This window comes from Paroedura picta, chromosome 1 (genome assembly GCF_049243985.1).
Source record: "Paroedura picta isolate Pp20150507F chromosome 1, Ppicta_v3.0, whole genome shotgun sequence".
Lineage (NCBI taxonomy): Eukaryota > Metazoa > Chordata > Lepidosauria > Squamata > Gekkonidae > Paroedura > Paroedura picta.
Genome location: NC_135369.1, coordinates 116,543,764 through 116,687,942, shown reverse-complemented (window position 1 = coordinate 116,687,942; position 144,179 = coordinate 116,543,764). Strand labels below are relative to the sequence as shown.

The 144,179-nt window shown below is 40.7% G+C and overlaps 1 protein-coding gene across 6 annotated transcripts; it reads right to left on the bottom strand.

The window, feature by feature from the left end:
* Positions 1-33,616: 33,616 nt before the first annotated feature.
* On the bottom strand, positions 33,617-128,459 carry TBC1D32 (TBC1 domain family member 32). 6 transcript variants are annotated; one of them, XM_077300722.1, is made up of 34 exons: positions 128,211-128,452; positions 121,564-121,718; positions 120,682-120,843; positions 116,963-117,140; positions 113,103-113,174; positions 111,186-111,311; positions 109,913-109,991; positions 109,701-109,807; positions 109,545-109,606; positions 107,227-107,371; positions 105,357-105,416; positions 102,219-102,318; positions 101,784-101,921; positions 101,047-101,127; positions 100,702-100,844; positions 99,745-99,875; positions 95,741-95,942; positions 92,289-92,371; positions 90,713-90,851; positions 90,313-90,400; positions 89,846-89,964; positions 87,313-87,429; positions 80,422-80,510; positions 70,859-70,981; positions 70,074-70,182; positions 68,702-68,795; positions 61,505-61,630; positions 58,070-58,153; positions 50,929-50,995; positions 46,974-47,089; positions 45,351-45,505; positions 41,657-41,797; positions 37,438-37,626; positions 33,617-33,940 (listed from the first exon to the last, which is right to left on the bottom strand). In XM_077300722.1, exons 2-34 carry the CDS (start codon positions 121,716-121,718, stop codon positions 33,821-33,823), a joined length of 3,900 nt encoding a protein of 1,299 aa, XP_077156837.1. In that variant the 5' UTR covers positions 128,211-128,452; the 3' UTR covers positions 33,617-33,820. The 6 variants fall into 6 exon arrangements, 5 of the variants coding, with proteins under 5 accessions (XP_077156837.1, XP_077156848.1, XP_077156864.1 ...); XM_077300733.1 differs by having other exon boundaries at positions 109,704-109,807; positions 128,211-128,451; XM_077300749.1 differs by lacking the exon at positions 41,657-41,797 and having other exon boundaries at positions 128,211-128,454.
* Between the last annotated feature and the right edge of the window lie 15,720 nt (positions 128,460-144,179).

Below are 144,179 nucleotides of genomic sequence, written 5' to 3'. Positions count from 1 at the left end.
ATCCATAAAGACCAACAGTAAAAATGTCTTTGATATATTAAAAGCAGAAAAACAACCAGGGAGGAAGTGAAGTCCTTGGATGACCAAGGAGTTAAAGGATTACTAAAGCAGTGGTCCCCAACCTCCAGTTTGGGAACCAGTACTGGTCCGTGGATCAGTCAGTACTGGGCCGCGACTCTTCCTTGTCCTCCTCCCTTGCTGCTGCCTCGGGGGCTGCCCTGCCACTCTGCTGCTGGCTCACCTTTGGTGCTCTCCAGTGGCCGCCATGGCTGGGGCTCCCCCTCGGCATGGCACTGCGCAGCTGCTGCTGGCAGTGCCCCCCAGTGGGTGGTGGGAAGTCAGGGGGCCAGCGGGAAAGCAAGTGGAGCAGGGGCTCAGGCAGCAGCAGCGGCGTCCCTTGGCAAAAGACAACCCCCACCCCAGGCCTCAGTAAAATTGTCAAGCGTTGACCGGTCCCCGGTGATAAAAAGTTAGGGGACCACTGTACTAAAGGCGGATAAATGACAGAGAAGCTGAATTCACTTTTTGTCTCTGTCTTCACTGTTGAAGATGAGTGGTGCTTGCCCCATCCAAAACCATCAATTTCAGGAGGGGTGTCAAAAAGAGAGGAGGTCCGAAGAAGAAGAAGAGTTGGTTCTTGTACGCTACTTTTCTCTACTGAAGGAGTCTCAAAGACTCATTATGCATGGGCTGCTGCCAGGCATTGCGTCAGGGCAGCATGCTGTGGTGCTTCCCAAGTATGCATGGGGGAGGGAATCCCCCGGCATATGCAGACTGCCCGCATAGCATGCATGCATGCAGATTACTATGGCTGGAAAGCCTGGTACGCTGCCTGGAGGCAGCAGCATCGGGGGTGCAGGAGGCATGGGGCCCCCACTGAAGGATGGTAGGGAGAGGCATGCCACTCTCCCATGAAGGTGGGAGTGGGAAGCCCCAGCCAGCACCACAGCTCTACAGAGTTGATAAGGGCATGTGGTGTCGCTGCAGGGACACCATAGGTTGGGGGAGGATTATGCTGATTATGTATGGTGCCAGCCCAACCTTGTCCCCAGGCGTGCCCGTGGCATCCCAGGGAATGTGGAAGATTCCATGTTCCCTTACCACAGGCCTTCCAGAGCACTGTAACAAGCCAGGGCTGAGATGACGGCAGCGTTATGAGCAATCAGCGTTATGAGCCCTGCTGCCGCCACCCCAGATTACCTGTCCCATACATAATCGGTCAAATCCAATGGGCATTCTTGTCATTCACCTTCCCTTTCCTCTCCCCACAACAAACACCCTGTGAGGTTGAGAGAGCCCAGATATTACTGCTCGGTCAGAACAGCTTCATCAGTGCTGTGGCGGCCCCAAAGTCACCCAGCTGGCTGCATGTGGGGGAGCAAAGAATCAAACCTGGCTTGCCAGATAAGTCTGCTCTCCTAACCACTACACCAAGCTGCCGAAGGGGCAACCAAAAAGGTTAAGGGAATGGACAAATTAAAAATTGACAGATCACCAGGCCAAGATGGCATACATCCAAGAGTTCTGAAAGGACTCTAATGTAAACTTATGGATCTCCTAATTAAAAAATGCACTTTATCACTAAAATCTACCTCCATTCCTGAGGACTGGAAGGTAGCTAATGTAACCCTCATCTTTAAAAAAGAGTTCTGAGGAAATTCAGGCCAATCAGTCTAAAGTTGATAGAATTTATTATCAAAGCTGGAATTATATCACAGCTTTGCATGTATGAGTGGTTTTATGCCATGTTGGATTTTTGTTTCTGCATTGCAAATACTGGCCAGCGTGCCCACACTATCACCGAGGCCTCTGAAACTTGGTAAACACTGATTTTTCAGTTGTCACAGTGCTGTCAGGTGTTACAGTCCTTTTGTAATGCAGAGATGTCAGCATGTTTTTGGTCTCCTTCCCTTTTCTGCTCACAGTCCTTCATCTACCCTTGGAAGCTCTGCCTTTGTCAGCAATCACATGAACATGCCATTTGCCCTGCTGGCAACCGAGCCGTATATAAGTTAGTAGAAATTACCCTGTGGTATTTATGGCAGTGGAATGCTCCTGAATACAAAGCTATACCTCTGATCAGTGACCATGGGTGGTGGTGGGGGGGGGGACAAGCCCCAAAAATGCAAATTCAAAGGTGGAGGCAAGCTAGGATTAAGAGAAGGCATAGAGTTCAACCACAATGTTAAAAGGTGCCCACAAATTTCCTGAGACCTCCTGCCTGCTGTGGGGAAGTGGGGGGGAGGAAGTGCGAAAAAATATTGCCTCCTTTGTTGCGATTTCAGTGAGACCAAAAACCTGTACATTACAAGAACAGCGCTAGTGGGAGAGCCTTTTTTTGATAGAAACATCTGTGTGCGTTACCAAGACCTGCCGCTATTGATTGCAGCACTTTTCAATAGCGCACAGATTTAGCAACATTGCTGGTTGTGTGGAATGGCCCTCTGAGTTCCTTTAACTCCCTTTCGGTTCTCCAAAAAGGCAAAAACAAAAACAAAACTCCACAGCAACAGCTGACTGGTGGAGAAGCATTCCCACCATTCAGCTGTTTATGGTTGTCTGATGCAGTCCCTTTAAACTTTAAAAGGACTGCAGAAGACAGCCTGAAAACTATATTTACCAGGGGTTTGAATGAAGGTGTTCTCCCTACCCTCTTAGTTTCAAGGAGGCTGTCTCCCTTTTTAGTTTTAGAGCCCTGTTTATACATTTATAGAGTTAATAATTATTTTAAATTATGCATTTTTAATGTTCATTTCCCAAGGAGATTTGGATGGGGATGCAACCAGCACAAGCCAATAAGCCCAACTGTCTTCTGCTGCCCAGTTACTCAATTGGTTTTCTTTTAACCTTGTTCCTGAAGTTAGTCCTGAGTACATTTTCAGAGCTGCCCTAGTAAGTACCCTGCGACAATATCCCTGTAAAAATATTAAATCTGATACCTGTGTTGAAAGCAGCAGTGTGTAGATTGATACATAATGCTGCATGGCCCTTTCACAGTGATTGTAAAGAGTTTCTATCACTAAATATATATGAGGATGACAAAAGGAATGGCAGCCAGGCGTGGATGTGTTTTTTGTGCTTAAGGACATGCCACATTTTATTTTGTGGTCTTTCAGACTTAACAGAGACTTTTTAGCATCCTTATATGTGCAGTCAGTCTGTGTCAGTTCACACACTTGAGATAATGGGCACTGGCAGTTTCCAGATTAAGTGACAGATGAAAAGACTTTGCCTCCTTCATCATTTAATTTAGCTTCAGGTTGATGAGTTTCAGCAGGTTTTGCATTTCATCCTGCCATGGAAATCTTTACGATAGTAGGTGCTCTCTGGGGAGCCTCCTATGTGGCTAAAAGAAGCAAATGAGCTGTGAGGCCTGAAACCCAGCAGGACAGAATCACTTAACAGAGTGGTAAAAAAAAGAGAGACATTTCTGCACTCTACACTTACATGTAAAATTATCTTCTCATTGAATGTCCTGGGTGTAGTAGTAATAGTAGCAGCAAGTTTATTCGGTCAATTGACCCATATAAATGATACAACTGCAGAAATATATAACAATTAATAATATAAGTTAATAAATATTGTGTCATGAAAAAATACAAGAATATTGCTACATAAATTATTAAGATAGTAATACAATGTTAAAACAATTAATTGTCGGGAACAAATGTCCTGGGTGTGTGTGTAGGGGGGTACTATTTCTGAGGGGGTAAATCAGGTACGGAATAAACTGTATGCATGCAGTGTGAGCTGACTGGCCCTCATTGACATACTGCAATTCAAACTGATTGGCCCTCTTTAGCAGAGTGCAATTTGAACCAGTTGGCTTGCTCTGGTAGTTTAGCCCCAATCAATGGGGAGCCCTTGGTCAGGAAGGGCTAATTAGGAACCAGCTCTCTACTCCAACTTCCTGCCAGTTTCAAAAGTTAGCTCGGTAGACAAGGAGACAGCCTCAGAGCATGCTCTGCTGCCAGTAATTTGCCCTGGCCTCTTTCAACTCAGAGTACGGGGGGGGGGGGGAGCAAACTGCTTCCTGGGGCACCTTCTGTGTGCCTTCTGGTGGGTGGGCAGCAGGAGACTCAGAAATAGCCCCTGTTAGCCCACTGGGACTCAGGGCAGCCTGGAAAAGCCTGTACCCTGGGAATGTTTACTCATAAGTAAGACATGATCCTGCTCTGGGAATGTTTATTCATGAGTAAGTCAGGGCCCTCAGCCAGGAATGTCACGTCCTGGTAGTTTAGCCCCAATCAGGTGGTAGCCCTCAGCCAGGAAGGGCTAATAAAGGGGTCAGCTCTCCACCTCCAATTTCCTGGCAGCTTCAGAAGTCTGCTGGGTTTAAGAGGAGCCAACCTCAGAACATGCCGTACTGCTAGTAAGTTGCTCTGGCCTCTTTCATGAGGGGGGAGCAAGCTACCTCCTGGCAAAGCCCCTGGAGTCCCTTGTTGAGGAGGGGCTGTGGAGGCCCAGAAAGAGCCCCCCAGGGCAGCCAGGTATATACTCTGCCTTGGGAATATATACTCATGGGTAAGTCATGAGGTTTGCAATTTACGATCTGAGAAGGGAGGAATATTTTGGGAGTAGCCATCACAGGCAATTGGTGTAGTGGTGTAGAGAGCCAGTTTCCTGTAGTGTTTAGGAGTGCGGACTTCTAATCTGGCATGCTGGGTTCGATTCTGCACTCCCCCACATGCAGCCAGCTGGGTGACCTTGGGCTCACCACGCACTGATAAAACTGTTCTGACCGAGTAGTAATATCAGGACTCTCTCAGCCTCGTCTACCTCACAGGGTGTCTGTTGTGGGAGAGGAAAGGGAAGGTGACTGTAAGCCGCTTTGAGCCTCCTTTGGGTAGAGTAAAGCGGCATATAAGAACTAACTCTTCTTCTTCAATTGCAGTAGGGAAAACAATACTGATGTGGGTGGGACTTGGAAATTGTAGATATTCCTTTTCTGTATGCATGCCACCTTGGTCTTTCTGCAATCTTTCTAAGACCATTGCATCAAATTTGAGACCAATGACATGGAAGATGGGAAAACTGTAGATTAGGCAGAAAAGCACCATGAGCACATGTGGAGGGGGAGAAACTGTTTCCCTGTAGCACCTTCCTAGTAGAAGAAGAGTTGGTTTTTATGCCCTGCTTTGTATTGCCTTCCCTTCCTCTCCCCACAACAGATACCCTGTGAGGTAGGTGAGGCTGAAGGAGCTCTGAGAAAAACTGCTCTGTGAGAACAGTTTCTAATAGGACTGTAACTAGCCCAAGGTCACCCCATGTGTGTGGAAGAGCAGGGAATCAAATCTTCCTTGCCACAATAGAAGCCCCTTCTCTTAATAACTATGCCAAGCTGTATCAATTGCCATTGCCTTAAAGAGATGTAGCGAGAGCACAGGCAGACGCAGCTGTTGTAGGAGAATGGTATAAATCTTTTTTTTTACTTGCCCATTTACTGTTAATGGGATTTTTTAAATTTGGAGCTTCTGGCTAATGGCTTCTCAGAGCAAACCAAGGAAGGTGTCTTTCAGATCTTTCCTATTGAAGAGGTGCTGTTCCCACAGGGGCCTCCTTGGCACAGTCAATGTCCATTGAGTAGCCTCAAACAAAGATGGATGGGCTTGACCGTGTTGCTGCCAAACAGATGTCTTTTAGAGACACGCCAGCCATAAAATCAGAAGATCCTTGCACCTTTGTGGAGTGCTCTGAAACTTTGAATGGGCATTGTAAACCAGATAATGGGTATGCATGTCTAATAGTTGTTATGACCCAGTGTGAAATAGTCTGGGTTGAAGCACACTTCCCTTTTCTGTGACTTCTGAAACAAATAAAAAGGTTCTCTTCTAATCTAAAGTCATGTACTCTGTGTAAATAAAAAAATAATGCTGTTAGAACTTCTAGACAGCATCAGAACTGTTAGAACTTCTGACAGCATTCTATCAGCATCTGAGGTGGGATTGGGGGGGAAAGGATGACAGCGTGATCCCTTGATTAAGGTGAAATTTGGACTCTAACTTTGGCAGGAAAGCTAGGCTAGGTCTTAAAATGATCTGGGCATAGCTGCGGGAAAGGGAGCAAGGAAGACAACACTGACAGTTTCCCCACTCTGCAGGCGTTAGTTGTGGTTACCAAAAAGGCTGTTTTGTAAATCCAAAAAGAGAGGTCGCACTGTGCCATGGGTTCAAATGGATTATGAACTAGTGCAGACAAAACTTGTGACAGACAGCATTGAACAATGGCGTCAAAACAGGAGGATATAGATTCATTAACCATTTCATAAGCAATTTAGATTCAGGTGAGGAAAACAGAAATGTCATTAAGTGGTAAGCCTCTAGAGCAGGGGTAGTCAAACTGCGGCCCTCCAGATGTCCATGGACTACAATTCCCAGGAGCCCTTGCCAGCATTTGCTGGCGAATGCTGGCAAGGGCTCCTGGGAATTGTAGTCCATGGACATCTGGAGGGCCGCAGTTTGACTACCCCTGCTCTAGAGGCTATCTCAGCTAAGTGCACAAAATTTTGTAAACCCTTGTCTTGGAGTCACAAAAAGTAAGGAAGAATATCTCGTATTGAATGGCTATGGCAGTCTGGCCCATGATCATAGAATCATAGAATCATAGAGTTGGAAGGGGCCATACAGGCCATCTAGTCCAACCCCCTGCTCAACGCAGGATTAGCCCTAAGCATCCTAAAGCATCCAAGAAAAGTGTGTATCCAACCTTTGCTTGAAGACTTCCAGTGAGGGGGCACTCACCACCTCCTTAGGCAGCCTATTCCACTGCTGAACGACTCTGACTGAGAAAAACTTTTTCCTGATATCTAGCCTATATCGTTGTACTTGAAGTTTAAACCCATTACTGCGTGTCCTTTCCTCTGCAGCCAGCAGAAACAGCATCCTGCCCTCCTCCAAGTGACAACCTTTCAAATACTTAAAGAGGGCTATCATGTCCCCTCTCAACCTCCTTTTCTCCAGGCTGAACATTCCCAAGTCCCTCAACCTATCTTCATAGGGCTTGGTCCCTTGGCCCCAGATCATCTTCGTCGCTCTCCTCTGTACCCTTTCAATTTTATCGATGTCCTTCTTGAAGTGAGGCCTCCAGAACTGCACACAGTACTCCAGGTGTGGTCTGACCAGTGCCGTATACAATGGGACTATGACATCTTGTGATTTTGATGTGATGCCTCTGTTGATACAGCCCAAAATGGCATTTGCCTTTTTTACCGCTGCATCACACTGCCTGCTCATGTTTAGTTTACAATCCACAAGTACCACTTGTGATGGGAGGCATTCAATTGCTGCTTCCCAAGCCATTGGCCCTCAACCGTAATTGCTTGTGCTAACAGGTGTCCGGCATGTTGTTAAGGAAGGGGATCATCTTATCTCAGAGCTCAGGGTTGCAGAGCACGATTTGGTACCTGCCCATCACAGCCTCCATGTTAATTAATCTAATGCCCATAGCCCCTGAGGCATATACTTTTCTTCTTAAGACATCGAGTCTCCTACCCTCCATATATAGGGGGGAAGAATGGTTATCAGTTCTGCCTTTAGATGGTAGTATGACAGAAATGGGATGCTTTGAAAGGAATTCAGCATTCTGTTCTATATGCATTTTCAAGCCTCTTGGAAGAGGCAGAAGAAGGGTTTTCGCACATTCTAAATAAAACACCTTTAACACCTTTTACCAAAGGTAAGGCCACTAGACCCATGTCAGGAGAGTACAGGATTCCCATAACTGGGTCATCAGTTACAGATTGTACAGATAAATGCTTAATATTAAACATGCTGGCCATTCAGACCCCCCAGAACTCTTGTATTTATTTTACCTCTATTTGGAATCACAGAGAAGCTCACTGCGAAGTCCTATTCAAATGGTGGCAGAGAAAGGATTGAGGGAAGAGTGATACCCCCCCCTTGTTAAATGATGTTTGGGTGCGAAAATCACTCCAGGATTGGAGGGTGGGAGGGACTAGCACTCTTAGGAGATCTCTACAATAAAGCTTGCTATTTTCCTTTCCGTCCCTGGCCTGTAACTGCACAGTACCTATGTGCACAGAAGCTACAACAATGAATCACGGTTTGATTGTGGAACGAGGACTTGACTTGCATACAATAATTCAGATTATGCTTTGCCTTTATAAATATTCTCTTCATATACATTTTCTCTTCTTCATCATTGTGCTGTCTCCTGCTTGGACCAGGGCCATTTTCACAGGGGTTATTTACCCTGAGTTCAATACTTTTCTCCTCCTGCTTCCACAACAAGAGTGTGGTGCATTTGCACACTTCTCGGGGTTTCCCCAGCTGTTTTCATGAGTAAAATGAAAAATAGGTCAAATATGGTATGAAATGGATAGGGGAGTCCACATGCCTGTGATAATTCAGTGAATTTTGCAGGTACTTTACCTCAAAGAGCAGTAGTAACAGAAAACTATGTAAGAGTACCTATGATGAATCAGACTAATGATTCATCTAACCTAGTACAGCAGCCTTATTCACCCAGACAACCTACAAGAAGGACAAAAGAAAAGTGGGGGAGGGGTTATTAAACAGGCAGTGTCCACTTAGTCAAACTGGATAATAATAATTGACAGACCTGTCCTCCATAAACTGATTCTAAACTCTTCTAAAGTTGCCTTAGAGCCTCTTGTGGTGCAGAGTGGTAAGGCAGCAGACAAGCAGTCTGAAAGCTCTGCCCATGAGGCTGGGAGTTCAATCCCAGCAGCCGGGTCATGGTTGACTCAGCCTTCCATCCTTCTGAGGTCGGTAAAATGAGTACCCAGCTTGCTGGGGGCTAAACGGTAATGACTGGGGAAGGCACTGGCAAACCACCCTGTATTGAGTCTGCCATGAAAACGCTAGAGGGCGTCACCCCAAGGGTCAGACATGACTTGGTGCTTGCACAGGGGATACCTTTACCTTTTTAAAGTTGCCTTAAATGCAAACATAATTTATTGCAGCATGAGTTTTCATGAGTCAGAGTTCACTTTGCCAGATGCATGAAGTGCTCATTCATTAGGCAAATCTATCTATTTTCAAACTGCTGACAGCAGAAAGGTTGGAGGGGTAGGAACATTACAAAGAAAGGCTAATTTAAAACCATATCTCATTAGAATGATGATCAGTCCACTTGAGGTGAATAAGGACCCCTCCCAACTGTCGATAATTAGCCAAAGTAGGATTAAGTAGGAACGCATCTCCCCTGAGCCAGCTCCATGCATCTGAGCAAAGTCTCCTGGAAGCGCCACCCAGAAAATGGAATAGATTAACAACTGTCAGTCCCTGAGCATTCTCTGTTGTGGCTCCCACTTTGAGAAATGGCCTGCCTAATGAGGTCAGGATTCAGGAAGGTTCACACTCTTTTATCATTTCACAGAATTTGTAGAGCAGAATTGTTCCAGGGTCAGTTTGTAAGAGAAAATAAAGTTGTAGTTAGTCAATGTCTGTGAATCTTATACAGATTTTACTGCTTCTTTCATGGTACTTATTGCAGTGTTACATTGAATTGCGCTTGAATCTGGCAATACAACTCTGTTGCATTATGTGCATGTATATAATATAAAGTATTATATTTAGTGTTTTCCTCCTAATTTTTAAATTCTCTTTTTCTTATATTTTATACTGTTCCCATTATGTTGTTTCTCATTGTGTAATCCACCTTGGGTCTCAATGAGAAAGGTGGATTATAAATGAAATTAAATAAATAAAATAGGCTTAGTGCAGAGTGATCCATGCTACAGTCACCTCTAGACAGGACTTTTGTATATTCCTTGTCCCTGACCCAGAAACTCCAGCTGGTGAAGAATGCAGATGCTAGGGTCTTCACTGATACATATTGGAGGCCCATATCCAGCTTGTGCTGAGGCAGCTGCCAATTCTGACCCAAATCAGGTTCAAACTTCAAGGTTTTGGTGCTGATCTTTAAGGCCATCCGTGGCTTGGGCCCTGCCTATCTGAGGGAACACTTGTCTCCTTATACCCACTGTAGAGCTCTCCACTCTGCGGGTGCCTCAATCTGAGCCAAGGCCTTTTTGGTCCTGGCCCTGACCTGGTGGAATAAGCTCCTAGGAGAGCTGAAGGCCCTGACAGAGCTACCAGAGTTCTGCAGAACCTGTAAAATGGAGCGCTTCTGCCAGGTCTTTTGTTGAGGTCAGGAACAACAGGGCCTCTCCTCAGCCTATGCGGTAACATCTAGCGTGCACCACCCTTGGGATGGGGGGATTACACCGCCAAGCTTGTTTTCTCTTTTTAGCTCATGTTCTGTTTGTTTGCGGGGGATGGGGTTTTTATTATGTTTTATGGGGTTTTGTATATTGTAACCCATCATAAATCTTTGGAGAATGGAGGGCTAAAAATCTAATAAACAAACAATTAAATAAATAGATCATAATATACAGGTCAAATTAGAAAAAGAGGACTAGATGAACTAATTAGTATATGTAAGCGGTGAGATGTTCTAACACTTTAAAAATCTAATGCTCGGTCTGTTTCAAGACCTGACAGATATAGTGTTAAGTTTCTAAATTAATGCTAATCCAATAATTTCCCATCTTTGATGTTCTGCCCCAAAATTAACATGACAATCCATCTAGAATGATCTAGATTAGCGATCCCCAACCTGTGGGCTGCGGACCACATGTGGTCCATCGACTAATTGGAGGTGGGCTGCGAAGGACGCCTTCTCCCCCCCCCCAGGCCCTTTACTTCATCCCCCCCCAGCCCTTTACAACACACTTCAGGTGTCATTGTCTGCCATCACTCCCAGATAGGACTATCTCGTTGCAGAGAAACAAGCTCAGGGTTCCCACTGATTTGTCATTGTCATGAGTTAAAATTTCCACTAAAATAAAATGTTCCTTATGTTCATTGTTGTGGCGTGTCTGTATCTTATTTTGAAGGGAACATTACCATAGCGATCACAGAGCGTTAGGGCAGTGGTTGAGAGTAGAGGAGTAAACTACCCCCCCCCCACCGGGCCTCAGTAAAATTGTCAAGCGTTGAGTGGTCCCCAGTGATAAAAATGTTGGGGACCACTGATCTAGATCATGCTAGTATTCCAGCATGCATTGTGGCAAAGTGGTTCTAAGCCAGGTTCAAGTAAAAGTGTGAAGTGTGTGTCATGCAAAATCATAATTAAAATTGACTGTAGTTATTAATCACATTTTGGATTAATAGTTTCATATCCCAATTTATTTACCTTAACTAAACCTAGTTGGTAGAGTAGCCCTTATGTGGATGCTCAAATGGTTAGTTTGATTAAACTGTAGCTTTGTGTGCTGTTTGAACTGAGTTAATTTATAAGTGGTAACAGAATAATCATGCAGTGTAGCCATTTAAGGTCTTCATCTTTTTCACTGTTATAGAGGTTGTCTCCATGGTTATATGGTCCTTTTGATATTCTTTTAAGAAGATTCCCGTTTACAGTAGTTCCACCTGCAGATGTGCTATTAGATATAATTTCACAATGCACTTGGAAGCAGCTCTGATAATCCCATATTTTTTGAAAGAGAATGCTTGTTGATGTGTTAACAAGGCATTAATAGCTGTGCTGGAAATGTAAACAATTGTAAAGAGGGGCAGTGTAGGAGAAAGGGGAAGGGGGCTGGTAGCATACTTTTCCTTCCTACTATGTCTCTCTAGGGTCCTGTCTGCATTCAGTGCCAGATCTGAGAATGGAAGACTATCCTTAAATAGAAGATTCCAATTGGAGTCTTTGAACACATGGACTGGAAAGCCTCTACTGTCCCCCATCTTTTAGCCTATCCCACTGTGCAGACATCAAAGAACATAGCTAGGGATAGGCACAAACCAGGAAAATGAAATTTGATTAATGGCTCATTATGTGTCCCATTTGTGAACAATTTTAACATGAATTTTAAGTGCCTTAGAAATGTACTTAGTTTGTGAGATTCATGAGGTGGATGAATGTCCGCCAGCAAGCTAATCCTCACCAAACTCAGAGGCAAGAATAGGAGAGTCAGCCTCTGTGAGTTCAGTTCTCTAGCTTGCACAGGGTCTGTTCTATATACACATGAACCTGCTCCTGTCAAAATGTCTGTCTGTTAGCAGGCATTTGACAGGTGCAGGTTGAGGAGTATAAAGAATAGATCTCATGCAAGCTAGAGTCACAAAATTAGAGGCCAGGTAGAGGAAGATGAAAATACCGTGCACATTTGGTGTCTATACACCATTCTATATACTCCTGAATCTGTACTTGTCTAAATGACTGAGGTTCAGTAGTGTATAGAATGGATCTTGTGTAAGCTAAAGACAAAAAAATCACAAAGGACCTCCCCTTGATGTTTCTCTATATGCCCTCCAAGTTGTTGCTTTGAAGTTTTGATTGATCAGAGACAGTCTGTATATTCACATATCTGCTCATGAATTGGCACACATCTCCATGAACAACATCAAAGCTCATGGAAAGTGTATGCTGGTCACCCTCCTACAAATTTAACTTCACAAAACACGAACTGGCCAAAATTCAACACAAACTTTAGTTCATGAGCCAGTTCATGCCCATCCCTAGACATGGCAGGACTACTTTGGATGCACCATCAATGGTGGTGAAGGTCATCAGTTACTCACCAATCAGATTCTGTGCATTGAAGGGGAAAGGATTCCTGTTTCATTCAGAGAGTTAAATGTAGTGCCTGGGCAGTTTTTGTTTGATGCAGCAATTGAAACAGTTTTTGTAGCTGTTTAGATTTCCTTCATCTGTTTGGAATGGAGGGGTGTCTAGAGGACAAATGTGCTCTATTGCGTTGCTTGGAATCAATTTGTGACTTCATTCGAAATCCAGGTTGTTACTTTAAAAGCTTGATGGGAAGTTGACTGCTGAAAAGATAAGCTCTTTTTCTCTGCTTGCTATTTATTTATGGCCCTGAAATGTAAAGTTTGAACTTGTAGCAAAAGGTGCCAACATGCAGCTTGCAGTTTCTCATACAGGGTATTCTTCATAATGGGATTTTTAAAAATGTCAAATAATCAGTTATTCCCACTGTTATCTGGCACTTGCAGGTCCACTGCACAACACAATACATTGTGGTAAGCAAGGACGTCACAGCATGAAAATATCTTTGTTGTTGAGGAAGCTTGGAGAGATCTTCTTGGAAGACATTTTGAACTGCAAGGCATTCATTTGCTTTGCATATGTCAGTGTAAGTTTAGGCTTCAATTGATATTTTGATATATTTATTTATAATTTATTTATAATATAAATATATATTTATAATATAAATATATATTTATTTATAATATAAATATAAAATATTTATAATATTTCGGCCGTGCTAGATAGAGGGTTCACTTTTGCAAAATAAATTCCAATGAATACCCTACCCAGGCCAAATCTATAACATTCGTACTTTCTCCTTCCCATCTCTTCTCTACAGGAGCAAGAAGAGTCATGAAAAAACATTTCTGTTATTATAATAGAAATGCTGTTTGATGCCTCTTCTTGCTCCTGAAGAGCACGATAGAAAAGAGAGTAAAAAATGTAAAGAAATGTGTTCTTCCTGCTGGAAATCCTAATACTGAGTGAGAAATATCAGAGTTTCAAACTCTGCACTGGGGGATTACTGGGAATTTGGGGTAGTACCTGAGAGGATGGAGGGGAGGGACCTCAGCCAGGTATAACACCATTGAACAGTTTCTGTTTCAAAACAGCCATTTAATCCAGGGGAACTGACCTTTGTAGTCTGAAGACAAATTGTAATCCCAGGAGAACTCCAGGCAACCCTATTTAAGAGAGACTGTTAAATTGTCAGATTCTAGAAAGTTGGCAGATTCTAGAAAAAAGAGGAAAATACTGGGCATTTCTGCACATTGCGCTAAATAGCAAAATGCCCGCTGAACGGCAAAACATTATAAACATTGTGCCTCACTGGCCCACTGCTCTTGGAGACTGGCTCACGGTGGGTTACATAAAAATTCAACAGTACAATAAAATCCATAAAATCCCATTTAAAAACCCCAATAACATTACAATAATTCGAATAATTACAAATGGCAAAAACCTCATTCTTAACACAATACTTTCAGAGGCAGCATGGGGGACCAGATGTCTGGCGCTGAGATGTAAATGCTCCAGCAGGAGAGGGAACCCATAACAATTGGCTCTAGCACTGGCCCCGACCATAAACCTGGTGGAAGAGCTCCATTTTGCAGGCCTTCTGGAAATCAGTAAGCTCTCTGAGAGCCCACAGCTCCTCCAGGAGCTCATTCTACCAGGTAGAAGCCTGGACTGAAAAGGCCCTGGCCCTGGTTGAGACCAGGCAAGCCTCCCTAGGGCCAGGAATGGTCAGTAAGTTGGAATCTGCTGAGAGTATGGCCCTGCCAGCGACATAGTGCACAAGGTGGTCCCTCAGATATAAGGGTCCCTGGCCACTGTCTCATCTTTTGTAGGTGTCTTGCCTTTTGCAGCCATCTTTTTGTGCATTTTGCCCTCCTTATTGGTGGCCTGAAAAGTCATAAGAGAGAACAACACACTTTAAACTTGTCATGCTTTGGCCAGTCACTTTAGGCAACCAATCCCCTCTTTTGGAAGGCTTAAGGGATGATGGAGGTGTCTGACTGCAAGGCTCCATATCTACTTGGACAATTTAACCCCTCTGGTCATTGCTTGTGTCATCCTCCACAACATATGTGAGGATATCATGGTTCCCCAGGAGGAGCTAGAAGTAATGGTGGTTGATGAAGAGTCCCCCATCACAGACTAAAGAAAATGGAGGATTTATAATGAGGAGATCGGGCTTAGAGATGCCATTGCTACGTTCATGTACAGTGACCCAGTGGGAAGATGGCAGTCATTTAATTGAATGTTTAAAAGTTACAAAAAAGTTTGTATTGTTCATTTAAAGGTCCAGATTCTCATGTTTTGCATTACTTCTCTGCATCCTGTGGGAGGGTGTTCTTCAGGCTTGGGATGGAAGGTTGTTGCCACAGGCTTGGGATGGAAGGTTGTTGCCACATGGTGTCTTGTGTGCAACAGGGATATCTGTACAGTTTACATTGCCCACCATATTGGCCAAGGACTTTGATACATTTTTTATTTAAATGCAGAGAGGGGCATTTATTTGTTGCTCTACTGGAAAACTGTCATTCTCCAACATGCTCACACCATAAAAGGGAGCCTTTTGGCAGAGAGCCAAAATAGAGGCTCTCTTGGAGCCGGTGCAAGCATCAAGAAGCTTGCCCTGGCTGATGGCCAGCACACATATGCACACCAGGCATGCATATGGGGAAGCCAGGAGCTGACCAGGCAGCACAGGGCTTTAACCGGACCTGGGTGCAGGTCCAGATGAAATTTAAAAGGATAAAACTGGACTTCTTCAACAGCCTTTAGGTGTGGCAAGGTGTCCAAAGGGAGACTGGCCTGACTCCCTTCCACTCCCAGATCATGGACATCTGGGAGGCTGCAGGATGCCCCTTGTTGGAGCAGTGGGGGCATCTGTGTAAGTTATTACATTTTCTAATGGTTTCATAGTTGCTTGGCCAACTCACACAAACAATCTTGTCTTAAACTTTATGTCAAGGCAGAACTTCATTATTGCTGCTAGGTTCCCTCCCCCCCCCAGAGGAGAGTGTGTGGATGACTGAAGGGAGTCACCATTTTTAAAAAGAAAAAAATCCTATTCCTGGAAGAAGGGAGAGAGACGCGGGTGCGAGGGCAGGACACTGCAGAGCTGACTATAGTGCATTTCACCCTCCATATGCTCCTTCTGTTGGTTGCCTGTTGGGTGTCCACTGGTGGATCATACTTTTTAGGTTGGTGAATCCACTTTTTGCAGTTCCTGAAGTCATGCTTTAAAATCGAGGATGTAGTGATCCGGTTGCTGCCCAGAAGCTGGATGTAGGTGATGTCATGTGGAGCAGCCAGAATATAGCAGCTACATTCAACAAACATTTCATTATATTTATCATGTGCAGAAATGCCTACTCTTTCAGCTGCCTTACTTTTTTATTATCTCTAGTCCAGAATGCCAATTATTAGGCCTAGCAATCTTCTATGAAGGCTAAATGCAGCCACCATTGCAGACAGGGGAGAGGTCCCTGAAACAGTTCCCAGATACCCAGCAGCTAGAGGCCAAAGTATAAAGAGCACATTTCTGACCAATAGCAGCAAAGATACCTGATGGAGACTTCTCACTGAAGTCACTGAACTAGACCATCCTTCACCTTCTCATCCAGCTTCTGTCAGAGTTCCATTGTTTATTTTCCTGAATTAATTCCTAATTCTACAAGAACTGCTGACATACACTTAGGAGGCATGTGCAAGAAAATAAAAAATATCTTTATTTGCCGATATTCCTGACTACCAATACCATTGTTGGTATTCAGATTCAGCATTGGTAAATCTGGCCTGAGTCTATTCAGTGGTCTGATGGGGGAAGGGTTTGAGGCAGGGGCTCATAATTTGCAGTATGACTGCCGGAGTCCCTCCTCAAAAGGACTCCCAAGTTTCAAAAAGATTGGACAGGGGGTGGGGTCAAATTCTATAAGCACCCAAAGAATGTGTCCCATCCTCCATAGTTTCTAATGGGGGGAAACAGCTAGGCAGCAGTTCAAACCCAGCAGAATGTCCCAGAGAATCTCCTTAGTGAAAAGGGGCGGGCATTTTTGCAAGGCCAGTCCAACAGCACCAGTGCAGTGTGCCCTGCAGAACCTGTGCTCCAGTGGCAGTGCCAAAACCCAGCAAGACAAAAGTCAGATCTAAGAATTCCTGAAACTGGGGGTGGGGGGCATTTCTTCAAGGACAGCAAAATCAGCGCAATCAATGTTCTAGTGCCCAGCAGCAGAACCCAGTGCCCCATGGTGACAAATGGCAGCTTAACAGGGCTGCAGCTCAGAATCACAATCCCAGTAAGGAAGAGGGGACGTTTCCCCTCAGGAAAGATACGTTGAGCATCCAGGGTCACAGATACTAGAATAAGATATAAACCTTTTGTCCTTCTCCTCCCCTTCCTCGAAGACTGATAAAAACAAAGAATGTTTTCTTCATGGCATCAGTTGTCAATCAGGTCAAAAGAGAAGATATTGGTCATCTGCACATGAATGCTGGAATCCCCATCTTCTGGCCTTTTAAAGGCACAAGCACAAATAAGACAAAATAAGTCTCAGTAGCAGTATGGTAGCACAGTCAAGCCCCTTTAAGGAGTGCTAGATTTAAGTGATGGACATTGGGAGGGGAATGCCTATCTGCTTTAAATATGTTCAAGTCCTGATTTCTTTCTGATGGGAAAAAAGTGGGAACTTGGAGATAAAAGGCAACAATGTGATTTCTCTCCCAAGACAGAGTCTCTTCAGTCTCTTTAACAAGAGATTGAGATGTGATTTTTCAGAAGAGAAGAACTCAGCGGAAAAGCCAGATGTAAATAACTGCTCCCAGAGAACAACACTAATGCATAATGTAGGTATTAAGATAGGGCCACCAGACAGGTGATGAGAATCATTTCCTGCCATGGCTGGAACTAGAAAACGCAGTTGCAAAGCAGTGAATTATTAGCGCAGTGTGTCTCATCATTGTCTGTGTTATATTCACTGCACCCAATCAATGCATCAGCAGTGACATTCTGTAATGGGAGTCTCACTGCCTATCAGTCATGCAATAAAAAGTCCCATTGTTTAAGCCCAAGTTGTTAAGCAAAATGGAAGCATTTCATCTCTGTCTTTCATCCGAAGGCTGAGCTTTTGAGAGAGTGACATTTACTACCCTTGCACAAGGGATTAGGTTGCTTGTCTGTCTGACAGCACCAAGGATCATCCTAAGTGGCCTACATACCCCGTCATAGTTTGTATCTGTGGAAATGAGATCAATTCCACTAATCAACGACATGAACCAAAATGTCAATCTTTTTCTGGCCCAATGAATGTCTAATGTTAGCCTACTGCCTCTTGAAAATCTCTCCCCATAGACAACAGTGAACCAGTGAGATGAGATTAAAGAAATGAGGGGGTCAAGGGATGTCTAAGCTCCTTTTAGTACCACTCCAGAATGCATAATTCTTTTTCTGGTAGGGAGAAATATAAAAGCCTGGGCTGACTTAATGATCTGGAAGCACGATACCTCCACATATCAGATCCTTGGCGTAGAGTTCACCTTGATCTAGCCTGCTATATGGCTGATTTACAACTTAGTGCTGGACTGGAACTAATCACCGTGGGCAGGGTAGCAAAGTGAAGCACATAAACAATGACTTTAAACTAAAACAGAGTGCTAAATAGGCTAGAAGGATTGAATGGGGTCTTTACGGAAAATTTGTTTGTCATCTGTTTGTCACTGATCCAGTACTAAATGCAGCGGTGCTGAAAAGGGGCTGGGATATTAATCTTTCTTTGAGCAGCTTGTTCTGATGATTCAGGCATATTAGAACCTTTTAATTAATTTTATTGGAACACACTGCCTGGCTTTCCCCCCTACAAAAGGTGAAAAAGTGTTGGTAACAATCCATTGCTAATTTGGATGGTGCATTTCCCAACAATCAATGCAATTAGTGACGGTCTCCTGGCTGGACTATAGCAAAATACAACAACATTTCACTCCACCATTCTCCCTTCCCTTGGTTTTAGAATGCTGAAAAAGAAAAGAATATCACTCTGTGGTGGAAATAGCTCCAGAAATGGTTGCCCTCATTGCTAATTTGCTTATCGATTCTGCTACAGCACATGCATAAAAACTGAGCTTGTGTTGCCATTTGTTAAGGAAGAAATGGTTCCTGAGTGCAAGCTGGATTTTGTTTTAATTTTCTCTGAAAACTTTGCAGCAGTGCTTAGTCACTCCCCCCTGATATCAGTGAAGCCTTGGCCTAGTTTACACACAGATATTTATATCTCTTTGGGCACTTGATTATCTTACCGTTGTGACTGTGGTTGACATATAAGGAACGTGATTTCTATACAGCGTTACTTTACAATTGAATGATGACCAACAGCTGAATATGTGAACTGGCTCAGTTGAAAAGCGTTATACCTGAAGTGACAGCTATCCATGAGAGCCCATTCATAAGAAACATCGATTTACTTGGCCAAAGATGTGTTCACCAACCCTTGGCTATACTTTATCAACTACCATATAACCAAAGCACAGGTGTTGTTATATTTATTACCTGTTGCTGCCAGGAAGCTGGCTCATGGCTGGTGACAACATTAAAAACCCCACAATAAAATATAAACCATCCTGAACTTAAAACCATTTTAAGTTGTTCACATGGGCTACTCAGTAATTCAACATGGGAAATGAAGTACAGTGTAAATAAACATTAAAAATGATGTGCTTAGGGGGCAAAGCATTCTCACTTCATATCGAAGCTGATGTGATCTGAACTAGTGTTGACAAAAGCAAGCAGATATTGAGGTTGTGGTAAAGAACTTAATGAAAATGCCAACTCAGTGGGTGACAGCAGTAGAAGGGACAGATTTAAGCTAGCAATTATTAGTATAGAGATTGGGGGGTGGTGGAAACAGGGGACTGACATCCCTAATATGATCCTTTGTACAACTAAGCAGAATTAATCTAAACTCACACAGTCCTATGCCTATTGCCATTCAGGATGCAACGGGCTTTGCCTCTAGTCTGATAATATATTCTGTTTAGAGAACAAATTTACTGCCATGCTACTAATTTTCAAGGTGGGAATTAGGCTTAGTTACATTTAGAAGCATTCCTTAATAACTGTTGAGAAAACACTGTTCTGATTACAATTACAACCTTTTATGTTGATGTCCTTCATTTTATGTTTTGTATAATATAAAAACATGGGAGGCTCTGCTATTGCTTGCACTGCACATATACCATGAAAAGAGCCACTAATTGAAAAGGTGAACTTTCCAATCAAAGGCATAATTAGAGGTCAGCTACAGTGGAGACAGAAATGTTTCTATCATGACCCATCAGATGTGAGAAAGAAAATGAACAATGGTTACGGCCTAGTTTAGGAATGTTTTTTTTTTCTCCAGATCATCAGATCCTGTTCCAAGTATCAAGTTTCCAATGTGCCCCACACAATCTCAGTCCTTATTTTAATTTTGTACAATGATAAGAATTGTAACGCTGTGTTCTCTAGTTTCCTCCTTCTCCTCATCTCTTTATAGAACTGTCAGTCTGTTCCCCTGCTGGTAAGTGTACAACTGACATGTATTGAACAATGGCTTCCCTGGCTTATAGGCTTCTAACAGTGAGCTTACTCAGGACCCAGTTGCCTTTTTTCCTTTATCAGTATCATAACACATGAGAGTCTTTCTTTAGAAAACTATGGTGGGGGGAAAATGTCCGCCTCCCATCTTTTCCTCCAAAAGGTCCTATTCATTGTTTCCCCACCCCAAGCTTCTCTCCATGATGAAATGAATGCAGCTTGCCACACAGGGTAGTGCAAAACCAGAGATGTTTCCCCTTTCATTTCCTTTGATAATAAACTAATTGAATGCTTTCAAGAATCATTCTGAGCATTCATGTAATCCTATCTGTCAAATCCAAGCCAACCCAATATAGCTCAGTAGCTCTTCTTTCTCTGCCATAGTTAGGACTATGAACATAAGTTTATATGGCCCAAAAATGACAGTAAATTCCTATTGTCAAAATAGAAGCAGGCCTTCAGGAAAGAGCATACTTCTTGGAGAAGGTGGAGTCAACTTTTGTCTTCATGAGGAGGACAAACCTTGACATCACTGGGCCTGTCAGAGGAGAACTCTTTCAAAACGTAGTACTATGAATAATTGTTAAAATCAATATGGCAGCTATTCAAATATGAATAAAGCAGAATGTTGAGACCCAGTCTTCTTCTCTCATGTTTTTCTACTACAACAACTGAGGCAAAAGCCAACACTTTTAGCTGAGTGGTAGACTGCTCTGTCTTATAACTGACATCTGGATGACTTCAAAAATGCAGCCTCTGCAAATGAGAGAATGCTAGTCTTCCAATGTCAGAAGACTGTGAAAGATGTGTGTGTCTACTTCGCAGATCTCAGTGGTCTGATTTCCAAAGCTGCATCCCTGAATGGGTGCAGTGAATTGTGGGCATGGAAGCCACTGATGCATTACGTTTTTGTTCTTATTTTTGCTGACTTTACTGCACCCCTGTTCCCTTTCCTTCATGGAGTGACCTTCTTGGGCACTCAGAATAGTGCCTAAAAATTTAAGCTGCTAATAACAGCCATCTGCTTGACAGAAAGGAAGGGTTAATTATATTCATCCTGTTCTCTACCTTCCAGGTAAAATTCAGTCCTATGGAGTAGCTTCTTTTTTTAGTGCTCTCCAATCTACAAAACAGCAAAATATGTCCCAATCTATCCCAAGGAGCTCAGCTATACATTTCCTGAAGTCATGCAGCAGGGAGGGGACACTGTCAGTGATGGAAAACATTCCTTCATGCAGAAAGTGCTAACCTTGCCAACTGGATCCAAGGGACAGATGGGACAGCAAGTTTAGGATGTAAGCTTCTGGGGTAGCCATGGTGTTCTGCCGTAGAACTGTAAGATACAAGTCTCAATACCTCTGAGCTCAACAAGATTTGTTGGGACATGAGCTTTCAAGAACCAAAGCTCCCTTTGGCATTGACCTTTGAAAGCTCATACCCTCTCTCCCTCCCCAATCTTGTCAGTCTCTCAGGTGCTACTAAACTCAGATCTAGCTATTCTCTTGCAGGTCATCATGGCTGCCCTGTAAAACTTGCATCCTACTGTATCCTATGGGTTCAAAATGCCTTTCAGCAATATAATATCCCTATCTACACCATATATGCAAGTCAAAGAGGAAAGTGAATGGCTCCATAACTTGTCTATTTGGTCAGCAGGAGCTACTTCTCCTCTAGTGGGTAGAAGGGAAGAGCACTTTTCCTTTTTTTTTTTCTTCTAAAGATGTTTGCCCATGGTACCATGCCATGGTAGGGAGAAAAGTGAGGAGGTGCATGGGGGATCAAAACTAAAGAAATTAAGTAGGAAGTTTAGGGATCTTGAAATTGATGTAAGCCACTTTAGAATACTGCTAAATCCTGCTTTTTTGCCAAACATTACAAATAAAGAAAACATATTAGTTCCGCTTCCATCAGGAGGAAAAGGCATTTACCTAAAGGTAAAGACATTTTCAGGGGAAAACTCTCTTTTACTGCATGATCCCCTTGGCAACCTGAACATTTTCTGATTTTAACAGCTGTTTTGAACTCTGTCACTTTTGGAATAGCCAAAGGTAAAGCGTGTCTAAAGGTAAAGGTATCCCTTGTGCAAGCACTGGGTCATGTCTGACCCTTGGGGTGACGCCCTCTAGGGTTTTCATGGCAGACTCAATACAGGGTGGTTTGCCAGTGCCTTCCGCAGTCATTACCGTTTACCCCCCAGCAAGCTGGGTACTCATTTTACCGACCTCAGAAGGATGGAAGGCTGAGTCAACCTTAAAGCGTGTCTAGTCATGTGCTAATAATATGTGGCATGGGTCAAAATCTGTATGAAATCAGAATCAACTACCAGAGCAACTGCAAGATCATTTAAACAGACTGTGAAATGCAGTATGCAGACTCTCAACACATTGTACACAGTTCCAACCCTCCCCCTTTTAGATCTTGCTTGTGGTTAGAGAAAGGGTAAAGATTTTTTTTCTCAAGGCAAATACGGCATTACTGTCTCCAAGTGACTTGGCTGCCACATTCATAACATTTCCTTTTCAGTATGATCTTCAAAAGCTTTATGTATCGAGAGATTGTGGTTTCAAACTCGTCCCTTGCAGAATCAATTTCCTCAGAGTAACTGAATGAATCCAAAGTCATTGAGACAGATGGTCTCTCTTTCCACTCACTTGGTTTCTTAATATGTAATTTACTGAAAAATTCATTCTCCACCAACAAAAAAAGATGCCTTTGTTCCAAATCCTATACTGCTGTGTTCCAGCAAGAGACTTGTGCCCATTGATGTGGGGAGTATGAAAGTGAAACAGCAAGGGAGGGGCACACAAATGTAAATTCATTCTGTAATAATAGCCACTCAAATTCTAGTATCATTGAAATTCCTCAAATGGAATGATAAAGTCATATTGGACAAAAGAGATGCTGGTTACTCATTCCTTGCAGCATTTGTGTGTGTATGTGTGTTTTAATGAAATATTTCGGTACAATACTACAGAGATTTTTTAATGAATTGGTCAGAGACTTTTGGCTGCGAAAAAGAATATTGATTCATATAATTCCCCATATAGATCATAGCACAAGCCCATGCCCTTGAATAGCAGAGCAATTTTATGTGTCATTTTTTAATTGTTACAACTAAGTGGCTCGGGCTACGTGCATTTTACAGTATGCATGTTCCATAAGTAACTTATTTAGCAGAACCCAGCAAGAATAGTTAGACTTAGTCTGCTTTTAGCCCATATCTAAATTTTACTAAAGTCAAGAGAAGGTCGCAAAAACCCAGTCCACTCCATAACGTTGACAATTAGCAGCTGGTGGGTAGGCAAATGAATTCAGGGGGTAATGACAAAAATATTTCAGTTCATCATAAGTTGGCATCATTCTACTTACTAACAATTCAGTCCAGAGGAGAGGGAAAAATAATTTAGGTGTCTTTCCATACAAGTCTTTGGGCTGTCCTTTTCAAGCAGCAAACCATAAACAGATTTCCCCCTGGCTGCATTTATGTGTGATATTTCTGTCCAGATGTAGGTAGTCAATTAGAGACTCATTCTGAAAATAATTGACTCTGTCTTGATACATGTGCAGCATTATGCTTACTTTCTGTAGCTATAAGGCCAGAAATGTACTAAAAGTGACTTCATCACCACTAAACTAAGGTGACCAGATTTTAACATTGGCAATGCAGGACACCATTGACTGGGGGAGTTCATGAGTAAAAATTTGGTCTGTATGGAGCAACAAAAACTTTCATAGAACGCAAAAATAGTATCGTAATATATATATATTTTAATTGCAACATAAGTGCAATTTGCCAGGTGCCGCCAGATGTCCCTCCAAAAGTGGGACAATCTGGTCACCTTACATTAAACACAAGAGTACTTTTTAGGAACATTCGGCACCTAAGTGCAAAGCAGTGGAATTTCAGTGGAACTACAGTGACCAAACTGGCTAATTGCTACCCTTGAAAGGGATTTTTTTAAATATAGGAATTGTTTCTCAGTTGCAGATGTATATCTTTCAAAACACTGAATTCTGATATCCTTTCCTGTAGGCCTAGGAGCTACTTATGACAAATTCTAGTGATTTTTTTCTGCTTCTTCTTTCTAAAACACCACTGATATGAGAGCTTTGGAAACAATGCCTTCTTGTTTCTACTGGTAAAAATGTCAAACCCCATAAAGGGATGTGATCCTGCACAGGCCATGCCACTTCTGCAATTGTTCCCCTAAACAGTGTGTATGGAGAAAGAAGCAGGGCAGCATCAGTATGGTCAAATGTGGGTACATTCAGTTTTCAGAGTAGCAGCATATGGAAATTCTCGTGGTTATTTTTCACTTAATATTTGTGATACTGGATATGGGTAGTGTAAATGTTAACATCTTTTATCTTATATTCCATGATAGGAAGAAAGGTGCGATCGATGCAACAAATAATAATTCTGCCTGTACCTGGCCTTGAGACTTGACAAGAGGTCATCTATTTTGTGGTTATATACAAGTCTCTAGATACAAAAACAGCCTCTCAGTCTCTATCCTCTATTGAGGTCAAAGAAGACAATGCTGATGTGTCTTTTCAAATTCAAAGGCATGGGAAATAAGCAATCACAGTGCCATTATCATCAGGGTACAATATCCTTATGCACTATGCTTCAAAAACAAGAAGACAAGGTCATTCAAGTAAGAAACTGTAACGAGGCCTTCCATCATTCTCTGGCAGCCCCAAACAAATTTGGTCAGCAGAATTCTGACCTGAAAGTTGGGTGAGGTTTCATTTTACCCAGAGTACTGTGGCCAGTGGGATTTAACCTAATATATGTGGAAAATTTAACAAATTATAGCAATTTCTGAACACAGGAAAATATCTTATGGCACTAATATTAAAGCAACAGCTTTTTTTTTGGCTCTTACATTTACAAAAAGAAAAACACCCTTGTTTTCTGAATATTTGTAGAGTGGAATGCATATCTTGACTTCCAAGGCATTAATTATTGGAATTCTTTTTTCATGCATAAACATCAGATACTTTCATGATAGTTCTTGTGGTCCTTGCATTTATGGATAGCAAGCGCAGGTGGCTGTTATGGCACTTAGAGGTTTGAGATAAGCAGCCATTTTCCTATTATGTGAAGGTATTATGTGTAGATATGAAGAGCAGTTGTTACAAAATGGCAACTCACAGCCATCAGTTTTTATACGGAGCAAAACTTTGGTCCAAATGCACCTAATCTAATGCTAAGAGGAATAACCAGGGAACATGGCAGCCACAGTCCATGCTAAAAAGTGCTGAGTTGTAACAGTAACTTTGATTCTTTTTTTTCTCCAGCCATCAGTACAAAGATAAACGATTCAAAGAATCAGAAGCAATTCAAGCAGGTTCAAAGCAGTTTGCTGAGATTTTCTTTCTTTCCACTGAAACCAGTTTCAAGATAGAAAAGGCCCTCAGCATAAGGGACATGGCTGTTTCCTTTGTTGGTATTTTAATTTAGATATCATGTAAACACAAACTGATCACTCAGATCAGATCATTCAGGCCAAAGCTGGCCAGGGAAGCCCACTGTAACAAGAAAAGATTTTTCAGTTATGTGAGGAGCAAACATAAAGTAAAGGAGGCAAAAGGAGGCCACTGTTGGGTGCGGATGGACAAACTCTAATGGAAGATGCAGAGAAAGCAGAAAGGCTCAGCGCCTGTTTTACATCTGTTTTTTCCCCAAGGGTCAAAGGGTTTAGGCACATCTAGAGATAGCAGTAGCCAAGAGATAGTGTCTGGGTGGCAGGTTGACATACACAGAGAGGTTGTCGAGAGGCATTTAGCTGCACTGGATGAGTTCAAATCCCCTGGGCCAGAAGAAATGCACCCAAGAGTGCTCAAAGAACTTTCCGGACAACTTGCACAACCCTTGTCCATCATCTTCGGGACCTGTTTAAGGACTGGAGATGTCCCAGAGGACTGGAAGAGAGCAATCGTTATTCCAATCTTCAAAAAAGGGAGGAAAGATGACCCGGGAAACTACAGACCAGTGAGTCTGACCTCTGTTGTGGATAAGATAATGGAGCAGATATTAAAGGGAGCGATCTGCAAACATCTGGAAGACAATTTGGTGATCCAAGGAAGTCAGCATGGATTTGTCTCCAACAGGTCCTCTCAGACCAACCTGGTTTCCTTTTTTGACCAAGTAACAGGTTTGTTGGATCGTGGAAATTTGGTTGATGTTGTTTACTTGGATTTTAGTAAAGCTTTTGATAAGGTTCCCCATGATGTTTTGATGAATAAATTGAAGGACTGCAATCTGGATTTGCAGATAGTTAGGTGGATAGGGAATTGGTTAGAGAACCGCACTCAAAGAGTTGTTGTCAATGGTGTTTCATCAGACTGGAGGGAGGTGAGTAGCGGGGGTATCTCAGGGATCGGTGCTCAGACTGGTACTTTTTAACATATTTAATAAAGATAAGTGTAAAGTTCTGCATCTGGGTCAGAAAAATGAAAAGCCTACCTACTGGATGGGGGATACGTTTCTAGGTAACACTGTTTGTGACCTTGGGGTATTTGAGGGTTGTAAATTAAACATGAGCAGTGTGATGCAGCGGTAAAAAAAGGCAAATGCCATTTTGGACTGTATCAACAGGGGCATCACATCAAAATCACAAGATGTCATAGTCCCATTGTATACGGCACTAGTCAGACCACACCTGGAGTACTGTGTGCAGTTCTGCAGGCCTCACTTCAAGAAGGACGTAGATAAAATTGAAAGGGTACAGAGGAGAGCAACGAGGATGATCTGGGGCCAAGGGACCAAGCCCTATGAAGATAGGTTGAAGGACTTGGGAATGTTCAGCCTGGAGAAAAGGAGGTTGAGAGGGGACATGATAGCCCTCTTTAAGTATTTGAAAGGTTGTCATTTGGAGGAGGGCAGGATGCTGTTCCCATTGGCTGCAGAGAAAAGGACACGCAGTAGTGGGTTTAAACTACAAGCACAACGATATAGGCTAGATATCAGGAAAAAATTTTTTCACAGTCAGAGTAGTTCAACAGTGGAATAGGCTGCCTAAGGAGGTGGTGAGCTCCCCCTCACTGGCAGTCTTCAAGCAAAGGTTGGATACACACTTTTCTTGGATGCTTTAGGATGCTTAGGGCTGATCCTGTGTTGAGCAGGGGGTTGGACTAGATGGCCTGTATGTTCCCTTCCAACTCTATGATTCTATGATTCTATTCAGGTTTCATAATGGCTGTGCTGCTATCAACATTAAAACCCAGTATAGATTATTATAAAGATGCCTCTGCCGAAATACACTGTGTACATTTCCTCCTGAGGTTTTCTTTCTTTCTTTCTTTCTTTCTTTCTTTCTTTCTTTCTTTCTTTCTTTCTTTCTTTCTTTCTTTCTTTCTTTCTTTCTTTCTTTCTTTCTTTCTTTCTTTCTTTCTTTCTTTCTTTCTTTCTTTCTTTCTTTCTTTCTTTCTTTCTTTCTTTCCTTCTTTCCTTCTTTCCTTCTTTCCTTCTTTCTTTCTCTTTCTTTCTCTCTCTGTTTCCTTCCTGCCCTTTTTCAAAGTTGACACCATTCCTACTACCAGACTTGGACTAGAACTTTCCATCCTTATCTCAGTAAAATAGCATTTCTTCTCTATTTTGAGAATGGTTTTGGCTGAAATAGGGCTACTGAGTTGATTGCACTCAGGTAAATATCAAAAAGCCTGTTTACTACTGGACTCATGTTTAATCAAATACCCTATAATTCCTATATATTTACTTCAACAATACACAAGAGGATATATGAATAAGGGCATGTAACTTTTCAAGGAGTTAAATGGGAGTTGGTTACAGTGGAATAACTGCTAAATACCTCCTACCCCTGCTTTTGCAGCTGGGATTGTAAATCACTGAATACCTCCTTTGTACTCCTAGACTGCCATCCCTAACTTGCACCCCTAATAAAATCAGAGTCCAGTAGCACCTTTAAAACAAACAAAGATTTATTCAGGACATGAGCTTTCGAGTGCAAGCACCTTTCCTCAGACTATGAACTCCTTACAAGACAGGGAATATATAGCAAAAATTAATTCTGTTACATTAGTAGACTGTCGCACTCTGATTTTATTGTGCTACTTCAGACCAACACGGCTACCCATTTGAATTGCACCTCTAACTTCATATTTGGGTTCTTGTTCCTCTGCCTTGTACCAGCATTTCCTTCTCCTACCTTGGCCACAGTGAACCATTCTTCAGGACAGGCAACATATGGACCGTTTCCACACAAGGGATCAGGACAGCCTCTGGTTCATGGTGAGTTTTAGAACCCCCTTCACATGATGTCACCTGCTTGAGTTTTGGCCAGATTTGCCTTGGGATAAGGGAAATCACAAAAAGTGGATTTTCCAGCTTTTATCTCACATCCCATTGGTGAACAACCAGGGGCAAGCCTGTATGGAGGGGGAAAGGTGCGATGGTCTCTGCAACATTGTCCCAACCTCACCCCGCCACTTCCATTTCCTGCTCCGAGTAATTTTTTTTAAATGTCGCAGTTCACATTGCAGCATGGCTGCAAGGCTACATTTTCGATGGTAAAATGAAATCTTCTGCAAAGTGTCAAAGGCCAGGCAAAACACAGTCCATTTGTGTTTTCTGGAGGTGAGAAATGAGCTGGGAAAGAGGGAGGGGGATGGGTGATCAAGCAGCCTTCTCCCAATCATACAGGGGTCTGAGCGCTTTGTTTTCTAGCCAACCGTTTACAAAAAATGTCTTTTTGGGCTTCAGTTACCATGTCCAGCCTTCTCATAACTCAGAAAGGCAAAAACAGTCAGTTTGTATTTTCTGGAGGTGGGAAAGAGGTGTGGGTGATAGAGCAGCCTTCTCCTAATCATACAGGGATCTGAATGCTTTGTTTTTCAGCCAATTGTTTACAAAAAATGACTTTTTGGGCTCCAGTTACCATGTTCAAAATCTCAGAAATCCACCAAAACATAAAAAGTCCAAAAGAACACAAATCCCAAAACAGGTGTATGCTGTATCATCCCAGCATTTCCCCATAGCAACACAGAAGTGTTAATTCTTTATTTAAAATGCATTTATGGTGTGGCATTGCCACATAGCAACGCACTAGTGCCTTTAAAAAAATCAGGGCTGGGGGGGGGGTAGTTTCAGTCAACTGTGCTGTGATTGGTGGCTTGCTGTGATTGCCACGCCAAGGAGTGGGGGGAGAATTTCAGCTTATTTTCCCTTGCAGCATCAGGAGGCAAAAAGCCACGATTGGGCAGAAGAGAAATGTGGGAGGGGTCTCCCATGAGGAGGGTTGCAAACATGTTGTGGGGAGAGGAAGGCAAGGCAACTGTAAGCCACTTTGAGGCTCCTTCTGGTAGAGAAAAACAGCATATAAGTACCCACTCTTCTTCTTCCATTACAAATGATGCCTATACAGGCCTCAAGTATCCATCCATTCATGTCACTGCCTCCTTGGAAAATATGTTCCATAGCTCAAGCTCCTTCAGTAACATGGCTTGATGGCATAACCAATATATTTCTAGTGGAGCTGCAGCATCAGAAACTGAGAGGCCATGCAACAGAAACAGATAGAATGCCGGAGGAAGATATGTAATATCATCTGTCTGCTCAGCCGTTCAATACAAATAGCAATGATTGCTGAAATGAGAAAGAATGTTAAAGGCATTCTGTTGGTTTAAAATATACATACATCTTTCAACAAAGAAAAATTCTTTTGACACTTTGGCAGTCTTTGCAATTTACTGTGCATGCTTGTGTGTGTGTGTGTGTGTGTGTGTAATCCTCATTCATGTGCAGCAATTTGAGAAAAGAAAGTGTGCTTGCTTTAGTGGGAACTGTGATAGCTGCAATTTGTGCCCTTTAGTTGTCTTCAACTTATTTTACAGACATGGTGCTTTAAAAGTGCTATTCATATCAGCACCACAGCCTATCACCATCAATAGTCATACATTAAAGTCTAAGATACAAACTGAGGTATGGAAAGAAATGGACCCAGAGGGGCCACAATATCATCTTCCATTTCCAGTCACTGTTATTATAAGTTATGCCTTTAAAAAGCCAGGAATTTTTTTTTAATTTAGGTTTCCCCCTACTTTCTGGGAGCAGGGAACCTATATGCTACCTGCCATGTAGTTAGCCTGCAATATTAATCCTGTTGCAACAAAACACCAGTTAGCCGTAGGATCATAGAATCATAGAATTGGAAAGAACCTCCTGGGTCATCTAGTCCAACCCCCTGCATAGTGCAGGGCACTCACAACCCTATCGCTCATCCACTGTAACCTGCCACCCCCTTGAACCTTCAGCCTATTTCTAGACCATATTTCAGATCTTGTAATCTGCATAATTATGCAAATGAAGCACAATTGTTTGTTTTACATCATTAACTTTGTTTCTGTTACTGATGAGGAAAGGGTCAGAGTCTCTGATGCCTAAGAGTTGTTCTCAGCTTGAGATCCTTGGAAAACCTAGGCAGGCTGGAGTTGCTAGCTTCAGTGTGGGAATCATCAGAAAGATTTGGGGCAGTGCCTGGAATAGGTGCTCAGTGGGAATGGGGCATTGCATAGTCTGCCTTCCAAAGCTGCCATTTTCTTCTGGGGAAAATCCAGGACTCATCTTTAGACTGGTAACCTTAATGGTGGTGGACTTTGACTTTTACAAAGATAGATTCAGGTGGGGAGCCATATTGGTCTGAAGCAGCAGAACAAAATTTGCATGCACAAAAGCTCACACCTTGAATAAAACTTTGTGGGTTTTAAAAGTGCGTTTGGCCTCAAATTTTCTTTTGACTTCTCCAGTTTCACTAGGCACTGCCCTTATACAGTCACATGGCTGCCTTTGCAGGTTAGAAAGGTTAGTAACTTTCTTTTACAAATACCACAAACAAGCAGGGCTAGCTATAGCTCTCAGTCCTCTTTTCTTTCCTGAAAAAGTTCAGCATGAATAAAGCATGCTGAATGTGACAACTGGAAATGGATGAGCTTCTGTCTCTCATTTTCATTCTTGCTTCAATGCCCAACGAAATCGTATTGCATCTCTTACAAACAGTACCATATTGTATCAGGCCAATATCATTGCATTATTTATTTTGGCTTGTAGTGATATATACATTCATACATACGCACCATTTTGTCACACCATTTTTATTTTTTGTTTAGTGTAAACCAAAGCAGAGAGTCAAACCTGGGTCTCCTAGATCCTAATCAGTACACCACATTGCCTTCACTCCTCAGGAACTTGTTGTTCATCATTGTTCCATTAAGGAAATTTCTGAGGGTTAGATCAAAGTCCTATGAATCCATGTTTTCCCAGCCATTAGCAATTTTACACTCAGGTGATGAACAACCAATATCACAATATTGGTAAGCCAATCCACAAATAAATCTGAAATAGACTTCCCATCAGGCACATTCCAATATGCTAGTGGATCTAATATCTCCACATAGGCCCAGATGAATACAGGCTGCCTTTCTTCTATGAAATGTCTGGAAAAACTCTCAGTGCCAAGCATGTTATCTCTGTCCACAGAGCTTTGTACTTAAAGTTCAGGGTAAAGTTAGACATTTTCTTTGTGCAAAGGGGCTGAGTCTTCCTGGCTAGGGTTAGCACACTTGCCAATTGACCAACTATTTGAACGGTGAAATTATATAAAATATTAGTCGTCAAGCCTGCTGCAGGATAGAATGCAGTGGGCACTAGTGTCAGGAAGGGGGGGGAGGGAGGCAGGCCTTGGGAGGGGTGGAGAGGCCTCCCACCCTGTTGCACACCCCCCCAACGATGGTAGGGCAGGGGTGTGTCGGCTTCGGGGTCGAGTGATCACCTCTCACTTTGGCTGCTGTAGCTTTCTGCTCTTTGTCTTCTGTTGCCATTCCCTAATCCCCCACCTCTTTCAAGAAGTCTACTATACTTCATCTCCTTCTAGCACTCTATTTGCCAAATAACTGATTGACTGGATGATATGTCTTTCCTTCAAACTCATCATTAGCACCCAGTCTAGCTTTCAGTCTAGCATGCACCAGTGAACCTTACCTTCAAAACCTATAGGGCCTTGCTCACCTTGCCTTTCTCCCTCCTTATTTCTCCATTTCCACTATCCACAGCAATTCTTCTGATCCCTCCTGCTTTATTCCCCTCTTAGGACTTAAGCTTGAAACTGCCTATCTGAACACTTCTGTTGAGCCCAACAGACTTACCTCCCTCAGTCCTTCTTTAAAAGTCCCTTTTCCCATGAAACCTACAATTCCTTTTTCCATAATAAACCAGGCCAAGCTCCTGTAACTGAAATAAAATCCACATTATTTCTGTTTGTGCCTACTGGCCCCATTATGCACGGGGGTTTTAGCGCACATTCAGGGTGGAATGGCGGCGACTAAAATCACGGATAACGCACGGAGCCGGCTGCAACCGGCTGCAGCTTCGGTGCATGCCGCCGAAAAAGCCGCGTCAGTGAAACGCGGAAGAAAGCGCAGCTTCCGGGTGAGCGGGGCGTAACCAGAAGCGGCGTCCGGATCGGCGCGTGCATAATCGGTTACTCTGGGTTTTGCCGCCGTCGCGCCCCGCCCCGTGCATAACCGGTATGCGTCGCGTCTTCCCCCTCCGCGTTTTCCACGTGACCCGAAATCGCCGTTTCGGCGGCCGTGCATAATGGGCCCTGCCCTAGCTTTCGTCATCTCTCTTTTGTTGAATTACAGAGCATCTGATTCAAAGCGCTGGGACCTGCCATCTTATTCTCTTTATAATGTTACGTACCTTAATGATGCAATACACATATATTGTGAAGTTTTATGTATGAGCTGGCCCTTAGATTAGGTGTTCAACTATAGGCCAGTGATTTCAACAGGGTGTAAATACTGTTCAGACTTCCTACCCTCCACCAGCGCACAACTACTAGGGATGCTGCTAATTTCTCAGTGAACCTGTTTGGCAGCTGAACCTACCTTGCTGAACAGTCACAATCAGACTGTAGGGCAATCAGAGAGATGTTTGGAAAGCAACTCAAAACAGCTGCCAGAACTTGAAAGTTTGCACATTGTTTAGTGACATTTGTTAGGTCCTAACAAAACTTTTGCTTTTGAGATTTTCTGTGGACCAAGACAGCCACCTAACATTTTAATTCAGAATAAATGCAACTCATTCATTCATTAATTTCAACAAAATGTAGAATTTCGGGGGGGGGGGGATGCTGGTGAAAGTGACATTGTTTAAACTGTAACAAAGGGAGATCCATTGTGCTTCGAGCAGGAAGAACCAAGTATCTATAGCATTCTATCCCGACCTTCCTGCTGTATGCAGGAGAGCAGCTCTGCCTTTACTCATCCCTATTAACAAGGGCTGAGTTATATAAAGGATTATTCAGATTACTGTTTTTTACTGTCAAACCCATATGCGATTTAGAACTTTTAGGTAGGAACTGAAGGTAAGCAAAATGTAATGGTATGGAAATTTCTCCCAGAAAACATAAACAGGACCTTTAAGTAATTCAAGGGCAGGTTCAGAAGCCAAGAATAAACAAGGCTATGGTGCCTAGCTAGAATAAAAACAGTTTATTTTCAGATGATTCAATTTAGAAGATGTCATTCTGTGAAAGCTGTGTGCTGAAAACCCTCATTATTGATTTGGCAGTATGAACGTTTAGAATGAATTCATTTTTACAGGGAGGTATATGAAATAAACAATCAGTCCCTCCTTAAGTACATAACTAAAATGTGGAATGAGATGCTTATTTGCTTGATCTATGTGCTCTGCACTTTAATGTTCTTCATGTCTCTTAAAAGCACTGGTCTGTACGTTGAAGCCAAACTTTCCATGTATCCGAAGTAATCACTCACTCGAAATTCGTGGAGTGCTTCTTCCTGTCCATTGCACAAAGAAAATTATTATTAGCTAGGAAAAATGATTTCACACCATCACACTAGTATTTTCTAGCTTTTCCCCAAAGGGAACTCATTTCATTTTGTCCCCCCACTGGCACTTAGTCTGGCATGCCACTGAAAGAGATCACCATAAACTGCAACAGACATGAGAAATTGGCATTCATTTCTAGACAACATTTTTCTAATTACACCTTTGCTAACAGAATAAGCAATTCAAAATGGATATTTTTAAGTCTTTTAATATATGTCACTGGAAAGCTTTAAATTAAATCAGTATAAAATAAGTGACAATTTGTCAAAGGAGAAAAATATTTTTGCAATCTTGACAGTCTTGCAATCTCTTGCATGACAAAGAATTGTTTTGGACAAATTAATCCATCATCTTAAGTAAAGGTTATTGTTAGCTGTTTTGATCTATTGCCACTTAAATTTATTCAAAATGGGTAATTACTACATATAACAAACATGTTTTAAGTGCATTGCTTTGCCTGGGCACCTCCCCCCCCCAAAAAAAAACCCTGTTTGTTTGTATTCTTTCCACTGGTGGTGCAGTGTGGACTTGAATTTTGTTTTATTTTATAAAGCAAAGGCAGGAGGAAGCCCACAAATATATACTTAATTCAAGGAGTCCCAGAAAACATGATGGATGGAACTGAAGTAGGAGTACAATTCTATATGTTTGTATAAAGAATCTGTTGTGAAGTTCTTTAAAAATGAAAAATAAAATCTTGTTGCACATATAAATTTGTATCTAAGTTTTGAGAACTTGTCCAGTTTGAGAACTTGTCCTGCTAAACTATCTCTATGTAGTTTGTATAAAATGCCAAAATATGTGTTATGGCTGTAATAGGTTAAATAGCACTGGCCCCAATACTGATTCGCAGGAGATCCCACTGATCATTTACCTCCATTGAGAGAGCTGTCTAATTATTCCTATTCTTTACTTCCTGTCATTTAGTCTAATTTAATCCATACAAGGACCTGTCCTCTTATCCCAAAACTGGTAACCTTACTCAGGTGGGTTTGGTGAGGCACTTTGTCAAAAGTCTTTTGAAATTCCAACTACATAATATCTACAGGGTCACTTTCTTGAAATACTCCCAAATATTGGTGAGGCAAGTCTTCTCTTTGCAGAAGCCAGTCTGATTTTCCCTCAGAAGGCTTTGTTCTTATATGTGCCTAATAATTCAATTTTTATTAAAATTTCCACTAATTTGCCTGAGACAAACATTAGGCTAACAGGCCTGTAATTTTCTCACTCCCTGCTGGATCTTAAAACAACAACAACAACAAAAACCCCACAGGTGTAACATTTCTACTTTTGTGACAGCTGCATTCTGGTTAGGAGATCAACAAGTTCTCCTTTGGTGTTCCCTTAGATACTTGGAGGTATGCCATCAGGACCCAAAGACTTTTTGGGTTTTAATTTCCCCAATTTCATCATCTTAGTCTGACTCAGAGGACTGTTCTGGAATATATTTCTGATCTCTGCCAACTGGAGGTCTAGTTATTAAACTAAGATATTTTGGCAGACGATATCACTTAAAACATCACTTTTTCCTCACAAACATTCATTTCCCTCTTTTTTTGTAATACAGTGCTACTATTCCATTTAAATTTGTTCTCTGAAATTTTAATGAGAGTTTTATCAATTTTGACCTATTATTTGGCCTGTGTGTCTTAAGAACCATTTAATTTTGATGGCTTGTCATCAGATGTTAACATTCATTTTATTAGGAGGAAGCATAGCTCTAGTCGGTTGTCGGTTGTCTCCTACTATATAATGAGGATTACAGGTCTGACATGCTGTTTTAAAATTAATGTCAAAGGTTTTAAATTAATGGTAAACTTTAACCACTCACATTATACAAAATGGCTGTTTGGGACAGACAGCAGTTAATAGCATGCTTCAACAATTAACTTGATATATTTTGCTTTAAAATATTATCCAGGCAGTATTTTTATATTAATGAAATTCATTTTTGATTCTAAAGTTCTGGATGTCAAACAAGCCTTATCAAGTTTAATATTAAGAATGCTCCAAGTCTTTCCTTTCTTCAGATATAGAAACCCAGTTTGGAATTTTAGTCTGTACATTATTCTAAAAAGGTCAAAGACAGATATGAGTCTTACAACAACAAAAACAGCTTTCATAAAATAGCAGTACCGGGAATTAGGAAAAATAGTCTAACCCCCTGATTAGACTATGGATGCCAAAGATATATGCACGTACTAAAAGTTCAGTTTTAAATTAGAAATGCCACCTCGTACAACAGCAGTCCCAGAGGTTAAATTATCTTGATTTTCTTTCTTTGAGCTGGTGTAGCAGAGTAACCGAGACTAAGGTATGGCTCAAAAATCCACACTACTTTGAGTTTATTATATATTACGTGACTTTAGGTTAGATGCTCACACTCAGCCCTCAGGACTGCATCTGCAGCATGGTAGTACTGATCTACCTTACTGGATTATTGTACAGGTAACAAGAAACTGAATGTAAGGCAGAATGAAGACAAAGGTGAACAAACTGTGCTTCTCCAGATATCCATGTACTTATGGAGAGCCACAGTTTGGCCACCCTGCTCTAAGGCAATATACAGGGTCAGGGAACAATGACATGTCGTTAAAGGTAACAGCTACAAAAAGGAAACAGAAATTCTTTCCCCTTCCACAAATCCTTGTTCTTTTATGGGAGAGCTGATGCAGGAGGAGAGAGAGAGTTATTCTTTAAGTTTCCTCTGAAGATGCTCAAACCCCAAAAGCACGTTTAGGAGGTTTGAGGAAGGTATATCTAAAGGCAAGAAGGAGAGATCTGCTCCCAGAACACATTTTGGTCACAATTAATTTAATTGAACCTTGTGGATTTTATAAATTGAACAAATCTGACAAAGATAATAAAAAGTAGTTATCACTTCTGCATGGTAACATTAAACTAATAGTTTAAAATATAAGAACAGGCCCACTGGTTCAGATATAAGGTCCCTCTAGTTCAACATGCAGTTTTCAGTAGCAATCAACCAGATGCTTTTGTGAATTCAGAAGCTTGGCATCTTATTTAATGTCCATCAAGGTTTGCTATTCTACATGTCCAGAAGAGATTTTAGGGTCTATCCTGGGTTCCCAATGGAATGAAAGTAGCAAGGTTCTCTTTTACATCATCATTGTGTTTTTATTATTATTATTATTATTATTTTTAGATTTATTTCCCGCTTCTCCCGACAGGCTCGAGGTGGGTCACAACAACTAACCCCATTAAAATTCCCATTAAAACATCAATCTACTAACATGACGGCTAAAAATCCCATCCTAGAACCTGGGTGCTAATTAGCACAGAACCTGGGTGCTAATAAGAAAATAAAGCATTATAAATTTTGAAATGATTTGCTACTGGTCTCTCCAGAACATTAATTTCAACACTTGGCTTTATTCTATTACTGAAAACGAAAAATAGAATTTTGTAAAAAAAAAGAAAATACTTTAAGGAAAACTTGAAGATCCTGATTCTGTGTATGCTGAAGGATCTCTTGCTGCAGATGTTTGAACACAGATATACATGTATATATCTGGTAGTCAGGGCCAAGGAAAATGCAAATGGCAATGTAATGGCAGATCTCACTCCAGTCCATATAATTCCAGAAGCACTGCATTAGCCACTGCTGGCAGATCTGAGAAAACATTCCAAAATAGAACTCATTATTGAAGCTCAGTTATCCTTCATAACAGACTTGATTTTTGAGGGTTTATTCAAATATTCATTTTATTAGTAGTCATTATCATTAACAAGAAAGGTCAGTCTCAGCTTAGACAAAACTCATTTAGTGAAACTATTAGTTTTAAGCCTTATTTAGACAGCTCACATTTCGTTCATGACAAAATATGTTATTTTCTCACAATTATATCCCACAGTCACCCTCTACTATAGATATATATACTTTCAATACTTTCTTTCTTGTTATTTACTACTCTATGATATCTTCTGTCAAAGAGTTAAAAGAGTCATCATGAAAGAGAACAGAGACTAGGTAGAGAAGCAGGGATCAGACAGAGAATAGGAGGGAGAGAAGGTAGAAGTATCCAGAGTAGAATCAATCAAGCGTTACCAGACTGTTACATTACAATGGTGGGAAGAAAAGATGTAAGTACTCAATGACTGTGACGTCTGACTATCTCATAATGTCAACCCACACAGAAGATGTGTCTTCCAGTCTTCCTCTAAGCACAATACCCATTCTTACTCTGATATGTACCACCAGCAAAGCAGGGATTTTATCAGTGCTGTCCTAATTTGATGAACTGAGAGAAGTAGGGCACATTGTCCTAGCCCTTCTGGCCATAGTAGGCATAAACATGCTCCTGTCAGAGGAGATAAATGGAACCCATAGCTATTAGCTCTGATAAAAATCAACTTGAGAGGAAAATTACTATGCAGACACAAATGCCCTTAACAGTCTTTAAAATTACCATTTGTATGTATTTAAGCCCTACAACACCTTCTAGAAGCAACGCCCAAAAATGATGTGCTTATCATCATGGGGGATTGGAATGCTAAAGTAGGAAGCCAAAAGATAACCGGGATAACAGGCAAGTTTGGCCTTGGAGTACAAAATGAAGCAGGGCACAGGCTGGTAGAATTTTGTCAAGAGAATACAATGGTCATAGCAAACACTCTTTTCCAGCAACCCAAGAGACGACTCTACACATGGACATCACCAGACGGTCAACACAGAAATCAGATTGACTATGTGCTCTGCAGCCAAAGATGGAAAAGTTCTATCCAGTCAATAAAAACAAGACCAGGAGCTGATTGTGGTTCAGATCATGAGCTTCTTGTTGCAAAATTTAGGCTTAAATTGAAGAAAGTAGGGAAAAGCACTAGGCCACTCAGGTATGAACTAAATCATATCCCTGACGAATACACAGTGGAGGTGACAAATAGATTTAAGGAATTAGATCTGATAGACAGAGTGCCTGAAGAACTATGGACGGAGGTTCGCAACATTGTACAAGAGGTAGCAACTAAAACCATCCCAAAGAAAAAGAAATGCAAGAAATCAAAATGGCTGTCTGAGGAAGCTTTACAAATAGCTAAGGAGAGAAGGGAAGTGAAAGGCAAGGGAGAAAGAGAAAGATACACCCAATTGAATGCAGAATTCCAGAGAAAAGCTAGAAGAGATAAGAATGCCTTCTTAAATGAACAGTGCAAACAAATAGAAGAAAACAATAGAATGGGGAGGACCAGAGATCTTTTCAAGAAAATTGGAGATATGAAGAGAACGTTTCATGCAAAGATGGGTATGATAAGGGACCAAAATGGTAGGGACCTCACAGAAGCAGAAGAGATCAAACAAAGGTGGCAAAATTATACAGAAGAACTATACAAGAGCGAGCTTAACATCCCTGATGACCACAATGGGGTAGTTACTGACCTGGAGCCAGACATCCTGGAATGTGAAGTCAAATGGGCCTTAGGAAGTCTGAGCAACAATAAAGCTAGTGGTAGTGACAGCATTCCAGTTGAACTATTCAAAATCTTAAAGGACGATGCAGTAAAAGTGCTACACTCAATATGCCAGCAAATTTGGAAAACTCAACAATGGCCACAGGATTGGAAAAGGTCAGTTTACATTCCAATCCCAAAGAAGGGCAATGCCAAAGAATGTTCAAACTACCGCACCATCGCACTAATTTCTCATGCTAGCAAAGTTATGCTCAAAATCCTACAAGCTAGGCTCCAGCAATATGTGGACCGAGAACTTCCAGAAGTACAGGCAGGATTTCGAAGAGGCAGAGGAACTAGAGATCAAATTGCCAACATACGCTGGATCATGGAGAAAGCTAGGGAGTACCAGAAGAACGTCTACTTCTGCTTCATTGACTATGCTAAAGCCTTTGATTGTGTGGAACACAACAAATTGTGGCAAGTTCTTAAAGAGATGGGAATACCAGAGCATCTTATTTGTCTCTTGAGAAATTTATATGCAGGTCAAGAAGCAACAGTGAGAACTGAACATGGAATCACTGACTGGTTCAAAATTGAGAAAGGAGTTCGGCAAGGCTGTATACTGTCGCCTTGCCTATTTAACTTGTATGCAGAGCACATCATGAGAAATGCGGGATTAGAGGAGTCACAAATTGGGATCAAGATTGCAGGGAGAAATATCAACAACCTCAGATATGCAGATGATACCACTCTAATGGCAGAAAGTGAAGAGGAACTAAAGAACCTGTTGATGCGGGTGAAGGAGGAGAGTGCCAAAGTTGGCTTGAAACTCAACATCAAGAAAACAAAGATCATGGCATCCGGCCCTCTCAATTCCTGGCAAATAGAAGGGGAAGAAATGGAGATAGTGACAGATTTTATTTTCCTGGGCTCCAAGATCACTGCAGATGGGGACTGCAGCAAAGAAATTAAAAGACGCTTGCTCCTGGGGAGGAAAGCTATGGCAAATCTAGACAGCATCCTAAAAAGCAGAGACATCACCCTGCCAACAAAAGTGCGTTTAGTCAAGGCTATGGTCTTCCCAGTTGCAATGTATGGCTGCGAAAGTTGGACCATAAGGAAGGCCGAGCGTCAAAGAATTGAGGCTTTTGAACTCTGGTGCTGGAGAAGACTCTTGCGAGTCCCTTGGACTGCAAGGCGAACAAACCAGTCAGTCCTAGAGGAGATCAGCCCTGACTGCTCTTTAGAAGGCCAGATCCTGAAGATGAAACTCAAATATTTTGGCCACCTCATGAGAAGGAAGGACTCCCTGGAGAAGAGCCTAATGCTGGGAGAGATCGAGGGCAAAAGAAGAAGGGGACGACAGAGAATGAGGTGGATGGATGGAGTCACTGAAGCAGTAGGTGCAAACTTAAATGGACTCCGGGGAATGGTAGAGGACAGGAAGGCCTGGAGGATCATTGTCCATGGGGTCGCGATGGGTCGGACACGACTTCGCACATAACAACAACAATGTATTTAAGGTGCTTTAATTTAAGAGACGTTATGTACTTTAGTAATAAATGGTAGCTCCTTTCTGAAAATATATTTTCAGAATAAATATTAAACTGATTCACGAGAACACCAGTTTTAATGTTTCTTTTGTTACTAAATCAATCTTTAATTCCTAGGTAGGGCACAAATTGTTATGCCTGCTGCAGACAGAAAAATGCTAGGTGAGCAACATTGATGATCTGGGCCTCCATTAGACTGACAGAAGACATGTGTGTTAGTTGGATCCCGTCAAGAGACAGGAGGTGTGCCAACTGCCTCTCTGAGTGCTGATCCAGCCAGAGGACCTGTGTCTTGGCTGGATTCAACTTCAATGAATGACTCTGCTTGAGCCAGTCCACCATGGCCTCCAGGCATCTAGCCAGACAGACTGGTGAGGCTAACAGATGGCCATCCATTAACAGGAATAGCTAGGTGTCATCTACATATTGGTGACAACCCAGCTCAAACTTTTGGATCAACTGGGCGAGGGGGTGCATGTAGATATTAAATAACACTGGGGAGAGTATTGCTTCCAGTAGGACATCACAAGCAAGAGGCCATGAGGTACTCCCTCCTGACACTACCCTCTGTCCCTGTCCTAGTAATTTTTAAAGCCTGGAGATTTTTAACCAGGGAAAAAAACCAAAAACAGGCAAACACATAAATATAGTAAATTATTATGGAAAGTGATCAAAAAAGGAATGCTACAACGAAAGACTCACATGTGATGGAGTGAAGCCAGACATATGGAAAGCAGAAAAGACAAGGGGCAACTCAGCCTTCAGCAACATTTCAACATAGTGGGCACTGCAAAAATACACTGGATGGATACCAGATGCTCCTGTGTCTACAGGCAGGTGAATCTGACCAAATGAAGCAACAACATGCAATATTATTCAACTTTTGAAAGAATATCATGTATTCTCTCAGGCTAAATTAAAATGCAGAACAACACTATGACACTAGTACACACATAATAAACTAAAGGTAAATTAGTGAATACTGGATTAGGTCCAAAGCTCAGTTTGTATGAATAACAGATCAATGGATTCCTCCCTGCTAGCTGTAGCCACCCCCCCCCAAGAAAAAAAAAACAGGCCAGTAGAAGAAAGTGCTGTCAAGTCACAGCTGCTTACAAAAACCCTGTGGGGTTTTCAAGGCGAGAGATATTCAAAGGTGGTTTGTCATTGCCGGCCTTCATGTCGTGATTCTGGAGTTCCATGGAGGTTTCCCAATCATGTACTAGCCACAGCCATGCCTGCTTAGCTTCTGAGATCTGATGAGATTGTCCTAGCCTGGGCTATGCGATTCAGGGTGGTTTTATTTTACCAGGTTTTTTAGTGGTCAGGTTATGGATCACGTTTAAGCTATCCATAGCTTGTTTTTCATAGTGTAGTTTTATTTGCCTTGGTAGCTTTACACTGTGCTGACACAATTTTTATAGATTTTGTTTTTTAAAAAAGGCTTTTAAAAATGTCAGAATGTCCTTGACTGTGAATATTCACGATATTCCAACACAAAAGTGTGATCAGCCACCACTAGCATGGAAGCAAGGGGGGGGGGGGTAGATTGTCTAATCACCTGGCACTGCCCCATTGTTTTATCAGTTTGGTTAAAAATAATAAAAGATAAACTGAATTTATTTATTAATTAAAATATGTACACTGTGCACTTTTGCAGGCAAAGTGGATTACAATTTTAAATTAAAACCATCCATAATACCATAAAACACCCATAATTCTTTCTCTCACACGAAAAAGCTTGCTGTTCAAACCTCACTTTAAAAACACCTTACCATATCTCCAAAGAACTTTTAAGGACGACACCCTCCTTACCTACTAAGGGAGTCTGTTCCACAAGGAAGGAACTACTTTTAAAGAAGCCCATAGATACCAAGCAGGCAACCATAAGCAGTCACAGCCAGAAGACAGTGACTGGTATACAGGGATATATGGGGCCATAAAGTACTTCAGATGTATGGGTCCTAGGTCATGCTATAAAATATCACCTTGAAGTGAATTAAAAAAAATTGTCAATGTAGCTATTTTAGAATATGCAAGCTCCCATATTCTGAACCAGCCAGTTTTCATGGCGACTTCAAGGGCTGCCTTGTATACAGCACCTTGCAGTAGTTCAAACATGAGTTTCCATAAGCATGGATTAGGAAGGTCAACACAGCTGAGTCTCATAAGGGAAAAGTTGGTGACCCAGATGCAACTATTAGAAAGGGAGGACGTGATTCAGCGGCAGAGTTTCTGCTTGGCAACCAGTTCCCAGATTCAATATCCAGCTAAAAGGACCAGGAATATCTCTGTGAAAGATCTATGCCTGAGACTCTGGAGAGTCACTGCCATTATCAGTAGACAATACTGACTTTGATGGATCAAGCGACTGATTCAGTACAAGGCAATGTCATGTGTGTGTTCACTTGTGGCTACCACACCAATCTGCTGTTCAAACAGCAAGAGTGAGCCCATAAATACACTCAAGCTCTTAACCTGTTTTATAAATGCCAGCCCCACTCCATCCAAAACAGGTTGATCTTTTCCCTTCAAACCATCAGAAAGCCAGTTTCCTGTAGCGGTTAAGAGTGTGGACTTTTAATCTGGCATGCCCGGTTCGATTCTGCACTCCCCCACATGCAGCCAGCTGGGTGACCTTGGGCTTGCCACGGCACTGATAAAACTGTTCTGACCGGGCAGTGATATCAGGGCTCTCTCAGTCTCACCCATCTCACAGGGTGTCTGTTGTGCGGAGAGGAAAGGGAAGGTGACTGTAAGCCACTGAGCCTCCTTCGGATAGAGAAAAGCGGCATATAAGAACCAACTCTTCTTCTATTTGACCTGTATCACCTCTTTCTTGTCTGGATTCAGCTCTAGCATGTTCTGTCACTGGACTAAAGCCTCAAAACCTTGCCTCAGATATATTTGGATACTTAGATAATGAAATATGGATCAGGAACCCTAACCTTTTGGAGCCTGTGGGCATATTTAAAATTTTGAGGGATGGTGGTGAGTGCCAGTCTCAAATTGGCTTCCAGAGGAGGAAGAAATAAGCCAGAAATGGCTTCTGAAAAGAAAAAAACCCACAGAACATTTGCCCCTCTTCCCTAGAACACCTTGTAGATGGGACTGCCATGACTAAACTGCAAATTGACTGTGTATACTTCTTCTCGCAGTGCTGTTGAAATCCCAGATATGGATGAAGTGCATTTTTAATGCATGTATTTGTAATATTTATATGTTTCCTATCTACTGGTACAAGAGCCTCTTGTGGCTCAGGGTGGTAAGGCAGCCGACAAGCTGTCTGAAGCTCTGACCATGAGGCTGGGAGTTCGATCGCAGCAGCCAGCTCAAGGTTGACTCAGCCGTCCATCCTTCCGAGGTCAGTAAAATGAGTACCCAGCTTGCTGGGGGGGAAACGGTAATAACTGGGGAAGGGAATGGCAAACCACCCTGTATTGAGTCTGCTAAGAAAACGCTAGAGAGCGTTACCCCAAGGGTCAGACATAACTCGGTGCTTGCACAGGAGATACCTGCAAGGGCCTTGCAGAAGAATTACAAAAAAACATTAATTCTCTAATTTCAGTGGTAAAAAATTGGTCTGGACCAACCCCAAGATGCTCCTTTTCATCTATGAGACACAGCTAGAAGATGGGGAAGATGAAACTTGGAAAAAAATCATAAGCACAGTGCTTAGATGGTGATTGATATTGCTGAAGTTTTGTTGTGCTGACATATAACAAGTTGGAAATTACACAAGCTCTATTGCTGATATGTGTAAGTAAACTTTGGTGACACTGCTTTCTATTATATAAATAAATTTAGCTTTGACAAAGGGATTTGATAGGGTATTCAAAATAACTGACACAAACAATTTAATTACATGAACATTTGTGTTAAATGCATCTTGTAGCTAAGGAAACAGCTTGAAATGCTAAACTACTCAAACCCAGGCTGGCACTTAACATTGCAAACCAATTTTTTTTCTGTACCACACTGATATTTTGTGCCTTTCAACGATTTTAGAATAAAACAAAGCTAATAATCTAAAGAATGAGCTAGCACAGAGCAATAATAATAAAAAGGCTATTCAATAGTTCTCTCTACCTACACGCAGAATTTAACACTACTAATAAAGTACATTTTATTGCTCACTTTAAAATCCAATGATACTACCATTGCCATGTCTGTTTCTCCCCCGCCCCACCACCACACACACTATCAGATAGCTATTTGAGCAAATGTCAGACCCATCTTTTTCTGAAAGAAACTGTACAGGGCAAATATTCAGTCCGAAAACATTTAAGTGAATGATTCTTTTTTTAAGAAACGGAAAGCTTCTTCTGTATTAATAAAACTCATTTAAAATGTTCAAAGTAATCTTGTCAAGATGAAACAGTTTTTGAAGTCTTACAGAACTATGTAGTCGTGGCATCCAAAGGAATGCAGAGACAAGAAGACGGGAGAACTGTTGAAGAAATGTTACTGTTTTCTCCTTGTTTCCCATCATGATTAGAAAGACAGAAGATACAAACCAGTCAAAGCTTACATATCCCCCCTGAAGACTGCCTGTAGAAGCAAGTTAAGGAAATCCAGTTTTTCTCCTTTACTGGTTACTTAAAAAAAAGAATGGAAGTCAAAAAGTCAGTGTGTTTAAAGCAAAAAAACAACAACAAAAAAACAGTATCTCAATCCATAAGCCTTTCCTTGGTATTTAAACACTAGTCTGAAGCTGAGTTTTTAGTGGCTCTCCACTAGTTTGAATGACGGGTTTTGGAGGGGTGGACTGGGTCAATGGACTGGTTATTTATGCTGGATCACTGTAGGCATCTTTATTTTTGTATTTTAGAACTATGGACTGTAGTTTATTGTTTGCTGGTAGCATTGTTAATTGCTCCAGTCATGAATATATTAATGAATATAATAAATTGTAACCACATACAAGTTCCCTCATTCATTCCATCAGGGAAAGCAAACCTATTGTGTCCAGTATATTTATCTCCTTTTTACACTGGGATCAAGCCAATGTTGGTGGGAAAGTTCCATGAAACAGATCCTTCCTTACCAATAGAGAATTATCAGGACTGGGACACAACTGTTTTAGAGAACTGTGGTTTGGAATGTTCATCGAGTATGGGAAAGGACTGATCTTTAGGAATTGTGGCATAGTGGTTACAGATGAGCTTTCCAGAGCCATGTCTTCAGATATGTGAAGGGAAAATCAGACTGGAGACTCTTCTTAGGGGAAGATTACATGGCAACCAATTCCCCCCAGTTCTGTGTCATTTCCCTTCTTGTGTGAATTAGGCCACAGACACCAAAATGCCCCTCTGCCCTAATACACATGGGGTAGTCACAGTACACAGGTGTCTGCCCTGCTCCTTTTGTCTCCATTTTTTTTACAGTTGATAAAATGTTCAGAGCAGGCACAGCCAACCTCCAGGTGAGGCCTGGAGAACTCCTGGAATTACAGCTCATTGGCAGACTATAAAGATCAGCTCTCCAGGCCAGAATGGCTGCTTTCGAGTTTGGACAGGATTGTTGTGGAAAAGAAACATTTAAGGCCTCCCATACAGGTTGTTGTTGAGTTGAAACACTTGAGGCCTAACTGGCACATCCAACAACTTCCCTCACTTTGCCTCAGACCACTGACAGAGCTGGCAGGTGGCTGGTGAGTGTGCTCCCTCCCTTCACCCTCCCTTCAGGCCTGCTGTGAAGAAGCCCACTTACTGTGTTCCTGTTAGCAGCCAGGGACAAACTAGCTACAAGCTTGCCAGGTTGCCTGTGGCCAGGCTGGGGGGCAGGCTGTGTTGCCTCCCTATTGGTCCAAAGTCTGGGGTTCAGGGCAACTCTGATATTTGGACTAGCCCCGCCCACTCTCCACCCACCTAGGCCTTAGATATACCGCCCTTCCCTGAGGCTTATATTATAACACAAGTACGTTCCGTTTTAGTTAATATGTACAGAAATCCTGAATTCAAGAAAGCAAAGTTACTGACAGTTATTGTAAATAAAGCTTTGGTGAAGAAAAGGATACGTAGTGATGACTTTACAGGTGTTTGTTGCTGTTTCAAAAATTTCTCACAATGCATTAATACTTGGCATAGATCATTTTCTGCATTCTCTCTCAGTAGATTCAAATGTTTGCCATAACTAAAATAAATAAATAAACAATTTTCTTTAAATAGAAACAAAATATGTTTTCATTTTTTAATTCCAGATGTTCACAAGGGTGGTTTACAGTCCAGTCACAAAGCCTTTTACACAAATCCATATCAGTCATCATATAGTTGGTAGTACAGCCATAGCAATTTCTTTCTTTTGGAGTTCTCTGACTTTTTCAGGCAAAGTAATGCTATCATTTTGTATAAAACGAAGACCTGATTCATGCTAGAAATTTGCACTAGCCCTAATAGCCTGGAAATCCATGTCACAAACGGTTTTAAAAACTGCCCTGAATTTTCAAATTAGTTTACAGTGTAGCCTGGAGATGCTGCTTTTGAAAGAGAAACAAGTCAAAAAGACCACTGGGGTTATGAAGTTAGCTTCATGGTGCTTTGGATCATAGACTGTATTTAACATTCCTAACATTCAAGGCAAATGACCCAGAGTAAACCCATATAATGAACAGGATGGGGTGTCCAATACACAATGTAATTGGATTAGAATTGCAGAAATCTGGAACCAAGCAAAAGTCTGAGACAAAGCATAAGTGAAATGGGAGAAGAGTCATAGGGTCTAGGAGTAGGAGGAAGAATTCACACAGCCCATCCCAACTGCTTTCCCCAATGCAACAGGGGAATGTTTGAAAGGGACATGCTAGAACATATAAGGAAATCAGAGTCCTATGGATGTTTTTAATATCCTCATTCAGTCCTACCCCGTATCAAGGAACAAAACCTTGTTTGAGGAGAATGATGACAAAATTGGAGTGATAGAGGTGCTCACAGATCTTCCATTTCCCATAGCAGCTAGACACCCTGACTGCCCACATGTATACTACTAGGGATGGGCAGGACGTTGCTGTGGTTATGGATATTCCTGCCTGTTTGGTTTTGACTACATGATAGGAGATTCAATCTCTTCCCTGTCCTACACCCTCCGCAGACAATCTGTCATTCTCCCTGAGGGTTTCCAGATAATGAGTCTAGGAGGGATGGCTCTTAGATGCCTTGTGTGGTGGAGGATGGTTGTGCAGGTCACACTGGTCATAGTCATCTGCTAAACATAGCAGGGGCCCAGCAGCACTTTCAAAGTTGACCTAATGACAGGTTTCCTCCCTCACTTTGCAAATTTGGGTGAATGAGACAGCTTGGTGCAGTGGTTAGAACATGAGATTAGACCTATGAGTCCCAGATAACTTTCCCCACTTGTCCCATCTCTCATAATCAAGTTGGTTTGAAAAGATTTCTAAACCACTTTCCTAAATATTGTAATCTGAAGAATTTAAGACCAATTATTCAAAATCAAAGGTTATCCTTCTTTAGGATGCTTTGGGATGATCCTGCGTTGAGCAGGGGGTTGGACTAGATGGCCTGTATGCCCCCTTCTAACTCTATGATTTTAAAAAGTTACCTCTATGATCTGGAGAATTGAAGCACTCAATTAGAACAAGTCAAGAAATTCTCATATCTGAGTGCAATTTTTTATTCTCATCTTAACTGGCAATACCACTCTAAATTTATAATAACCAAGATTAAGCCCTCTGTGACAGCAATCAAATTCTTTTTCTTTTCCAAGGGAGGCAAATACATCCCAGGGAGGTTGCATGTGTTTAATATGAAAATCATCCTGCAACTCCTTTATGGATTCTCAATATTTATTTATTTTATTTATTCTTTGGATTTCTAGCCTGCCACCTTCTGAGGACTCATGGTGGTTTACATACAAACGGTAAAAACCCAATAACCCCCCGATAAAACCAGTCAACTCCTAAAAGTTTAAACACAAGATATGGATCCTTTGAGTCAATGTGAACTTAGATCACCCTCAATATACAGGAACCTTAAGAAGTGTAGCTGGGCTTGCTTAAGGACCAGAACTGGGGCAGGGCTCTACCAAGACCAAGTATGGCTACATTAATTTAAATACAGTTTAAGGCTACTTGGTCTACAAAGAAGGATGGACTGCTCTATGTGCTTAAACAAGAACAAATCTATTTTCACTGAATGCAAGAAATAGACAAGAAACTATTTTGTCTTGACTTAACATTGAATGATATAGTGAGAATTGGGAAAAGTGAATCCTTACCAATTATTAAGAATCACATAAAGGATCTAGATTACTTCACCTCAGTTATATGTGCTTGGAAAGTATGCTCCACCCAGTTTTTTTAGCATCCTTCCATCTTCAACCATCTCAGCCTATACCAAACACTTAACAGTTCCTCATTAATGTAGAGCAGGCTTTCTCAACCAGGGTTTCATGAAACCCTGGGGTTTCTTGATGGCCCTTAAAGGGTTTTCCAAATGGGTGGGAATTAATTAATTTTCTATATAAATAAAGTAAATAAATGAAGTTCATAACTGTGTGTCTTCTCCAGGAGGGGGGAGGAGATTTCTATCACTCTGGGGGGGGGGGGAAACATTTGTGAAAGTAACACTGAGGGGGCAGGGCCCCCCTGAGTCAAATACAAAGGGGGAGCCAATGCCCCAAGGCAGACAGGGTGGAGTTTGGGGGATGTATGATCATTGGGCATACTGGCATGCTGTAATAGCAAATGAGCTGGACTCAGGACGGTGGAATATAAAACAAATAAATAAATAGTTGCCATTGCCATACATCACAACTATATCACTACATATGGAAGTAATGAATGAAGAATGGATCTGAAATGGTAGTCTCTGGGCACTAATTGCTCTAAAACTCGAATGGCATAACAGACATTCCTGTCCAATACTATCTCTACTTCATCAAAGAGATAATTGAGGGATCTGAGGGGGCTGCTGCATGCCTTGCACATCTTGGCCAACTTAGTGGTTCCCTCTCCTACATTAGGTTGGTCCAGGAGTACCCTTGGCAACTGACAGCTCAAAACCCTATTCCCATTAACAGATGCTCAAATCTGCAGACAGGTGTTGGCCCCTTTAAACACCTGTGTGTGTGTGGTGCTCCTAAGAATTAGTGAAACTCCTGAATCCCACCCCTCTCCACCCATTTGAGATGGGCACTGGATTCCACCTCCTCATCACATGGCCCAATTGGTTCTGGATGCCCTATCCATCATAGTGCCATTGTTTCTACACAGCACCTCCATTGACCATTGTAGTACAATTGCTACAGAGATTATCTTGGTTATGATAAGAAAACACTGTAAACTTTTGACTGTCAGCTGGCTGCTGCATAACTTATGCCCATAGGGCATAGACTAGCACTGCCACAGTCACGTGGTAGCCAGCTACCATGGCACAGATGTGGCACAGGATTGCTCTGCCGATCCATCATTGTTTGCCTCTTATGGGATTTTCTTTAAGCATCTATAAATGAAGGCTATACTGAAAACTTGGTATTGGCAAAAACTTGGTATTGTTATCTGGGAGATCATCATTATTCATCTCCAGTCCCTACCTGGCCAGTTTAGGATGTTCCTTTTATACTGGGTCATTCTATTTTAGTGAATGATGCATCTTTAACATAAGGGTAATGGATATTGCCCTTAATTATCCAGAAGTTGTTAGAGATCATTTAATCTAATGCATGAGCTAGATCCAAAGCCACTGCTGCTCATTCTGGTATGGTGGCTTTCAGTTTTCACTAGCAGTTCTTTGGATTCATACTTAATTTTTTTGCAATTCAAGAAAGACATATGAACAATTCAGACATACATACTTGGTTTGATATAGCCTTCTTAACTGAATTGGCAAATAGCTTTATTATCTAAAAGGACAATTCAAAATCTTCTCAATTCTAATTCTGTTATGTTGAACTGATATCACTAATAAGCAAAATTATAATTTTATAAGAACCAAATAAAATATTTTGATACTGCGTACCTGATAGTCATCTTAATGCCAAGCAGCTGTATGGATGTAAGGCTTTTGGTTGTCACATTTCCATCAACTAAAAAACAACAACAACAACAAAACCCTAAACAATGGTTTTAATTGAAAAAGAAGTCACTTCCCCAACTTTTAATCTATTTTTAAGCACTTTGTTGTCTTTGAAATACTATCCATCATCTCCATAAAAGGAAAACAATAAAAAAGACAAAGGTCAAAGTAAGGGGTAAGCCAATTTTTTATGATAAAGCTAAGGACAAAGTATCTCCAGAATAATTTCAAAGTTACTTTATAAAGGAACTGGAATATTTTAGGCTTCATGACAATCTCCCCCCCCCCAAAAAAAAAAAGATTTAAAGTAAAAGATAGAAAACTAGTATTTGTTAAATTAGTTAAAAACTCAGCTATTCTAGGTATGGAATAGGTATGAATTACAGGTGTGCATTCAGGTTTGCCAAAACAAAAAATCGTATCAGTATTTTTGGGGTATACTTTGCCTTACCAAAAAGACCCAGGATTTTCTGGGAGAACCAAAAAAATCCCTGAAAAAATCCCAGATTAACAATTAACAGTAAAACTGAGCTGTACAGCAGAGCCCCAGCTAAGTTAGGGTTGGCTGCTGGATAGGCTGTTGGGCAGGATGGTCCAAAACCAGGCTGTTCAGCAGAGCTTGTTGATAGAGTTCTCCCTGCAAGATCAGCTGCTTGGCAAGCTTTTTGGGGCAGTCCAGTTTAAAGTGACACCCAAAAGATACTCAGCCGAGCCACCTCTCAGCTGTTTTGAATGGCTGTCCTACTGCTCCCCCCCCCCTGGTATTTTTCAGTTCAGGTATATTGGACCCACAAAAGAATTGGGATTTCTGAAAAATCCTGGATCTGAATTCTTCAGCAGAACTGAGATCCAGGTTTTTTCATGAATCCCCTCAATTTTGGAGGTTCAATAGACCCAAAGCAAACAATACTGAGAAAAAAAAATTGCACACCCCTAGTATGAATGTTTTATTGGAATAATATGCTAAATGTCACATGTGTATTCCAGATGCATTTTTTAATTTTCCGCAAAGCTGAAATGAAACCTGTTTTATTAAAATATCTTGTTAAACAATAGCTTTCAAGACAAAAGCATCAAAGGAGCAATTTTCTCTATAAGAAACCATTTTCTTTCTAACAAAAGACAGAGTCTAGTCTGATGAAGGATACAGGTACAGCAGTTAAGCAGAATAATATGCTAAACAGAAGCTCCTTAGATGACTACTTCAGTAAAGATTTAAGCAAAAGTCAGAAAATCACTTCATAGCTCAAAAAGAAAAGTTCAGAACAATTCTAATTCAGTTTAATATATCCTAATTTATATTTAAGTTTGATTATTTGACGGCTGTCAGGATTCCAGTTATATTCCTTTTGAGAACTTCGGCTGAAGTATCATAACAATAATAAGTAATTTAAAAAACTTGTAAGTACCGTATATACTCGCATATAAGCTGAGTTTTCCAGCACAGTTTTTAGGACTAAAAAGACCTCCTTGGCTTGTATGCGGGTAATTGAAAAAACAGCCTGTTCCCAGACAGCCAATTGTACCATTGCCTTTTGCTAGCTGACCGTGTTGCAAACTGACCTTGTTGCAAGCTTGAGCTTATTGCTCCCAGCCAGTCAAACGTAGCATTGCTTTTGCAAGCTGAACTTTTTGCGAGTGAGCTAGTTGCTCCTAGCCAACCTTGCCTTCTGCAAAGATCTTAAAACCTGAGCTTTTTGCCAGTGAGCTAATTGCACTCAGACAACCATTGCCTTCTGCACTGATCTTGAAAGCTCCCCTCCTCCCCTCTGGCACCTTGTAGGACATCAGTGGTTTGACTGGGGGATTCTGATATTTTTTTCCATTTTTTTCCTAATCCTTCCAAATTATTATTTTGGATTCTGTGGGTAGGATAGGTTTTGGGGGTGCTTTGGGATTGACTGTTTCTTTCTCCTAGTGCTTCTTTCTTCTATCTGAGGGGTTTGCTCTGGTTTGCTGACCTGGGGGGCACTGTTTGGTTCTCTGCCAGAGCTGTTCTCACAGAGCAGTTCTGTTAGTGCTCTGGCATCAAGAGAGGAAGGGAAGACAATTGTAAGCTGCTTTGAGAGTCCTTTGGTTAGTGAAAAGTGGAGTACAAAAACCAGCAGCTATTCATCCTCTTGACTTTTCTGTATTTGTTGGGGGGGGGGCTGGATGGGAAAGCCTGTGATAATGGGGCTTAGGCCACCCTGTAAATTTACCAGTAGCCTGCTGCATTTCCCACCCTCGTCTTATATGCGAATCAATAAATTTGCCCAGATTTTGTGGTAAAATTAGGTGCCTCGGTTTATATGCGGGTCGGCTTATATGCGAGTATATGCGGTACCTAGTTTGAGAATTTACAATATCTTCCCAGAGTAATAAAGCACCAAGAAATATTCCTAGTATCTATTTTTACACAGTTCTCCCAGAGCTATTTTGGCCTCCCAGTTCACTTCTGCTCCTCTCTCTTCCATTCTGGTGGGGGAATCATCAGGGCGAGGTATGGTAAGAACCATCAGGTGATTCACTACCACATGTCTTGTATGACTCAACTAAGGCCAGCAGAGACTACCTGATGACTCAATACAATTTGACTGCAGCCACATCATGAGTGCCAGTCTGGTGTACTGATAAGATTATTAAGAATACTAACAAGAGGACCCAGGTTCAAATTCCCAGACTGTAATAAATGTGTGACATTAGGCCAGTCACTCATTCTAAGAATAACCCACCTCACAGGGGTTTTTAAGGATAATATGGAGGAGTGATATGTTGCTTTGGATCCCTACTGTGGAGAAAGGCAGGACACAAATAACATAAAAAGCTGAAGATAACAAATAACATATAAAGCTGAAGAAAATAACATATAAGGCTGAGAAGGTGGTTGGGCAGGTATGAGAGAAGGAAAGAGAGAGAGTAGAGAGGATATACAGACTGCCAGGAAGAGAGGTGGTGGGGGGTGGGGGGAGAAATGAAATATCCTTGTAAGTTTATGGAGATTTCTATTTGTGCACACATACATACGTGCAAGGTCCTAGTAGAATCATAGAATCATAGAGTTGGAAGGGGCCATACGGGCCATCTAGTCCAACCTCCTGCTCTACGCAGGATCAGCCCAAAGCATCCTAACGCATCCAAGAAAAGTGTGCATCCAACCTTTGCTTGAAGACTGCCAGTGAGGGGGGAGCTCACCACCTCCTTAGGCAGCCTATTCCACTGCTGAACTACTCTGACTGTGAAATGTTTTTCCTGATATCTAGCCTATATTGTTGTACTGTAGTTTAAACCCATTATTGTGTGTCCTTTCCTCTGCATCCAATGGGAACAGCATCCTGCCCTCCTCCAAATGACAACCATTCAAAGAGGGCTATCATGTCCCCTCTCAACCTCTTTTTCTCCAGGCTGAACATTCCCAAGTCCCTCAACCTATCTTCATAGGGCTTGGTCCCTTGGCCCCAGATCATCCTCGTCACTCTCCTCTGTACCCTTTCAATTTTATCTACGTCCTTCTTGAAGTGAGGCCTCCAGAACTGCACACAGTACTCCAGGTGTGGTCTGACCAGTGCCATATACAATGGGACTATGGCATCTTGTGATTTTGATGTGATGCCCCTGTTGATACAGCCCAAAATGGCATTTGCCTTTTTTCTGTTGCAAAAGTTAAAATAATTTATAAAGGTTAGGAAATCTTAAAATAGGAGGATAAATAACAAAACGTCTTTTTCTTAGGACATAAAGTTCAAATCTGAGTATTCTGCACATTACATAAAATGTACTTCTATATTTGCATCTTTAGCTTCTATTCAGACGAGCAAGCCATAGGTTTTTATGAACAAGATTGAAGCAATTTCAAAACACAAAAGGTCACATTTTAAATGGCTTGCCATATTTCAAAAACATTTCAGTTTTTACTGCTCCTGAAAAGGAAGTGAAAAATAATGGGCAAGATGTGTTCCACATCTAATTAAACAAGACATGTGTGAGTAAAATACTGTTCAAAGTGAAGTATGTTCTTTATGCCAATAAAGATACTGTGTGTGTGTGTGAAGTATATACAACTACTTTTTTCTAGTATGACATTAAATTTGCCCGCATTTTAAATTCAAGCTATATAGACTATTAACAAATAAGAACACCTCAGATTTTTGACTAATTTTTAAATGGAACAAAGGATAAAATATGAACAACAGAAGGTGTAGACTTAGTTTGACAGATGTCAGTGAACATAATGTAATCTTACAGCAAACATGCAAATAACATTGTAAAAACAAATTGAGAAATGTTCTTTTATTAGCCATGTCTCAAAAAGAAATTGCAATGTACTTCACCATGGCATAGTTTTTGCTGTGCTTTATGATAAAATGGGACAATAAATGTGGGGTCTGTTCAACCACAAGCAATGGATCCTTACGTTTCATAAGACAGCCACTTGGCCAAACGTATATACAGGGAACCTGTTAGAATAAGGATCTGTTCAGTTTAATCTAGCAAGGTTCTCCATGAGTGATGGTGTCATGATCCATGAATTTCTATCTGAACTGTATTGTTCCAAAAAGCAGATGTAAACCTTCACGACCCATTACCCCCACACTAAGATTCCTAGCATACACAAAACAGCATTTGAGGGGAAAACGTCCTGGTTGACATATTAGTTTTTCCTGCAGGAACATTTGACCATGTTACCCCCACTCACAATTTACAATGGTACATTGCAGACATAGGGCTGGATTCAACAGATGACAAGAGAGACAGCCCTCCCTTCAAGCTGTTCTGGGGTCTACTTTTCCAAAAAAGCACCACAGGCAAACGCAGGTGGGGAAGTCCTGCTCTGCAGACAGAAATTCCTTCTATTCATAGAAATTCTCTGCAGCAACAAAAATATTGGTAAACTACTTTTTTGAAAAGTAGACCTCATACAAATACATGCAGTTTTGTACTATGTCTGCACTGTATAAGCTCAGTAAAATATAGAATGGTTTGTACATTAAGTGCCATTAAGTGTTTCCAATTTGGTGACTCTATGAATTAATGTTCTCCAATATGCCCTGTTGTTAACAACCTTGCCCAAGTCTTGCAAACTGTGGCTTCCTTGATTGAGACAATCCACTGACAGTTGGGTCTTCCTCTTTTTCTGCTGCCTTCAGCTTCCCAAGTATTATTGTATTTTCCAGTGACTTCTGTGGCCAAAGCACAATAGCCTCAATTTAATCATTGTAGTTTCTAGGGAGAACTCAGGCATGATTTGGTCTAGAACTCACTTACTTGTGAGTTCTCCTCCAACACCACATTTCAAAGAAATTAACTTTCTTCCTGTCAGTGTTCTTCATTGTGCAGCCTTTATACCCATAACGGAAAACTGTGGCATAAATTAACAAGTTTGCCAGTAACACATCTTTGTACTTAAGAATCTCTTCTAGTTCCTTCATGGCTGCCCTTCACAGTTTCAATTTCCTTCTGATTTCATAGAATCATAGAGTTGGAAGGGGCAATACAGGCCATCTAGTCCAACCCCCTGCTCAACGCAGGATCAGCCCGAAGCATCCTAAAGCATCTTGGTTGCAGTCTCCCTTTGGAATGATGGAACCAAATAATAGAAAATCTTGAACAATTGCAATTTTTTGTGAACCTTAAAGTTGGATAATTCCCCAGTGATCATTACTTTTGTCTTCTTGATTTTCAGCTGTATCCCTCTTAATACTTTCTGCTTCAACCTTTAGCAGTAGTTGTTTCAAATCTTCATTGTTTTCTGACAGTAATATGGTGTCATCTACATGTCTTAAATTGTTAATGTTCCTTCTACCAATTTTCAAATTGCTGGAAGCACTGCAAGATCCTCAGTAGCAGCTCTGAGATTAGCTGGGGAAATATTTTTTACAATTCTCAAAATAATAATTGTTGATGCTGAAATCGTTCCTTTATAATTTTCAGAATCATATGAAGTTCAAAGTACTTGATTTGAATGTATTAAACTCACACCTTGCCCGTACATTGTGTAATCCACAGAAACTGGATTTCCAGCAGTCTTCTTTTGAAATCCCAACATCTATGCCATTACAGACAGGCAACACAGAGTTAATCATGGTAACAGATTATACTTAAAAAGCGTAACAGCATAAATGCTGATATATTAGCTTATTATTCTCCCTCATCTTTAAAAATGATAACCCAAAGTAATTTGATCTTTCCAGATTTGCAAATTTTATAATGGATAGAAATCCTTAGGGATTTCAGAACAGCTGGATGAAGTGTGTTATTCTAATTTCAACTACCCAAGGGTTTAAAAAGTTACTGTAGTTTAAGATAATCAATTTCTCATTTCCAGAAACATGATAGCACTGAATATCAATGCACTGTCCTCAAATCATTTTCATATAACACATGGATTCTATTCATTAGAAAGCTAGACTAGACTATTGTTATACTCCCTGTTGATCAGAGACCTAGCCAAGGGGGTGTGCATGTTTCAGTTGTATAGGATAGTTTGCTGGCTCATTAAACACAAATTCATCTACTTTCTTTACCCAAAAAAGGGGGGAAATGAGACATCTTAATACTGGACTCCATGTTTCCAGGGTCTTTGTGGATATACAGTTTGTGCTGTACTGGCTCACTACACAATACTTTTAAGGGTGAAAAATACATAACCAGTAGATATTCTAGCAAAAGCACTAAACAAACAGCCCTTTGAAAAATATTAAGCTGTATTTCATTTTGGCTTTTAATCTGTTACAACATATGAAGTGACCTTCTGGTATAGGCAGGCCATTCTCTCAAGTAAAATACCAATATAAAGAGGTAAGCCACTTGAACAAATATTAACATATATATTATAACAGAGAAGATTAATAGTATAATTAATACAAATTAGCAGGGTGGTTGATATCCCACCTTTCTTTTGCCTGAAAAATCCAAGGTAATCAACACAATATACAGACTAAATCAAAGCAGACCAATGGAAAAAGCCTTGGTATCTCTAATTTGCCTTTCCTGATAACTACAGAAAGGACTAGCTGATAACAGAACTCAAAAGAAGCTGGTTGGCAGCCAACTTTTACCAATTTATTAATTCAAAACAGAAGCAAAGAATAATAGACAAAATTACCTTTATATTCTCTGTCAATAAAGTAACAATCTGATGGTGTTTCAGAGAGATGCAACACAAATGTTTCAATTAATTTTGCCAAATCTGCAGTAAAGAAAGAGTATAAAAAAGCAACATTATACAAAATGCAAAACCATATTACCCAATAAAATGAGTACATTTGGGGAACAAAAGTCATTTAAACTGCCACATGCTTATTCACACCTACAAGGAAAAGCAATTCAAAGCATACATTCTGCTTTTGTATTCATAATGCCACCTCTAGCTTAAAGTTAAATTTTATTGGCTTCTTTAACAGTGTAAACTGAAAGGGAATCTTCTGTTATCCTTTGATCCTCCAAGGATTACTCCTGAATTAGTTGGACAGTTTTAATATAAAGGAACTTAGCTGTAATTAGATTGCCCTATCTGTCTACATTGTTCTATGCATGCAGACTGAAAGAGCAATGTGCTTTAGAATTTGTCCTCCTTTAGAAAGAATTCCAAGCAGCAAACTTTCCTAGATCTATCATCCTTACCCAAAGCTCTGAGCATGCTCCAGGAGAAGAGTTTAGGGGCTGGCTGCCATCAATATGCTAACAGTGACAACATCCCATTCTACATCTCTTTATCCAGATTTCCTGGGGATGTGACAGAGGTCCTCAATCTCTTTATGTCTGCTATAGTTAGAGTTAAAAGTGAAAAAAAATTATACTCAGTTGTGAAAGAACAGAAGATGGATGACCTGAAGGTCATTGTATTTCCCATCTTTCATGGGGTTCAGGTGGCCCTTGTTGACCTGTTATAATATATCCACCATTACTGCTGAAGAAGCAACTTAATGCAGGTACAAAAAGCACTTGCTTCCAACTTATACTGGGAAGATGGTCTCCTTCATTGACTTGGCCAATCTGGCCACCTCTATCCATGCCACAGTAACACGAGACTAGACTACTGTAACGCCTTCTACATGGGTCTTCCCCCAAAGCCAACTCAGAGACTCCAGCAGGTATAGAATGCTGCAGCTCACTTATTTTCAAGAGCTAGGCACAGCATGCATACTACGCACATGCTGCAATCACTCCACTGGCTGCTCATTAGTTACTGCATTCAGTTCAAAGTACTGAACATCACATACTTCATATGGCGAAAGATTTATGTGATCAGAAGAGAAACCAGAGTATGCTTTAATAAAGGGAAAGGGCCTGTGGAGTATACTACCGGGCATAATACATACTGTTGATAGCAGGATTCTGCTATATAATTTCTGCATTGATTTATACTGTGTAATACAATCTCAGTAAGAAAGGCGGACTGTAAATAATGTGAATAAATGAATACTGATTTACAATAATGAGTCAATAGTGTCTGCATGGGGTAATCCTGTCATAACTGTCCTTTCTTGTGGATATTCTCCTGTTCTTAGGTGAAAAGTCAGTAATTACCTCATTTAAAGAAGCTGGCATAAAAATGCAAAAGATAGCACACTACTTGGGACTGGAACATCTACTTCTACAGGAATGTACTCAAATATATTGCTTCCTGTTACCTAGAAATAGTTTCATAGTTGTCACAAATTAAAGACATACACATTAATATTCCAAGAAAGATTCTCTCAACAAAACAGTTTTCTTCTGTTAACTGATTTCCTCTGACAGTAGTGTGCTGGCAAGTTAAAAATCATATAGAGCCAACACTTCACATGATATGATTATCCTGAATAAAGTTATCTTCAGACTTGCTAATATGCTTTTATGAATTTGTTGCTGAGATTTTCAATGGTGGCTGGGAGCAAAATAATTTATCAAGTTTCTGACTTCAGTGTTAACACAGTGTAAATATCACAGAATTATTTTCATTTGTGACAATGGAGCTAGCAGAACAAATAATAGGCCTTGCATTTGGGTAATTGATATGTTCTATTAGAAAAAACAATACCTTTTTTTGCCCTTTACAGGTTCATTAATTTTAAACATCAGGATTGCAGTTTATATTTAAGCAAATAGTTTCTGTACAAGTAGTTACACATTTCTGCATTCAATATGATACATGATTTACATTATCTAAGCTGAAGAGCAGTCTTGCAGTGCTGTTGTATACTCACATAAATTGATGGTGTGAACGCTAAACCATAATACATTCTGAATACTATTCTAAACACATTTTTTTAAATTGCTATACAAACAGCAGGCATAAAAATACTACCATGCTAAAGATGCAACAAAATCTAATTTAAAAGCTGTTATAATTCAAGTTACTTATCCTGGCAGTCTTCTACACAAAGATGAATAACTCTGGTTGACTTTCAGTTTCCGTTTTTAATGTAATTTTTGCAGCTCCCCAAATCCTAAGTCATCAGATTGTTTCACAATTACCCCTGGCACAACATTCCTTACAGCGGAGCAATAACTTACAAGGAAACACGGCATCCCCAATGCTGTGCTGCTTCCTCCCTAAAGCTAATACGGAGGCAGGAGAAGATTTTAAAAAGAAAATGGCAGCTATGAGAGAAGAGAGAATCATGTGCATATGTGTGCACACATGCACACTCACTAGGGAGGGAGAGTTAATGGACAGTTCTGAGTTCTTCCTCCAAAAGGATTAAAATTGTATCAACAAAACAGGCAAACTGGTGCACATGTCATGGCCTCTCCTACTAAAGCCCTAAGACATCTATGGAATTATCATCAAGACTAGCAGAAAAGCCTATTGTGTAAAAAATGCAATGGGCTGTAACATCAACCCCCCCTTTGGCAACAATGGTAAGGCCTTGCCATGCCACAGCAAGGCTGGTTGTGGTGGGGGTGAGCTCTGGTGGGCGTTCCTCACCTCCCCACAACACCCACCCAGGCAGCTTCGCCGAGGCCTCACCAGGCTGCAGTGAGGCTGGTCGGGGTGGAAGCAAGCTTGGTTGGGTTCTCCCTGCCTGCCACCCACCCATCCACCCACCCACCCACCGACCAGGACAGCCCACTGAAGCCTTACCAGGTTACACCAAGGCTGGTTGGGATAGATGAGAGCTCGGGCAGGTGCTCCCTGCCTCCCACCCAACCAGGCAACCCTTGCCAGGCCGTGGTGAGGCTGATCGGGGAGGGGGCAAGCTCAGGTGGGCACTCACCACCTCCCACCCACCCACATGGGCAGCCCCACCAAGGCCTAGCCAAGCAGCGGCAAGGCTGGTCGGGGCAAGCTCAGGCAGTCTCTCCTTGCCTCCCTCCCCACCCACCCACCTGGCCAACCTCGCTGAGGCCTGGTGAGGCTGTGGTGGGGCTGCTCAGGCTGGAGCCGCCTTATCTGACCACTGCCTCTTTGTACCTCCAAGGCGAATGACTCCCCAGGGGCCTAATCAGGTAGGCAATGAGTCCCAACTCCCACCATTTTTTCTGGCTTTATTTATAGTACAGATAATAATACAATGGTGATTTCATTTGGCAAAAAATATCTATATATACTTACTTGTTCCACTCAAAACATATGGTTTTCTTTCCAAGATTTCACAAAACTTTTTTTGAGTATCTTCAATCCACCCAATTGGTTTATTTGTATTCTTTAGAGCAAATAAGAGTTTGCTTACATCATCATCTAGGAGGAAGATGAGAACATTATAATGAAAACTGGAGTGTAAGTTTTGAGGAGCCAGTATAAGGCAGTGATTTGAATTTCTGACTAGGATTTGGGAGTGGAACCATAAAAACCCAACTAGTAACAGTTAGGACCTACAAAGGTTAAATGTCTGTATTATTGTTAAAATTATTTATCACAATTTTTAAAAATAACTTTAGTTATTAAAAACATATATCCAGCCATCGGCTATTGGAAACCAGTATGCTATGCAATATGTGAACCAATAGACCAACACATTTTGGCCCTTATAAGGTCTTCTTCAAAGGTCTGGTTTTAACACACACCAGTTCTTAACACGTATAAGCAGCTAATAAAACAGCAGCTAATAAAAACTCCAAAGTAAGATCCTGTAAAAGATAAAGAAATAAACTGTAATTCTACACAATCCAAGTTAATACATAACAGAAAAAAATCATGAAGTCATAAAACATACTATAAAATATCAGTCCCTTAATGAATGAAAATATCTAGTTTTCAGTCATTAGCACTCTGAAAAAATCAATTATGAAAAATTTAATTAAACTGTAAGCAACTAATAACAGAAAGGGAAAAAATGGAATGAAATTTACTTCCCTAAGGCTGCGCAAAATTTTCAGTGGTGTGTTTCCTTATTAGTGCATGTATTGCAATGAGTGAAGTGGTAGTATGATGGGGGAGAGAATCTTATAAAGTAAGAGGATGAGTGTGCAGATTTTTGCTTTTTCAAATTAATTCCCTTCTCCCTGCCTCGTAGCAAAGCAGTCTTCCCTAATTGGCCAGGGCATCAGTTCAAAGACTTCCTGGTTCCCGGTTGCAAGGCTTGTCTTAAAATGACTGTGCTCCAGAAGCCCTAACTTCTCTCCCCCCCCCCCATTCAAGAAAAGAAAGAATGAGGCTCCTGCTGCGCTTGGCTCCACTCCCCATTCTGAACTTCCCCAATTGAGTGTAGAACACTTTGTTTCAATGGGGGGGAGGGGGGGTAGAGGAAGACTCGAGTTCAAATAGATCTGAATTCAGCAGGATCCACAATGGAAAAAACAAAGGGCCATTCTGCACATCGAAAAAAAATAGCGTTACGCCAGCAAAATGGCATAACGCTAAAAAATAACGCACCTCCAGCCATTCCTCACCTTCTGGCTCTCTCACTTTCCTCTGCTGCCTTCTTGTGCTTCTTAGCACTCCACATGCCTACTTGAAATGGCGGAAGAGAGCAACATGCATTACACTCGACTCTCTTCTGCCTGTTAATCAAGCCAGGCAGCCAATCACCTGTTTCCGTGTTTTAAAGGGCCCACGATGGCAGCTATTTTTTAAGTAAAACTTCTCCATTAAAAATGCCCATGCATCTAATCATAGATGCATAGGGCTTTTTGTAATGCCACCCCTTATGGAATCACGAGCCTTGAATCTTAAAAAAATTAATCTTGTTCCCGATTTTTTTTGGGGGGGGGGATATTAGAGAGGCATGCTTTGTGTGTTAACTGGTGGGAAATTTTTATTTTTTTTGCTTTGCCTGGACGATTTAACACCTATTCAGTGTTCCAGGCAGTTTGCTTCAAGAAAAATCATCCCCAAGAGAGGAGCGAGGGAGGCAGGTGCGAGGGCAGGCTCTGGAGGTGGAGGTAGTGCTACTTCAGCTCCATATATTTCCTTAGCATGTGGTTTGCTGGTTGCTCTTCCCTGGCTAGCACTATATAGTTTGAGTAATCCATTTTATGTGATTCCCAGCTAGCACTTTAGAAGAAGAAGAAGAGTTGGCTCTTATATGTTTTAAAATGGAGGATGTAGCTACCGTTTTTTTGCTGGAGCACTGGATGTTGACAGCATCATGTAAAATGCCAAAAATATGGCATCTACATAAGGTTAGCATTTCACTATATTTTCCGGGTGCGGAATGGCTCATAGAAAGTGCAGCATCAGTCCAAGTTTCAAATTCCCACTCTGCCATGGAAGCTTGCTTGAGTGACCCTGGGCCGGCCACACAGCCTTACCTACCTCACAGGACTGTCGTGAGGATTAAATGAATGTGAGAAGAATGATGTAAGCCACTTTGAGTTTAGTGGGGAGAAAGGCTGGGCATAAATTAAGTAAACAAGATTTCTTTAAAAGTTAATGAAAAGATTCCTATTAAGTATGTTCCTTTAAAAAGACAGACTCTGGGCCACACAATTATTTTCATTAACATTCAACATAATTCACAGAAGGCGCCACATTAAGGACTGGGATAACTGTGGCTGAGAAAAGTCCTGCCACACTTGCAGAAAGCTCTTCAAACTATGTATGTTCAAGTGTTGTATTTTTTTGTTTAGATTTGTCTGAAAAGGCTCATAGGTGTTTAAATTGACAAATTAACATAACAAAAGGTAGCTCTAGCAGAAAGTGAGGATCAGAGAATCTGGGAATAATCTCCCCCTCTTTTTCCTACCATTTAGACCAAAAGGAGTTGCATTCTGTATAGATTCTTCTTCCAGTACAGGTGCTTGAAAACACTTGTAAAACAAACTCTTCAAGCAATGCTTATCTTTAGCTTACTGGTTTTGTATTAGACAACAGCCTATCTTCACCAACCTGAAACATATATTTTGCAAAGGCATTTCAATTCTTACTGAATATATGATGTTTTCCACTTACCATTTATACTTGCATATAAGCCGACCCGCATATAAGACAGGGCACCTAATTTCACCACAAAATCTGGACAAACTTATTGACTCGCATATATGCTGAGGGTGGGAAATGCTCCATCATCACAGGCTCTCCCCTCCAGCCTCCCCCCCATAACAAATACAGAAAAGTCAAGAGGATGAATAGCTGCTGGTTTTTGTACCCCGCTTTTCACTAACCAAAGGAGTCTCAAAGTGGCTTACAATCGCCTTCCCTTCCTCTCTTGATGCCAGACACCCTGAGAGAGCTCTGACAGAACTGCTCTGTGAGAACAGCTCTGTCAGGAGAACCAAACAGTGCATCCAGGCCAGCAAACCAGAGCAAAACAACAGTACCCAAAGTTGGCAACTTACTACAACAACTACAACAGCTACCAAACTGGGAGAATGGGCAACTCTAACTACAACTACAGTGCCCCCCCAAGAACAAAACACTGAAATAAAGATCTGTAAAATCAACTTTTAAAAGAAACACAACCCCACGAAGAAAAGTCAAACAATGCTGCCACTCAGATAAAAGAAGAAACACGAGGAGAAAGAAACAGTAAATCCCAAAGCACCCCCAAACCCAACCCCACCCACAGAAACCAACATAATAGTTTGGAAGTAGTGATTAAGAAGAGGAAGAAGTGAAAGCAAAGGGGGGAAAAAAGATTGGAATCCCTCAGTCAAACCATTGATGTCCTACAAGCTGCCAGAGCAAGCTCAGCTTGCAGTACACATTTGCAAAAGACAATGCAACAATTGGCTGGCTGCAGCAGGCTTTTATTTCAATTACCATATATACCTGTGTATAGACAAGGAGGGTTTTTTCAGTGTGAAAAAATGTGTTGAAAAACTAGGCTTACACGCGAGTATACATGGTATATAGTGTATTTTGCGAGCTTAAATGGACTCGGGGGAATGGCAGAGGACAGGAAGGCCTGGAGGAGCATTGTCCATGGGGTCGCGATGGGTCAAAGACAACTTCGCAACTAACAACAATAGGATATTTTATCAAAGTCAAAGACCTTTATTGGCATAATCATAGCAAAACATCTATATAAAAGACAAGGCAATTCAGATCCCTGGTCACTTGGAGAAAATTCCATGGAGGAATTTTGCAATCCCTTCGGTTACTTGAGGATTGTGATCCAGTAAAAGAGAGTACACTACTGTCGAGGAACCTTGAATCTTGCTCACCCACATGAGAGGATATATGTAACATTCTCTTATTTTATCCTTACAACAGTCTTGTGAGATGGGTTAGTTGCTGTCTCATCTAATCTAAGATCACCTGGTGAGCTTCATGTTGGAACAGAGCTATGAACCAAGCTTGTTCCAGTTAAAATAAACGGTCTAGACTTTGTTCCATACTGGTCACAAAAAGGGAATTGCAAAAATTACAAACAATCCTCATTTTTAAAAAATGAGACCAATGTGCCACAAAACTGAAGATTTCCTCACTGGCATTTGCATACTTTAACAAATAGTGATTTGTTTCTTGCTTACAAACCAGATTTTAAATCATGAGTAATCCTGGTTTGTGGGCAACAAACTTCAGTTTACGAAAAGCCTGTGATTTGATCAGCACAACAGATTGCAAGATCTTCAACCTTAGCATGACGTGCAAGACTTCCTGGCTCATTTGTGTGCTCAGGCAACAATGGTTTTACTTGTGGCATCTGAAAGGAGACACAGTCTAGTGTGTCAAACATATTCATGTCTCTTTGAATTCAAAATGGTTTATGGAGGCCAATAAAATATTACTTGTACACACTGACAAACACAGTGCCTAGCTAACTCATGAAAATCAGCAATTGGAAGCTATTTGGATAGACGCAAATCAGCAAATTTGAGAGGGAAGAGATTTCTAAACAAGATACATTTCTCAAAGGGTTTAAAATAACCATAACAAAACACTTAAATGGATGGTTCAACACAACAGTTGAATGATGAAGTATTACCAAAGTTGGTAGAACTCTTGCCATCAAAAGTCTGATTTTTGTAGACAAATGTCTAGAAATCGCTTTTTTATTTCGTGCTTCCGTAAATACAAATACTTTCAAGATCATTTAATGTGCCCTGTTTGAGTTTTCGGTTACCTGAATTACAAATTTAGGAAAATTCCAGGCAAGCAAAAATTACACAGGTAAAAATACCATTTTATTACTGGAGTTAAAATATACATTATTTGCTTCTTGGCCTCCTTAAACAGCCTATTTCTGCTTCATATCAATTTTTTAATAACACACTAAATATTTAATTTCCAAATGAAATCGTCACTTACAAATGCCATTAGCTCTTTTTAGTCAACAGAAAATACTTGCTATTTTGTTTGTTTCATTGCAGAACATGCATTTGAAAATAGTTAGGTTAATAATTTATATTTAAATAGTTCTCCTAGCACTGGAATTCATTTGACCACTTCAGAGCACTGCAAAGCTGCATTTCAAAGTACGGTTATTCCAATCTATTTAATATGCATATTCTAATGCCAAGTAATTACACCAAGAGGCTTCTTCAACTGCCTGGCAGCAAAACCCAAATTCCGTTCTTTGTCTTATACTCATTTTATCTCTCCCTGGCTCAGAGAAAGCCTTTATACCAGTCAGATAATCTGCAGTGCTAGAGGCTCTCTGGACCATCAAGGGACTATATAATTTACCATTTCTATGTTTTCTAGGCACTTTTACAGGAGAAAATTTGCAGGAACACAGGAATTTGAGGGATTTAAGTCAGCTGTATGGAAACTATTGTTCTTCTCCAGTGCCAGCATGCATCTCTGGTTTCAGTGTACCCCACTCTACTAATTGTTCACCTTCCAGAACACCAGCTGGCAAGGGATTTACTTCACGCAATCCTATTATTTTTCTGTTAAATGGTATTATAGACACTGAAAGCCATTCAGAGCTTATAGGAAAACATTCTGCAAATGTCCTAAATAAATAAATTTCCAGAAACTCAGTCACAGCAGACAGATGGAAACCATGCTGTGAACTGCCAAGCAGCTCTTCCAACATGGCAGAATGGCTCCGACAAAGTAGGCTCTGGCTCAAGAAAAGCTGTGCCAAGATAAATTAGTTAAGTATTTAAGGTGCCATTCGACTCGGTCATTTTGGATGTGGCAGATTCACATAGCTGCCACTCTGTTGTTTTGTCTCTTTCCACTGATACCTAAGGCATTCACAATCCTTTGGTGCAATTGCAAACATCTTACTATTACTCTCTTTTCCTGAACCAAAAGAAAAAAAATTAAGGGCTTGCTGTGTGCAAGGCATAGGATAATTAATCAATGTTCATTTCCACCAAGGCCTGACTTTCTCAGCCACTGATGGGTTGGAAGAAATCGTCTTCATATAAAAGAGAATTAGAAAATTCTAGGCCACTAGCCTGTTTTGTTCTGATCCAACACAAGACTGATTTACTTCCACCAGCACAGACAGTACGGAAATACACCAAAGAGTCATGTGCCTGTGTACAGTTAAGGCATATAATTAAAAACCAAATGCATCTTTTCGCTTTTATGTTGGTAAATGTTACCATGGTTCCCAAGATTTCAAACCTACTTTACACTACAAATAAAACCCCTTTATTCTAACAAAAACTTAAGACCAGATGTTCATAATTTAGTAAGCACTCAACAACAGTTAAGATCACAGAACTAATAAAGTTAGCCGTAGAGTAAAGCCAGAGTCCATGGGCACCTTTAAGATCAACGAAGTTTAATTCTGATTAAGCTTTCATGTGCATGCACACTTCATCAGTTACATGTATTGATTTAAATATAGATGATATTAACTAAGCTGTTAAGCCTAATGCTTGATCTCGGATTTTAATTTGTGCAGGTTTTGACCAAACAAAAATGTTCTGGGGGACAAACACAGCCTGTGGAAAGCATAGACTATTTTCAGTAAAAAAAAATCTTGACCAGAAATGAAGCTCCTCAAAGATTTTTATTTTATTGTCTAGAAAGCGCTTTCAATGTTTGAAATGCACATTATAATTGCAGTGCTAGTTTATATGATAAATATATCATATATACCTACTGTAAACTGAAATGTTGCTTGGTGCAACATTCTACATTTGTGGCAATACCTTATCATTCAAACATTACTGAAGATATTACAAGTCAGTCTTGAAACAAAAATCAGCTCATGCAAAACAGAAGCTCAACAAATAAAAAAAAAATTGTTCATTGTCAATATGCAGACCATCAGATATTAAAGAATATCTTATTTATCAATTTTCTTATCACCAAAACTTGTTTTAAAAGCTATCTTCTTGATGAATCCATAAAATAGACTGATAAGCAGAACTATGGAAATCTTAGATCACATATTAATCCCACAATACACACTGTCTGGTATTTTCAGTTTATCAGTCCTAGGAAACCAATATTTTGTACCTTGTCTCACATCAGGTTTTGTCTGAAATCCAGCAAGGTAGCACATTGGACAAGGGTATGATGAAAACATCTGCCAGGGATATGGATCATCACCCTAAAGGGGAACAGTTAAGAATGCTATTAATACTGAGAGTTTATCCATTTAATTCAATTAACCATTTAATCTCACACTTAGCAGTTTAAGTAAATCTACAAAGCTCTGTTATTTAGGCGCCTAACATTATGCCATGTATATTAAAGCTACTATTTTCAGTAATTAAAAATAAATACAATAGATACAAAACCTAGAGATTTACCCAGCTTTCTCAATTATGTACAGAGATACTTTTTTGCTCTTCACTCACTGGAAAATTACTGGTTTCAGAATATTTTTATTACAATTGAATACACATATCTGATTAACCATACTGTACTATTTCAATTTCATTCATGTGAGGGTAATAATCTATAGAAATAAAGCAGATACAATATGGAGACACTAAACAAATATTTCAGCAGTGGAATGCTGATCAATTAGAAACATCAATGGCATTCAAGTTGCATAAAATTCATAACACTAGATTATCAACATAATTGTACTAGAGGAAAACAAAAAAATAACACAAAGTAAACAATAACAAACTTCTGACACAAACTAAGCACAATTCTAAGTAGTGCACAATTCTTTTACATAATTCAGAAGGCAAACACTATTATACAGGAGTTTCAATGGAGTTACTGACATATATTTTATAAGTTTTATCTTGCCTTATCTCCTCAGATTCAAGGCAACTCCTGATTATTATTTCTTAATAACCTGCTCCATCATTGTGCTTTTATGCTTGCTAGATTAAACATCTTCCCCTCAGCTGTTCTAGCAGGCAGATATAGCAATAGGAACCGATTTTGTAAATTTTATCAATTAGAGCCTGACTCAGTGCCACATATTTTACTTTATTGCCCATAACATTTTATGCTTAGACAATGACTTTTTGTTCCTATCACAGTGGACCTTCCTGGCCCTATGGACAGAATCATTAGACATTTCTTAGCTGATAGGTCCCCAAAAATAACGGAACTGGTGGCCGAATTCTTGGCCACTGTGATACAAAGGGACAGTCGGCTAGGCAGGAAGCAGTTCTAGACCAGGGGCATCTACAGTTGGTGGAAATTACTGATTATTAGGCGTTCTGGAAAAATCTACTGTTGGTCGCTGGTCGCTATTTATTTTATTTCACTTGTTTCATTTAGACTATGTAATTATTATCAATTAATTATGAATTACCCCTATTTTGACAATGTTTTATATGCTATTAAAGTTTATTGAAATTTGAAATTTGAATAGTATCACACCAAAGAGGTTGGAAGAAAATGCATCAAATATCTATACAACCTTATTCAGTATTCTTGAAGGCAAGATCCGTTCTGTCGGTCCCCCAAGAACATTTATTCTAACAAGTATATGGTTTCTTTCCACTGATAAGCCATCAATTATAAACTCTCTGCAATAAAATAAAATTGAATTACTTTTGAAAATAGATGTCAGTCTAGAAGAATGGTGTTCAAGGAACCAGCAGTAAATATGGAGCAACAACCAAGTGTAGAGTGCATAATCCTTTCTGTGCTCCAGCTGTCCATAGTGAAATATCACCTGATAACATCATGGTTTACTTAGTTAACCAGATAATGTTGTTACCTGAGTAAATATATCAGATATTTTATCATATCTTAGAGAAAATGAATACCAAGAGTATTCAAATAAAGCATCACCAGAAAGGTACAAGGATATCCTAATAGACTAAAGCTTCTTTGATTATCGAGTTTAAGAAACAAACAGAATTCCTTTCATTGTTTCTCATGTAACCAAGACCCTTCAAACCAGCTGTGTCTAGCCATATAACACAACAACATACTACAACATCCTACTGTAAACACTAATATTCTCTCCTTGATTACTAACAGCCAGTTTCATACTTAGTAATCCGTAGCAAGAAAGGATAGTTCTAGATCAAATATTCTTAAACTCAAAACACCTTATTAAAAATTCACACAAGAAAAACTGTAGCATTATTCCCACAGAACAGAACTGGGTGGGTTAAGAAATTCTGAATGTTTGGAGGGGGGGCACAGAAATATGAATTGTGGTAGTATAAATAAGTTTGAATTGTTTTTACTTACGGAGAATTATCAGAAGTTGTGATGACATTCTCTTTCTGTGCTTCTAACAGCACTTCTGATATCTTATACTGAGATTCTAAAAGCAGAAAAATATCTAGATTGCAGCATAGAACATTTAATAACCTGTAGGGCACAATAGATAAGAAATTACAGAATATGAATTAACAATCTGAAAAAGTTATAATTTGCAACAAATGAATTTGTTTTTCAATTGCTATAAAAGCAAGAAGAAAAGTGGGCAATTACTATGACTATTTGCTTCTTGACAGGATCTTAAACAGATATAACCATGAATAGATTTCAAATTCACAGGGAGAAGCCAGACAAAAAAAAGATCATGTGTTGGTTTTTATGTAAGCTCAATTACATGGACTTGCAGGGGGAAAACAAACACAGAATGATAACAAGTCTGTACACAACTGAAATTGCTTTATGGTATGGTGACCCCTTGTATGCGAATGTAATGATAATCACCAAGAACAACCATCAACTGGCAGAAAACTCCTTTTTTCCAGTAAGCAGCTCTGAACACTACATTTATGTCCTTTGAAGTTTCTCTAACTTTGAGAGATGATGGGCAGTTGTTCTGGAAGAGGAGTTCAGAAGCCCTAATATGCATATGGAATACACAATTTGTCCACTGGATTCAGCAGGACTGTTTCTGCACTAGCGATATCATTTGGATTTGCATTTTTAAAGGTTCAACTTTTTCATCTGTTACTGCACTGAAATCTGCTTCTTCAGGGGCAGACCTGAATTCTTCCCTCACTTGCCCTGCAGCAAAGGAATCCCTCAAAAACCCACACTCATCATATGCAGGGTACAGCTGGTAATTGCGTCAGAGCACAGCCAGGCCGGGGGATATCCCTTCCACAAAGGAGTGTTCATCTGGAAGGTGGCTGTCACCTGGTGCATCTCCGTGGCTCCCCTAGTCCCTTTGGTTTCTGTAGGCTTGGCCGGTGTGCCTGTGAACTGGTTGTTGGGGTTCTTTCCTGGGGACTTTCAGTTTCTCATCACCAGCATCAGACATGATGGGCTTCAAGGGCCAAGTATTGGAGACTTAGCAATCTGAGAATCCACAGACGCTCCCAATAATCAGACTTGGTTTAGGAAAAGAACTTTCAAAGAACTTTTCAAAGAACTGCTCAAAGAACTTTCCAGAGAACTTGCACAGCCCTTGTCCTTCATCTTTGGGACCTCTTTAAAGACTGGAGATGTCCCGGAGGACTGGAAGAGAGCAAACGTTATTCCGATCTTCAAAAAAGGGAGGAAGGATGACCCGGAAAACTACAGACCAGTGAGTCTGACCTCTGTTGTGGGGAAGATAATGGAGCAGATATTAAAGGGAGCGATCTGCAAACATCTGGAGGACAATTTGGTGATCCAAGGAAGTCAGCATGGATTTGTCTCCAACAGGTCCTGCCAGACCAACCTGGTTTCCTTTTTTGACCAAGTAACAAGTTTTCTGGATCGTGGAAATTCGGTTGATGTCATTTACTTGGATTTTAGTAAAGCTTTTGACAAGGTTCTCCATGATGTTCTGATGGATAAGTTGAAGGACTGCAATCTGGATTTTCAGATAGTCAGGTGGATAGGGAATTGGTTAGAGAACCGCACTCAAAGAGTTGTGGTCAATGGTGTTTCATCAGACTGGAGAGAGGTAAGTAGCGGGGTACCTCAGGGCTCGGTGCTTGGCCCAGTACTTTTTAACATATTTATTAATGATCTAGATGAGGGGGTAGAGGGACTACTCATCAAGTTTGCAGATGATACCAAATTGGGAGGACTGGCAAATACTCCGGAAGATAGAGACAGAGTTCAACGAGATCTGAACACAATGGAAAAATGGGCAAATGAGAACAAGATGCAATTTAATAAAGATAAGTGTAAAGTTCTGTATCTGGGTCAGAAAAATGAAAAGCATGCCTACTGGATGGGGGACACGCTTCTAGGTAACACTGTGTGTGAACGAGACCTTGGGGTACTTGTGGATTGTAAACTAAACATGAACAGGCAGTGTGATGCAGCAGTAAAAAAGGCAAATGCCATTTTGGGCTGTATCAACAGGGGTATCACATCAAAATCACAAGATGTCACAGTCCCATTGTATACGGCACTGGTCAGACCACACCTGGAGTACTGTGTGTAGTTCTGGAGGCCTCACTTCAAGAAGGACGTAGATAAAATTGAAAGGGTACAGAGGAGAGCAACGAAGATGATCTGGGGCCAAGGGACCAAGCCCTATGAAGATAGGTTGAGGGACTTGGGAATGTTCAGCCTGGAGAAAAAGAGGTTGACAGGGGACATGATAGCCCTCTAAGTATTTGAAAGGTTGTCACTTGGAGGAGGGCAGGATGCTGTTTCTGTTGGCTGCAGAGGAGAGGACACGCAGTAATGGGTTTAAACTACAAGTACAACGATATAGGCTAGATATCAGGAAAAAAAATTCACAGTCAAGAGTAGTTCAGCAGTGGAATAGGCTGCCTAAGGAGGTGGTGAGCTCCCCCTCACTGGCAGTCTTCAAGCAAAGGTTGGATACACACTTTTCTTGGATGCTTTAGGATGCTTAGGGCTGATCCTGCATTGAGCAGGGGGTTGGACTAGATGGCCTGTATGGCCCCTTCCAACTCTATGATTCTATGAAAAGAAAGTACTTTATTGAGACATTGATCAGATCAATCCAACTCTACAGACCTTCCCAAAACCAAATGTTTTTAGGTGTGAATGGGTCCTTGTTGACAAAACAGACCATCTTGACCTTCAAGGCCCCTGAGATAGTCTCCTAGACAATAAACAGCTGGGGAAGGAAGTGGGCTTTCTCACCTAAGATCTAAGACAGGAGGAGACTAAGATATCAAAGGCATCACAGCCAAAGGGGCATGGGAACAGATAGAGGCATGTAAATGATGCTAAACATCAGTTAACCAGGGCTTTGACAGTAAGTAGCTTTGGAAGCTCAAAATTTAGGGCTATTTTTTAAAATAAATAAATAAGATTGTTTATCAGATTTCCAAATGTTTTAAAATGTCCCACCATACCAGCATTTAAACCACATCAAGGAAGAAGAACCACCCCCTCATAGTCAAGAACTGCTTCCCAGTCTGTTGTTAATACTGGAAGGGGCAAGAAGACCAGGAAGGCAAAGTCTCCCCATTCTGGGCTTAAAACAGTCAAACAGTTAGCAAAACAACGTTCAAGGGATAGTTAAACCCCTTTTGCTCCTTCTGTGTTGCCACCCATATCTGAATAGGTACAATTTCCATTACAAAACAGATCTGATCACAAATCCTCCAGTATTTTGTCCAATTTGTCCCTAAAATCTGGACTAAACCTCTATCTGAACAAAGATAAAATATGTGTTTCAGATGACTTGCATCTGAATAAGCCTTAGAAATAAACTGAGATGGCAGAACTGGTAGATACAGTCCCCAGATATATAAGTATATAGCTGATGTATCAGAAAGGGAAAGACACAAAATACACAAAAGCTACCCTGCTCCTTTGCCTATGTTTTTGAACCACCCCAAGATATCACTCTCTCTAACACAAGATTTGAACTGAACATCTTATTTTCTCATCTGCAGTACAAACAGTACCAGCTAAGAACTAGAGCTTATATTCAATATTTAATATTATGCAAGAGTATCTACAAGCTGTCATTTCCCTGTTCCTTCTGAGAACCCTCATATAAGAGCATAGGGAAGAAAGAACAACCATTTTCCACTGAGTCAATAATTGAATAGATGCAATTTTGTTCCCAAGAATTTTTTTAAGGGAACAGGTTCAAGAAATCTGCTGTTTAATTGTAAGCCATTGGTAATTGTGGATCCCCATGCCAGGCTGCATCAGATTTAAGTATTAGTTAAAATGTCTTATAGAGGATCAGAAGCTCTTGAGATAATAGTGGATCAGAAGCTCTTGAGATAATAGACCAATCAGAACAGTAGGACAGTCTCACCATTACACAGAAAACTGGACAATAATGGGAAACATTTACTACAAACACAAGGACAAAGGTTGTTGAAAAATTTTGAACAAAGCATTTGAAATTAAATTATCAATGACCTCTGCCCTTTACAAAGAAAATAATCCTCTACTTCTTCCTATGCAAAAAAAAAAGGCTATTTTTGCAGCATATCATTTTGCTCATACAAGTTTTGGCCCTTACTTGCATACCCAGGGAATTGCTCTAACACTGTGGAATGGTAGGTGAATTTCCTCCAGGCTGGGCTGAATTCTCAAGATTTTCAGGGAGGGGGGAATCACTTGGGCATGAAATTGGGGTCACTGTGGATGGGCAGGTAGTTGAGAGTTCCTGCATTGTGTAGGGGGTTGGACTAGATGACCCTGGAAGTCCCTTCCAACACAATGATTCTACGTTAGCCATATTATGGCATCTGTGGCATCTTACTCAGTTACTTCTTTGAGGTACGTGTGTTGTAACCGCAATTTAACTTATTATGGAAGTATAGACCCAATTTTATTTTTCAGGTGGCCTCTGATAAGCAAATCTACTGAAGTCAAGACTGTAATAGTTATTTTTAGCCCCAACAGCTTATTCAAGAGTATTTATGCTTTATTCATAAACTTACTCTCTGCAATTTAGAGAACAAGAAAGAGCTCATTTGTCATTATATTTCAAAGACTATAGAAAAAACGAACAATAGGGAGAAATTTAATATGTTCACAAGGATAAATTTAAGGAACAAAAGAGATCCTCGTATTTTATTACTTATTGATGATGATCAAATCTTTCTAAAACCATTTTAGTATGAAAAGCTTACAATGAATTACTTATGAATAATCATTTTGGAAAAACAGCATTAACATACGTACAGAAATCACTGATATATTTTTTTTTTCTAATATGAAGAAGTATTTATTCTTATATGCTGCTTTTCTCTACCTGAAGGAGTCTCAAAGCAGCTTACAGTCACCCTCCCTTTCCTCTCCCCACAACAGACATACTACGAGGTGGGTGAGGCTGAGAGAGCCCTGATATTACTGTTCAGTTAGAACAGCTTCATCAGTGCTGTGGAGAGCCCAAGGTCACCCAGCTGGCTGCATGTGGGGGAGCGTAGAATCAAACCCAGCTTGCCAGATTAGAAGTCCACACTCCTAACCACTACACCAAGTTATTTTATGCATAAACATTCAGAGAGCACAAAGCACTCACTGGAACATTTTAATCCAACCATATTTCCCATCAACTTAATTATAATTAAATCCTTTACAAAAATGGCATGGAAATGAACACGTTACAGAAGCAAATTATCTGTGTAATATAAGGTATGGCCAATGGTTATCTTTTTTTATTCTATATTATGGTGCTAAAGGTCTTAAATTGTCCATTTCTACTCACATTCATTGGCCACTATCTGCCGTTATCAGAATGCAAGAGGCCAATGCATAAGGAAGGAAGCAGCCTTCCTTATGGGACACCTAACAGACAAATCTAATCAAGATACTTCTAGGACTGTTTCAGTCCCCAAACGCCCCAGCCATCATTAAAACCATTGTTTCCAGGACAGTCACTATGCACTTCAGACAACACCATCTTGCCCAGTAACTTCATCAAAAACAGGATCTATTGGAATATCATCATTCCCCATTTAGACATTCCCAGGCTTCATGTGACTCAGATTATCCCACTAGAGTCCCAGCACATTCCTCAGTCTCCTGCAGAGATATGAATAAACCCCAAAATATGGGGGGAAAGTCTTCCCCTTCCTAACACCAAGAGAAAAACTGGAAAAAAACTCCTATTAACTATATTTTGCTTTAGATTAAATGGAATGCTTTTAAAGATGAGTATACTGTAGACTGATGCAGCTCTTAAATCTAAGATATATTTTTGTACCTTGAAGGATAATTAATCTTTATGAGGGGGAATGATGGCTTTCATTGGACCTCTACTGTTGCAGACTTTCCTTTTGACCTAACTCTTCATTGTGGTTGACCATTTTATGCCTCACGCAAACCACTGTGACACATAAGCCCACAGAATGGATAAATGTCGCTTATTGTCCTAATTTGTTGTAGGAGAAAAATATCAGAAGAGATGGGGCAGAAACTGCACTAAAGCCTCAAAGAAAAAAATCAGAAAGTTTCATTGAGAATTGAACACTTTCTAACCAGATAGTAAACTTAAAAGTACATATGTTAAGATAGCATAGGTTGCATCAGTTTTCAGTTTTTTCTGAAGTACTGGGCATTTTGGCATACATCCTTATGGTAATACTCCCTTCTCCTGATCTGCCAAGGAAGGTTTCCTATCACTGCCTTCTCACCTGTGTTCATAAGTATGAATACCAAAACAATAACTATAGTAAGTACTAAGATTACTGGAACAGATAGCTTTTAATCCAAATAATTTAACCCAATTTTAGATCCCTTGTACACTAAGAGAAAGCCTTGTAACACCTACAGCAAAAGCTAACATCTGTCATCATTGTTCACAATTGCTACAATTTGTAAAAAAGTGGGAGGCATTTTATCAAAGAGCTCACAGGGTTGCACTTATCTATAACTGTTGTTTGTTGAAATGCCTTCTGTGAAACACACAGTACGAACTGGGCAAATGGAGAGAAATTCCTAGCTTTGTAGGAGTAGAAAAAGAAGAAAAAAAAAAGAAGAAAAAAAAGAAGAGTCTTATATGCCACTTTTCTCTACCTGAAGGAGTCTCAAAGCGGCTTACAGTCGCCTTCTCTTTCCTCTCCCCACAAGAAGAAGAAGAAGAAGAAGAGTTGGTTCTTATATGCCGCTTTCCCTACCCGAAGGAGGCTCAAAGCGGCTTACAGTCGCCTTCCCATTCCTCTCCCCACAACAGACACCCTGTGGGGTGGGTGAGGCTGAGAGAGCCCTGATATCACTGCCCGGTCAGAACAGTTTTATCAGTGCCGTGGCGAGCCCAAGGTCACCCAGCTGGTTGCATGTGGGGGAGTGCAGAATCGAACCCGGCATGCCAGATTAGAAGTCCGCACTCCTAACCACTACACCAAACTGGCTCTCAGACACCCTGTGAGGTGGGTGAGACTTAGAGAGCCCTGATATCACTGCTCGGTCAGAACAACTTTATCAGCACTGTGGCAAACCCAATATCACCCAGCTGACTGCATATGGGGGAGTGCAGAATCGATCCCAGCTTGCCAGATTAGAAGTCTGCACTCCTAATCCCTACACCAAACTGGTGTAGATGACACTTGCATGTTCATAGCACAGTCTAACCGTGTGAGACGGGAACCCTGAATGGAAACAAGGCTCACAGTTGTGAAGCAGCCTGATCCAAAGACAGCCTGAGTTTCACTGTGTTATAAATACTCTAAAGATATAGCCCAGACTAGTCCAATCTCATCAGAGATCAGAAATTAAGTAGCTTTGGCCATGGTTAGTACTTGGATAGTAGACTGTCAAGGAAGATCTGGGTTGTTATGCAGATGTGGGCAACAGCAATCCATCTCTGCTCATCTCTTGCTTTCAAAACTCCATGAGAGATTACCAAAACTCAGTTGTGACTTGATAGCACTTAATTATATTAATATTTATTTATTTATTAATTATGTGATTTATATCCTGCCACTCCCATTCCAATAGCTCATGGTGGGTCACAAAGTCCTCAATAAAAACCCATTAACCCCCTTTAAAAGGACATTCCAAATACAATAAACACGGTAAAAGCATAGCAAATAAAGCGATAAAACAACTTGATCCCCGTGCCCAGCAACCTAATAACCCACTATAGGAAAAGGAGGCCCTAGCTGACAACAACCCAGGAGCTAGCACTAGCCCTGGGGGGGGGGGGGGGAGGCATGATCTTCCTCACTGCCCTGGCCTCAAACATAGACCTGGCAGAGGAGCTCTGTTTTGCAGGCCCTGCTGAAAGCAGGAAGAAATATACTTATTGTTCATATATTTGAATAGTTTTCTGTGATAAACAGGTATTTTTGATTGAATAAGGATACATAACCATTTTTGTGATATTGTTTTATTCTGTAATTGGGTAAATTCGTATTTTATTGTCTCTTCCTTCAAGTCCCTAGGCTGGGCCAGCATCAACATATAAATAAGCTGACAGGGTAGGAAAGCCATAGACCAACAAGTAAGAAGAAAATGCACATAGTGGCTGCTTAAAGCAGAAGAAACAAAGGAAAAATCTTGTACATGAGAGATGAAATAGGGCAAGACTGCCACAGAGGTGTTCTGAATTGAACTCTAAATACCACTGCATAAAATATTTCACTGCTTCTAGACAGAAATATGTCTAGAATGGACATCGTAAAAATGGATATGGTAATTTCTTCATGATAATTATTTTGCAGATTAATTTGATTTTGCACTTGTAATGTTTATTGATGATCTGGCCCCCTTAAGATCCACTCAAAAGGAAGACAAATGTAAGATAGAAACAACCACACAACTGTCAATGAAGTTTGGCAAGCCAAGGAGCAGAAGTCATAAAAACCCTGGAATAAATAGGATCAAAATTTTTGCATAGCTCAGCAGCTGTGAAATATCATAACAATCAATTGTGACTGTTTAGAATACCTCAAACAATTCCTATCAAGACACTTAAAAGTCTATAGCATTCTATACTCCCCATTCAGACAGCAGCCAAGTACTGCAGAGGGACCAGGATGTAGGGACACAGAACAGGCTGGTAACAGAAGGGACAGGTTCCACAATTGGCATGTCCACTTAAAGGCTTTAAGGCAGCGGTCCACAGCCTTTTTAAGGTTGCGGCCCATTTCCAAGGGGTGTGGGGAGAGGGCGACCCAGGCTCCCGCGCAAACGCGCATGCATAGACCCGCTGTACATGTGTTTGCGCATGACAGTGGCACAAATGTGCACGTGCGGCGCTCCTGGCATGCGCAAGTCTGCATGTGCGGCTTGTGTCTGCATGTGCGCACTTGTGTCACCCACATGCTGGTGGTCACGCTTCCCTCTCCCTCCCTCCTGCAGCAAGAAGCTTGCCGGACTGCAAGCTAATCGGCCGCTTTGGCGGCCGCTTTGCTTGCAGCTTGGCGAGCTTCTCACTGCGGGGTCGGGGAGAGGGAGCTCTTGCAGCCCGGCACCGGGCTGCAGACCGGGGGTTGATGACCACTGCTTTAAGGCATCAGGTTTTGGAAGAGATCTCTGTCTGCCTGAAACACTGGATAGTCAATGCAAGAACACAATTCAAGGCTAGATGGATGAATTGTAAGCTGCATATGCTAAGAAGAGGTATATGAACTGCATCCTTACCAAATTATACTGCAGTGTATAAACAACTTGGAACAGAAATTAGGAAAGGGTAGATAAAACATGCTATATTGAGAGGTATGTTTTAAAAATGACATACCAAAAAACATTGACTACCAAAAGAGATACAAAAGGGAAGGACTGAAGAACACTTTGTGATTGCACAGCAGGACTGAACTTTATTATGTTGCAAAAGTTTTAAAGTGTATATTTAATTTGAATAAGGGCCTCATATCCCCCAACAGGATTCATAACTTTCATCTGATGTGCTGATAAACAACAGTAGGTGTCAGATAAAACAGAAGAATATTATAACTGAATCTTACCTCAGTCCAAACATATGTGACTGCTCATAATTGAATAATGAATGAATTTTTTCATCTGTATCCACAATTATAAGTCTGTCAACAATATCCTGGGGGGAAAAGTAAATATTCACTATTTTACTATATTTAATTAATTTGTTACCAGCGATTCAAATATTTACTCTATTTATATACCAATTTTCTATTACCATACTCAAAGCAGGTGTTTTTTTTACAAATTTTACAATTTAAAAGCTAAAAGACAGCAACAAAAATAAAACTTCTTTATTTTATACAATTATCAGTTAAAATCAGGTTAAGAACCACCAGTTACAGCTATTAAACATACCATCAGAATTAAGCCCCATGTCAGAACTGAAATGGAAGTTATAAGAACAATAAGAGAAATCTTAAAAAGTCAACATCAAAAATGTGGAATATACAATATTGGAGAAATATACAACATCATTGCTCAGCAATGCGTCTCAAGATGGCGTTTTAAAAGTTTATAATATACATGACCAGAAAGAAAGCATATTAGAGATATGGATGTAGTTATTAAATTTCCTTATAAGCAGCTTTTAAACGGACAAGAAATAATACTGTTAATGGTTTTGGGGCTTTTTTTTTTAACAAAGGGAGGGTACATTTAAGTCAGGTAATCTGATCCAAAGCAATTTGTTCCATGCATATAAAATCATAAAAATAAATCATCAGATACTGTTGTGTATTTATTACTCAGTACATTTATTTTTAGATCTGTGTTTACATCAGGGAAAAACAATACACCAAATCAACTCTCAATAAAGGCATTCTTTCCTTAATTGGAAGTCTGCTTATTTCCTGAAACAAGAGGATTTATGCTACTTCAGTAATGTGGGAGCACCAGGGATCTGCAAAAAATGGAAGTTTGCCAATGTATTAAAACTCTTCAGAATTGTACTTACATACAAATGCTTTGATGCCACAAAATGGTTCAGTCAGCTCTGCCTGCAAATGTGGTGGGCAGCTCTGCAGAGCTACAGGCTGGATGGCTGCCTAGAGCAAGACCCCCCCCCTTACAGAGTATGTGTGTGGGAGTCACTGGACAGAATCAGATCGAACAGATACCCCTGGAGTTTATTGTGCCACCAAACATTTACATTTTTCCAGCTTCCTTTCTAGAAGTAAAAGCATTTGACATGAGAAGATTCACTCCCTGAAAGAACCATGCTAAACATTTTCACAAGGCTTTGTGCAGTTCACTGAACTTAAAACACACATCCCCTGTGGGACTATTCTTTTTTTCCTTTTGTCTCTTACAATTTGCTAGGTAGACCTGTAAACTGTGAAGGCCTATATGGCTAATTCATGTATCTTCTGTTCTAACGTGTGTGAAATATACTTGGTCTAGAAGAGGTAGACAGAGAAATATGTTTTAGCTGTCCTAATTAATGATCCAAATCTAGAGATGGATGGGAAAACCACCTGTATATAAACACACTGAATTCTTCCTGGCTTTTCTGTGGCCTTTAATACAATATACTACATCTGGCATTCTGGCCTGGTGCAGAGTGCATGCTTTGCATGCAAAAGGTCTTGGAAAGGCCCGCCAGTGGCCCTGCAGATGCATCATTAGTGAAAGCAGACAACACTAGGCCAGATGGACCAATGCTCTGGCATGTCTCAAGTATCATTACAACAAGCCAAATCTATGTGTAATATTTATTACTTCTGCTGTATTTATTTACTTTTTATTTATTAAATGTCTAGACCGCCACTCTCAGCTAGGCCTGCTCGTGGCAATTTACAATGAAATATAAAACCAATTAAAACCCTAGTACATTATAACAGACTAAATATTAAGCCTGCTGTGGCCAAAATACAGCGGGCCCTAGCATGGTGGGTGGGTGGAGGGATGGGGTGAAGGAAGGAGGAAAAGGAGAAAGAGAGACAGAAAGACAGAAAGAAAGGGAGGAAGATAGAGACAGAAGAAGAGGGAGAGAAACAGGTAGCCAGAAAGAGGCATATGGAAGAAAGGGAGAAAGGGAAAAACAAAGGGAATGCTGGGAGGAAGGGAAGGACAAAGGGAATGCTGGGAGGAAGGGAGGAACAGAGTAAGGTAGGTGGCCTTGGGACCTTCTACCGGGCCCAGGGGCAGGCTCGGCTGCCCCAGGGCACGGCAGAAGGCTCGGGACGGTGGGGGTGGGCTTTGTGGCCTTCTGCTGGGCCCAAGGGCCGGAGGACTTACTGCTGGGGAAGGCTTCTTCCTCTGAGCGGCGACTCCCCGGCCAGCCCAGGCGAGGCTGGGCCAACCAGCCAATGGGGAGCCGCGCTTTGCATGGCTCCCCATTGGCTGCTTGGCCCTCAAGTGACACTCAGAGGGCCCAATCAGGAGCCGCTTTGCGGCTCCTGATTGGGCCCTCTGAGTTTTTATCCCGGACAGGGCCTGCCCTAACTCCTCCCCACTTGCCCTTACTCCTTTATTCCCCCCCCCCCCGCTCCTCTGGGGGTTTAAAGATGATTGTTGGTAGTGGCTGCAAATGGGTAACCCAATATTTCCTGCAAAGCCTCACTCTACTGTTCACTGTCTGTGACCACGATAGATAGTCCTGGCAATGTCAGCCTAGGAGTACTGATTACAAGAGGGGAAAGGGAGCAACCCGATTTGACTACCCCCAGTCTCCAGCCCAGCCTCAAACAAATGCCTGGCGGAAAAGCTCTATCTTACAGGCTCTGAGGAACCCCAAAAGCTCTGTCAGGGCTCTCAGCTCTTCTGGGATCTCATTCCACCAGGTAAGGGCCAGGAGCTCAGAGAAACTAGTGCTTAACAATATATCAGTATAACACTCTTAAATTGCCAATGAAAAACAAAAACTATCATGGAAACCTGTTCTGTAGAAACTCTGTCCCCACCACTGTATTAGCAACTATAGGAAGAATACACAAGCAGTCAGCGCATGGAAGACACCAGGGCCCACTAATTGTACATATAAACAAAGGATGTCTATATATTCCACTGATGAAAAATGCTATCTGTTCCACTTAATATTTCTGGTAAGGGCTAGGAGGAGGAGCTGGCTTAAGTGCCAATCAACGCTTAACACCCACTCATCAAATATTCATCAAATATCCTTCTCCATAACTCAAGTTCATGTTTCCTCTGTAATGTTTAGAATCAGACTTCATGGAGTCAGAGTTGGATAGGCATGTTGAAAAGTTTTTTAAATACAATCAGAGTGACTTTACATGATTGAATTCCCCATACTTAGGAAGACAATTTGGAGCTGAGCTGCAGGGTGAGTTCTGACAGCTACTATAGAAAAACTGGGCATGTAAATCTCAAGTGGTAAAGTTAAATTGCAAACACAAAGAAAGTGTTATGACTTCCAGCTAATTCGTTCTTCCAATAAGCCCACTGCAGAAATCCTATAGGGACAGAGGGGTACTGGTATGAAAGCCGTGACAGAGTGTCACTTTGAAATGCAAATACACTGTATTGTTAAAGACAAACAAACTTTTATGAATTTATTTATCTATCAATTTATTACCAGCCACTCCCAGACTGGCTGGCTCATGGCAGGTTATAATACTTAATACCCCCACAATAAAATCCATAAAAATCCCAATGCCATTAAAACCCCTCAGTGGCATTTTGTCTAAGCCCGCACCCCCATTTCCCATAGCTCAATGCACCCCTTCTATCCATCTCATGTCTGGAGGAAAGAAAATATGGGAGTCAGCATGTTGTCCCAGCTGAAGCAAGGAGGGGTCCATATATCTAATTGCCCTGGCCTTAATCAAATGCCTAGCAGAAGAGTTCTGAGACCTCCTACAGGGCCCTTAACTCTTCTGGGAGTTCATTCTGCTTGGTGTTCTACCATTGGACCAGGGACCACCAACAGATTTGCACCCATAGACCAAAGAGCCCTGCAGGAACCATAAGACAACAGGCAGTCCTTCAGGTATGCTGGGACCAGACTGTGGATGGCTTGAATGTCAATATCAAAACTTTAAACTTGATCTGGGATGCAGCTGCCTCATCACTGGCTGCATATGGGCATTCCAAGGTATCCCTGTGAGGAACCTAGCAGCTGCATTCTGAACCAATTGCAATTTCCAGGTCGAGGATAAGGAAAGGCCAGCATAGAGTGAGTTACAGAAATCCAGCCTAGAAGTGACTGTTGCACAGATCACCATGGCTAGGTGTTCTGAGGACTGATAGGGTGCTAGTAGCTTCACTTGGTATAGATGGAAAAATGTTTTGTGGGCTACTCTAGTGACCTGTGCCTCCAATGATCAGGAAGCATCAAGAATAACCCCCAAATTCCTGGCCTTGGTGCAATCTTAAGTTACACCCCGGCCATGATGGGAAAGCGCACTTCCTGCTCTAGGCCCTTCCTCCCCAACCACAGGACCTCTGCCTTAAAAGGATTGAGTTTCAGGCAACTCAGCTTTAACTATCCAGCTACAGCTTCCAAACATCTGGCAAATGTTTCCAGAGAGAATCTAGGCAGCTGTCCATCAGGAGATAGAGCTAGGTGTTATCTGCATACTGATGACAGGCCAGCCCAAAACTCTGGACCAGCTGGGCCAGAAGGTGCATGTAGATGGGACTCCACAAGGAAGCTTAAAGGGGCATAACATCTTCTTGCAGACTGCTACCCCTTGTGTCTGGTTCTGGAGAAAGGAGATCAGCCACTGAAAGATTGTCCCATGTATCCCAGTTCCAGCAAGGTAGTGGGGCTAACAACTCACAGTCAACCACGTCAAACAAGACTGATAGATCTAAGAACACGAGGATAGCTGAACTACTCCTATCCAACTGGTGTTGGAGATCATCCGTCAGAGTAACCAGCACTGTATCCACCCTGTGGCCAGGACACAAGCCAAACGGGTATGGATCAAGTGCCGAAGTTTCCTCCAATTATGTCAGGAGCTGATCCATGGCAACCCTTTCAACCACACCCAGAAATGTAAGATGTGAGACTGGGTAGTAGCTGACCAAGTCCTGCAGATCGAACAATGTTTTTTTTTCAGTAAAGGGTTGTCCACTGTCCCCTTCAGTATCCTGGGAATCCCCCAAATTACAGGAGGAGGATAAAAATTTCCCCAAGGAGCCTTCTATCCATTGGTCATCCAACTTGAGTAGCCAAGATGGACAGGAATCAAGGGAACAAGTGATTGCCCTCACCGACCACAGCAACTTGTCTACTACAGTAGAAAAGAGCTTTAAATGTATCCGAAGCAGGAAGTCATCCAGAAAAGTGGTGGAGCCTTTGGATGACAAAGGAATAAAAGTATTGCTAAAAGAAGATGGGGAGATGGCAGAAAAGTACAATGGATTTTTCCTTCTGTGTTCACTGTGGAAAGTGTGGGACTTGTACCTATAACAAAGCCACTATTTTCAGGAAAAGTCTGAAGAACTGAGTCAAACTGAGGTGACCAGATGAAGTTCTATACCTATTGGGAAAATTAAAACCAGACAGTCTCCAGGTCCTGACAGCATACATTTGAGAGTTCTTGTGGAACTCAAAGATAAGATACTTGATTTACTCTCCCATATATGTAACCGATTACTAAATTCAGCCTCTATATGAAAAGACTGGGAGAGTAAAAAACCTGACACGAATTTTTTTTTACAAAGGGTCCAAAAGGGAACCAGGAAATTAAAGGCAAGCTCTATGTAAGGGACTATTAGAAAAGGGATTCAACATAAAACAGTTGTTATTATAATGCCCCTGTATAGATCTATGGTGCAGCCTCATTTGGAATACTGTTTCAGTCTGGAATACTTTTCACTTTAGAAAAGGCGTCTAAGGGGCAACCTGATAGAAACAGCATCTCAAGTTTGCTTCCTTTTCTTTCTTTTTAAAAAACCAAAACAAATGAATCATGATTCAGAGTAGGTTCAGTTTCAAACATGCAGAAATTCCTGAATGTCATTTTTGGGGAACAAACTCTTGCTTCATGTCACCAGCTTTCGGTGGTGAAAGGTGATACTTTGGCTATTTGCAGCTCAAGTTGTCAAGTTGGAGTCAAGTTGTCAACCTAAACACAACTGTATGGCAACTGGTTCACATTGCACTAAAAAGACATTTCCATCAAAATAATGAGCCGCAGAATGAACTACGGAAAAACCAAGCCAGGATTTCATGGTACAATAATTTCAGGAGCCCTCAAGGTCTTTAAAAAATAACAGCCACAAAAAAAAAGCCATTAGAAGACAGGGCCCATCTAAAGTATGCAAACAGAACTACTGATGGACAGAAACGTTTACTCTGTATTGCAAATGCCAGAAATGAAAGCTAACTTCACAAAAGGAGAGATTTGAAAGGGTTATATTGTCTCCAGAAATGTCCTAGCTAAAACACACAGGTAGCTACTATATCCTTAATTTCACATAGAGGCCTACAATTTAAAAATACACAAACAATAATAAAAATAAAAAGGGTCTCTAGTCTAGTACTATTTATAATAATAAAAATAATTCACTATTTAATATGTACAATATATGTACAATATGTATAATGTAAATATACGCACACAGAGGTTTATCATAACCATATCAATTGCTTATACCCGAAAGAAGAGTCTGGCAAGAATACATGAGAAAGCAATACGTGCAAATTATTTAAATATTACATTTCCTTCTACGATTGAAGAAAAAGTCACACCAAAATACAATGGGCATATACTGCCCTCATGCTGCATGCAATAAAAATGCTGAAAATGTATTCAAAAGGTATCACTCACTAAGAAAGGGGGAAAAATCATACTAGCTTAAAATCATAGACTCACAGAATCATAGCATTGGAAGGTAACTCCTGGGTCATCTAGTCCACTATGCAGGACACTCAGCTTGTAGCAAATTATTCACTGCAAACATTGTCACTGTACGGAACTTAAGGATGAGACAACAATGATACTTACTATAATACCTGCGGGAACTTCACGAAGAGAATATTCGGATTTGTTAGGAATCAGTTGCTGGCCTATCAGTTCATAAGCAGCAGGGAAGGATAACAAGTTGATCAGAGCTAGAAAAAACTGAGGCAAGAAGCAAAGGTGATGCAGTAACCAAAATGTTTTCTGGCATTTACTTGAAAAAGCTAAGTTACAACAAGACTTTATCATGACTTTGTTCTTCAGGACTGTGTCATAGGCAACACATTAATTGTCTGCTTTTAGTGGATCAACATGAGTCAGTGAGGACACCCCCCCCCCCCGAGTTATATAGAACAGAAAGAAACAAACCTCAGGCAGACCAAGGCTGACTACAAGTGATAAAAATAATCTGTAGCATGTTTACAGCAAAAGAGAGGGGGGATAAAAACAGATTACAACTTGTTTTGGACCAATGTGGGTACCTACAACCGCTTTCAGCTTACTGAAGTTAACCAAACTTAGTAAACTTGGCAAACAGAAGGGCAGGGATTTGAGGTTGACAAATAAAGCAAGGCAGTTGCCAATCTGACTGATGGACAGTAAATTAGAGAAGAGAATGACATCAGAAGTCACTACCTTTAGCATCTGTTATGTTGAATCCTCCCTTCCTTTTAAATCTGCAAAGACTAAGACTTAAGACTAGGGTTGGGCGCTTCAGCGCCCAAAGCAGCCATTCGCGCCCAAAGCAGCCAACAGTGCACAGACTCCTGTGCCTCCCCTCCCCACCGCGCGGCGGCGCTGTCTGGTTCAGGGGCGAACGGCCTCTTCAAATGCTGAAGCACCCAACCCTTCTTCAGACCAAGAACTGCCCCGTTTTTCAAGCAGGGTCTTTGGAGCCATGACATCACCTCAACAACAGCTGGTAGACCTTAGCTCTTGTTTAGTCACATTGCAGTAGCCACAGCTAGCCATGCATGGAGCCATGTCACCACCTCTTGCCTTCTATCAGTCCCACTTTGAAGCCATCAGGTTTCTCCTTTAGACAAGCAGTGCCTTTCACAGCATAGTCTGTACACAGAACAAATAACCTAAGCTCTACGTGTACCCTTCTTTCATCCCGAATGAAGTACTTAAAAAAAAAACACCCTCTATGCATTATCAAGTCCAATAAAAATCAGTGAAGAAAGTTACTGCTATAATCACATAAAGATGGGGAAATGGTTTAGGATAAAACACAGGAAAGTACGTGATGCTTCACAAAGCAATGACAATTTTCCATTTACAGCACCAGCAGCCACTTTCCCATTTCTTTTCAAACTGTACTTGTTATTCCCCCCTCCAAAAGGGTTATTTGCAGAAATGATGATTATTTGTAAGTAACTTGAACCATGACTTTTATTGGGGTACAATTTTATTCTGGGTAATTGTCCTTATTTTAGATGTTAGTAATTGTATTCACTGTTATGGCCCCTGGCTGAGATAATAAAACTGACTGAAAGAAACATTCACTGAAGTTGAAAACACCACAATGTGATTACATATAACTTCTCTAGAACTGATTCAAACATTTTGTTTTTGTTAAACTGATACTGTTTAGCACCCTGAGTCATCAGGTTTACATAGAAAAAGCCCTACAACAATGTGAAGCCAATCACAGACTGGTGTCAATACAAGTGGAAACCCATAAAGGTTTTCAGAAAGCATCTCATTTCCTCCTCCTCACTATTTCCTCTTTCCATTTCTCTCTCCCTTTCCTGCTTCCTTATCTCCTTCCCACCCAACAGCAAGCCTACATGTATTTCCCCTCTGTCTTCAGCTTTCCCTCTTCCACTCAGCAGCTTCTACATAGGAAAACTATGGCCCAGTTGTGTGGTGCTCACTAATGGGCCAGGCCCTCTTGCATGGCAAGGAATTCTCAAGGACATGGGGGAGAGGGTACACCTCACTTTCCCTTGAACCCTCTTCCCCTGTGCTATTACTTCTTTTCCTTTCCCCTGGCAACCCCCAATCTACTTTCCTCTTTCCCTGCCTCAGCCATTTTTCCCTCTCAGCCATTAACTCACCTTTATTTACTTCATTTATACCCTACATTTCTCCACAGTGGGAACCAAAACAGCTTACATTATTCTACTTTTTATCCACAGAACAGTGAATTACCTTATAGTTTTTCTTAGACAACTATAGTCAAACATGTACATTTAAAATGGCAACATACACACAAAGAAATAAGTATCATATATTATGTTTCATGTAAGTATCATGGGTTGGATTCTATGAACCAGCAAAAGAACAAACTCGTGGAATTGCTTCACATATCTTCATGCACTCCTCAATAACAAGTGTTGTCATAAACCCTTCCTCCCTATAGCCCCTTGTGCCTCACAAAAAGCTGTTTCTGTAAGTTACAATATCTTCCAGTTCCAGCTTCTTGTCTTGCTTCCCTGTATCACAGAACATTCTACTCCTGCTTTCTTGAAGAGCTTTTTTCATTCTTGGATCAGAGATCATCCAAGAGTGGATCATGGATTATCCTGGAGTCAAAACTGTTCAACATAAACAACATAGAATCATCTCTTACCTTCTGACAGCTTCGGTCAATGGGATCTACTGGTGTTGATCTGGGATTAGTAATTCTAACATCATCTCTTCCACATTCTAGAATAGCCCACAACTCAGTAACAAGTGCTTTTATAAATCCTAAGAAGATAACAATTCATTTTAATGACAAAGAGTATGGTAGTCAAAAATACACAGCAGAACCTGCAGCATGAGATACTGGACAGAAGCTACATTTTCACTCACTAAATACCTTTAGACATCATACCCATGCACCCTGAGAAATTGCTACCTCATGCCTCTTTCCCTTCTTGTTAAAAAGCTATCTATGTGGCACAGACACAAAGAACAGCATGTGATCAAAGAAAGGAACAAAGCACACAATGATCAATAGCAGAGAAAATCTGTCATAGAAAGAATCAGATGGTTCCTAAAGTTTGTTCAAGTATGGATCACTTATAGTAAGATAAGCTCAAAAGACAAAATTACCAGAATTATGTAGAGCTGTGGCTCCTGATGCAGTTGCTGCCACTTGAGAAACAATTACTCCATAGCCAAACTTTTCACATCCACTGACCTGGAAAAATAAATATAACCCATATTAAATTTAAAGGTCCCAAATACATAACTGCTGCAGTAGGAACTTGGCTAAGAAAATAAACCTGTTAGTCTTTATATATGCTGCAATTTGTTATCAAAAACAAACAATTAAATCTGTAATCAAATGTATCATTAGATTCTAACTAGGATTCTGATGCTATCCCCATTGCTCCAGCAGAGACAGATTATGACATAAGCAATTAAAATTGTTCAGGCAAAGCAAATGGTGGGGGGAGCCAACATTTCAAGAGATAATATTCTAATTATTCTTTTAAATGCTTCTAAGTACCTGGAGGTTTTTTGTAAATCTACTGAACATGAAGGTCACACACTCAGTAATTGCTCCTGTTTTCTGTAGCAGCAAAAGCCCTTTTGGTGTGGCAGCAAAATTTAGCAAGTCATCTAATAAAGTCTCTTCCAAGACAGCACTGAAAAATATAACCGAAAAAAGGAAATAAACACCGCCTTCCCAAGTAAACTAAACTTTTTTTCATTCACCAAGTAAACTGTTAAAAGCCGTTACTTTTCTACAAATGGTTGCTTTGCAATACAAAAGGCATATGGTGCTCTACCACTATAAGATCTGTTATGAAAATGTTTTCTATTCAATATTGCCTACACCGCCCAATCAACCATCTGTCTGCAATTAATTCATTTAGGAAAGCATCTGTATGTCGATGGATGCTCTACCTATACTGGAGCCGTCTTCACAGAATGTCTATAGTTCTTTTCCTGTATATAACATGATGGACTGTTAACTCTGCTAGGAACACTTTCCTCAAACAGAGGCCACAGGATACCCGTGCCTTAAAACGGACATAAATGAAGCTGACTCTTCAAAACAATGTGCCTTCCCACATACAAGAAAGCTTATAGCAGCAGAGCATGAACAATGACAAGAAATATTAGAACTGGGAAGAAACTTAGAAAAGCACATCACTAACGACAACCAGAGCCTCTTGTGGCACAGAGTGGTAAAGCAGCTGACATGCTGTCTGAAGCTCTGACCATGAGGCTGGGAGTTCGATCCCAGCAGCCAGCTCAATTCTAATAATTTAAAAAATGATTTTACTGTAATATATTAATTTCAAGTGCTTGCACTTGAAAGCTCATGCCTTGAATAAATCTTTGTTCGTTTTAAGGTGCCACTGGACTGGTTAGCCAGAAAAGCTACTGAACATGTTCAACCTCCAACTTAGCAATGATAAAAACTTCAAAGTCTCGTTTACTACCTGATAAAGGAAAGATAATGCTACAGCAACAAGACAACAAACTAGGAGGAAACATGACTAACTTGAGAGTAGAAAAATTCAAATGGAGAAAATGTCTTCTACATCAATATTTGATAACAGCAAAATTCAAATGGAGAAAGTGTATCCTACATCACCATTGTGAAGAGATACAAGTCTATTGCCATAACCAGTGCTAGCGTTCTATATCATAGCCTTAGTAGTCCTTGGAAGTTAAGCAGGATCAGTACTTGTATAAGAGAACATCAAGGAAGACTAAGAATACGATGCAGAGGAAAGCAATGGTAAAACCACCTCTGTTCAGGGAACAAAATTGTTCCATTACATCTCCTGCAGCCTCCTGAGACCCACTCCTGAAATTATGCTTCCTGGGATGAAGGAACTTTCACAAACAGCAGCAGTATAGCAGTAGGAGGAGCAGATCTGCAAAAATATTCTCTCACTGCCAAAGTGCTGCTTCCCTAGTAAAAGTGCTGGTAAAAAAGGCCAGTTTTTAAATTAATAAGCTCCTGAAATAGTCTACATGATTAATAGAAACTTTTAGCAGAGAAAATTATAATATCTTCTAATTCCACATATGTGAATTTACACTCCTGAATATAAAACAGTACTTACGAATTCTGTGATTCTTGATTTACTGATGAAATGCAGTCTGTCCCAGCTATAGGAGTAGAAATTCTCTCTGAAAGTATACTAGTCTGTAAAATATAAGAGTAAATAAAAACTGGAAAAAATATACTACTACCACAGCATTTTATTTGTTTGTTTGTTTAGTCATTCATTAATTCTTTGAATTCTATTTCACCCTGCCTCAAGTGACTCAGTGCAGATTAAAACATATTTAATACAATCTAAAACCAATTTTAACATTTCAGAATAAATTAATTCTCATATTGCCCATAAAATCCCAGTCTGGGACTGTGGAGGGCATGGCGTGAATTTCCTGAAACAATTGGCTGGTGGATACAGATGTGGGCAGAGAGGCCCAAGAGAGTCATTGTTAGCTCTTGTTAGGCCTCAACGTTAGTATCCAACCAACGAAAACATATTTCAGTATGTCATAAAGAATACGATCCCTTTGGGACATATGGCAAAGGGAAAAATTACTATTATCTGAAAGTTCTGGGTACAACTTAGGACCAGCAACCATCCAAATACACCTCTGGACATTTTATGTAAATTAATAATCTTCCATAAACATATTGTTACAAAATCATGCTAGGTCCAGTGTCTGCTTAGGGCATTTCTACACTTTTTTGCACATACTGTTGGAACTCAAGGCTAGTTAAAGATAGTGCTCATCCCCCCCCTCCAAATCCCAACCTAAAGTATTAGGCTAATGAGGTCTTAACTTGTTGAGACTGAGAAGAATAAATCTTAGGGTCATAGTGGATAGCTCACTGAGAACTTTTCTGCATGACAAAAAAGCCTGAGCTGGCCTGGGCCTGTTTGCCCCCCAACAAAGAAATGTGGATTCTTCTGGTGTTCCCTTCCCTGTGGTGAGTGTCATCAGGGCCTATTTTGGCCCAGGCCCTTCTGGCAGGGAAGAGTCAGGGGCCTTCCAGGTCCATCACCACCCGCTGCCCTGGGCTGACTGTGGAATCCCACATGGGACACCATATGCCCTAGGCAGCTCCGTGGTGCAGCGCCACTGAGCCACCTGGGCATTTTTTTCCTAATCATAAAAAATGGCCCTGGTTACCCCCCCCCCCCCGTGTGTGTGTGTGGTGGAAACTTTTTACCCTGGCTGCCTTGTGTGAAGGCAGAATTCCGGGGCAGACAGGATGCATTGCCAAAAACAGTCCGTCACAGGGACACAGAAAGCAATGGGACAAACTGCCCCATCGCAAGGAACTGGTGGCAGCCCGCTGTGGCCACCACTGTGCAGAATGGGTCTTAAAGTAGCAACCCAGTATGCTGTAATGGTAAAAAAGGAAAACTCCAGTAGGGATTATTAGGAAACAGATTCAAAATAAAACAGCTGATATTATAATGCATCTGTATATATCATATGGAACCCACCCTGATTTTTCAGGGAAGGGTTCGATGTAAATAAAAGAATGAATTCATTAATGAATGAATGAATGATAGAATTCAAAGGGACCTCCAAGGACCTCTAGTCCAACCTTCTGCACAATGTAGGAACTCACACCTACCTGCCACCCACAGTGATCCCAATTTCATGCCCAAGTGATCCCTCCAACCAAAATCTCCAGAATCCAGCCTGGCCTGGAGGAAATTCACCTACCATCCCATAGTGGCAATTGGCAATTCCCTGGGTATGCATGGAAGGGCCACAAGAGACAAACACTGGCACATCCCTTCCTGCCCACCCACTCACAATCTAAGTTCATATAATCAGCATTTCTGTCAGATGACTATCTTCTGCTCAAAAACTTCCAAAGAAGGAGAACCTACCACCTCCTGAGGAAGCCTGTTCCACTAAGGAACAGCTCTGTCAGGAATGTCTTCCAGATGTTTAGCTGAAAATTCTTTTGAATTAATTTCAAGCCATTGGTTCTGGTCTGACCTTCTGGGGCAACAGAAAGCAGCTTTGCGTCATCTTCTATAAGACAGCTCTTCAAGTATTTGAAGATGGTTATCATATCACCTCTTAGTCATCTTCTCTCCAGGCTAAAAGGCCAAGCTTCCTCAACCTTTCCTCATACAATCTGGTCTCCAAACCCCTCACCAACTTTGTAGCCCTCCTCTGGACACACTCCAGTTTCTCTACATCTTTCTTCAGTTGCGGCACCTGAGTGAGTGAATGAGTGAGTGAGTGAGTGAGTGAGTGAGTGAGTTCTGGCCAACCTATCTCAAAAAGGACATCAAAGAGCTGGAAAAGGTTCAGAGGAGGCAACTCTGATTAGGGGGTTGGAGCACCTTCCCTAAATGGAAAGGCTGAAGTGTCTGAGACTTTTTTGGTTTAGAAAAGAGACAACTGAGGGAGCTCTTATAGAGGTTTACAAAATTATGCATGGGGTAGAGACAACTGACAACAATATTTTTCTCCCCCTCCCCAAATATGAGAACTCAGTGGCATCCAATGAAGCTGGTGTGCAGTAGGTTCAGGACAAAAAAGAAATGCTACTTTACATAGAAAGTGTTTAAAGTGTGGAATTCACTACTAGAGGATGTGGTAATGGCAACAAGAATGAACAGCTTTTAAAGGTGATTAGACAAATTCATGGAGGATAAATCTATCAACACCAACTAACAATGATGACTGAGGGGAACATCTGTGTTTAGAGGTAGTCAACTTCTGAATCTTAAAGGCAGAAGGCAACATCTGGGAAAGGCTTTGGCAACTCTACCTTGTTTCTGGCTATCCAGAGGAACTATTTGGCCACTGTATGAGACTGGATGCAAGACTATCTGGACTACTGGTCTGACAGATGAACTATTTGATCTGACAGTTCTGAAAGCCTCACTTCAAAAAGGACATAGACAAAATTCAGAGGGTTCAAAGGAGAGTGATGAGAATGATCCGGGGACTGGGGACTAAGCCCTATGAGGGAAGGCTGAGGGACTTGGGAATGTTTAGCCTGAAGAAGAGGAAATTGAGAGTGGACATGATTGCTGTATTTAAATATTGGAAAGGCTGTCACTTAAAGGAGGGCAGGGAATAGTTCCTGTTAATAGAAAAGGACAGAACCTGTAGTCATAGGTTTCAGGGGAAAAGATTTCACAATCACAGTAGTTCAGCAATGGAATTGATCAACTAAAGAAGAGGAGAGCTCACCCTTCAAGCAGTGGCTGAGCAGATACTTATCCTGGATGCTTCAGGTTGTTCCTGCATTGAGCAGAGTGTTGGACTAGATTGCCTATATGGCCCCTTTCAACTGTATAATTTTGATACAACAGGAGTATTCTGGTGTTCCTTATATACATGCAGCAGAAAGGAACTTTCACTGAACTCATGAAGACAGTCAGCCTTGTATTAAACAACATTAAGGCATGTTTTAAAATCACTTTATAAGAGATGAGTATTTCACAGTGAAAAATGCCAATCAGGAATAAACATAATTTTTGTATATTTATATGTTTAGGCATAAGGATATTATTACCTTTTTCCAAGCCTCTACTATAGATTCATGCAAATGATAAGGTAGCAGCACCTCTAAACCTTCACAAGTACTATACATCTGACGACACACAAAGATGAAAGCACCTTTGAGGACTGGCAACATCTCAGACCCAGACAAGACTGAAATATCTTCATCCAGAAGCCTCTTTGTAAATTGAACTATTGTGTGTGCACCCCTCTGGCTACAAACAATGGGGAAAAAATTAAGAATAGCTTATTGACTCAGCAAAACTGCTGTAAGATTAAACATTTTCAGCTAGTCATTGTAACGGTAAATGTATCCTCTATTCATACAAGATGCCTGAGACATGTTCAGGAAAAAGATGTAATGCCTGCAGCATCTTACCATGGCTTTAGGGACTAATTTCTTAAAATAACCAATTACCCACCCACCCCGATACAATAGTCAGCTTTATTTAATAAAAAAAAGTTGTAACTGGCAAAATCACCTACAGTTTACAAGGCAGCCCGCCCACACGGTGTCATTTTCAACATAAGCTCCATTAGGAATATTTGGTCTGCAGAACTACACTTCAAAGAGCTACATAGTCTCATTAAAATCAAGGCATGCAGAATATTTATTTATTTAGATTTTTATACCACACTCCCATATGGCTCTGGGTGGTTCACAGAAAACATTGCAGGAGTAATTCATAGAACAGTCTAAACACATTGTTATTGTAGTTAATTGCGAAGTTATGTCTGACCCATTGCGACCCTATGGACAATGATCCTCCAGGCCTTCCTGTCCTCTACCATTCCCTGGAGTCCATTTAAGTTTGCACCTACTGCTTCAGTGACTCCATCCAGCCACCTCATTCTCTGTCGTCCCCTACTTCTTTTGCCCTCAATCGCTCCCAGCATTAGGCTCTTCTCCAGGGGGTCCTTCTTTTTTATGAGGTGGCCAAAGTATTTGAATTTCATCTTCAGGATCTGGCCTTCTAAAGAGCAGTCAGGGCTGATCTCCTCTAGGACTGACCGGTTTGTTCGCCTTGCAGTCCAAGGGACTCACAAGAGTCTTCTCCAGCACAAGAGTTCAAAAGCCTCAATTCTTTGACGCTCGACCTTTCTTATAGTCCAACTTTCACAGCCATACATTGCAACTGGGAAGACAATAGCCTTGACGAGACAACCTTTCATTGGCAGGGTGATGTCGCTGCTTTTTAGGATGCCGTCTAGATTTGCCACAGCTTTCATCCCCAGGAGCAAGCGTCTTTTAATTTCTTTGCTGCAGTCCCCATCTGCAGTGATCTTGGAGCCCAGGAAAATAAAATCTGTCACTACCTCAATTTCTTCCCCATCTATTGGCCAGAAATTGAGAGGGCCGGATGCCATGATTTTTGTTTTCTTGATGTTGAGTTTCAAGCCAACTTTTGCACTCTCCTCCTTCACCCACATCAAAAAGCTCTTTAGTTCCCCTTCGCTTTCTGCCATTAGAGTGGTATCATCTGCATATCTGAGGTTGTTGATATTTCTCCCTGCAATCTTGATCCCAATTTGTGACTCATCTAACCCTGCCTTTCACGTGATGTGCTCTGCATACAAGTTAAATGGGCAAGGCGACAGTATACAGCCTTGCCGAACTCCTTTCTCAATTTTGAACCAATCAGCGATTCCATGCCCGGTTCTCACTGTTGCTTCTTGACCTGCATATAGGTTTCTTAAGAGACAGATAAGATCATCTGGTATTCCTATCTCTTTATGAACTTGCCACAATTTGTTGTGCTCCACACAATCAAAGGATTTAGCATGAAGAAGAAGTAAATGTTCTTCTGGAACTCCCTAGCTTTCTCCATGATCCAGCGTATGTTGGCAATTTGATCTCTAGTTCCTCTGTCTCTTCGATATCCTGCCTGTACTTCTGGAAGTTCTCGGTCCACATATTGCTGCAGCCTAGCTTGTAGGGTTTTGAGCTAGCATGATAAATTAGTGCAATGGTGCGGTAGTTTGAAAATTCTTTGGCATTGCCCTTCTTTGGGATTGGAATGTAAATTGACCCTTTTCAATCCTGTGGCCACTGCTGAGTTTTCCAAATTTGCTGGCATATTGAATGTAGCACTGCATCGTCTTTTAAGATTTTGAATAGTTCAACTGGAATGCTGTCACCTCCACTAGCTTTATTGTTGCTCAGACTTCCTAAGGCCCATTTGACTTCACATTCCAGGATGTCTGGCTCCAGGTCAGTGACTACCCCCTTGTGGTTATAGTTATAGCTGACCTTAAAAATGTATTACCTTCTGGCCTGCCTTTCATGAGTGTGCTATCAGAAAGGTATGTCAAGCACACAAGGTCTATTATATACATAATGAAAACATGGATTTAGATGGGGATGGTGTATATTGAATAAGGGGTATTCTCATAGATGTCATTGTTCAAAAATCAAATATTTCCTAAGGTTACAGAGTGATAAAAGATACCTTTAGGTGAAGACAGTATGAAAAAGGAATGTTTAGAAAATATGATGGAAGTCAAAGGGTTTGTTCTTCCACAATAGGTTCTGGAGTAATTACACCAAGGGCACAGATTTAATCTATGTGTCTCAAACAATCCGTCTTCTCACCCTTGCACTTTACCGTGTCAGCCTACTAATTTACATTTTCTGTAGTTTAGGAAAACTTTCATCAGCATGCTGGGGGTTATACCTATTACATGATCTAAGCCTTCAATGTGTCCTAAACTGCCTGATAGTTCTAGTCAATAAGCTAAGGGAAAACAAATTAAAATTCAAACCAGATATGCTGGACTACTGTAAGGTACACTATGTGAAGCTGCCCTGAAAAACATCTGGGCAGTTTCATTTAGTTTAGAATGTGTCTGTCCATCTTAAGGGCGAATCAAGTTGAATACTTCATATCTGAAATAACTTTGCTATTTATATCTAAAGACCTTCACAGCCTGGGACCCACATAGCTGAATAACCACATTTTTCTATATTAATTTATGCCCCAATTACATCCTTCAAGAAGTTCCTGCTTCTGATTTTGTAAACGGGCATACCAAAAGAGGTTACAGTGATAGTGCCAGTGTTAAGGGTGATTTAAAAGACCACCCTTATTATATTTTAAGGGTTAATACCTATTCCTCTGGGTGAGCATCTAGGTTGCTGAAAGAATTATACTCATGTCATTGTATTGATTTAGTTGTTTACTTAATATGCCAATGGGCACATTCATCCAGAGTAAGCAAAATAAAAAAGTCTGAATGAAATAAATAACACTAGCCACAACATTAAGACCATTTACTGGACATAGAGTAAGCCCACTAGTTGCAGGTTAGCTTCCAATCAGGTTTAAGGTTTTGTTTCTTTCCTTTAACACCATCCATGGCCTGGGCCCTGCTTATCTGAGGGACCACTTGTCTCTTTATGTCCCCCGCAGGGCTCTTCGCTCTGCAGGTTTGAATAGTTTGTCCACAGGAGGCATGCCTTGTCTCGACAGGTGGAATAAACTTCCCGAAGATCTGAGGGCCCTGACGGAGCTATCACAGTTCCGCAGGGCCTGTAAGTTAGTGCACTTCCATCCAGCATTTGGTTGGGACCAGGTTAGGAAGATTGGGTCTCTCCCAGTACAGGCCCCCCATAGGCTGGATACCAGCAGAAGAATCCCACCCCGGATGTGGATGTGGTGGTGGCTGTTACTATAGGGTTTGTTTTTTTGTCGCCAGCATGGTGTCTTTGTATTGTTATGTATTTTATGTGGGTTTTACATTTTATTGTAAACCACCATAAGCTGGCAAGGTCCAGGAGTGGCGGTTAATAAATATAAATAAATAAATAAAAATATGACCAATAAGAAAATATTTTGCAATATCATGCCTAGCACCAGTTAAAACATGGTAGTGATTCAAGTTTATCCCATCAATAGGCAATATAGTATTCAAGATATTTATTCATGCATTCTTTTAATTTATTATTGCCATAGTAAACCATCACTGTATCTTGCTATTTCATAAAATTGGTTTATTTATTTCAGGATAAAGTCTTACCTTCTATTGTTTGGGGCAGAGGGCTTTTCACCTCCATAAAGAAGAAGTGAAAGACCATCATCTACAGCAGCAATCCTTGCCAAAATATCAGCTATATGAATTAGAGTCATTTCCCGGCAATTCAGATGCATCTGAAAGAAATCCAATGATCAGTGGGTTACAGGATCTTATCTGAAGCTCTTGTACAACCAAAGTATAAAACAACAAAATCTGGAATTCTTACTAGGATATTTCTGTCAAAGCTTTTTCTAGATAGCTGTCTATAAGACATTGATATTATTTATCAAACAGTATTTTCCCAAGTGTAGAATGACTCTTCACAGTAAGTATCCAGTACTACCTTATCCTTCTGAAGTGGAGGACATCATGAAGGGACCTCCCAGAGCAGTGTTAATAAAATAGACAGGAAGATTAGCAGAACAAATTGATAAAAGAATAAAAATGTTAGGATTGAAGAGATAAGAATTTGAAGCCTAGCTACTTTTCATGTTGAAGCAGGAAAAAAACTGAAGAGGGCTGGAAACCAGAAGCTAAAAAATGTCCCCAACACCCTGATTGGATTGTGAGAATCATCCTTCAAGATGTTCTCTGCCTCAGAGGGAGAAGATGCTTTCCTCCTTATGAAAGGCATAACCCTAACTCCCAAAGGACATGAATTATTTTTCCATTATAGTCAAATACCTTAACTCAAAAAGAGATCTAGGCATGGATGCAGGCTCTTGAAGGGCATACTTGATGGAAAAAGAACCACACATTCAGAATAGGTACTGATATAGATCTATAAAGAAGACATCCAATAAAATTCCCATTTGAACAGTAGCGCTATCTGGCCATACAAATCAGAACTTCCTCAAACTTCTAGTCATGTGCAAGAACCTTATTCTGCATTAACTTTAGAGGTATTATTCCCACATAAATTATATATATTTACGATCATTTAGAGGAAGAGCATCATACCTCTTTTTCATTCAGTAAATAATTTATTGGTTGAAGAAGTGCCTCTATCACTGTATTGGTATACAGACATTCAGTTGCACATTCTTTACGTTCACAAAGAATTCTTAGACCATCAGTAATGAGGCTAGCTGGAGAATAATTGCCTGGGAAACACAATCAGAGTTATTTTAAAAGATTTTTGAACACTTTGATTCATGCATCTAGAGAAAAGAAAACAAAGTAACAAAACTTATTTCTCCTTATCAGTACTATTACTTTAAATCACAGCCTGGCATTAACACTACAGCCAATCAGCCTTCACACTGCATAGTGTGCCCAGGATGTATAAATAAAGGTGAATGGTACCTGTAAGGGCCTTTGGGCAATTAGGTGAACAGCAGATAAGGCGAATAAACATTATAATCAGGTCTGTTACGGACATCAAATCTATGAAAATCAGAGTAAGAGGGGAAAAAATCTTATAAATTTGCCACAATGCACAAACAATATTTAGGAATAAATTCAAAGATAAACTGATTCAGCATTCTTTAAGGTTTCTGTAACTTCACTTCTATTTAAGCAATTAGGGCATTCCTGGAGAATCTGTCCAGATACACACTGAAAACTTTATTATTTTAATTATATGACACTGGGACAGATGAAGAATTTCCAACAAGTTATTTATGTAAGTGCATATCTGAAATCAGTATGAGTTTTGATAAATCTGTCCTTCATCCTTGCCCAAGAAAAGTGTTTAAAATTTTTAAAGATATTTTTAAAAATCTTTTCAAAACTAGGAACACTCTAAGGAGCCTGGTTTTGATTAATACAGTTGAATGGAACTTGAATGATTAAATCACTTCCTGTTCACTCACTCCACATCACAGATGTGTGTTATTGCAAAGTTACTATTTACAGATTGATGGAGATCTACAATCTTCATCACAACTGTTTGGGCTTCATGCCTCTCCCACATTGCAATCCTTTCCTTTTTCTAAAATAGGAGGCAAGTAAAATAACAGAATGAAGCTGCCAAAAAACAAACAAAAGGAAAACAGCTATGATGTGTAAACAGTTTGCTATCTTTTGAAATCAAACTTTACCTTTTCTGCTTTTCACTTGGACTGGAAACAGTTTCCTGCCTTGTTTATATATCAACAGTCTGCCTAAGAGACTCAGGGAATGAACAACATGTATATACTGCAGTTCTTTTCCTGTGTAGAAATTCTTCTGTTTATTGCCTTAAAATAAACAATATTTGTCAATAAAAATGCTGCCCTTGTATATTACAGGGGAAAAATACTAAGCAATATTATTTAAAGGAAACTGAGAAAATATAAAATGGATCTAATATTAAGAACTGTTTTGCCATTTCAAGAGACAATAAAAAGCAAGATATTGAAATCAGAACATTGTCTTTTACTTTCTTTGTCATAGAACAGCACACTAGTACACATTTTATTAAAGCAATGCACAGAAAAGAGACTTTTCAAATATAGTAAGTAAATATTACTCAACACACACGGAAAATTACTTACTAATATGTGACTTAGAGAAAGAACGACACCTGTAAGTCCCATGAACTACTGACTCACAAGCTTCTAAGTAGTAAATGCACTGCTCAATAGATGCAGCAATCTGAGGAATAAAATAACATAAAGCTCCACAGTGAATCCCAGGCATAGTACAAATTCTCTTTAGGACAAGAAACTCAGCTTTCCCATTCACCGCTCATTTGTAATTTAGGTGGCTGCACTTTATTTGAATAAAATTTTCACTGCCTTAAGTCTATATAAAATACAAATGTCTGCAGAATGGGACATTAAGAATGTGAAGGCTAACCCTTTTTGAAGTTCTCAAAAATATAATTAGTACCATACAAGTGGGGATCTGCAAGGATTTCTGGAGAAAATCTCATTTCCCCCTTCCCTCTTTTCCTTCCCTAAAAGCCCATTTAGGCTATTCCTATTTCCTCCTTCCTAACCCAACCTGTCTTCTGTTCTACCTCCTTTCTCCCCTTGGGAACTTCTATCCAGGACAACTATGGACGAATTGTGAACTGTAGGCTGCCAGGTCAGGTCCAGATGTGTAATGTGAGCTTGCAGGACTCATTTGCACACTGGACCTGTGAGAGGCACCTCACCCTTCTCTGCTTCTCTCCTTCTCACAAACAACCAATCTACATTTGGACACACTGAGAATTAGATATGCTGATGAGAACACTAACCTGAGTTGTTTTCATCAATACATCCTTTGTTCCCATTGTTATGTCTGGGTTGGGAAATACTTGGAGACTTTGAGGGCAGAGCTGGGAGTGGGTGGGAATGGGGTGGGGAGGGACCTCAGTGGAGTGAAATGCTATGGAGTCCATCCTCCCACACAGCCATTTTCTCCAAGGGAACTGATCTCAAACCTGGAGATGAGCTATAATTCGAGGGGATCCCCATATCCCACCTGGGGGCTGGCCTCCCTATTAATTCCTCAATTGGCAAGGGAATTCTAAAGTCTATACTTCATTTACCACAGTATCAAACAACCCCAATACTGTATTTATGTAGCTCACAAAGAAAAGCCAACACCTAGTCTTTTCAAAAGAAATTAAAGAGGCAGGTTATGAGCCCCCACTCCAACCTCAGAAATGCAGAATTTCCATGTAGGAGCACTGAGTGAGGTCTGTACAATGTGCATGCCCCATGAGGACATGCACAGGCTGAACTGTCAGAATAAACTGAAATGTAATTCTGCCAGCTTGGGAAAAGTACAGCCAGTTGCATCAGAATTTTATTTCCTCATTTGTTGATGTGAAAACATCTTACGCTGTGCCCTAGGAGGGAACTGCAAAAGAAGTCACTACAGAAGTGATATTGCATTTTCCCCCACCACAGCCTCCTTGCCACAGCTGAGTGGCAGGGCAGTGCTCTCTCCACTTGCTCACATGCACATGAAAGTGCATACTTGGGATAAATCTTGGTGGGTCTTCATGGTACTTGTGGATTCAGACTTTGTTTTGCCTCATATTGTTTTGAGAAGAAACCTAGAGCAAGGGGGACCATGCAGCCCTGCCCCAGCTGCTTTCAGAGGAAAGTATGTAAACACTGTAAGCACGAGAGAGAACATGAGGTCCATATAAGATTCCAACATTGCCTGGACTTGGCACAGTGTGTGCGAGTGTTATGGGGGGGGGGTGATGAGAGGGCAATGCTGGCCCACTGGAGAGAGGGAGAGGGGCCTCTGGCCAGGTGTGCCATGCTGCCAGCTCAGTCAGGAGAAGCTGAGGTGGGAGGGGGGTGGTGCTTTTAATTTGTCTTCTGGCTGCTGCCTGGTTTGGCCTCTCCTGGTCATTGTCACTGTGGTAGCTGGTACTGCTCAGCGTGAAACACCAAGAGCCACTGGGTGGGTGAGGGAAGGCATGAGATCATTTTGGGCAGGGAATACTGGGTGGTTGACTCATGCCTTAACCCCCGCACAGTTCTGGGGAAAGGAACTGGGAAGGGCAGCCTAAACCTGACCAGCTGCTTCATTTTCCCATTGTCCACCCTAATCTCTCTCCTGAGGGCTATTTTCTCCTATTACTTCTGGAAAGAGAGCCTCTTGTGGCGCAGAGTGGTAAGGCAGCAACATGCTATCTGAAGCTTTGCCCATGAGGCTGGGAGTTCGATCCCAGCAGCCGGCTCAAGGTTGACTCAGCCTTCCATCTTCCGAGGTCGGTAAAATGAGTACCCAGCTTGCTGGGGGGTAAACGGTAATGACTGGGGAAGGCACTGGCAAACCACCCTGTATTGAGTCTGCCATGAAAACGCTAGAGGGCGTCACCCCAAGGGTCAGACATGACCCGGTGCTTGCACAGGGGATACCTTTAACCTTTACTTCTGGAAAGAGGGGGGGGGGGGTTTGCTGTTCTACCCTCTCCCATCTGTGGGGTATGAAATCTTCTCCTAACCCCACCAACTTGAGAGACATTAAAGGAGGATGGAGGGAGGGCGACTCTTGGGTACCTTGATCGCTAAGCCTTAGTGCCCTACAAGCCCCATGGCAAATTTTTAAATAGAAATTTCTGATGTGGAAAAATCTTATGCCACACCCTAGGTGGGAATTGCAATGGAGCCTGGCAAGGAGGACAAAGAGGAAGTTCGTGGCCTAGCAATGGGATCCTGCCGAACCCAGGCAGAGCCTCCTTCCCTCTCTCACCATTGTCATCACCCTGCAGCCAGGACTAGCCTCCAAGGGAGAAGAAGCAGGCCCTGCCAGTGCACTACAGAGGCAAGCCAGTAGACCCAGTGGACCCTTTTCAAGCGCTTTGTAAATATGTTTGATGTTTCTACATAATCTTTCATGACTATCCAATCCTTGCAAGTTTTTTGGTTCCCTCTCACCTGTGCCATTCCTTGACTGGCCACTCTCTTCCCCTTCAGCCCCTGCATGTGCTATATACAATGTCCATGACAGTATGTCAAAGCCTTTTTCTCATTACTAAGGGAAGACAGAGGTTTCTCTGGGGCTCTTTCAATGAATGAGAATCATAACACTTGATTTTATTAGGAAAACAGGTAGAACAACTAAGATCAAAAGGGAATGTTAGTCTGCCAGATAACACTACTCCACTAAGCCCCTGGAATAGTTCCTCTCATCACTTTCTAAATAGCATTCAAAAGCTTTAAAAAAAAAACAAGACTTACCAAAGATTTATATTTCTTTTCAAGTAGTTTTAACACCATTGTCCTGCTATAATAGGAATGCTAAAATTACAACACAAATTAGGACAATTAGAATGCTAGTTTTATGTTTAACTGTAAGCAAAACCAAAATCCTATGTCTTCCTTTAAAACAAATTAAACTTCAGTTTACACTGAAACTCAGGTCATTTTTTCTAAAGGCAAAACAACAAACAGCCGATCAGGAAGGATGTCCCTCCCACCCCTGGTTGCATCTCCCTCCCTCTTTGTTTAAAAGCACAGCAAGATTTTCCCAAGAGAACTGTACCAGTACTATCTCCTAACTTTATCTATTTCCTATAGTATACCTCTACAGGTTTCTTAAAACTTGGCCTTTGGTTTTAAAATACTTTAACAAAATACAGGCTGTTTTCAAAAGCTATCCTCGAAAAGGATTTTTAGCTTTATCAGTAGTGATACTGAAGACTTTCAGTGGATATTATCACTTGCTTAAGGAACATTTTGCACAATCAAGTTTAGGGCAATACATGTAGTTACCCATTAATTGGCTTATGTCCTTGGTAACTATGCTTTATCATGTGTTATGAAAGCTCTCTATTAGGCATGGCTAATTCAGATCAGCCAAAAAGTATTTGAATCAATGCTGATTCAGGTAGTTTTCGGAAATACCCAAGCCAAATCGCCCATCGCTGTCATTTAAATGGGCCAAATCTGCATCTGCTGAATTGGGATTCGTCCACAATTCAGTCAGTTAAAACACGTTTCCCTCAGCATGAGCAGGCAGGGAGAGAGAATGCAGTACACCAAACAGCTGATGTGATAGCATCAGCTGCTTGGCAGGCTTTTTAAATGCCTCTTCCCCAGCAGGCCCTTTAAAAGTCTCTTCCCCACCCCCCAGCTTTCTATGGCAGATTCTCTAGTGTCTGAAAAAGCTGTGGCTGAAGTTTTTTAAAAGGCCTGTCAAGCAGCTGATGTTATCACAACAACTGCTTGGCAGGTCCTTTTAAGTGCCTCTCCCGCCCCCCAGCAGGCCCTTTAAATGTCTCCCCCCACTGCTTTCTCCACCCAGATTTTTGACAGCAGAGAAGTTTTCCTCTGTCTGAGAAAGCTAGGCAGGGGAGCTATTTATGTAAAGGGACCACCAGAGGAGCGATTTAAAGGGTTCAGATTCAACCAAAAACAGTTTGGGATGGATTCAAAATAGTATTTGCGTGTACACCTGTCTACTCTCTATAGCAATGCTAGTTTTAGTGAAACAGGGCTTGGTATTGCAGGATTTAAGTTTTCTTTTGCTATTGGATGTGTGCTTCCCAGAATGCAAAGGTAGCATTACAGTATTCATCAGTTTCATTCTCAAAGCAAAACAGTTGCTAACAAGATGGTAAACACCAATCCATCCAACAAAGCTAATCTTTTCAACAGCATATGGAATAGGACAAGGACATCTTACTAATGTTGCCTCAGAGAAAGACAGAACTACAGCACTGAACATAAAATCTTATTTTATTTATTTAATTATTTATTTATTTATTAGGGAAAAACATGTACACCACTGAATTTTCATCTTATTATATGCTATCAGAGCATGGTAGCCCACCAAGTAATAGAAGGTAATACCCCTACTCCATACATACAGGATATACAGAGAATCTGCAATCTTTGATGAAGATGGTCAAAAATTGCTACTTTCATTTCCTTAGTCTAGGCTCCGTTGCACTGCAGTAACAAATTAAAGTATTTACCTTTTGAAGCGTCTTAAAAATTATTAATTCAAGGCATAATGAGTAAGGGCCTTAAAAGGTCAATATGAATCAGCCCAAAGCATAACAAAAAATAATATGATGCAATCAACAAAGCATTTCATTTTTCTTACCATCCATTTTTTAAACCACATAGCTTTGAGATCAACCACAGCCAAGAAATATATTGGATCCAATGATTTTAGAGAAATTGTGTGGTTTGGTTCACAGTTTACTGACAAAAGTGAAAGAGTACTCTCCATTATTTCTTCCATGTACCTAAGTTGTTTTCAAATAAAGAACAATTACATTTTTAAAATCTATAGCTTACCTCAGCATTTTAAACCTATTCATCATATCACTTATCTTTGTATATCATCTAGAAAATACACAATAAAGAATCAAATGCATTTAACTTTGCTCATGCAGAAGCAGAAAGTGTTATAAAATGGCTTAAGAAGTCCAGAAACTAAATGTGCTATTCTTTTCTAGATGCCATTGAAATGAATTCACCTTCAAAAGAAAATTAAGAAATTAACAATGTGCAGAATATCATTCTGAAGATTTATTGGAAAGGAATGAACACGACAGCTAAACTGCCAGAATAATTTATACTGGTAGAATGTAATTGCTCATGCTTAAATGTAATCAAGACCCAGTCAAAGGGAAAAGTATTTGTAGTTCTATATGACCAAAAACAGCTACCACAGATTACATGAAGAAGCCTCACTTCCAAACCCCAAGATAATGGCAATTCTTGGCATCTGTTAAGGGAAATATAAAACAAACTTGCACTTACCTATAACTGATGTTCATTGACATCTTCTGTGCAGACATACAATGGGACTGCATTTGCACAGGCCAGCTACAGGCATCTTATTCCTAGCTTCCAACTCCTAAAATGGGAGTGCCCTGCCACAAGAGTAGCTGCCGCGTGTGTGCACTTTCCCAAAGTTAGTATCACGTGCTCCATGGGTGGACAGACCCTTACTCTATGACACCATGAGCCCCATTCACAAGTTTCAACTACTTTTTTGAGAGAGCTCATAGTGCGTAGGAGGTAGGGAATGGGTGTCTACCCAGAAGACACTTATGAACAACAGTTACAGGTAAGTGCAGTTCTGTTTTCATTTTCTGTCTTCTTATGCATCCCCACATTGGGATCATTAGTGAGCTACTAACCATCGAAGGGATGAGCCTCTCATTGAAATGACAGAAAGCAAAGCAGCCGATTAGCTCACGGCCCGGCAAGCTTCTTGTTTCGGGAGGGGAGGGAAGAGAAGCTTGCCGAGCCGCAAGCTAATCGGCTGCTTTAGCGGCCGATTTGCTGGCGGCCCGGAGGGGGAGCCGTGGCCGCCGGCATGGCGCATGCACGTGTGCGTTTGCGCTGGGGCTGCCACGCATGCGCGGGCCCCCAGGCCACTCTCTTCCCCCACTACGGAGCAGCGGTCCGCAGCAGCCAAAAGCTTGCGGACCGCTGATATAGACCCCTGCTGAGGGTATCCGCTTCCACATTTGAGGAGTCTGCTATTTGTATGTACTGGGGTAACTCCTAGATCTATAGCTATATTCCACATAGCTATCACTTCAGAACAGAAAGTGTGTGAATCAGAGGCCCCTTGTCACTGAAGTAGTATGTAGTCACTTAATTGTCTATATGGATCAAGACTCTCTTTTCCTTGCAATGGTGGAAAAGAAACTGAGCATGTGACACCCATGGTGGGAAAGTCCATGCATGCACCAGCTCCTCTTGGGGTGGGGTACCCCTATTTTAGGAGTTTGAAAGTTTGGAATAAGATCTCTGCAGCTGGTCCATGGAAGCACAGTCCCAGTGTGGGGCTGTATCAGAAAATCAATGCTGAAAGGGCAGTTCATTTAGGAAAATAATGTACTTTATTTTTATTACATCTACCTTAGACTTGAACAGATATACTTATGAAAGCTAGCATTGGAAGCAGCAGCTAATATGTTTTCCAGTTCTCTCCTGGCAACCTACTATGGGTTGGGGGGGGGGTCTGACTAGGAGTGGGGAGGAAATTCAGCCTATGTTGCTGGTGATATCACTTCTGGCATGTACCAGAAATGACATCATGTTGTGACATGCGGTGGCACTCTGGTATTTGTGCAAAAACACTATGGTAAAAATAACTGCTACCATAGTTTTTGACATAGCAGAACATTGTTGGGATGTTGGCAACATAATGAATTTGGCAGCATGATGTCACTGGAGGCTGGCAATCCTATGCTAAAACAGCTCATAACAGTTAGAGGCAGAAGACTACCATTCTTTAATTTACGGTGTAATCATATGTGGAGCTTCTTCATATTGGAGTAACTCTGCATCCAACTATATTGTTTGAACTTAACGTATTACTAGCGTTAGTAATTTATCACAACAAAGCCCTGAATGGCAAACGAAGATAAAGAAGAAAATTGCTGAATGGTAATATACTTTTCTGGTTGACGAATCCAAAATGATGGAACTTCCCTCTGGTACTCATTTAACAAACGCATCTGTAAATGAAAAGGTAATTGTTTATTATTTAATGGGCCTTATTTAAAAAGTCATTATGACTCAGAAAAAAAGAACTATGGAAAAGGTACTAAATACCTTTTTAAGTAAACGAATTATATCTGGGTTACTTATATCAACACCCATTGATATGGCAGGCACATAATTATCTTCAGAAAGGAAATATAGCTCTAAATATTTTGCTGTAAAGAGAAAAATAACTGCTTCAAAACCAGTGCAACTGTATGTTTCATTCATTTAGAAGCAAATTGAAATGGTGCTAAGTTTCTGAGACTTAATGAACTTGCCTAAACTTGTGTAGAGTTCTCTTGTCATATTTAGTGGACAGGAGGAAAATGTCCTGGCATAGAATTTCAACACTTTGTCCTGGAAAAGAAAAAAGTACAAAATTTACAGTTCATTCCTACACAGATTTACTCCAGTTTCACTCTACTGAAATTTGAACTGGGTTACACTTGTATCATCTGTGTCAAAGGTTGTAATATACAGGACATCACAGATCTAACCACAGATCCATAAATGAACAGTGTATACAATTTAATTCCAATAACCTTTGTGGCCCTGCTCTGTGTACCCTGAATTTCAGAAGTGATGAGGGTGGCAACCAGAAATGAGGCACACCTACAAAGAATGCCTTATCTGTTGCTGCTGTATGGTTGCTTCATAATTTTGGTAATTTCCACCAAATAACATTTGTCATCAATTTTATGATGTCTTGTTGAAATTGTATGCCGCTCTATATTTTATTACATCTAAATCTGGAGCGAAAACTACCTTTATAACTATGCACTAAGAGTGCAGGGGAAAAACTGTGCTCAATAAATTTTAAAAAGCCCTGTTATTTTCTATATTTTCTGTTCTATATTGTTCAGCGCATGAAATTTATTCTGTCAACATGACAGACAAAAAGAGAGCAGGAAGAATGCTAGGCTAGAACCTTTGTCTTGGATTTCTCTAGATGTAAGGATATTCTGCAAGTTTAAACATTTTTGTCACTTAGATTATAGAATAATAAAGTCCCAGAATGACTGCATCCTACATATATATTTTTACTGGAAAACATGTTCATTTGCCTTGAAAAAGCTATGATACTGTGTAGACTTACAGATGAATGGCAGAACCCAAACATTACTATGTATCTGGCCCACGAGGATCTGGGTTTGCCCTGCAGGAAAGGCATATGTACCAAGTGGATACAAGGAGAAAAATTCCTTGACAGATCAGCCTGGTGGCAAAACTCTATTATCATCTGGGGCACCACAGGATATATTATATTCCCAAATCTTGTTTCAGTGGTTATAGTCTTTCAAATATGTATACGAATGCACCACTTATTCACAGAGAAATGTATCCTTGTAGAATAAGAAAATCAAAGCTGTGCATATGTAAATGTATGAACACCACCCTAAAGACATAATGCATAAGCCTACTTCACTTTTTACAAATAGATCTGACCACTCTATGAAATGTTTCATAAGATGGTTAAATGTATTTTAACTGACACAGTCAGTCAAGTGATACATAAGAAAAAGGAAAATTAAATACTAGTATCTGTCTTACACTGAAATTGGGATCAGGATCCAAAAGAGCTGCTGCAAGATGTTTACGTAAGTTAGTCCAACTCTCACAGTTCAATATATCAGATGGAGGTGCAGAACAGAGGGTCTGCATCGCTTCTTGACGCACCTGTAACATCCAGGAAGAGATATTTATAAGAACAATATGCTTCCTAGCCAATAGCTGAAAAATTAGCTCACTGCTGCCTATCACATCACCCCTCTCTTACTCATCCTCCATCTCTGTCTTTTAACAGCAACAGCAGTATCACATCCACCACATTAATTTATCTTGGCAGATTATCTCCTTCCTGTATCACTTCTCCCTCTCCTGATGGATGTAGAGTCCAGTGTCACCTTTTATTCAAAGTAGGGGATTTCATATGCTCGCACACTTCCTCAGATACAATATCATGGAATGGAAGTAATCAGTTCAAACATATAGGTAGAGCATGAGAATAATTAGCATACTGCATAATAAAAATGGTTAAAAGATTCCAGAGATAAATGGGAAAAAACAACAATTTGGATTTAACTTGTAACTGAATGCATAGGAAACATTTGGCATACAATACATATGCCATATTAAGAAAATAATGGGCCAATAGATAATCAATTGCTGACATCAGTTAGCTGAGGCCTTGCCATTCTGCCCCCTGCCTGTCCGCTCAAGCATGGAAGCATCTTGGGACATCATCTTCTTTGAAGTAGAGCATTTGGCTGTCTCAGTTCACAGACAAGTGAAAACATATATATATATATATATATATATATATATATATATATATATATATATATATATATATATATATATATATATATATATATATATATATATATATATATATATATATATATATATATATTATTCCAAAGTAAATTACATTATACTAGTCATAGTTAAATTACAATTTATTTGTTCAAATCAATTATTCCAATTAAGAGATAGATTAAAATACAGAGGACATTTGGCCTTTCTGAGGGATTGATGAGAATGTAGATTAGCATATGTAGTGAGCTTAAAAACCAAGACCTTTCCTTAAATTACAGTACAATCTACTTGTTTAAATCAATTCTTCCTAATAAGAGAGAAATTAAAATACCGAGGACATTAAGTCTTTCTGAGGGGTTGTTAAGAATGCAGGTTCACATATATAGTGAGTTAAGAAGCCAATGTCCCTGTTGAGTCCTAGGGATTCCATTGTTCTGAGTGTTGAGATAACTTGCATTTCAGCAATTTCCCTTTCCATTCTGATTTTGAAGCTCCTTTGTAATAAAACGGCTACTTTAAGGTCATCTATTCCAGTGGTCCCCAACCTTTTTATCATCAGGGACCAGTCAACGCTTGACAATTTTACTGAGGCCCGGGGTGGTAGTCTTTTGCCGAGGGACGTTGCCGCCACCTAAGCCCCTGCTCCACTTGCGCCCCTCACTTCCCGCCACCCACTGGGGGTGCTGCCAGCATCAGCTGTGCAGTGCCACGCCAAGGGGGAGCCCCAGCCATGGCAGCCGCTGGAGAGCATCAAAGGTGAGCCGGCGGCAGAGTGGCAGGGCAGCCCCCGAGGCTGCTCTATACTGATTCCGATCTGACTCAGTAACAATAATCTTTTTAGGCAACAGATAAACCTATTTCCATAACTGTCAGTAGGATCTGAAAATATTTTTTCTTTACAGATCTGAGGCTGTATTTGAAAGGAATTCCATTTGGATCAAGTCCAAAAGGATGAACATCCCTAGGGGGTTGTTTTTTGTTGTTTTTTCATGTTAGTTCAGCCAAATAAAATGCATTGTCAACTTTATTTTAGTTTTAAGGCGGATACATCTGATCTAGAGATTCATCCTCATTAACTGCTTATGCATGAAACGGGAAGAGAAGAGAATCAACTATACCCAACATTTCCTTCATTTCTTTTAGACTCACCTCTTTTGGCTGAGCAGGATCTAATCTTTCTACAAGTAGCTGCAATTGTTCTTGATTCATGAATGTATAACTCTACAATGCATTGCAAAATACTTGTTAAGTAAATTATATTACGAACTGGAATAAATAAAAGCTTTAATAATTAGCCAATATGGTATTCAATTTTATCTTGCTGAAATATTAAAGGGGCATTTTTACTTAATTAGCCTAACATCTAAACAGATTTAAGGAACAGATATTTAGGGAATTAAAGTAAGAGAATGTAAGATAGGTTGGATCAGGCCAATGGCCCATCCAGTCCAACTCACTTTGTCACACAGTGACCAAAATCTAAGTGCCATAGGGAGGTCCAACAGTAGGGCCAGAACTCCAGAAGCCTTCTCATTGTTGCCCCCCAAATACCAGAAATACTGAGCATCACAGCTCGAGACATGTGTTCCATCTATATCTTGTAGCTAATGGCTAGTGATGCCCACCTCCCTATGACCCTCAAAGAGCTCTATGCACTGCCACCACCAACCAGATAATGATCCCTGTCCCTAAAGAAGTCCGTCTGGCCTCGACCAGGGAAAGAACATTCTCTGTCCTGGCCCCCACCTGGTGGAAAGAGCTCCCGGAGGAGATCAGGGCCCTGATGGAGCTAAAACAGTTCCGCACAGCCTGCAAAAGGTAGTTCTTCCGCCAGGCTGAGATGAACTGTAACCAACAACATCTGCGGGGCCCCTGCTCCCTCCCTCCCAGAAATCCATCAATGAATTCTGCCCCTGGGGCTGCAGCACTGTTATAATTACCATTATCAGTGTTAATAGTGTTAATGTTATGGTTATCTATACGTTATGGGAAAACTAAGTTCCTCGTGTTGTTTTCTACATTTTATGGTAACCGCCTTGAGCCTCAGGAGAGGGCGGCATATAAAAATAAATAAACAAACAAACAAATAAATGTTTATCCAATTCCACATTGAACCTGGCTGTGCTTGTGGTTGCCACCATTTCTTGCAGCAGTGAATTCCAAATGTTAATTATTCTTTGAAGAAATATTTCATTTTATTGGTTCTAAGCTTACTGCTCATTAATTTTATTACACCCACAAGTTATTGCATTGTGAGAATGAAAATAACTTCTTTCTCTGCCTTCTCTATCTGTAACATAAAGCCTGGCTGGGGTGGTGAGAGGAGCTGGGACTCATTGCCTACTTGATTGGCCGTATGTTCAATGAACGGCCAATCAGGTAGGCTGTCCCACCCTTGGCTGCATCCCCCTCCAACTTCTCTCACATTGAAGAAGTGCCAGCCTGCTCGACTGGACTGACTGCTAAAGGTATTTTTGTGTACAGAATGGACAATGTACGACTACTACTCTGTAGTTAATTGGAAGTCGTAAATTGTGAAAGAACTTTGCATGTTCCTTCCTGTTCTTCTATGTTATACGTATTCTGATTTTCAGTGGGGAAATAAAGTTCCATAAAAACCAACAGACATCTAGCCCTTAATCGAAATGTAATGTATTGTATACATTGATTTTTCAATATTTTTAATGACCTTCATGAGCCTGGCAATACAAGAATTTCTCTCAGGTTCCATACACACCATGTATCTCATAATTTTATGTAGGAGGTTATAAATAACTATTTTCCTAAGGGGAATGTGAGGTTTTTTTACAGGCTAAAAATCATAGGCTATGTGTGAGCAACAAATTAGAAGTGACACTGGCACCTCCATGTATTTAAAACACAGAAGTGTCATATTTCTAATGGCAAAGTTAAGGAAAGAGAAGGACCTCTAAAGCTACTTTTTTCTCCAGGGGAACTGATCTCTGAAATCTGGATTGCTGTTTTAATTCCAATAGACCTCCAGTCCCAACCTGGAAGTTGGCAAGCCTATTGTCCTGTCCAGGTTGGCTCTGAAGGTTCTTGCTTTCAGACAAGGAGTAAGGAACAGCTTCAAGTGACACATTCAGAATGCAGGGCTATTGTAAGACAAGCGCTCAAAGATGAAAGAATGTATGCTGGGCTGGTTAAAGCCAACAGATTAGGTTGACTCTACCGCTTTATAAAATAGAAGAAAAATCTGACACAGCTTTAAGAATGACTCTGTATTTAATAGGGTAATCCAACAACTAAGTTAAGAGGGCCAGCATACTACACCAGAGTTTAAATAAGCACAATACTTGGAATTAGGTTTGTGCGTGGCAGCGTCTGAATTGAACAGATGCCGAATTGCGCACCAGCGCCCACACCTCCACCCCGTGGCGCGGTGCTGGCTGCGTCAGACTGGAACGCCCAATTCGGACACCGCCACACACAACTCTACTTGGAATCCTAAGCTCCACCAGCAGCATCAGAGACAAATAACAGTAAGAAGAAAAAAGTCAACAGCTCCAACACCATCCACCAGTCATGATGATGTTCATCAATAATGCTGAATCTGAACAATATTCTGCCTCCAAGATGTTTACCTGTTTTATACAATTGTGTCCCCAATTTATACTAGCTGAATGATAGGATTGCTGTTCAAAAAGCAATCAAATGTCTCTCCAGAACTGAATGAGTCACATCTTTTTCGGCCCTGGCCCCAAACTGATAGAATGAGCTCCCAGAAGAGCTAAGGGCCCTGGTGGAGTTGTCAGCTTTCTGCAGGACCTGCAAGATGTAGTTCTTCCACCAGGCGTATGGTTGAGGCCAGGGCGGGGGTCTCAATGTTACCATCAGGAGATCTCTTAATGTGTGATAGACTCTCGCTCCCAGTGAGAGAGCTTATTTGACTCATGTGTTGAATATGGGGGGGGGGGGCTTTTTTCCTTGATCGCCGTCTTGTTAACGTTTTAAGGATATTTTAGGGGGTTTATTGTGTTTTTATTGTCTTATTCTGAACCGCTGCGAGACAATTGAAAGCTGCGGTATATAAATCAAAGAATAAAACCCAGTATAGGACCATCATGTTTTTCTATTGAGCTCTCTGCCTTGGTGCTGGAGAGATTTTACAAACCACTGGTTTTTACATTCACAATATTCATATATTCTCTTTTTTGCCCCAACAACCTGAAAACCCTTTTTACATCCAGCACCATCCAGTTTTGTCTGCAGCACCACATCCTGTTTTTCATTTTTACAACTGTAGATTGAAGCATTACCATCATGCCTTGGAACAGCTTATTTATTTCTTCTATCCCTGCCAATTCTTGTTTTGAAAATCCAGCCTGAAGATGGGTTCTTGAAAAATCAAAAGCTTGCACACTATTTTGTGATATCCAGTTGGTCCTAATAAAGAACATGATGCAACTTTTGGTTTTGGGCTGTAAAACAGAAACAGCCTGGCATAAAGTGTTGGAAAGACAAAATTATGATACAGATGCTAAGGGCTACGTTATCTTTTTTTGGCCTTCCAACGTTAGAGAGAAACTAGCCCTAGACAGAGAACAGCCACCATTAGCACAGCACAATCTCATCTCTGCCTCTTAGATAACAAAGAGGTATGTGAAAAAAAGAGAAGTACTATAGCAATGGGCCAGAACATCAAGAGCTCATGTGATTATCAGAAGACTGACTGCTGTTCCCCTTGAAATGTTATTCTAAAGACTACAGTATTCATACAGGGATGCCAGTCTCCAAATGTGACAGCTCATCTCCAGGCTACAGAGATCAGTTCCCCTGGAGAAAATGGATACGCTTAAGGGGGGACCCAATGACATTGTCCCTCACTGACATCCCTGTCCCTCCCAGTCTCTACCCCCAAATCTCCAAGAGTTTCCCAGCCTGGAGATAGCAACCTGCCTGACCCCCGTCAAGGAAGACATAGGAATAGTCACATAAATACACATACCCAGAAAGCAGAATTTCTTGAACAGGTACTTTCATCCTACCTGATTAAAGGAAGAATCACTATCAGAACAGTTATCAGTATGGTAACTGCTGTGCTGCTCTGTTTTCACTTTCCTTAGCATCTCTTTAGAGCGCATGTGATCTTCTTCAAATTTATTAATCAGAGATTCAACAACAACCATCATGACATTCTTCAGAGAATGCATCATTTCTCTGTACCTTTAGAGTCAAGGAAATGTTAAAAATAAATATTATAACCGTTCAGAACCCTCAATAAATTCTATTATTGTTGGGCCTCGTAAACAAATAACACTCTCATGTGCCAAGATAGTGCATGATTGGGATAAATAATCTGTGCTTTTGAATAAATTAGTACTTTCATGGGGGAAATAATGTGTATTTCACTGGCTCAAAAGTAACATGCTGCTCCTAACTAAATAAATGACTTATTTAAAAAAATAACAGCCCATTAATTAATTTATAAAAGCAATTAAGAACTGATTAAGTAACAATGTTTGCCATGATGATATTTCTAATTTCCTCTTACAGAACAAAGCTATCTACATATCACTATTACTGTCAAGACATTTCGAAAATTGATCTCATCATTAGAGATTTACTGAAATTCTTACAAGGACTCCTTCGTGTCCATGATGCTTTTGCACTCATATGGTATGTCCCCATTGTCTGTTAGCCATCTGTCAGTTAGCCATCTGACTAAATTACAAGGGATCGCAATAACTTCTTGTTTGGTATGAATTCACAGTTGATTTGTCAGAATTATCTGAATCAATACTATGGATTTGTTTGGATTTTTTTCAGGATTGTAAGTGTTATTATGTGGCACTCTTAAATGTTTCTAGGTATGTGCACTAATTGCACCAGCATGCATGTGGAACTGCTAAGCTCACAACAGCATTCCCATCCCCATATAGGCCAATCTCAAGGACAGATCCATAATAATAATAATAATAATAATAATAATAATAATAATAATAATAATAATAATAATAATAATAATAATCTTCATAACATTACAGTGCATCAATGTTCCATCAATACTCCTCCTCCAGTTTACAGAAATCTATTTTCATTATCTGTTAAACATTTCCATACCATTATTCTTTAACAAGGCAGTGGACATACTGCAATAATAACTAGTTCCTGCAATCACAAAATAAGTTGGAATTTTATAAACAGACGCCACCCCCCACCATATTACAAAAGTCCGGGTTCTGCAACAATCTGCATCAATTTAAGTTTTTTTGGTGAGTGCCCCATATTTGTGCAACAGCTTCCCTGAAGAGGACAGGGAGCTTTTTAACCTCTGGCTTTTCAGCAAGGCTATAAAAGAAAATCATTCCATAAAGCTTTTGAGATAGTCAGATTTGGAGGAAAAACAAATTTCTTTCTGGTTATACATAGGGTGTTTGCAGACTGGTGAGATTAACATACTTTACATCTACTATTTTAAAGTTTAAACTATGTGATCCATAACATTTTATTATATCATGTATTATTTTCCTTAATGGGGAAGGCACTGGCAAACCACCCCGACATGACCCGATACCTTTACCTTTTACCTTTAATTTCCTTAACTGCATAGGGTCCAGGGTGATCAGGTGAATGGGAGACATATAAATACTGTAAATAAGTAAATAAATCATATGCAGGTTCAAGAAACCTCTGGTTACTTGCTGTTATAAACAGAATCCTAGAAGAATGGGATTTGGCATAACTCAGAAAGGCAATTCTTATTTAATCTACATCCTACTAAAATCATTGGGATAGTTTCAGGAAGGCAGTTGTGCTGGATTGCATCCTACTAAATGGGCATTTGCTATGTGGACACAAATGTAACATATAACAGTTCAGAAAATGCCCCCTTGCAGTTTAAAAAACTGAAATACAATCAAGTAAAGTACAAGTGAGAAATGGCAAAGGCAAGTAGCATACAGTATAGCATGGCCATTTCATGCAATTCATTTGCATTTCATCATACAATAAAATGCCTGGTTTTATGGACAATTTCTTGAAGAGTCTTGATGTACTGTAATGCTTAGAAAGATTTTGTGCTGAAAAACTACTTGGTAAAGCATCATGACTGAATTTTACTTAATCAGTTATCAGCAGACCATATTCCCTACTGTTCCCTTTTTATAATCATAATCATGAATGCACAATTTACTCTGCAAACTCTGCATTTTTACATTGCAAATATAATGAGTAAAGACTGTGATACTTCTCTACAGTACCTAACACACTTATTCCTACCAAGCAGCAGAGATACAGTTATTCTGAACAGACAGAATTATCATGGCAGAACTGTGTATGGGTCTTTATTATATTTATAATCTTCATATTCCACCTTTCTCACTGAAACTAAAGGCAGATTACATAAGCTGTTTTTGTACCCCACTTTTTACTACCCAAAGGAGTCCAAAAGTGGCTTACAATCACCTACCCTTCCTCTCCCCACAACAGACACCCTGTAAGGTAGGGGAGGCTGAGAGAGCTCTGACAGAACTGTGACTGGGTCAAGGTCACCCATTTGGCTGCATGTGGAGGAGGAATGGGACTCAAGCCTGGTTCTCCATATTAGAGGCTGCCTGGTGCAAAGGGAAAGACATTAGGGAGAGAGAGAAATTACCAAAAGCGTAGTCTAGATAGGCGGGTAGACGGTGGAGAGGAACTAGTGGCCACAGTACATAATAGCACAAATGATGTCAGGTAATATAGTTCCGTGATCTTGGAGGAAAAATTTATGCTGTTCGGCAGGAGACTCAAGGGCAGGACCTCCAAGGTAGCCTTCTCAAAAGTGTTGCCTGTTCCACATACAGGGCCAGCTAGACAGGCACAAATTTGGAGTCTCAATGTATAGATGAGACAGTGATGTATGGAGGAAGACTTTATATTTGTTAGGCATGGGGATGCTTTTTGGATCAAGCAGGGCCTGTACAAATGAGATGGCCTCCACTTGTCCCAATAAGGAACCAGGATTCTGGAGATTAAAATAAAAAAGGTGGCAAAGCAGTTTTTAAATTAAATCCTGGGGTAAAGCCAGTAGCAGATCAAGTGTCTCTGGTTTGGGAAAGTTCATATCTAAGAGATGATGGGATAACTGGTACTGTTCTAAAGGAAAGTGGATTGGGACTGGCCACTGAAAGGGTAACAATCAATAGTGACTGCCTGACAAGGTTTAAAGGCCATGTCTAATGTGTCTGAGAAATTATAGATGTTTACATATTTATATATATAAATGCTAGATGTGACCAAGGTAAAATGGATGCGTTGGAATCCTTAGTGTCAGAAAGGAACACAGGCACTGTCTGAAATTCTGTCCCTGCTGTTTTCTGGGGTTTGGCTGCTGTCGACTAGATGGGCCACTGGCCTGATCCAACATGGCTTCTTTTCTTTCTGCATCTCCCAAGAAGGTTTTCCCAGAAAAAAAGCAAGGATCGAACTGATATTATGTCATTATGTGTGCATTCAGATATCAAAATACAACATGGTTAAGACTAACTGTGAATAGTAAATTAAGTAATTAAATTCAACCATGTTTTTGCATGATTTCCAGTGAGCCTATAACAAACTGCTCATGAATAAACTACTAAGCAGTAAATCTTACAGATTTATAATGACAATAAACTTTTAGAATAGTTTTGTCAGTAACTATAAAATCAAAATTAAGGAAAACAGTTGAACAAGATGAGTCAATTTTGTAAAACTGGTTTTATATCCTTTTTTTATATCTACTCACTCTTTGGATTCTCGAGTCTTTTTAGTAACATGTTGTACAAGTGTATCATAGCCAGTTCCTTCACCCTGATTTTGGGCAGACGTACATTTTTCCGTTTCTTCTTCTATTACAGAGCCCAGGGTACTACTTATATATTGTCTAAGATATTTCACAAATTCGTAGCTGCAACAAATATTCAGAAATAAAAATTTAACGTGTTTTACATGCTGCATTACATGCTGCAAGATGCTGCATTAAAAAGCATCTTTAGCAGGAGGCAAATTTCCTCTTTGAGTCTATGATCATATAACTTTTCTCATCAAACTACCATTAAAATCTTCAGTAAATTTCTGAAGAAGATTAATAGAGGAACAGTAACCAGGTATTCATCTCCCACTGACCTTCAATGGAATGTGTACTTATCACTCTCTTAAATGCAAAATAAATAAAGTCTATAATGTATGCCATATAATTGCTGCACAAAACACACACAGAGGGAAGCAAAACTTGAAGCCAAGCAATAACTTTTAGACCAGAAGTTAGCCAAAATCTCTCTTTATGCTGAGTTATATACAGGCAAGCAAAGATAGAGGGATTGGAAATATTTTTGCCAGGTTGATTTTAATCAACTGGCTTACCTTATCTATGCAAATTAGCAAAATGGTGCTAAGTAGCAACCAAAAATTTTATTGCAAGTCATGTTTTCAAATTTTCCCATAACTTTATGAGAGTGATAAGCATAATTCATCAAAATAAAATTCTAAACTGTGATTGTTTCTTAATACATTCTAAAGATAGACATTTACAAATAAGCTGACAACATACTGTTACTGTCTACCCCTATATCTGTCAATACCACAATTCCTTCACTAATGACATTAAACAAAACAATGAACAACTTACTTATGAAAGTTTTCATCTGTTTCCTCCAAATGAAGCAGAATCTCTTCTGAACATTCAACTGACGGTGCTCCTGTAATTTTCTCTTTGACACTTTGCAGTAACTGTCTAAGCATAGATTGCAAAACAGCTTCATCTTCACTAGAAAAATGAGACATCTGAAAGGAAAGGAAAGGAATTGTATAAAATTGTATAAATTTTAATCCAAAACTTCATAATTATTTTACATGACCACCAAATATGATAGAAAGGTCAACCTTATGATTACATCTCCAACATTTATTATCACATTCTTTAGACATTTTGCTAATTTGGGCGTGACATACCATCTACAAAACCTGTTGTACCAATTTTCTCTTAACAACTAACAATTCGTACATTTTACCGTTTTGCCCCACAATAATTACCACTCATCCAATGGAATGTTTTATTTCAAATTCTGCATCCATTTGATCATACAATTTTTTACCTGTTCATCTTCAGTTTCATATTTTAACAATAGCTTATAAATTTGCCTTTGTAAATGAGGTTTAGCATGGAATATGATATTTTCAAACTCGGTTAGGGCAGAAGCAGTATCTATTTGCTCTTTAAATTCCACCTCAAACCCAATTGCGATCTGAAAGTATTCAAGCCATAGAATGTCTGCCCTCTTTGTTGTGTGACTCATAGGTTTTAACTTTCCCGTTACAGTCAACAGGTCTTTACATCTAAGATGATTTTCCCATTATTCGCTTGTTTATATTTATTCCAGATGTATATTAACATTAGGATCCAAGAATTTAGGTTCATTTTTTTTCTTGATCTTTTGTGTGGGCCATAAAAGATTATGTAAACCATCTTCTAACCCACACTTCTCAAATAATAGGCTTCTTGAAGTAAGTTCAGTGATCCAGTGTGTTAACCCTGATAACACAGCTGAGGTTTTAAATCTGTAATGCCTTGTCCTCCTCTCTTCTTATCATCGTCAAGGCCTTTGAAAACTATTCTTGGTCTTCTGTTACTTCATATTAATTTATTTATAGTGCTTTGCCACTTATGTAAAATCTTATCCTTGATGTCCAACAGAATCACCTGAAATAACAGATTTAACTTGCGTAGAATGTTCATTTTTACAGTGGCCATTTGTGAAGACCAGGAAAAGTTCATTTTAGACCACCTTTGTAAATCTTCCTGAATTCTCTTCCACATTGGATACAATTATCACCACATTGGATGCAATTATCATCAAATGCATTTTGAAAGTCGTCATCTAAAGTTACTCCGGGATTAACTGCACATCCGTTTTTCCTCTTTAAACTCACTGACATTTGTTCTGAGGTTCCTACTACTATTATTTGAGTTTTCACTCTGTTTATTTAGTACTGTTTTTTAAGTTTATTTACTTAATTTATTTAGTATGGTAAGCATATTGACCAAAGCCTTTCAGGGTATCTAACAATCAATAAAAGTAGTAGATGCAGCCATGAAATCAAACAGCGAATAACACTGGGCCGGAACGCAATGTTCAGCATGAACCAAATATGGAAAAGTAAAGATACAAAATGTCGGCTAGTCAATGCCATTGTCTTACCTATAACAAGCTATGGATGTGAAAGCTGACCCTAAAGAAAGAAGACAGGAGGAAAATAGATGCTTTCAAATCATGGTGTTGGAGATGAATGCTGTGAATACCATGGACAGCCAAAGTTACGAACAGGCCAGATTTAGAGAGGAACAAACCAACTATGCCATTAGATATTACGGCTAAAGCTCATTTACTTTGGACACATCACATGATCAAACTTCTTAGAAAAATCCTTAATGATCAGCATTTGTTGTTAGGTGCAAAGTCGTGTCCGACCCATCACGACCCCACGACAATGATCCTCCAGGCCTCTACCATTCCCCGGAGTCCAATTAAGTTTGCACCTACTGCTTCAGTGACCCCATCCAGCCACCCCATTCTCTGTCATCCCCTTCTTTTTTTTGCCCTCAATCGCTCCCAGCATTAGGCTCTTCTCCAGGGAGTCCTTCCTTCTCATGAGGTGGCCAAAGTATTTGAGTTTCATCTTCAGGATCTGGCCTTCTAAAGAGCAGTCAGGGTTGATCTCCTCTAGGACTGACCGGAGTTCAAAAGCCTCAATTCTTTGACGCTCAGCCTTCCTTATGGTCCAACTTTCACAGCCATACATTGCAACTGGGAAGACCATAGCCTTGACTAGATGCACTTTCGTTGGCAAGGTAATGTCTCTGCTTTTTAGGATACTGTCTAGATTTGCCATAGCTTTCCTCCCTAGGAGCAAGCGTCTTTTAATTTCTTTGTTGCAGTCCCCATCTGCAGTGATCTTGGAGCCCAGGAAAATAAAATCTGTCACTACCTCCATTTCTTCCCCATCTATTGGCCAGGAATTGAGAGGGCCGGATGCCATGATCTTTGTTTCCTTGATGTTGAGTTTCAAGCCAACTTTGCACTCTCCTCCTTTACCCGCATCAACAGGCTCTTTAGTTCCTCTTCACTTTCTGCCATTAGAGTGGTATCATCTGCATATCTGAGGTTGTTGATATTTCTCCCTGCAGTCTTGATCCAAATTTGTGACTCATCTAACCCTGCCTTTCTCATGATGTGCTCCGCATACAAGTTAAATAGGCAAGGCGACAGTATACAGCCTTGCCGAACTCCTTTCTCAATTTTGAACCAATCAGTCATTCCATGCCCGGTTCTCTCTGTTGCTTCTTGACCTGCATATAGGTTTCTCAAGAGACAAATAAGATGCTCTGGTATTCCCATCTCTTTAAGAACTTGCCACAATTTGTTGTGCTCCACACAATCAAAGGCTTTAGAATAGTCAATGAAGCAGAAGTAGATGTTCTTCTGGAACTCCCTAGCTTTCTCCATGATCCAGCGTATGTTGGCAATTTGATCTCTAGTTCCTCTGCCTCTTCGAAATCCTGCCTATACTTCTGGAAGTTCTCGGTCCACATATTGCTGGAGCCTAGCTTGTAGGATTTTGAGCATAACTTTGCAAGCATGAGAAATGAGTGCAATGATGCAGTAGTTTGAACATTCTTTGGCATTGCCCTTCTTTGGAATTGGAATGTAAACTGACCTTTTCTAATCCTGTGGCCATTGTTGAGTTTTCCAAATTTGCTGGCATATTGAGTGTAGCACTTTTACTGCATGTCTTTTAAGATTTTGAATAATTCAGCTGGAATGCTGTCACCACCACTAGCCTTATTGTTGCTCAGACTTCCTAAGGCCCATTTGACTTCACATTCCAGGATGTCTGGCTCCAGGTCAGTAACTACCCCATTGTGGTTATCAGGGATGTTAAGCTCACTCTTGTATAGTTCCTCTGAATAATTTTACCACCTTTTTAAAATCTCTTCTGCTTCCGCGAAATCCCTACCATTTTGGTCCTTTATTATACCCATCGTTGCATGAAATGTTCTCTTCATATCTCCAATTTTCTTGAAAAGATCTCTGGTCCTCCTCATTCTATTGTTTTCTTCTATTTGTTTGCATTGCTCATTTAAGAAGGCATTCTTATCTCTTCTAGCTATTCTCTAGAATTCAGTGTTCAGTTGGGTGTATCTTTCCCTTTCTCCTTTGCCTTTCACTTCCCTTCTCTCCTCAGCTATTTGTAAAGTTTCCTCAGACAGCTATTTTGATTTCTTGCATTTCTTTTTCTTTGGGATGGTTTTAGTTGCTACCTCTTGTACAATGTTGCGAACCTCTGTCCATAGTTCTTCAGGCACTCAGTCTATCAGATCTAATTCCTTAAATCTATTTGTCACCTCTACTGTATATTTGTCAGGGATATGATTTAGTTCATACCTGATTGACCTAATGTTTTTCCCTACTTTCTTCAATTTAAGCTTAAATTTTGGAACAAGAAGCTGATGATCTGAACCACAATCAGCTCCTGGTCTTGTTTTTACTGCCTGTATATAACTTCATCTTTGGCTGCAGAGCACATAGACAATCTGATTTCTGTGTTGACTGTCTGGTGATGTCCATGTGTAGAGTCGTCTCTTAGGTTGTTGGAAAAAAGTGTTTGCTATGACCATTGTATTCTCTTGACAAAATTCTACCAGCCAGTGCCCTGCTTCATTTTGTACTCCATGGCCAAACTTGCCTGTTATCCCGGTTATCTTTTGGTTTCCTACTTTAGCATTCCAATCCCCCATGATGATAAGCACATCATTTTTTTTGTGTTGCTTCTAGAAGGTGTTGTGGGGCTTCATACAACCTGTCAATTTCATCTTCTTCAGCAGCAGTGGTTGGGGCATAGACCTGGATTACTGTGATGTTGAATGGTTTGCCTTGGATTCGAACTGAGATAATTCTGTCATTTTGGGGATTGTATCCGAAGACTGCTTTGCCTACTCTCTTATTGATTATGAAGGCTACTCCATTTCTTCTGAGAGATTCTTGCCCACAGTAGTATACCTGATGGTCATTGTCAGCAGCAAAAGGAAACGTGGTCGCCAAAGGATCTGCTGGCTCAACACAATCAAAGCCGACACAGGGATGACCATGAACCAACTAAAAGAGGCACTGACAGAGGCACATGGAGGACACTTTCCTATAGAATCACCTAGAGTTTGACATGACTGAACGGATGACATCATCAACAATCATGGAACTGTTTTTTCAGGATTCATCAGAATAACAACCACAACATCAGCATAGCTCCACATATTAAAATCCTCACCTTTAATAAGAAGTCCTGTGAGTTCTCCTAAATGTCTGATTTTTGTTGCAATTGCTTCTTGAACAAGAATAAATAATAAAGGGGATAGTGGGCAACCTTGTCTTGTGCCTTTCATGATCTGAATTCTGTTGCATGTAAGCATTCCATTCCCCAAGATCCTACCTTCCTGTTTCGAATACATTTTTGGAATAATTTCAAAAACATCTCCCCATGCTTTTTTGACATCTAAAAAAACCAAGGCAGCACATTGCTGTGACTTGTGTACATAGTCTATTGCATTCAACACTAGGTGGATATTATTTTTCATATGCGTTTTCAGCATGAAACCTGTTTGATCAACATGAACATCATCGCCTATACATCTCTGAAATCAGAATGTATGATTGTAATAGAGTATGAGAACTATGTATGAGAGCTATGGAAGCTTGCTCCCATGATTCTGGTAACACTCTCATGCTTCCATTATTTTATTTAACAGTTGATGTAGCAATGGTGTCACCACATGTATCATTCTTTTATAATATTCAACCAATAACCCATCGGGTCCCAGTGCCTAGCGTGGCTTCATTAAAATTATTGCATCATTAATTGAACAGATACTTTTTGGTTCTTCTGTAAATTTCTTTATAGGATTATCTTTCAGATACTCCAGTTCCTTTCCTAAATTGTCCCCTTTGCTTTCTGAATGATATTTTGAAAAAAGCTTACTAAAATCTCTTGAATATCCTTTTCTAAGAGATGTTCACCTCCTTTGTATTTCAGTCAAGACATGGAAGTTTCATGATTTTTTTTGTAACCTATGTGCCAAACATTTTCCTGGTTTAACCACATGTTCAAAATTCTTTCGTTTTAAATGTCCAAGTTTTTTTGTCATCTCTTCTATTTCAGTATAGTCTCTTTCCAATTATAAAGTTTTGCTTAGATTTTCTTGCCTAGTATTATTCCGCTAATTGCTGTAATTGTTCCTGGATCCTCTTTAAATGTTGCCATTTTTTCCTCTTATCATGACATTTTATCTGATTAGTACCCCTCTCATATAGGTTTAGCTTGCATCTCAAAATGTGGAAATTTTCAGATCAGATGTTTGGTTGATTTGAAAAAATTCTTGCAATTCTTCATATTTCTGCAATCTATTTTTATAGTCAGAATATACTAATTCATCCTCCAACTTCTTATACATACTCTTTGATAGTTTAATTCCAGTTCTAGTGGGTTATAGTCAGCAAATGTGTTAGGTAAGATTTGTGTATTTGCCACCATTGTCAGTAATGATTTGGAAAGCCAACATTGATCAATCCTTAAATTTGAACCACATCTTTGAAGGAAAAAAGTATATTTTTGCTTCTGTGGATTTAATTATCTTCAAATATCAACCAGAGATAATGAATAAGGATTAGAAAACACAGATGGGATTGCCCTGCCTGTCCTTAAACGGATATAACTGCATACAACCCACCCTCCAAATCAGTCATTTTCTCCAGAGGAAGCAATTTCTCTATAGCAGAGCAGCTATAATTCCAGATCAGCAGGGCCATACCTGGAAATCGGCAACCCCAGCCCTCCTTGGACTCGCCTGGCCCAGGAATAGAGAGAGGCTCATTCTGCTGAGCTGCCTTTGCCTGTCACCTCCTGCTCTGGACGGACTGAACAGGGATTTCCTTTCTGCTTCGGAGGTACAAGGATTGGCCTGGGATCTTTTCCGGAGCTGTTTCTCCTCGCACCGCGTCCCCTCGCCCGCCACCCCTTTCAACTCCAGGTGTGCAACAGTCGTAGTCTTGTTTACTCCGAAGTGCGACAGGGCTAGAGACGAAGAACTAGCTCTGCAAGCTTCGGGCCCTGAACTCGGAAGTGAGCTCCAACGAGCTTCCTTGGAGACCTACGAAGCGCCTGGCTGGGCATCCCAGCCGGCTCCTGCAAGTAACCTGGCCCTCGGGAGGCATCCCTAGAGCTTACCTGGGAGCTTTGTTCTTGGGCATGAAGGGCGGGGCTTCAATGGCTGTGTCCCAATAGGCGCTTTAATGCGCGCTGAGAGGTCGCTCTCTGCAAGACACTTCGGTAGCGGTTCCCTCTCTTTGCAGATCGCGGGAGTCCGGAAATCACCCGACGCAGGACCGCTTCCCAGGACCCCTGCTCGGAGTTCCCCGGCCAGCACGGCCCTTAACAACCGACTCGCCCGCGGAGACTTCCTAGCAACAGCAGCCACTGAGACGCGCCATGCAATGCTCCCTGGGAAACGGGGCGGAGGAATAGAGGAAGCCCTAAAGAAGGGAGAGCTGCAAAGCGGCGTATTCTTAGCTGTGGAAAGAGTGGGAAATTACATGCGCTTTAACTCATAGATGGTGGCGTCGGCTTCCACTTTAAAGAAGAGAGTGCATGTGAGATTTGCTTTTGCGTTTGTTCCTTGTGAGTTTGCACAAGTAAGGTAATCCTTAAACTGGTAGGATGCCCTGTGATTTATTATGACAAGAATGCCCATTGAGGAAACTGGGAGATGTCTGAAGGGGGGTCATTGGGTATAATAGGAAGCAAATATGTTGCAGTACTGAAAAGTTGGAAGGAAAACTAGAATTACAGCTCCTAGCATTGTAAAAGGTTAATAAATTAATAAGTGACCTGGGATTGGAATTGCAGATTTTGACAAATCCCTGGGGTGTCACATAAATATGCTGGTAGTGGGATAACAGAGTGGATTGACAGTCCCGGGGACTGGAATCATTGCTGTGGTACTGGAATGACAGTGCCCAAAGTGGAATGACAGTCCACAGCAGCAGTATCCGTGCCTGGGAAAATAGGATAACAGAATGATAGTCTCTGGGAGTAGCATAAATTTACTGTGCCTGGAATAACAGCCCCCAGAGTGAAATGGCAGTTCATAAAACCAGATAAATTGCTCTTCGACTGAAATGGCATCCTCTGGAATTGAATGGTGGTACCTGGGTACTGGAATTGGTGTTCTAGTAGTAGAACATCCTAGATAATTAAGCTTAGGTAGAGTAGGCTGGGCATGTTCTTCATTTATATATATTGAATTTATAGTTTGCCTTTCTCACTGAGACTTAAGACAGATTACACAGGGTGAGTCAATACAATCAACAAGATGGAACATTCAGTAAACAATGCAGTAGGATTTGGTTTTTAGAACCAACCAGAAGTCTAAAAAACAAAACTGAAGCAAAGCATAAGTGTTAACATGACACATTAAGTGTTATCTATGGCACATCATGGACACTTTAGGCTGAACCTGCATTGAGCTTACCTGGGACTAGATGGCCTCTATGATTCTTTGCAACACTACATAATAGGATCTAACTTATGGCAAACTATACACAGTAAGGTAAAGGTAAAGGTATCCCCTGTGCAAGCACCGAGTCATGTCTGACCCTTGGGGTGACGCCCTCTAGCGTTTTCATGGCAGACTCAATATGGGGTGGTTTGCCAGTGCCTTCCCCAGTCATTACCGTTTACCCCCCAGCAAGCTGGGTACTCATTTTACCGACCTCGGAAGGATGGAAGGCTGAGTCAACCTTGAGCCGGCTGCTGGGATTGAACTCCCAGCTTCATGGGCAAAGCTTTCAGACGGCTGCCTTACCACTCTGCGCCACAAGAGGCTCTCAGTAGTCATTGAAATTATTTGCATGAGTGTTTATTCAGAAAATTATTTATTTATTATTTTTATACTGCCCTTCCCTATGGCTCTGGGCGGTTTACATAAAACATATAGAACATTTACAGAGAACAATATCAATATAACTATAACAATATAACAGATATCAATATAACAAATAATGACATACCAGCTAGAACAACATTTCAACAAGCAACTTTGACAAGTCCTCAGTAAGTTCGACCTCTCAGTCGGGGGGGGGGGGGGGGGACCTGTAGATGTTTTGAGTCAGTCGGCATCAAGCAAATACCTGGTGGAAGAGCTCCCTTTTGCTGGCCCTGTGGAATTGTGGAAGTTCAGGCAGGGCCCTGATCTCTTCGGGGAGTTCATTCCACCAGGTGGGGGCCAGGACTGAAAAGGCCCTGGCCCTTGTTGAGGTCCGATGTGCCTCTTTAGGGCCAGGGATCCACAGCCTGTTGGAAGTGGCGGAGCGTAAAGCTTTAAACCCAACTTTAAAAATCTTTACGGTTGCAGCATTATGCAGCTTTCTTAAACTGCATGCAGTTATACCTATGCGGGTTAACTCAGAAGTAAATCCATTTTGTTCACTGGAACTTACTTCCAAGTAAATTTGTCTAGGGTAGTACTGTTAGGGTACTCACGGAGACATTGTGTGGCACGGCAAACGTAAAGGAAGCTATAACTGTTTATTTTTTCACTGAGGAATCTAAAAGCTTCCAAAGACATAAGCTTTCTATATTTAAAAGCATTGTTTAATATTGTTATAATTTCCTCCATTTTGCCACTTCTTTGGTGTTCACCTGCATGATGCAGGCAAGAGACCATTCTTCGTCCTGAATCTAAATATGTTATTATTATGGAGTATTTTTTGCATGTAAATTCCTTTAGACATAACCGGTCCCTTCTTTGCCTTTGCACAAAGAAGAAAGGAAGTGTGTGCTTGCCTAACAAAGCCCGTGTTTGCATATCCTCTAGCAAAAGCAGAATTTATTTTCATTTCTAATGTTAACAGAGCTAAATTTAAATAACAGAAACTTGTAATCATTACCTCCCTTCCAGTGTGATTGGCTATCAACAAGAGTTATTGTTGAATATTTTGGTTGTATTATCAAAATCTGTATACTTCTTAACATTTATTAATTAACATTTTATTGCAATTTTGTTGTGCTGTGCTTCTTAAATAACTACAACTGAGTTTTGAATTAGGTTATATCTGGTTGAATTATCTCTTGGAAAAAGAGTTTTGACTTTTAATAATTCCCAGGATCCTGGAATATCAAAACAGCAGCAAGGATCTATTATCAGAAATATATATAATTATTATATTCTTAAATGAAATCCTTCACACGTTCTGAATGATTACCAGTAATTTAACAAAATAGAATTGTATGATGAATATTAATAGATGAAACATTTTTCGACAGATGGCTGCTCCAAGGAATGTAGAGATGTATTACAATTAATAAATATCATCATGCAGAATTATAACATTGATCATTTATTATATACAACTGAACATTACGCAAATGCCATATCATGTCTAAGAAAAATTTATAGTAATTTGTTGTTTATTCTTAAGGAGATAGATCAGATATTAATAATCTTGTTAATTTTTACTGTGGCTGTTACACTAATGTTTCTGGTGAGTACAGGTACCTCAGTGGGTACAATGCCACAGAGTCTACCCCCCAAAACAGCTATTTTCTCCAGGGGAACTGTAGTCTGGATATGTGGTGTAATACCTGGGGATTTATTTTATTTTATTTATTTTACATTTTTATACCGCCCTTCCATATGGCTCTGTCTTCAGATCCCTCCTGGAGATTGACTTCCCTGAAAGAGAGAGAAGATAAGGAGTTAGGAAGAAAAAGTGGCTTTCTGCTCATCTGTCTGGTCTGCCGTGGTCTTGTTGAATTGACACACAATGGAAAAGGAGTGGGAGGGAAGAAATGAATCTGCTGAACTCCTCCCATTGGTTCCTCCTATTCCCCTCCCTCAGAATTTCCTATCAGAGCCCCGCAAGGTGAACATGACTGGAGGAAGACTGTTGCAAGCAAAAGGATTCAGATATTCAAGCAGGAGAGGACTCTTTTCCAGTGCCACAAAGTCTATTATCGAAATAGAGCCAGGTTTACCAGGCTAAGTAGACTGAAGCCTAGAGCCTCAAAATCTAGATGGCCTCCAGCCAAGGTGTATAATATTTTGACACTGTCATAGGCCTTTCTTACATATGCTGTCATAACACACTACTCTAAACAAACCTTCAGGAATTTTCCTTGCACTCCATTTCAGAATAATACTGTCTTAAACCGGTAACTGAAAACTAGTGTAAGCCAGCGGAGACCGAGAAAAAAATCATCGAAAAAAATTTGCATGATTTATTCCATGTGCTGGTCAGTCTTTAAATTTGGCTGGCCATTTGGCTATTGCTTGCTGCCTTGATGAAGTGAACTGCTTTGGCATTATCCATGAAATGTATACCTTCCTTTCATCCTCCACAAAGAGATGGCCAATTCTAAAATCATTTTTGCAACCTCAATCAAAAGCGCCTTTGTTAAACATTAGGTGGAGGTGCATGGAAGAGCCACAAAAGCTATTTTGGAAAGTTACAGTGTTGTGACTGATGCTCTCAGTCATTTATACTCTGCTGTCCATGGGAAGGATGATGCCAGGCTTCAAGCTAATAGTCTTTTGCAGGAAATGGAAGAACTAGAATTTGTGTTTATGCTGCATTTTTGGACCTGTGTGCTAAGTCATTTTCATAAGGTCAGCAAAGCCATTCAGAAATCAGAACTGTTATTGAGTACTTGGGCAAGTTTGTACAATTCACTTCAGGCTTTTTAAAGCAAAATTAGAGGGGTGGGTTTCAATCACTACAGTGTTTAATAATAAAATCTTATGCATTTTAGAATTGTGAATTATGGAATTTTACACACTCATCATCATTCTTGGCTTTAATCAGTTTTGTTTAAACTATTCTTGGCTCTTCCATCTTCCTTTAATTGTAAGGATGGGTGGGAGATTGGGGGGGCAGGTCTTACAAGTGGAATAGCCTAGGACCCATCTTCATCTAAATCCAGTCATTTTTTTCCTTGGGGAAACTGATCTCTGTAGTCTGGAGATAAGCTGTATTTCCAGGACATCCCCAGGTCCCACTAGAAGGCTGGCATCCCTAGCCAAGAGCTGCTACACCTGGATCCAATGCAAGGACTGTGCACAGCCTGCACAAGGACTCCTTTCTCCCCAGGTTTCCCCTTGCTCTGGCAGCCATTTCTGATCCTGGGAAAAGATATTCTCAGGTCTTGTTAGGATTGCCAACTCCTAGTGGTACTTGGAGATCTCCTGAAGTTACAAGTGATCACCAAATCACACAGATCATTTCCCATGAGGAGAACTGCTGCTTTGCATGGTGGGATTTATGACAGCTGAGATGAATACTTCTTTGCTTTGCTCAGCCAAAGTTTGCTATTTAGCATGCTATGCACAGAAAAATGAAACTGTTTAACAAGGACTTTATTTTATTAGTGATGATGCGATGCACACTGTAATATGTAACCCAGAGTGTGACAGGGAGCTATGGCTAGCTGATATCACTTCCAGGTTACTCAAATCCTGAAGAATATTTCAGGGTTTACTCCACGCTAAAAAGGTTGAAAGGGGCTGTCATAGTTAATCATACCACTTTTTATATTCCCATGTAAGCTCTTCAGACAGACTCCGATTGGTACCCTCTCCTAAGATTGTATGCATAGCAATAGTTAGGCCACGGACTTCTTTCTATGGTAGATTTATTCTTCTAGAATGGCCTTCTCTTGGGGGTTAGAAATCTCCCAGAATTATAGCTGATCTCTGAACAACTGAGATCGGAACCCCTGGAGGAAATGGGGACATTGGAGGGCAGACTGAATGGCATTATACCCTGCTGAGGTCCTCCATTCCCCTCCTCAGAATTTCCCAACATAGAGTTGGCAACCCAGCCTGGGAGATAACATTCACTTTTTGACTATAGAGACTGGACATTTTGTAATTACTTTACAGCCTTGGTGTGGTGGTTTCCTACAGTTGCTGTACGTAGGATGCATAGTTTACTTTGCATGGTTATCTTCAACTACCTAATCATCAAATATAGTAAAAAAAAAAGCAGTCATCAAAAAAGTAGATGCATCTGATTTTAAGTGTGTTGCTATTTTAGTTAAAAATCTCCCCCCCTTTCATTCTATGTAATTAGATGCTGTGCACTTCCATTTCATTTTCTTACTAAATCATGGAATAATTATATTGATTCTGTATTTTATTCATTATTTCATGGTTTATGTACCTTATGGTCCTTTTGGATATTAGATTGCACATAACTCAATTTAATATTGTCACTGATTTTTATCACTTTAACAGATGTCTGCATTGTATGTGGAGTTATAAACCAAATATGAGGAGGAAAGTTGTTTTTCTTCTCTAATATTTACTGAAGGAAGAACAAAACATAGCAAATATTCTGTTTTCAGAAAAATCTATTAGCCACATGTCACAAAAAGATCTAGAGAAGAAGCCATGCTTCAACAGCATATCCCATATAGGGGTCCTTGAAAGAGATGATGATCATTTTATGGGTATATTCTTGGTCATGGGAATTAGTATTCATAAAGTTATGGAGGAATTACATTATCAAGAGTAAATAGTCTTGTATACCACACACCCTTTTTCAACAGGTAAGTAGTGAGTGGAGATAGATTTTGATTAGTAATCCCCAGTATGCTGCCCACCAATGTAATTTGTAAAGTCTGTATGTTTCTTCCCCAGAACAAACAACCAATCTTGGGTCTCCTCTACTTCATTGGATTTAGAGATGCTTTTAAAAACCCAAGGAGGAATTACCCTTCAGCCAGTAGGAAGCACCCACTAAGAAATATATGCCCCATCAAAGAAGGATGCTTGGCTTGGAACTGTTGTAGGCAATACAGCCAGTGACTCATATATTATGGAAAAGGTCAAGACAAATCTCTTGCATTGTTTTCATTAATCTTTTAGTAGAAAAGGCAACCTCAAGAGTGGAGTAGACAAGCCTGTTTCAAATGTGTCTTCCTCAGTACAGTTTCATTAGACATTTGACAGATCAGAGCTGTTGCCAAGAGAAGACAGGGGAATTGCTTAAAAATTGTGTTGACTTTAATGAAACTGTACTGAGGAAGGAAATGTTCAAAATAGGCTTGATGTGTTGGCATGCACTACAACATTAAAGGAAGCAATGCAAGAGACTTGTCCTGGCCTTTTTCATATATATGTCACAGAGTTCACATTGTATTGCCTACATGAGTTCTTTCTAGGAGCAGCAAGTCCCCTAATGAGCCAGTCAGGATACTGGAGGAGATTATTTGAAAAGCATCAGGAAGTTCCTACTCTAACGATGCTAAATACATATCTCTGATGTCCCCTGTAGGATATTCCTCATATGCGTTTGAAGCATGCATACTATACAGTTTGCATATTCCAACAGGAATCTCCAAACAGTTTGTAATCCCTCCCCATGACAGCCATTTTGTGATAGATACTGCCTATCATTTTACGGTTGTTCCCACAACTCTCTTAGAATTCCAAAAACTCCCACAGACTCAACATTTTTGGGGATCACTGATTTAGATGAGTATCTGAAACATTTATAGTAGAAACATTTGAGAATCCATATAGATGTCACAGTTGGTTGTGTATGCAAAGGAGCATTGCTTGAAAGTAGAGTAAGAAATCAGGGGCAGATGGTGTACGCCGCCAAAACCATGGGGACATAAGAAGTGGCAGGACAAAATTGTCCTGTTGCAAAGAACTGGTGACACCCCGGCGCAGCCATCACTGTGCAGAATGTGCAAGGAAGACGTTTTTTCCCCATTCATAGGCAGACAGCAAAGAGTGATGGCTGAGAGTTTTGTTCGGTCACCTCTGTTACCTAGTGCACAAATGTAGCATTTAAATGTGCACATTGCGTTATTCCGTGTAGAACTATATGGGGTTCAAAATTGTGTACTTGTAACTTCTTATCTTGCCTTTTACATTAGAAAAGGACAGATAAGCAAAGCCTGAGCTAAAGGACAGTACTACCAAGGCTTCAAGTAAGAGGCTATGGCATGGTAAAATTTAAAGGATCCAAGTTTAACTTGGTTAGGATATGTTCAGTATTTACGAGTGATGTTAAGTCTATCTAGCATTACATCCTTCACATTTCTCACTGAGCCCCTTTTTCATAAAACATAACATACTAAACTAGATGCAAACAGAATTAGTGATGTCTGAAAATTCAATTGGTCACATAAATGTGATCAAGGCAAGAGGGAGAGAAGGCAGAATAGTGCAGCCCATCCTCATCAGATCTCAGTAGCTAAGTAAGGCTAGTACTTGGATGGAAAACCATGAAGGAGGGCTCTAGAAGGCAATATCTGCTTCTAATTTGCCATGAAAACCTCTTGCTGAGTTCACTGTAAATTGGCTACAACTTGATGGCACATATAAGGCAAGGCTTCTATTCCTTTAATAGTTTACCAGAGGAGATTTTCAGCATGTATAGTTTCCCAGCATTCCAGTGCCATTAGAGAGAGGGAGAAAGTATGAAAAAGTTACCCCCACACACACGCACACACAACTGTTGAAGGCAACAATAACATCTTTAATTTTATCTGGCAACTTACTTTCTATATATACATTTTAAGTAAGAGTTTAAAATAATTATTCATTAAAGCATAGAAATTAAACCTTTATCTTGTTTCCAGTTTAAATTATTGCATTTTAATTCAAGTGATAATTTGAGAATAGTTATTGAAAATAGTCTTTGTTCTCATAATAAGCTTAACTATGTCTGCTGATTCAGTATTTGCATTTAGATTGTTGCTTGATTTACTTCTAAAAGCTTTAATTTAATCAGCTATTTCACTGAGGAAGAGCAATTTCATAGCACTAAGGAAATAATATACCACTTAATCCTTCTTTTTAAATGTTACTACATTCTAATTTTTTGGATTTTTTAGCTTTCGGTATGTTGGGCTGCCAAGGCCAACTACATTGCTCAGAAATTAAAACATACTACAATCTTAGTTGCCTTGGCTTCTGTATTGAATTTTCTTTGTAGCCCTCCAAGCCTTGGATTAAATATTCAAAGTGCACAATGAATTAAAATTGTCACATCTCTGGAATTCTGTTGTTCCTCTGAACTAAGCCTGCTCAATACCCTCCTTATGTTCTGCCAAATGCAAGCACAAGCACTTGTGTGACAAACAAGAGGCGCTGGGAAATCTTGTCCTCCATCTTCCTCCCTGTGTATTAGCCAGCAAATGGTCAGCTGATATAATTACAACTGGTACTTAAGAGGGTCTTTATGTTGGTTGCTTTTTTTTTTTTTTACCAAATACACACATACTTTGGGACAGTTGCAGTTTTAACCTTATTTATTTTGTTCTGATACCTGCACTTTATTCTCAAAAGCCACATTTCAAAGGAATCTACTTTCTTCCTGTCAGATTTCATCACAGTACAACTTCCACACTCACAGTTATAGGGAATACCATGGCATGAATTCATTTGATCTTGGTTGCTGGTGACAAATTCTTATACTTTCCTTCATAGCCCAATCTCAGTCTCATGATTTCGTGGGTGCAATCTCCCTTCTAATTGAAAATGGAACCAAGAAATACAAAGTCGTGAACAATTTCAATTTCTCCATCATCAACTTTAAAGTTGTGTAATTCCCCAGAAATCATCATTTTTGTCTTCTGGTATAATCCTGCTTTGACACTTTCTGCTTTAACCTTCATCAGCAGTCATAAGTATTTGAAAGGTTGTCACTTGGAGGAGGGCAGGATGCTGTTCCCATTGGCTGCAGAGGAAAGGACACGCAGTAATGGGTTTAAACTACAAGTACAACGATATAGGCTAGATATTGAAAAAAATGTTCACAGTCAGAGTAGTTCAGCAGTGGAATAGGCTGCCTAAGGAGGTGGTGAGCTCCCCCTCACTGGCAGTCTTCAAGCAAAGGTTGGATACACACTTTAGGATGCTTTGGGCTGATCCTGCATTGAGCAGGGGGTTGGACTAGATGGCCTGTATGGGCCCTTCCAACTCTATGATTCTATGATTCTATGGAAATCTGATCAATTCCTTTTATAAGTGCTTCAATCACTTGCCAGCTGAAAGACAGAGGTAAGGGGAGGAGGTCTTCTTCTCTGGTTCAGATTTACCATTCAACTAGAGAGGAATTTGGCAGTGAAGATTGCTTCACTTTGAATTCTGGCTTTCCAACCTGCTGAAACTCATAACCAAAGGAGTGCAGACTTCAGAAGCACCTCAAGTGAGAATGGAATGTTGGCCTGGATTTGGATCCAGCCCACATCCTCTTCTGGTGTTACTTCTGTTTTTACATATCTTCTTACTTGCACAAGCTTTTGCCCAGACATGGTGTATAACCCAGGGATGAAAGACAGCGGCTGCAGTTGCTGTGTGTCTAACCATTTTTGGCCAATCTGACTGAATACTTTTAGGTGTGGGCCTGAAGAGGTGATTGTTCATTAAGCAAATATTGAATGCAGCTCTCACTCAGATTTTTGTGGCTCCATGTCTTGAAGCCTGAGATCCTGATCCATAAAACCAGAGTCAGTAAAAATACATCTCTCAGAGTTGTTGGCAAGAAAAATGTACACATTGTAAAGTACTAAAAATGATGAAGGTACTATAGAAAAGGATGAAAGCTAGGCGACTCAGCTATGACAGTGGTTGGTTGAAAGACTTTAAGAGCAAAGTCAGCATGCTGTGAGATGACATGTCTCTTTTATCCCAGTCATTGTCCTCTTCCTGCCACCTTTCCAAAACTTTAAATCATTTTTATTGCTCTAGTGTAGGGGTAGTCAACCTGTGGTCCTCCAGATGTCCATGTACTACAATTCCCATGAGCCCTTGCCAGCGTTTCCTGGCAGGGCACATGGGAATTGTAGTCCATGAACATCTGGAGGCCCACAGGTTGATCACCCCTGCTCTAGTGAATAGGATGATATGCACAGCATCTTTGCAAAGCAGACTTTTTACATTCTCAATATTTTTTTTGGCAGTTCAGACTAATTTTGCCATTCCTCAAACTTCTAATATCAAACTGTTTGACAAAACCATACTTGTGTTAAAGATGTTTGTTAATTTGCAGGACATTATTCAAAGTTGGATATCTAGATGGACTGGTAAAGGAGCCGAATAATTCACAGAATTATCTGCTTTCCTGACTTTCTCTTAAATATAGGACAAACAGGTTCTCCTTGTTTTATTGTAAATTCTGAAATAATTGAACAAACGAATCCATGAAGGCTCAAGAAATAGTTGAGGAAGAGTGCTTGTACTCGAAAGCTCATGCCTTGAATAAATTTTTGTTGGTCTTAAATGTGCCACTGGACTCTTTTGTTGAAAGAACCTCCTAACTGGAGAGTGCCAAAGTTCAACACTATTTTTACAACATAGTATTCAACAAACAGGTCCCGGTGAGTTGCCCCTGTTTGGATTTACTTTGTCAGTGTATAATAAGATGTGCATCAAAATGAAAAAGAGATAATATTACACCATTCACAAAATGTCTAGAGAGAAGATGCAGATATCACTAATGAAGCAGGTACCCTCTGGCTTCAATCCTTATCCATTGGTGCCTCCCACCCTCCCTCACCGAGCCCTCACCCCTCACCTCACAGACTTGCCTGGCTGCTAGAGCCAGGCACGTCTGTGACTCTCCGCCACTCCGAGGCCTTCCAGGGCCCCAGGTAAGAGGCCCAGCCACGGGGGAAGGGAGTGCTTCCCCGTGTGCTTTCCCAGGGAAGTGCTCAAGCCGCTGGGGGGGGGGGAGAGGAAGCTCTTCCCCATGGCAGGGAAAGTGCTCAAGCTGCTGGGGGGAGGGGAATGCATCCCAGTGGGGAGGAGAGGGAGCGCATCCCTGCGGCCAGGAAAGCACACCTGGCGCCTTGCAGAGTGGCCTGGTGTGCTTTCCCTGCCATGGGGAAGTGTTCAAGCCACCGGGGCGGAGCACTTCCCTGCAACAGGGAAAGCACACCTGACGCCAGGTGTACTTTCCCAGCCATGGGGAACCACTCAAGCTGCCGGAGGGGAGAGGGAGCGCTTCCCTGCAGCCAGGAAAGCACATCCGGCACATCTGTGAGGCACGGGGTGTGCTTTCCCGGCTGCGGGGAAGTGCTCAAGCAGCTGGTGGGGGGAGACAGGGTGCTTTCCCAAGCCAGGAAAGCACATCTGGCGCCTCGCAGCATTGTCGGGTGTGCTTTCCTGGCCCCAGGGAATTGTTAAGGCTGTGGGGGGGCAGTAAAGGCAGTGCTTCGCCATGGCCATGAAGGAGGGGGCCCTTCCCCACGGCCCCGCAAGCACACCCTCCGCCACTGCTGAGTCGCCCAGTGTGTTTGCCGGGCCCCAGGGAAGCGATCTCTTCCCCCATTCCCCCCCCCCTCAACCGCTTCCAAGGGAGGTCCCTTTCAAAGCCCGTTCTTATGAACGGGCTTTGAAGTTAGTTCTGAAATAATGCCAGATTCCTGTTTCCCTTCCTTTACACTGTTTCCTTATGCTGCTTACAAATAGCAATCTTGAATCCTTGTCCTTTCTTGTTTGTAACATGGCTCCTGGGGAAAGCATCCAGGCTTTATAATGAGGACATTTCCAGCCACTGTTGCTCAGACCATCCAGCGGTACTGACCTAAAGGCCACTATAAGCCCATTGGCTCCTGGCTGTCAGCTCCTCAGCACTGATATGGTCAATTCCTATATATATTCAGGTAGGTACCCATGTTGGTCTTAAGCAGCAGAACAAGGTTTGAGTCGAGCGGCACCAGATTTGAAGGAGTATGAATGCACACAATAATGTATACCCAGAATGCAACTGTTGGTTTTAAAGGTGCTACTGGACTCAAACTTTCTTCCATTTCTTCATAGTTACTCTCTCTTAATGAGGCACTGAATATTAAATAATCTAGATGTGAATTGCTAATCAGGACATATCAAATAGTTGAAAGTTAGTGCAGAGACCACTGTTGAGTAAAAACTTTTATGATAACAGTAAGTATGTAAAAGTTTGAGTAGAGAAGAATCTGATTCCTTAAATTAATGCCTTTTCAATCCTGAGAATAAGGCCATGGAGGAAAAGTAGTACATATGTCCCTCATTATTGGAAACAAGTCCTCAATTTAAAAAGCAGGTAACAGATCAGTTTATATCACTGTGACACATTAATCTTTCAGCTGGTGGCTGTTCGAGAACACTGCATGTCTAAATCAATTGATGTCTTTCTAATGACTCCATGTGGATTTGGATCAAGGACCCTGAAATCCATCAGGACTACAGATTGACAGAATTGTGAGGGAATAATGGAGCCCCACTGAGCCACACAGTGTTATTCTGAAGCTTTTAAAACTGGGAAAAGAGGTGACCGGTATTCTCAGTTTGACAGCATGTGTCATATAGCCAGCAGTACATTTTAGCAGAAACAGGACAATTAAATTCTCCAAATGAGATAATAACTATAGCAGTAAGAAGAAACTCAAGAAAAGTATAAGTTAAAAAATAATCCAACAAATTGATCTAGTGTAGATATTGGCAGCCCCTCCACTATGTGTCAAACAATGGCAATTCAGACCATGCCCATGGGGCAATCTCCATTCAAGGGGCCAGAATGAACCCTCAACATGTTGGCGATGCCTCTAAGGATCAGCCTGTTTCCAGCACACCTGGACAAATACAACTTGCATCTCTCCCCATTTCTTTTTGTTTGTTATCCAATACAAGAGCATCCTCAGAAATACAAGTGGTTTTGGGACACTTTGACCAAAAAAAACTGCATTACTTTGATCTTTTTTATATTACAACTTTTTCTGCAAACTTGGGTCCCCACCCCCACATTTACAAAATAATCCCTCGGGTATTAATAATTGTAGTGCTCATGTTTGTGAGACAAGAAAACACATGCTGCCTGGCAGGAAGAAACAAGTGTAATATCTGTTACTTCCATCCATAGTATGTATGACTGCTCTAGGTACATCTGTTTTTGTCCCCACCAAGTCTGCAATGCTGCCTGTATACTTTAGCTAAAAACAGAACAGCAGTTTCTGCAATCTGCTTCCACTCTCCCAGGCTTACCCTAGAAGAGTTGGGCCATGGTGCCCTGTGGTAGTGGGACACTGAGGGTCTACTCCATATTAGGGGCTCCTTAAGGGAATGTGGATTTGTGAGACAAACACCGAGTTGGCAGAGATGCCTGGCCCTGCCTTCTTCCTCCAAAGCCCAGACCCATCCAGCTTGTGAGGGAAAAGAGAAGAGGAATGCTGACCTATGTCCAGCTGGATATCATGGTCTTGGGAGCAGGGTGGGGATTTTGCCATTAACAAGGGCAGGCCTTTCTGTCCCATGGTATTTCCCAAGTGATGAGGCTTGCTGTGATGAGTTGGAGACCAGGTCTAGGTCTACACCATTACGGCTGTTAAAAGGGAGCTCAGACAGCCAAGGAGAAGGTGGGTGTGAGAGCTATGAGAGCTCTGAGAGCTATGAAACACCAGCCAGTAGTAGAGCCAATCACATGGCTGAGATTGAAATTGGTCTCTCAAGTTTGCAGTGCGCTCGCTGAAGCTGCCTCTTCCAGGAGAGAACACTAGGCGGTGCTGTAGCACCAGAGGGGAACCCAGGCTCATCACCTCCTCACAAGCTGTCAAATCTTATAAAATCAAAGGATTTTCCAGGCCAGACAGCCAGCAATGCGAGTGGAGTAATACTTGCAAAAGGGTGATTTATTGCCCTATCTTTTAAGAGGCAAAATGCATGTGCTGACTTATCACTCTTCCCTTTGATTTCTCACATCTATAATCCAAACTAGGAAGATGCCAGAAGAATGACCTGCCGTCATTTTTAAAAAATATTGTATTTCTACCCTTCCCCAAAGGGGTCAACCTGTATAAATGGATACTTTGGGGGCATTTTTGTACTTAATGCAGAAAGTTTAAAATTGTCTTAAACCAGTAGTTCTCAACCTTCCTAATGCTGCAACCATATATTGCAGTTCCTCATGTTGTGGTGACCCCCAACCATAAAATTACGCAAGAGTTCTTTCACAGAAACTGACCAATGGTGTGAAGATCCATTGTTCATGATTGTATATAAATTGCTTTCCCCCCCCCCCAGGGTTTCTCAGTTCAGCTCTGCTTCTTGTCCCAGCATGCCAATCTTGCTCTTTTCCGCTGCACCAGATAGACGAACGCTCTATCTTGATCTACCCCACAAGGCTGTTGTGTGGATGGCGACCCCTGGCCAAGCTGCTTGCCCTGCCTCAACCCCTTTGAAAGGGTCGTTCAACCCCCAAAGGGGTCCTGACCCCCACGCTGAGAACCATTGCTGTAGAACATAATTTTGTAAACATAGATGATTTGCTCACAAACAGTTATCTTACCCACTGCAACAGCAGCATTCCTCTTGCACGTGAATACTTTTTTCTTTTCTACTAAATTAGAACATTAAAAAGCTTTTCTGACTGGCAGTTCCTCTCCAGGACCTGTGACACCTATAGTTACAATGGTATATCAATACATCAATATAATGATATTCTTGTAGCATTTTTTAAGTGAAACTCGGGGGCCCAGGATAAGAGGGTGAATGCTTCTGGGGGACTGGGGCAGAGAAACTGCCATGTGGAAGCCCTGCTGGTGCTACCCTCCATCTGCTGCCTCAGCAGATACTATGATGTGATACTATATTGCTTCTTTCTTGTCTGGTCTAGTTTCATCTGTAGTTGGCATAGTTTTGTATGTGTGTTTGCGTGCACGCACACACACATATGCATACATACATACATGCTTTTATATATACACACAAACATACTAGTATATATACTAGATATTTTAGCTATTCTCACTAAATTAACTAGTTCCATTCATCTGAAGTACAGTGGGGTCTTCCTTTTCAGCTTATCCTTTGTTTCATATTGAAGGTGTTCTCGATTGAGACAGCTATAGATACTTAGACCTGCTGCCTTTTAGATGGAAAATAAACATGTACCACATCAAAGAGAACTTTCCCTCTATGTGTTCCTATAGGGCAGTTTGTGTGCAATAAAACGCTGCCTAGTGATTTATTGCCACTTTCATCATAATCTCATTGTGAATTTCGATCATCAGTCAGCCAACCATTTGTGTATTTGCACTTTCAAATTAGCTGGATTGATTGCTTGGTTAAAGTCGCAGTGGGAAATCATGTAAGATGATGCTTCTGGATTCAATTACATGCAATTACCTATAAAATAAATATACTGT

What these genes read in the sequence shown, in the direction of transcription:
- TBC1D32 (XM_077300722.1), bottom strand. Translation starts at nt 121,718, where the DNA reads ATGTCTCATTTTTCTAGTGAAGATGAAGCTGTTTTGCAATCTATGCTT. An exon ending in AATCAAGAATCACAGAATTC is followed by an intron (nt 90,852 to 92,288) that starts GTAAGTACTGTT and finishes TATATTTTTCAG; the next exon opens with TGCTGTCTTGGAAGAGACTT. An exon ending in ATATGTTTTGAGTGGAACAA is followed by an intron (nt 58,154 to 61,504) that starts GTAAGTATATAT and finishes TCTTTACTGCAG; the next exon opens with ATTTGGCAAAATTAATTGAA.